Raw genomic sequence first — 110,919 nt, 5'->3', positions numbered from 1 at the left:
TTCTGTCTTCCATAATATGTTTAAAAGTTACACAAACATGCAATAGAGGCAGCACAATCTTGCAGTTGCTTGCGTTGTCATCTCACAATCAGGAAGTACTCGGTTCGATCAGGGGCTTGGAACTCTGTCTGTGGAGGATTGCATGTTCTTGCTCGGAGTGTGACTTTGTCACATTTACGACTACATGCATGACATTTGTTTTACATGCAAAAGTTAGTTGTCCATATGTTGGACAACATATTTCACTTTTAGGTTATTACTTACGCAGGAACGTGCAAATTCCACATAGAAAGTCCCAGGCAGGTATCAAACCCGGGACTTTCAGACTGCGAGACGACAACACTGACAACTGCACCATTGTGTTGCCTGACAACTTGAACGGAAGTCATACTTATAGCATGTCATCAGAAATAGCACAAAAAAGTCATAGTTCTTTAAGGTTGTCCAAAATGTGAAAAGAAAGTCATACTATAGCATGTTGTCCGAAAAGTGATAAAAAAAAAAAAAAACGTCATACTGTAGCACGTCGTCCGAAATGTGATAAAAAAGTCAGTTACGTTACAGCCTTATTCCAAAATTTATTAAATTCATTTTTTTCCTCAAAATTCTACACACAATACCCCATAATGATAACGTGAAAAAGTTTTTGGGGAAATTTTTGCAAAACTATTAAAAAAACGAAAAAAATCACATGTACATAAGTATTGACAGCCTTTGCCATTACACTCAAAATTGAGCTCGTGTGCATCCTGTTTCCACTGATCATCCTTCAGATGTTTCTACAAATTGATTGGAGTCCACCTGGTAAATTCAGTTGATTGGACATGATTTGGAAAGACACACACCTGTCAAGCCATGAAGTCCAAGGAATTGTCTGTAGACCTCCGAGACAGGATTGTATCGAGGCACAGATCTGGGGAAGGGTACAGAAAAATGTCTGCAGCATTGAAGGTCCCAATGAGCGCAGTGGCCTCCATCATCCGTAAATAGAAGAAGTTTGGAACCACCAGGACTCTTCCTAGAGTCGGCCGCCCGGCCATACTGAGCAATCAGGGGAGAAGGGCCTTAGTCAGGGAGGTGACCAAGAACCCGATGTTCACTCTGACAGAGCTCCAACGTTGCTCTGTGAAGAGAGGAGAACCTTCCAGAAGGACAACCATCTCTGCAGCACTCCACCAAGCAGGCCTGTATGGTAGTGACCAGACGGAAGCCACTCCTCAGTAAAAGGCTCATGACAGCCCACCTGGAGTTTACCAAAAGGCACCTGAAGGACTGTCAGACCATGAGAAACTAAATTCTCTGGTCTGATGAAACAAAGATTGAACTCTTTGGCCTGAATGCCAAGCGTCATGTTTGGAGGAAACCAGGCACCGCTCATCACCTGGCCAATACCATCTCTATGGTGAAGCATGGTGATGGCAGCATCATGCTGTGGGGATGTTTTTCAGCAACAGGAACTGGGAGACTAGTCAGGATGGAGGGAAAGATGAATGCAGCAATGTACAGAGACATCCTTGATGAAAACCTTCTCCAGAGCGCCCTGGACCTCAGACTGGGGCGAAGGTTCATCTTCCAACAGGACAACGGCCCTAAGGACACAGCCAAGATAACAAAGGAATGGCTTCGGGACAACTCTGTGAATGTCTTTGCGAGGCCCAGGCAGAGCCCAGACTTGAACCCGATTGAACATCTCTGGAGAGATCTGAAAATGGCTGTGCACCGACACTCCCCATCCAACCTGATGGAGCTCGAGAGGTCCTGCAAAGAAGAACGGGAGAAACTGCCCAAGAATAGGTGTGCCAAGCTTATAGCATCATACTCAAAAAGACTTGAGGCTGTACTTTCTGCCAAACGTGCTTCAACAAAGTATTGAGCAAAGGCTGTGAATACTTATATACGTGTTATATTTTTGTTCTTTATTTTTAATAGATTTGCAAACATTTTAAACAAACTTTTTTCACTTTGTCATGATGGGGTATTGTGTTTGGAATTTCAAGGAAAAAAAAATCTATTTAATCCATTTTGGAATAAGGTTGTAACGTAACAAAATGTGGAAAAAGTGAAGCGCTGTGAATACTTTCCAGATGTACCTTGCCTCTGGTTTAACTGGAAATAGATCAGAGGTAAAAAAAAACAAAAAAAAAAAACACAACAACATGAAATTGAAGCTATGTTGAAGAGACATCACATCCAGAGAATCCATCAAGCTGTGGTGCTGCAGCATCTGTGTGGTTGGATTCTCCCAGGTCGCCTCTTGATACTGCGTTCACACCTACGATCCAAGCATTGTTACAGGGAGAATTTCCACTCTCAGCTCATGCAAACACGATCAGCTTTAAGACAGTGTGGAGCAAGAAGAACTTTAAACAAAAAAAAAAAACAAACAAAAAAAAAGAAGAAGAAATGCCAACTCAATAACACAGCTGATTTACATTTCTGTTCTTTACTCCAACAGCTCAGGAATGAAATTCAAATTCAAGTTCACTACCCAAAGCTCTGGATTTCTCTCCCTGACCCCCCCCCCCCATCCCTCCCTCCAAAAAAAAAAAAAAAAAAAAAAAAAAAAAAAAGCTCCTGACAGACAAAACAGATGGAGCGGTATTAATTTAAAGCCTAAACAATGACCACATGACAGGAAGAACAGATTAAGTATTCTTCCTCACGCTGATTTGATCAGGAAAAAACAATGTTCTACTGTTATGCATCCAGAAAACGGACATTTTGATGCGGGGATATTAGCAGTGCGATTGATTGATAAAGGAGGATAAAGGCAAAGAAGAAAGATGAAAATACAAATGATGTGAGGTTTGGAACATTTTTAGGCAGAAGTTACATTACAGAGAAGATTCTTATGATCAATTAGAATAAAGCGAGAAGGTGAAAAAACAAAAACCATCATCATTAAATGAACAGTGTGTGAGCAGGCACTAGTTAAGTGTTAAATCTGTTGAAATCTAATGAATGGTGACACGGGGGAGTCCAGAGCATTGGAAAAGTCTGCAACAATCAATGTGGAGATCGTTAGGAGTTTTCACCTCTTTAATTCTTACCATATTAAATTATGCTCACAGGAGAACAAGACAAATATATTAAATAAGTCAATGTGACTTTAAGACAGACCAGCAATATAAAAGATGTTTGCAATTAATTTATAGACAAAGCAAAGATGCTGAAGAACTATGATGCCACGTCTTCATCCAGCATCTGTGTGTCCTCACTCTTGTAAAGTCTGTTTCCGTGGAGCCCCCCCCCCCCCCCAAAAAAAAAAAAAAAAAAAAAAAAAAACAGCTTTCAACTTTCAGAGTCCATGATGAAGGTCTCAAAGTTTGGGTTGAGCTCAGACACCAGCGCATCCACAAAGTCTTCGATGGTGGGCCGTCTCTGCAGCATGCCTGTCGCAGAAAAACAGAGCAGTCGGTATCAATGTGTTTGTCTTCTGCATGGAAAAAGCTCTGGCAAGGCGCTGGGATGAGCTGCTTTTCTATTTTCCATCACTCCATTCCACCTCATTCTAACAGGAAAGTACAGCTTCTCCGAACATTCAAATATTTTGAACATGAAATCACTGCAGTGGCTGTAAAAACATGGCAGAAAAAGTTGCTTTTTTTTCTTTCAAGAAATCCATTAAAGCAAGTGCAGTTCTTTTTCTTATTGCAGATCAAGTTAAAATAAGTTAATGGACACACGCTGGTGACTTACGATGTGACTTTTGATTTGTTCCACGCCAGCATGATGCATTTTCTGTTTGATTTTCAACATTTGTGAATTCATGGGTTTAGTCAGTGCATTATTACGCTCCAATTTGTATTTTAAAGTGAAAATATAAGAATATTGCCACGTCTTGGACCAAAAAAATGATTAATTTATTAATCCAATTATTCAAGATGGTGTTTGGCACTTTTTATTTTTCAAACTGCAACCTCGGCCGTCCTCCCTAGACTGAAAAGAAGTGACCGGAAAGGAAACGAGCACAGGAAAACAGCTTTTTTTTGTTGTTGTTGAACATCTTCAACAGGCCTCAGACGTGTGGTACCATCCACCGCAACATCTTCCGTTTCTGCTTTAAACCAAACTCCAAAAAAAAAATGTGCAGTGTGCCTTTTACAGGGGTGATACTGACCTCACATCTCGTTACACTAGAATGTGACTAGTGTCGTGGAGCAAATATGACTGTGCGGCCCTGGGAACGTCGGTGTGTTTGGAGAGCCTGTCTGCCAGATCAGGCGTAGAGGACTCCCTCTGCTCGCTCTACAATTCAGCTGCACGCCCGCTTTGAAGTCAGTTCATTTCCCCTTGTGTAGCTGCCAATGTAAATAGGCACTCTCCCTCTCCCCCTCCCCCTCCTTCCTGCATGGGTCACCTCCACTAGAGCGTGCGCGCAAACACACACACACACACACACACACACACACACACACACACACACACGCACACACACACACACCAGCATGTCTGCACAGGCACGCATGAACGGAGACGCAAAGAGTTTCACACAGCGATCCTGAACATACAGGACACACGTCAAGATATGGACGGACACGGACGGGACACACACATGCGCACGCACGCGCACACGCACACAGTCCTTGCTGCTGCTGCTGCCACCCTGAAACTGACTCAGCAGGCTGAAACTGAGCGCAGGTTTGGCCCGGCCTCGCATGAGAGCACCAGAGAAGGGATTATCATCTCCTCTTTCCCACCAGTCGCACCCTGCCCCTTGGCTACAAGATGATACCAACACACAGGGGTCCTTAAGACACCGCAACCGCGAGGCCCTTGGATCCCTGGGAACGAGGCAGCCACATGAAAGCGATGATTCCCAACCATAAATGATAGCCCTAATTACAGAGCTGAGGGATGTTTTTGCTGTGACCACTGCTATCTTAAATGCTGCGGACAGCTCAAGCTGCATTAATAGATGTTGATAGAGGGTATTGAGGCCAACTTATCAAGTTACATCTCAAATCAGATTAGTAATGGAGAAGGGCCGGAGTATTGTAATTTAAACCCTGAATTCCCTTCCATTCGACATCACAGTATCTCAAGTGAAAGGCGCTGCATTCAGTCCAATATTCCTGTACAGGATATCTCAGTCTACAGTATATTACAAGCATCCATTATGACAGGAGAAACACGACCAGGAACCCACAGCTGCTAGTGTTTGGGCAGAAATTCAACTTAAATACTTGGATTGAAAATTGGATGTGAATTGGTACAATTTAATCTTAATAATTGCTTTGAAAAAACACGGAATCGAAAGATCCCGAGTTGAATTTTTTTTTAGTTTGAAATCTAATTTGAAACTGTATATAATGTTATTAATTCGATCCTCGTGAAAAATCTCGGTCTACATTCAGTTCTCAACATTTAAATTCAGTTTAAGTTTATATTTCACACATCCTGGTCTTTGGGGAAGAGCAATCGAATGCAGAGTCACAGAACTCCTATTCAGAGAAAAACTGCACTGACAACATAAATTACTCTAGTGTAAATATGTTAGATGAAATCTGGACATTTTGTTACAGATGGTGCGAAATTGTTCAGAAAATACTATTTGGAAATGTGTAATGTATTGTTTAAACTGCAACTCAAATTCACATGAAAAGGATTCAATTTTAGTTTCTGTGCCCAAACTCGTGACTCTTTGAGGCTGGACTTGGGCACAGAGAGGCCTGGAGCGAAATGCTAACATGCTCATAGAGACAAAGCTATTTTTTTAGTTTTCTCTTTTAACAAGCAACTTAACCAGACAAAAAAAAAAAAAGCCAATAAATAAAATGTAATAACTAAAATGCAAATATATTATTTAGCCTCTACGACAGAAAGACTGTCATCTCATAACTCCAATATGCAGCACAAATGTAACAAAGAAACAGGCGCATGTTCTGACATGACGCTTGTTTACTTGGTTGATTTTTAGAGTGTGTGTGCAGACAGAGCTGTGGGCTACTGATCTGAACTCTCCGTACGCTGTCTGCAGCATCACTGCCACTTTCTCTAATAGATGTAATTTCCTGACTGTGTATTCACAGGGGGATCTGATGTCTGGAGCCTCGCCTGCCACAGGTTAGTGTGGTGTTAAACAAGCAAAGTTAACATGACCAGAGTGATGAGAGGCGAAGGGAGAGGAGGGGGAGGAGGAGGAGGGGGAGGAGGCAGGAAGGCAAGAAGAGAGGGAGAAACCGAGTTAAAGGTGAAAAAAAGGTACAACTGTGAAAGAGGTTTGTCAGGGAGCTCCCCATCTGGCTTCTCACCACAAACAACCTGCGGTGTCAGCACTTTGGTCTCGCACGCCGTTTACGGTAGACGACGAGTGGCAGAACAATAAGAAGCGAGGAGTGAGTCTTTTCTCAGCCCTGATCCCTGGGAGAGTTTGAGAGGAATGCACAGATAACCTCAGAGTCATAACAACACCGTGGAGGAGTATCTGATCGCAGAAGCTGCTTTTAGAGATACACACGAGGAGGAGGGGCTGAGTCAGCCAAAACCCAACGACAAAGTCAAATCAAGCTGACCGGCTTGAAGAGAAAATGGATGCGCTGCTTTAGAATTAACTGCAAAACACAAGTAAATTGTTCCCACAGAGTCAACGGAATCTTATCAGTTCATTTTTGAGCATTGTGAGCATTTGTGACCAAATTTGAAGAAATCCCCTCGAGACATTCCTGAAATATCGCATTCACGAGCGTCGGTTAATGTGAGGTGACGGTGACCTTGAGCTTGACCTTCAACCCCCGAAATCTTATTAGTTCATGGTTAGCACCATGTGAATCTTTTGCCAAGTTCGAAGAAATTCCCCAAAGGCAATTTTTGAGATACGGACAACCCGAAAACATACTTCCTCCGTCTACGGCTACCGCCGGCACGGGGGCACGGCCGTGGCCAGAGCGACGGTGTTTGGGTGGAGCCGAGGTGGATTGACTTGCTCTTGGAACCAGCCTCAAGTAGCCATTGGAGGAAGAGTCGGCGGTTGCCGCTTGAAAAAAAAAAAAAAAAAAATACAGTTCGCGGTTTCTAAAGAGGCCGTGGCGACGCCTTTACTTCGTTCCAAAGTCCAAAATTTAATTATATTCAATTTATTGTCACGTGGAAAAAAAAAAAGAAGAAAGTGTGAGAAACTGAAATCAGAGAATATTTGAGATTTTTGCTTGAACAATTACTGAAATTATTCACTGATTATCAAAATAGTTCCAGATTCTCTCAGCAATTAATCAACTAATCGTTGCCGTTGTAGTTGGTTAGAAGGTTCTGGGCGAACCCACTCAACAGGACGGCTGAAATGTACTCTGCAGATTCACACAGGCCAATCAGCTCTCGATACCGTACGAGTCGCTCTGCACGCCTGATAGCGTCACAGCAGGCAGAACTGTGCATTCACTCTTGGCTAAGCAGTGAGGAAAAAACAGAGCCAAACTAAACATAGGCTGTGCTTTGTGTCCATTGTTGGGAAAGCCTGAGGATGGAGACTTTGCCGTGTGAGTCATCTCGGATTTAAGAGTTTCCATTTCCATTCATAATAGCACTGACGCGACCATTGAGGAGCAGGGCTTCTACCCGTTACAGTCGTCTCTGGGCCTGCGCCGTTTGCCAACTTGGCCGACAGAGTTTGGGTAAAACAGCAGGTGTTAAAAGACACGTAACAAACTGGAGCCTCATTGGGGCAACTGGCGGTTGAGTATCTTGCTCAAGGGTACTTCAGAAGTGCTTGCTACCCAATTTGTTGAAGCTGGTGTGGGAACATTCAAATCACTGACCCACTTCTTTAGCTCAACTTCCACAGCCTCAGCTGCTCTGCAACACTAAACAAGCACGGAGGGGTTCCTACTGACACATAGATAAAGCTTTGTTAATTAACAGTGCAACGAAGCAATTGGCATTTCAGCTTATGTCACCAGATCAAGTCACAATATTACAAAAAATCCAAATCCAAGTGAACAGCAAAAATCATTACTGTTTACAGCCATCTGATCCACAAAGAAGCGGGAACTTTACATCCTGATGTTTTTCTCCTATTACACGTGTATCAACCTTGCGATAAAATAAACAGAGCTTTAACATTGACATGACTACATACACCGCATGCAATGAAACATTTTGTTTATTTACCTAGCGGGTGGTGGGAGATGATGACCTCTGTGGCTGGCTAGCAGCTCTGAGTCTTTAATGACAGCTCTGGGGACCAGAATTAAAGTCCATGATGCAGCTGCTGCTGTGAGTTACCGCCTAGAAAGAGATTTACTGTCACGGATAAAGAAATCGGGACTAAACTATCTGACGATCTACATTTCTCTGAACTGACAGCGCTACCATTCTTTTTTTGTAAAGTAACTCGTGAAACTATTTCTATTTTGAAAATGGGTACAAGTTAACGCTGATCGAAACTTAAATGCACAAGACAGAGAGGAACATCTTTAGTACAGCTTTTCCCACAACGCTGTACCGTCTGAAAAAAAAAGCCTGTAAATTTCTTAATTCCCTGCCTGAAAGTATGCGTAGCAGGCACTTCTATTTATACCTGCGTGCAAGCACTAATCACCATTGTTGAAAAGTGTCTTTACCAATCAGAAACTAGCTGTTTTATGAGAGCGATTGATCCCAGTCCTCTGGGCTTGGCTGTGTTCTGTTCTTTCATGATTTAATTGGTTGCTTTTATAGGCCACTTACACCCCCTTCTAACTTGGAGGGAGCAGCAGTCCGCCACATTTGTGCATTTGAAATGTGAACGAACTGCAGCACGCAGTAACGAGCCTCAGCCTCACCTCCTCTGTGGTGTCATATTTCCTGTATGCGGATGACACAATATTCATTTAATGCAAATTACTTAAATCAGAGGAGATTTTATGAGCCCGCATTTCAAAACAGATTTGTGGTTGCTTCAGTAGTGGTTCAGCTGCTGCTCGTGACTATTTGAAACATGTCAAGGTGTGAAAAGCAGTTCCCTCTGTCAGACCTGGAGGCTCACTGCCTCTGTAATTACACCTTTGAAGTTCAGGAAGCTTCTTCTACAAACCACACTTAAGGCAGGCCCAGAAAGCAAGCAAGACAAGGGTGATGACAAACATCGCGCTGGGAGACTCTTTGTTGAATAAGCGCCTTCACAAAAGAAAAAAAAAAAGAAAGAAAAGAACTTGCAACGTTATTGAGGAGAAACCCTTCAAAACTCAGTAAATCAACCTCCAAATGTAAGAAATGTCCCTTACAAATATGCACACGCAGTTAGTTAATATAAAATTGCATAAATCAGATAAATACAACATCTATTTACAGATTTTTGACTTTGAATTTAAACATAAATGTTTATGCAAAGAGATTATTTTTAGCCATGCAAGAGGTGCGACTGTAATGTTGGTTTGGTAGTTAATCGGCCACATTATTCCAGACTAAAATGTCTCAACAACTATTATATGACCGGCCATGAAATGTTGACCTTCACGGTTCCCAGAGGATGAATCCTACCGACTCTGGTGATCTCCCTCGCTGCTAGTTGCAGGCCAAAATTTGTATTCAAGCTGTGAAGTATCTCATCATCTGTTTGATGAATAATAAACACGCGAATGGTTCCCTGTACCTTTATGCAGCTATCTCTGCCCCCCACAGGGTGAACTGTAATAACTATGATCATCCTTTAACTTTTAGTGTATCACCATTATTTAGTCAAAACTTCAATTAGTCCAATATTAGGTTAGGTTAGGTTAGGTAGTTACTTTATTTAAATACATTTTTTTTTTAATTTTATTTGGTTATAACAGTGGTCCAGGACCCCCCGGGAGGGCCTTGAATGAGTCACAGTAGACCTATAGGCTGCTTGATAAAAAACACAGAGATAAACTAATGATTGCATAAACTACTTCACCTGTGTAACTGGATTATATTAACTGATTTCTAATTATTGGGATCAAAACATCCCAACATACCAGCAGAGAATGAATCAAAAAGAACAAAAGGCAAAATCAGGAAAATAGAGTAAGGTGAACTACCATAAGACAATTAAAAAAAAACAAAAAAAACTTGTATATCTGCCCTCTAGGGTGGACTAAAAGATCCTTTTTATCACAAGTTTTCTTTATTGTCCACCTTTGAAGCACAAAAGTGGACGTTTGTCTTTCATTACGAACGTGAGCTATCACATCATACATCATATATATGATCCTCCACATTAGATTTGCATCTTAAAGAAGAAAAGTGTATAAATAAATTCCTTGAGGCATGATGTAAAAATAGATCAAGACCAAGTTAGGAAGTCAAGTGCTCGATGAATGGGATTCAGAACAGTGTTGGCATGTCGTTGAGTTATAGATTTTACTGATCACAAATCATGTCTGCGTTCAAGTACTGGATGTAGATGAATTATTTCACAGCTTTACCTCTGAGCTGTGAAGTTTATCCACCCCCCTCCTCAAGTTCAGACAAAACTATCCATCATTGTCAGAGAAGTGCTGTGGGACTGTACGGCACCCTGTGCTCTGGTGGTTTATTAGTGACATACAAGCAGTCATAAGAACTGTTCGGTCACAAAGACCAAACAGGGTCCTGAGACTCGGCTACGGAGCCCAAGGAGGTCCATTTTCTGTGCTGGGCGGTCGAGGCTATGGGAACAGTCTGGGCCATGAAAGCCCTCTCTGTAGCAGGACCCCAAGTTCAGTTCAGCCAGTCGATCACCTTTCACTCTCTGCTTCCCTTTCTCTACTTTTTCTTCCCTCTCACACCCTTCTCTATGACTCACTCACTCTGTCGTGATGCTGCTGCGCTGGATTTAATACCTGGGTTTACATTTCAACACCAGCTTCCCTGGGAAACATCTAGTAGTGGGCAGGGAGGCATCTAGATAAAGGCTGGTCTCTGATTGGCCTCGCCAGGTCTGCTCCGGTTCCCCGTGTGCCCTCGTGCCCCCTCTACCACCTCAGCAAAGGGGATAACAGGGAAATGTTACACACCTCCATTTACAAGGGTCTTTGTTTGAAAGGATTGTGTGTAAAAGGTTTGATCTGGATTCTGTGTCCTTCCTCTAGTCTTTTGGTATCTGTTGGCCTAAATACTGCTTTAGACATAAAAGGGCCCTTATAATTCACTGCTGATCCTTTTCCATTCCCCAATAGGAATTTAGGATGGTTGCTATGAACTGCTCAACCTCTTAAAGCAGAGCGGTGAAAAGCTAAATGTTTCAGCACATGCACTGATGTCGGACTTCAGCTTTCATGATGTTAGGGGTAAATTATAACGCCATTAAAGCGCTGAAGTGGCTGAATGAGGCTTCTTTGCAAATGTGGAGAGCTTTTGCTTGAGTTTAAGCATTTCTCCAGACATGGAATACATTTTATTAGGATATAAAAAAATAAATGTTTTTTTAGATGAGTATCGTAAATGCAGGTGCAAAGACTGGAACTGGACTAAAACCTGAACGGTGGGACACTGCCAAGACTGTGAGACTGGATCTATTGTATAGCCAGTTCTCGTCTCTTTTAATCTGATCTGGAGTTTCTGTCAGAAAATTACATTATTTTGGCTGAGCATTATTCCCAGTGCACATATTTTGAGAGCCTTGCCTCTACAATGACTTATGGCCAGGAAATATAGCCAGAGGGATCACTAGACCGTGATAACTATTCTGCACACAGGGCTTCGGCCTATAATTAGAGTAGCATTCACTTCAAAGAGACCCATAAAGGCAAATACTGTCAGTTCAACAACAGTTAATTGGACAGTAGATCTTATAACAAGGATCTGATCTGTTGGTGGTTGTAATTTCAGAGGCTGGGTGCAGCCCTGGTTGGAGCTGTCAGAGGGACAATCCGACGGAGACGGGAGGGGGGCGACCCTGAGGGAGAGATTTACAGTACACTCACAAATGTCATCTGATATTACTACCCACTCTCTGTCTCTCTCTCTTCTCACCTCTTCTTCTGTTGTCCTGTCCAGACAGGCGGCAAGGAGGGGAGGAGAGGAGGAAGGAGGAGGAAGGGGAAAAAAGGCAACAGCCGGAAGTAGGCTAAAGACGAAAGATAAACTGGAGCTTCTGCTAAAATGATACAACCTGATTAAATGCAGTTTGATAGTCACAAAGTTAGAAAAAGGAAAACCCAAGCGACGTTATGCAGGTATGTTGTTGACCACGATCACCACGTTAGCTTAGGGCAGAGGTCTTCAACAGGGGGTCCGCGGAAGTACTGCAGGGGGTCCGTGAAATTTTTGGTTGATTAGACAATTTTTTTTTATTTTTCCCAATTTTTTCCCCACAAATGTAAATGTCTTTAAATACACATTAACATGAATCCAACATATTATAGCAAATGGATGAATGGAGGCAGAAGATGTTGTCTTTCAGTCAGAAATGCGCACATTCAGCGACACGCAGGAGCTCTCAAGCTGGGCACCGGTTCACTCACAGCGCGAGACTAGCCTGGACCTGTCCCTCCAAGCCTCCTGCACTCCTCCAGTTTAATATAAAACACAATTTTATACAATATATATATAGTAGGGGGTCCCTGCTCCATCTCTTATCAGTTTGGGGGTCCTTGGCCTGAAAAATGTTGAAGACCCCTGGTTTAGGGTGATAGCATGCTAACACTTGCCAATCAGCAGTATACACAAAGCACAGTGAGGTCTGAGGCACGTGGTTTGCTGTATGTCCTGCCAGGATCTCCAAGACAACAGAACATTTATGCTCACTGTGCTAACATAGGTTTAAAAATAATGTTTTGGCTCATTAATATGCATACTTATGCACAATGAATGTGCCTTGCACAGTTTAGTTTCCTCATATTTAAGCCAACAAGCAAAGATTTTCCTTACCAACATGCTAGTTTTTGTGTACATATCTGGTATCATTTTGAACTTGTCTGCTTAAAGTGTTAATAAGTTACATCAATTCCGTTATTAATATACAACTTAATGCATCAAGGCGCTCCATCTTTTGATCCATAAGTTCAGCCTCCCTTTTTTTTGATTGCGTTTGTGCACAAAAAGCAATACGATCCATACTGCCATCTAGGTGAGATTATCTTTTTTTTTAGTCAAGATTTTTCATATAAGAAAAGACGAGCATGAACGGCTGCAACAGAGTTGAGCTGACTTGACATTTTATGCTACAGCAGGACTCTTCTTTGTCTCTGGGCCGACAAAGCTCCTGTAAACACAGATCAGAAACCTTGGGAGGTGTGTGTGTGTGTGTGTGTGTGTGTGTGTGTGTGTGTGTGTGTGTGTGTGTGTGTGTGTGTGTGTGTGTGGAAGCTCACAGACAAGAGTGGCTCAAACTACAACAGTGGCAGCTGTGAACACCTGAAAAAACTGCTTCTGCTCCCAAGTCTTTTTAAAGATGTTTTTTTGCTTCATATAAGAGGAGACAAAACAACAAACCCAGGAGCCGTTGACCCTCCAGGCTGTCCAGCATGTCAAAACTAATTCAGTAGCACCATGTTGCAATAATAAGACACACCTTATGTTACTCATGCTACAGGACGTTAATGGACTGACACTTTAATTCCTAATCTGAAGGAAACCTGGAGATGAACTTGGGGAATCCTAAAACTAAACATTAAAATCTCCCCGGGGTGCGTCCTGTGCGAATGAGTCCCTGGAGGCTGGAGGGTAAAGTGATCAGAGAAATGAGGCCTGAAGGTGTAAGTCTGAAGTGTTTCACAGACTTTAGGGAGTAAACACGGAAAGATTCTTTCAGTCATTTATGACAAGAAGGTTGAACTTGCCTTCCACCATCAGCATGGGCTCCTTGGCTCCTCCGTGGGCCAACATCTCTCGACGGTAACGCTCACCCATGTCCCTAACAAAGAGATGAAGGGAAAGACAGAGGAGAGAGAGAGAGAGAGAGAGAGAGAGAGAGAGAGAGAGAGAGAGAGAGAGAGAGAGAGAGAGATAAGGTTACAGACACCTGTATTCTCCCCTGTCAGCTCCTCATACTCTGTCAGCTCCTCCACCACCGCCGCTGCCACTTGGAGCCCAGGGCCAAGTCTCCTAAGATGCCTGTTCACAGCAGACAGGTGACAGGAAACAGAGATCTGACGGCTGCAGGTGGAACTAAAACAATCTCAGAGCGAAAGGGAAGAAGGACCGACAGAAGAGGAAAAGAAAAGGACAGAAATGAGAGGCAGAGGGAGGACGCTGCAGGGCTCGGCTCAATGGAGATACGGTAGAGGGTCTGTTTTCCAAAACAAAGCCTTTGTGCTTTGTCCAGGGGCAAACACTTGCGATAAGGGAGGATCTTGTGATGTGGATGCCAGTGTGCCTGTGAATCACTGCAGACACCTGCCAAGAGGGTGTGAGTTTCATATTAATGTCACGTTCAATATCAGGCGGCAGAGACCTGAACAGTATCCAGAGAAGGCGACCTGTCGGGAGGCATTTGTCTCAGCGCTGCAAATGTGAAGCAGGTCTCACTCAGCACTAAACTGAAAACTATGAGTTCATCGAAACTTCTTCTTCTTCTTCTTCTTTTTTTTTTTTTAAATCTCTATGAAAACGACGTGCAGGAGCCAAATGAGTGATTTTCCAAACTGTAAAAAGATTTCAGTGAACAAAGACATCTCCAAGAACAGAGGCAGAAATCAGCCCTTCAACTCAACACCTAAATTACAGATTAGGTTCTTGGCTTGCATTGTAACAGCAACCTTAAATCAGCTGGAGGTTTTTGGAGGTCATTTTAGTCTCCACATTACAGAGAAGTGTATTTTAAAATAGGTAAACTATGGGACACTCTTGCAATTCTCTATCATAAACAGGAAAAGGCTTTGAAACCATTGCTCAGAGGTTGTTTTAGAGTTTTTAATAGTCCCAAAATGAAAATAGGTAATATGTAAGCCTTTCGCATTAGAAAACATTGTCTGTGCCAGTGTTGCAGTTAAAGGTATGTAAAATAGTCCTGCTTATAAGAAGGATCCATTTTAACTCATTGTGTCAAATTAAATTAAGCTGACTCAGCTAAAGTCTTAGATAATGAAGTTGAACAACAGTTCCCTCTGATATGAGGGCCTTCTGTAAGAATTTTTCTCTTCCATTTCTGCCCATGCTTTATGCGCTTCATACTACATTTAAGAGTTTATCATTACATGTTTAACCATGAGCTTCTGTCTCACCTGTTTAAAGGATCCTGAACGAAGCACTGTTTCCACACCATGGAGGCCACGGCCCGAGACATGAGGTAGGAGTAGTACTTGGCTCCATAACCGATCAGGTGGCTGAATCTCAGCTGCCACGCCTAAACAGGAAATAAAAAATAAAAAATCATCACAGTGAAAAGACAGGCCAGTTTCAAATAAGTATCAACATACTGGATATGATAGAATAAACTCACAGTGGAGAGAAGAGACAGCAGAACTCTGGTTACCAAATACAGAAACACACATTATAACTTGAAGCTTTGAAATAGTTTTGACAAAATGAAAAAGTAATGGATTTCTTAGACACGTTGTGTGAGAAGTGCTGCGGAGTGACATCACAGCCTTAAAAGTTTCTGCTTGTAAAACCTGTTGAGAGAAGCTGTTCCATGACGGCGGCTAACGACTCTTATAAAAGACACAAAGTGCGGCTGAAGCTGTTGACTACAGCTGAAACTAAAACTGTAGCTCAACATGACAACATCTCCATAAATTGAAAATACAAAACTAAACAAAAAGAGCGTCAATATTTTAAGTATCAACATTGTTCCAGTTTTATTTTTGATACTTCAATTAAACTGAAATGGAAAAACTATTAAAGGTCTGCTGACACACAAACCAAGCACTCTTACTCCTTTAAGCCGCCTCTGTCTTTTTTGATATCGTTATATTAGAGATAAATGCAGGTTTCCTCTGACAAATGTCTATAACAAAACATTAAATCACAACCTGCCAGGTCCCCTATAAAAGGACAAAACATGGAAATTCCTAAATGGTAGAAAGCCCCGCTCTCCTCTCTTCTCCTCTGTCGTCGCCTGCGGGGTCCCTTCAACGTATCTATAAAGACGAGCTCTTTTATGATCTCTGCGAACGGGGACTCTGGGGAATTCAGCTGGCAAACACTCAGACATCAGCCTGTTAGAAAAGATGGCAGCTGCCACAGTTAACAAAACCATAACAGACTGCAGATGCCGGACTACACCTCTGTATTAAAAACAAGTTCACTTTAAACATGGAAATGATTTACACTCCAACTGAAAGGGAAATAATCATCTGAATCAAAGGATGCAGACAACGAAAGGCTACGGTTGCTTGCAAATGACTTGTCGTGTGCCCAGAGGGAAGATTTTTCTGAACTACTTTTGTACCTCCTCACATTCAGGCTTTTGTAACATTCACACTGATCCACAAGATCAATTAGTTTAGTCCAGTTCAGTAAACTACCGCCTCTTGTTTCTTTCTAGCTCCAATGGTAGAGACTTGTAGCTGAGCAGCCACAGCTGAAATGATAAAGACTGCAAAAGGTAAAATGAGGGAATGTAGGAGTTCAGAAAAAAAAATTGCCACAATGACTTTGGCTGTGCTCCCTAAACGACAGAGAAAATGTTGGTAAATTATATTGTCCTTGGGGATTACAGGGACATTTGTTTTTGTGAATAATGATTAATCATGAAATGGAGAATACACTATGTGCTAGTAGTTCTTTGGAGTCATGACAGTAACGCAAGCTGTCACATTTTCTTTGGAGATGCCTGCACAGGTAAGATTTGCCAGTAAAAACGCATTTTTTTGTCGTGTAAAAAATCTCTGCTAGAACTAAAAGTAGTGGCACGACAAACCTGATGCAGCAAAACAGAAACAAAAGGCCACCGTTGAATGAGTGAAGTGAATCTCCTTCAGATTAAGCGGAACGCTCCCAATCCAATCCGAACAGCTAAAAAAAAAAGAGCCTCTCTCTCCAGTGTCACCAGTATGAACAGACACATCACTGGTGGCAGGAAACTACAGAAGCATTGGCATCTTATGTCAAGACAGACATTTACAAGGCCAAAAAGCCCAGGTTCATTAGGATGATAAAAACAATCAATTCCAAGTTTGGACCACTCAGCTGCAAAAAGTTAATTATTACAAACGAGCCTTTAACATTAAACACTCATATGATCTATTGTTAATCTAAAAACATCTACTATAAGAGCTTCAGTCATACAGGTCCCACAGAAAATGAGATTATCAATGAAGACCAGAGTACATAACTTTATAAGAAACTGTACAATCAACATAGTATTATACAAATCCTCAAAATCAGTCACAATGAATCCTTGTTATCATCATGATTTAATTTTAATAAAAACTGATTTGTGCTATCATCTTTAACGTACTGTTAAAAGTCCATTAAAAAAACAGAACAAAAAAAACCCTAATTTGTATGACGTAACTTTTCATGAAAAAAAAGAAATTATATAAAAATGAAGTAAGTGAATGACTCTAATATAGCTGTTTGACAGCTTAAAATGCTCATCTGCACTGTGGTGGAGGAGCTCTGCAGTCTCATCCAGTCTGGGTCATCCAACTGTATTAAAAATACTTCAGCTCCAAAGTGTCGACTTGATGAGACTCGTCTGGCCTGTAGCGACTTTAATAAGAGTAAAAAGCCCTCCTGAGAGGAGTCCTGGCTCACAGAGAAAGTTGGCTGAGCTCGATTTGTCAGCAGCACCACAGTAGTGACGGAGCAGCTTCGGTCATGTGGGCTAGAAGTCTGTTTTAGCTGTTTAGAGACTGATTTATATAAAATGGAAAATGGAAAAGAATAAATGTGAGATGTTGGAAAAAAAAAAAAAAAGTGACCAAAAAACACAAAGTTGTTTTGAACCATTGTGACCATCCTTCAATGTGAAGGTTCTTTGATTTAACCGTATTCCTAAAGTGGTTTATACATTTTGTCAGCAGCGACTGAGGAGCCGTTCGTTGTGATGTCTCCTTCTTTGAGGAGGTGCTTTAAGTACCCATCACAACGTGTCACGAAAATGATTTTCTGACTTCCAAGCCTCTCTTTGATTTCAATCCCTTTGCCTCACATCAAATGATTAATGTCGACTTTTCTAAGAGAGTGTAAGTGGGTCACATGTCAGCAAGATATCCTTTTGATCCTTACATACAAAGGACACAAAGTAAGCTCGGGCTTTTTACTCAGTTGCTCTTGCATGTGCGATAAAATACATTTTTTGTTCTTTCCAAACTAAACTCGGATTTTGTTCATGGTGCCAAGGTGAGACTTCACATTCTTACAGGAGAATGTGGAACAACATGGGCGGTCGTGTATTAAACTTTAAAGTTAGGATCCTCATTGAAAAGAGGAACAAACACTTGATCACTGAGCGTTAAAGCCAAGAACCGACGATTAGAGGAATGTCAACACGGCAAGCAGAACGACTCAATTTCTGCCATTTATTTCCAAATATTATCTTCGGCTCAAGGGTGAGCATGTGGTCTGTGTTACTCACAGCTGATCCTCTTGCTCTGTACACAGAGGGAACCGATAGCCCTGCTCTATAAACTATACACATGTCAGCATCACCCTAATGTTTATAATCTGTGTCTCTCCATAACATATTAGCATCTCAAATGTTCACTCTACTGTGGAAACTTTTCCTGAGCTGTGTTTCCATGAGGGCAGTCAGAGAGAGACAGAATCAGAGGGTGGATATAAAAAAGGGACAAGTTCAAGTCTGTCATTTAAAGACCTAAAGATGTCTGTTTTCACTCCGATCCAACGATGGTCCAACGTGCAGTGCGCTCAAGCACCACAATCACCCTCAGTTCCACTGAGAAAAGCGATCCTGCTGCGGTTGGCTGTGTGCACGCAGGCAAAGTGTCTGTTAGAGCTCTCAGTGTGTTTTGAAAAGCTGAAGAGAAATGACTGTGACAGTGGGAAACTATATAACATAAACCACCATCTCTGGAGAGGGAGCTACAAAGCGAGGCACAAGCAGAAGAGTGGGAGGAGAAGCGCTGGCGTGGGACACCGATGTTTGGGGAGAATATGCAGCAGTTCAGTAATCTCTATTCCTGACGGCACCCCACATAATTATAGCCCAGAGTAAATGCTGGCTAAATTATGACAGTGTTTGATTCCCTTCTGCCTCCTGGCCTCATCCCCTCGCCCACAGCTGCAAAAGTCAGGGAAATAGAGCACCTTTTTTCATTAAAGGGCTGCGAGGAAGAGTTCCAAATATTTCCTCCTGGGAGAGCTCATTTAAAGAGTACCTCTGCTTTGTTATTTTAGCAGGGCTTAAAAAAAGCTTTCATCCTTTAAAAGCTGCTGTGCCTGGCTGAAAGATATAACAACAGAGAGGAAGCAAAGAGAAAGGGAGTAGAAAGTTAAATCAAAGTTGTGTTGTTTTCTGTGCTGTGATCAACTGTGCAGTGAGACGAGAGTCTTCAGGGAACCCCAAACTATCATCAACCACCAAGACTGCAATTGATCTAAAGGGTTTCAAAGACCAGCTTCTGAAAAGAAAACAGACATTGTGTGAATGAGCACGAAGGCGGATGGGATGTACCGTGTTGGCCGTATAAGGCAAGCCGTAGAACTTCTGCTGCATGTCCTTCAGGATGTCTGTGGTGGAGCGGTTGTGAGGTTTGCTGTGGTAGATCTGGTCCAAGACTGCATAGAAAATCTGCACAAGAAGATCAAGAAAAACAGTCAGGCATACATGCTTAACAAAAGAGAGGAAGGAACAATTTAAACTGCAGTCGTGGAGTTGGGCAGAGCACAAAACTGCATTTTGTACTGATACATTGAAGACTAAATCTAAGACAGACAGCAGGTTACTGTTCAAGAAGTGGATTCATAAACATCAGGTCAAAAATAACAGAGACTTTCATATCCACTTTAAGTACCAGGGATAAGGCAACATTTCAACATCTCTCCTTCACTACATCTGTTCACTATCACATCAAATCTTCGTCTTTCTTCTGCTCCTTAGCTTTTAAGAGAGGGAGGCAACAGAACTCCTCGTGAACATCCGCTGGACTTCCAGAAAAACAGACATCACAAACTGTGTGGTCCTGCGTGCGTGTGTTCTTTAAAAAGTGACGGATGAATCTGAATGTATTTGTAGAGGTTGGTAACTTTACCTGCAGCTGGGTGTCTGCAGCTCCACAAACCTTTTTCGACTCACACAGACGAGCCACCATACTCTCAGGCAGAGGCTGAAGAGACAATGACGCAGACACAGTAAACCTGTCAGTAAATTATTGTTTTCATCGTGACGATGTACCAGAAAATATTCCTCTCCTGCCATCCAGCAATGCTTTGTTAGCACAAATCTGCCTTCATGTTTGGTTTTACCTGTCCAGTTTCATAATGGCGTGCAAACTGGCTGATGACTCGAAAGTCTGTGGCAAAGTACTCCATGAGGATGGAGGGAACTTCAGCAAAATCTGTCGCACATCTGGTTCCTAGAGGACAGACAGTAGACATTAAAACAAAGGTGGTTATTAATGACTTCATTCTTCCTTTGAGGGCCGATGCACAACAGCCACTTACTAGACTGACTAAAGTTAGTATTACTATATTCTATTTTGATCATGTGCTTATATTTACTAGAAAAACTGACTAGAATAACCTTTGATAGAAAAGAAATTGTGAAAAAAGGTGTTTATGAAGATAAAGACAGTGTTATGTTACTGATTATGCAACTGTCATACACATATCTGAGTAGCACATGTCCAAACAGGTATAAACATGGTGTCCACTCATAAAACAGCCTCTAGTGGAGTTTAATAGATTCTGTTATTAGGCTAAAATAAATACATTTAGGATCTTGAATTACTAGCTAAGGTATCCATCAACTTTCTCTGACAAGTCAAACGGTGTCAAATGACAGCGTTGGAAGCCAAGTATCCTCTAAATCTGTCATGAGGGCTTAATCGGATTTATGGTCCATTTTCAATGAAGCTCACTGTATTAAATAACCTATAGCTCTCTATGAAACAATGCAATTATAGCTTGTGACATTTGAACTGTGTAACAGTTAATTTTCAGATACAGAGCTCATTAAATGTCAAACATCGATCACCTCCCACATTGGTGGGTTGTTATTACTTCACTAAATCCTCTGTCAAGCAATCCTGGCTCCATTGCAACGTCTTACTTTCAAAGGTAGACCTATATTCAAGTTAAGCTTTTAAGCTGCACGTGGTAACAGTTTCCATTATGTTCAGTGGGTGTGTGTCCTCACACCTGTCACATGCTGGTAGCGAGTGCGTCCCAGCATGGAGTGCATGGCGTGTCCCATCTCGTGGAAGAGGTTCTCCATCATGCCAGGAGTGAGCAGGGTGGGGGCACTCTTGGTGGGGTGTGGCAGGCTCAGCATCAGCACCACAACCGGCAGCTGGTACTGGCCCGTCTCCTGGCACCAGCGGCCGCCACGGATAGTGAAGTGACAGTCCTGGGACGGGATAGGAGGAACAGGAAGCAGTGAGGCCAGGATGACAGTAGTGAGGGATGAAATAGATTTTTAAAAAATGGCTGATATATCTAGGAAAATAGCACAAGCACAAATATCACTGGCTTTTATTTTGCTTTTTCAAGAAAGAATATTGGACCTTTAATCTGAATGAAGAAAAACAGCAGATAAAACCAACAGCAAAATAAAGAAGGAAATAAACAGACATTGCAAAAAAAAAAAAAATGTAAAAAAATCAGTAGGTCCTGTGTGTGTGTATACATTTACGTACCTGATGAGGTTTATCTGGCCTGTGGAAAAAGTCACAGTAGATATGTCCCAGTAATCCCTCTGTCTCGTGCACCACAGCCTGGAGACACACAGATATCATCGTACGTTAAAAACACACTCTTTGGTCTAAAGGAGGACATAAACCAAAATTCAGTTACTCAAAAAAAGGCCCTGACTCTTCATGAGCACAAAGAACCAACACAGTCAAAGACGTTTTGCACTTTTAAAACGATGTACCAATTTGCGGACGTCCTCGCTCCACACCTCTCCAGCGCTGGGAGGTTCAGACATGAGGGTGACGCCGTACAGCTGAGAGAAGAGGTTGTTCAAACCCTCCATACAGGCACCCAGAGAAAAGTAGGGGCTGTACAGGCTGGGCTCGATGTTGAACCTGTAATGACCAAAAGACAAACCAGAATTCAAAGATGAAAGAAGCAGCCATTTTAAATCTTCAGCATCTTGATCCTCCAACAGACAACGAGGTCACTGATATTTATCTAGTATGAGAAAGTCATCAGCAGGTTCTGCTGAGGTTGTACTTTTCTACCAGGGCTTTCTATTTAAATCTTTTCCTTGAAACAAGCGGTTCAGCAAGTCGGTTCTGGGTTCAAACCTCAGCCGGGTTCTTACCCGTGTGGAGTTTTCATGTTCTCCCAGTGCCTGTGTGGGTTTTCTCGGGTACTCCAGCCTCCTCCCACCGTCCACAGACATGCATGTTAGATTAGTTTGCGATTCTAAATTGCCAGTAGGTGTAAATATGAGTGTGAATGGTAGTCTGTTGTCTGTCTGTCTTTCTGTGTTGACCCTGTGATGGACTGGCGATCCATTCAGGGTGTATCTAATAGTCAGCTGGGATCCCCACGTGACCCTGTTCAGAATAAAGCGGGTATTAGATAATGGATGAATGGCTGTATCGCATGTTTATTTTATATGTGTGTACAAACAAATACTGTTATTATATCTTTCTTTAGTATGTTGTGCTAATATGTTTCCCATCTACATAAACTCTAATGTTACAAAAGGCCCTTGTTGTTACAGAACTGCGGTACATTCAATCAATTGTAAAGGCCAGATAAAGAAAGAATGACAAAGCCCACCCTGTTTCAATCAGGCCATATGTCTGTCTTTGGTGGGCTGCAGGTTACTGAGCAGTCTGGATTAAACAACCCCCTGACCGTTATACGTAATCGCAACTGGTCAGCAGCAGAGCTCAGGGTTGGTGGGCTCCCCTGAGGCCACCCACACTGAACATAAATCCATTCATGCGGCCTTTAAGGCGTCTTAAATAAAGACCACCAAAACAAACCTGCTGTTCAGCTCGAACACTACGTCTTATCAGTGATGAATAACAGACTGCTGCTGAGCACGGCTCTGTTCACCATGCATGCACACACTTTATACCTCACTTCAGTATGGTTTGAACAATCTCCAATTCAAACGGTTACTGATGGAAGATAAAAAGAAAAGAAGTGTGATTGAGAGAAAAGGCACAGGATTGTGACTAAAGGGGAGTCTTTGTGGGTCTATGTGTGTGTTAGCGTATCTGTATGGCCAGGGAATGCATTATGTTAATGAATGTCCTCACGAAGACAGAATAATATGTGTGGCGTGTGTGCGTGCGTGCGTGTATATATATTGCGGGAACAGAAGCTGCTTTTTAATGCAATCAGACTGTATCTCAGTTTTTAGGGCTCTTCTGCCAACTAGCAGAACCAAAAACCACAAACAGAGGAAGACTAGGACCTTCCTTTGCTGACAGAGTGGCAGCACAGGTGAGAAGAGGAGAATCTAACAGACCCACTCCTCCTCAGAAGGCCTCACCAACACATGGTAACACACACACGCACGCACACGCACGCACACATTTTAGTTAGCACTTAAATCCAAAGGACACTTGAGGGATCTATAATGTCTGCAATGAACATTTACTTCAAATCAGAGCATTTGGCCCAGTGTCACTAGTCTCTGGTGAGAGTTGGAAAGGAACCGTGCAGTTCGTTAAAAACAGAAATCTGTAAAAAGTTGAAAACACAGAGTGGTCCTCATAACAATTAAACTTATTGCAGCTTGAATTTCTGAGACTGAGTTGCTGAGTGCCAAAGATGATCACTGTTTGAGCAAGAGGATAAATCACAGCGTCCCAACATGGCCTGGAAACCTCCATCACTCTCTACCCTTATTTTCACTGACAGCTTAACTTGATCTAATAAAGTCATACAATTAACAACAAAGCAGGTCTGAACTGTTACAACATGAAAAGCAGCTGTCAAGTTCAGCAACAATTTATTTTTATAGAATAACGTGTTGATTTATTGTCTCGTCTGACTGTCAGATTTCTCCTTTTTCCAGTTGTTATCAAACAGAAACGGCTCTCATTTTTGACCCAGCAAATGATTAACATTTCTGCAACGTAAGCTGACTTACAACTGATCAGCTAATGTATTAATTGACTATTTCTCCTGCACAAGTTAATGCGACTCAATATAACTGTTCTGCCAAAAACTCTACTTTCACAATGCCTAACATGTTCTGTTTGACACTGTCAAAATGCCATGTTAGCACTGGGGTTATGGTTAGTGGTGGTGGACTGCAATATAATATTCAGACAGGTATTTCTGACCTCCTTTTGCATTTAAACGGGGTAGACAAAACATTCCTTTAAAATTATAATCTTTGTAAAACTCAAATTTTATGCAGAGCTCTTGTTGGAAGATTGCCATAAATTGTGCTGGTCTAAAAGTAAAAATATTAGGGCTAAAAAACAGCATTATATTTTAAATGATTAAATACTTATCACTGTTATTGTTTTCATGACACTCAGCATTTTTTGTGATCTGAAGGTGAAACTAAAGCGAAATCTCACTCGCACCTTTTCCGCTGTCAGTACCGGCTCAGCCGGACTTGCTTTGTTTGATTTTCCATTGGGGTGAAGTTGTGGCTTGAGCCTCGTACCTGGCACTTTTATTTGCATCACCTCCGTTGAACTTCAATGTGAGCTGAGCTGATACTTAAAGCTGACGTGAAACTCTGCTGAAAGAATAGTCACAATCCCTGTGAGTGCAACAGGAAATCCTGCACAAAACGGCCATATTTATTTGGCCACGCTAAATTAACAGCAATTTTTTTTTTTTTTTTTATTCACAGACAACTCCTGTTTTTTTCAGCAGTCTTTTGTCTTGTTTTCTTTAGCCTGCTGTGACAAACAGCCACATATTGAGAATAAAGAGCAGCATCCCCTTCATATTCTCCTTTTTTCATGTGCGTGTGTTGAAGATGACATCATGACAGTTTCATGCAGCCTCGCTACATTCATTTTACTGCAATAAGGGTTCGATCTGCAGTGGAAAATGAAATCTAGAAAAGTGCCACCTATCAAAAATGACTGGAGTGGAGTAGAGTGGCGGCTGTACTGAGAGTAGAAAAGGGGTTAATGAGAAGAAGAGTCACATGAAGCACCGGCTGCCATCAGGTGGAATAAGAACAACATCACAACAACACGTCACATCACAGCCAGTGATAAAGATGAAAAATCAACATGTGTAGTCCTCCTGTTTAGGACTACACATGGAACATTTTCACCATAGCAACGTAGACACTTATCAAATTTCACCTGCAAAATGCTCTGGATCTCAGCTTCAAACACACAAGCATCACAAAAGTTGCCCTAAAGTACCACTGCCTCAAACAATAGAAGAACCACAAATTTAAGGAGAAAAGGTTGTTTAGACCAGATTATATTGTCCTGAATCAGAACCGCAGTCAGAGACAACATCCTGACAGCTCGCATGCTTTTGTGACAAGTGACACCCGAGGATGAGCTGGGACACGAGAACAACCAGAACCAAGCTGCAATATGGAATTACAAACAATCGAAAAACCATCACAAAGATACAGATCAAGATGACTTTATCAAATGACAGCAGGCTGAAAAATAAATAAGTTCCTTAAAAGCCAAATACTCACCTTTCAGCACGCAAGACACCGCTGAGGAACGGATGATCCCAGGGCATTAACTTCTGCAACAGTATACAGTATTTTATTTATATGTGATATCAAACAGTTCAAAATGAATCAATCTAAAACAGAATGAAGCTCTGTAATATTACATGATACATTAATACTGTGTGATATTTATATCAGGGTTCACTGAATTTAGTGTTGTGTAGTTGTAAAGAACACGTTTTCAAAAAAATTCCCTCACAGAGTTACGAGGGTTGAGCTTCTTCTTCATGTCTCTCATCATCTTAAAGTCTTTTGCCGTTCTGGAGATAAAAAGAAAAACACCAAACAAGTTGTGAGCTAATTGACTGGAGGCATTCATTCCTGGCTTCACCCGCCTATCTCTGCTCTCGGGGTCAACAGGGGGCAGAGCCTATCCCAGCATGCATTTGGCTGAAGGCAGGGAAACACCCTGGACAGGCTGCCAGGCTCACAGTCATACCTGTGGGAAATTTAGAGTCACCTGGTCCACCTGAGTTGCATATTTTTGGGACTGTTTGAGGAATCCCAGGCACACAGAAGACACTTGAACAAAAACAAGAACACTAAAAGCCAGAGGCCTCCTGAATGTAACTCACTTGTGGAAACATGACAAGAACTGATTAAATTAAAATCATACACAAGTGAAAATAAATCTGTGTCACTCTTTTTTTGTTTGTAATATAGGCCTTTGGGAATCATGCTGTGTTCAATGTCCCACCAACTTCAGTTTAACTATAAAGGGAACCATTGATTTAAAAGAGCCTTTAACGGTCCTGAAACACAAGATACAACAAAAATGATGTCATGATATAAAAACGGACTATTGGATCAGTGCCTTTTTTAGCCAAAAACATTTAAGAGAAGACCGTACCTGTCTGACAGCTTGTCTGTTAACAGCTGAAGAAAGCTCATCACTGTCTCTGCAAAGGGAAATAAGGATAAAGGTGCCGTATGTGAACTCTCAGACAAAAACTTTCACAAACGAAGCAGCTTTAAAAACTCATTTCTGCAGCTTGTATTGAACCTCTAAAGTTTATACTATTACCAACTGTTATTTTTCAAACAATGAAATATGAATCATCAAACGATGATATAATACTTGCACTGACTAATTATAACTATACTGACTGAGATGTTTACTAACCTGGTGTTTTGGCCATTGTTCCCTTCAGGGCTCGGTGTCCGTACGACTCGTAGCCCACCAGTTTAGCCAGTTTGTATCTGCATTTCAGCAGCTCTTCCAGACAGTCCATCAGATCTGCGTTGGGATAGAGGTAAATCCTGTAGGCAATCTCTCGCACCTACAGAGTGGAAGAGAGGACGGAGCAAAATTCATGATACAATATAGTATGTCATTGTACACAAAACATTTTAAACTCAGCAGATAAATAAATAAAAGGCTGTAAAGGTGTAGAGCAACAGCAACAACAAAAACTCAACAATATATTGATAAACCATTAGAGGGAAAAGATTGCGAGATCTTTGATTGATCAGATACAGATCATCAATTATTACTTTATTCTTGAGTGTATTTTCAAATATTATGCCTTATTTATTAAACTGTAGACCGCTTCGCTGAAATACACCGATTTCTAATTTTCACAATTTTTTCTTACATGTCTGTCGCTTGTAGTCGGTTTAAAATAAATAGGTTTACATGAATAAATCATATTCTTACAATGATACAACATCAGGATCAGAAAGTTCCATGAAAATGAATGAATTTGTGATTTTGAAAGAAAGTCCTGCTGAAATATTTTCAAAAAGATTATTAACGTCTTGACAGAGAATTTGATTTTCAATTAGCACATAGTAGGCTTCTAATAACTTAAACCTGCTCTTAAAGCCAGTCTAATGCTCTGTGAAATGGTAAAGGCGCCACCTGCTGGCCAAAGTGAGAAGGGTTCCGGTGATCCAGGATAAATACACACCAGGTCATCGGGGGAATCTGCATGTAATCCCCCAACTTGTATGAAGTTTCCTTCACTTGCAAAGTGCAGGTGGAGATGCTCAGGAATCGCCGACCTGGCGATCCTGTTCGGCATGTGAGAGCTGACCAAAAACTCGTTGTTCAGATCCAACAGCTTCACGTGAAGACCGACAGCCTCTTTTCTCTGTGGGGGGAAAAAGAGCAGAGACCTCGGTAAATATGTTACGCTGTACAGGAGGGCATTATTAAAATTGTCTTTATATATCAGTGAGAACTATTTTCACATCCGTGTGTTTAACATGACCTCACAAACTCACCAGTTTGTCATCCAGATGAATTCCACTGATTTCAAAGTCGAACATGAACAACTCGGCCACTCGCCTACAAAAGGCAAACGCGATCATCATTAGATATTGATATAATTGTTGAGAGAGATAAACAACACATCTTTAAACACAGTCGTCTCAACGACCTCCACAGCAGAGTTACCTTGTGTCTGGGTCCAGCTGAGACAAAATATTCTGGTTGTCCAGCAGATTTTTGAGGCTCTTGCATAACTCAACATTGGTGTTCAGTCTGAAACATAAACATCTGTGAAGGGCATCGAAGGAACCGAAACGTACAGGAAACTCCGTTTCATGACGTGCATTATGTTGTTGTTGTTGTCAGCAGCATATTAAAAGACTTTGTGGACATGGTTGGTGTTGTGCAGCGGTGAAAAACATTTGTAAAAGGTGAGATCAGAACACACTGAGTCTTACTTCTCCACAACTGTGCCGATCTCGATGCACGTCTTCTCCGCCGCCTCCCGGAACGCCGGATCTGGATGAGCAACTTTTACAAAGTCTGCCTGCGTATGAGGAGAATAATCAAACCTTAAATTAATAATGACAGAAGTAGCAAAATGATAAGCAGGACATTTCAGGAGGGAAGAAATACCAAAGATATTACGCGGGAATTATGTAGAATTTGAGTCACAAGGTCACTTTTGCTACAAATGAATCACCGCTAGAGCCGATGAGCTTCTCTGGTTGAAAATGTACGTGGATCATAATTAGTCCAGTCTGATGTTGGATTTTAGAGACTGATCGTTTTTTTTTTTCCTGAGCTGGACAGTTGAAACATCAACATGTGAGTGGCGCCTGCTGGACAAACTAAGAAGTGCTGTGACTATTTCTAAATTAACTCAAACAAATCTTTAGAATTTCTCTACTTCAGTTTCGAGCCGACGAACACGCATATCAAAATATCTCTTGATAATCGAGCACACACCGTCACAAGAGCCAGACCGACACTGGACTTTTGGGGGCCGATACCGATATCAGGAGGAAAAACAATTACGATATCGATACATCGGCTGATATTGTTTGCATATAATCTGTGTGCACAGTATAGATAACATCACATTTTTCGCAACGATCTCTCAAATGTAGTTACCGAACACTTTTTATAGTTGTGACAAAGAGGCAAGATATTTGACAGTTAATCATCCACACTGACATCAGAGCACTGAAACGGTGAACATTAACGAGTATTAAAAAAAAAAAAGAAGAGCCATGTTTAATTTATCTCAAGCATCCTATTCTGCGTTGTGTTCTGTAAAAGTTTTCATACCAGCTCATATCAGCCTGTGTGTCTTTTTGGCTGATCATTTGTGATTTATCACGATTCAGCCTCACAGACATGCTGTTTATTTTATTTAAGTGGATTGGAGTCTCCTTCAAACATCCGCAACACTGATACTCGGTTCGCTGCAAACCTCTTTCCTTTTCTTGAATGAAAACTCGCTAACTATCCCCCTACGACGCTTAAACTTGATAGAAAACTGAAAAACAGCAACAGCTCAAACTACACAGCTGCCCAATTATGCTGCAAAGCTTTCACACATTTTGGACATTGAACTCACCAGATCAGCCACTTTACACAAACCGTCTGACAGCTGGTCAAACGACTCCACTGTCTCAGATCCTGGACAACAGGAAAGAGCTTTGTGCACCAGGTGCTCTGTGTCCTTCAGAGCTGCCTTCGTGACCACCTGGAAACCTGCAGGACAGCTCAACTCTGTCACTCCAAACAAACCCTGCAACACACACAGAGAGAGAGAGAGAGAGGTAATGTCATGGCAAAGTATTTCACTGTAGAGAAATGTTGTAACTTCATACAAACATGAAAGACAAAACACCAACCACGTTTTTCTGGGACATGTCCAGTCTCCTGAGAGGTTTTGCATTGAAAGCAGCTCCAACAGCTGACCATGTTGTGACATTTCTCCGAGCATACGTCCACAGGTTCCTGTGCTTCGCGAGGTAAAGCAGCCTTTTACACGGAGACATTTTTTTTTTGGGGACCTCAAGCTGCTGCGTTTTGTTGTGAACTGAGTCTAACTGTGCTGACAGCGGCTGACAGAGGACATGCTAAACTTCAGCTTTAACGTCAGACTGTTTCTAAAAAAAACAAAAACAGAAAAGTACATCTATGATTTAAACGGTGTTAATATACTGTAAACCTTTCTCTTCGGTGAAATTAAAGGCTACCTGTCTTCTTCATCGTGCATGAAATGTGCCTGCACACCTGGTAAACATTACTGCTCACATGTTAGCTCGCCGGCCAGCCGGGTAAATCTAGTTCACGGTTGAAGCTGGTATTTTCGTCGATGGATATATAAATACGTATCAAAAGAAAGTGCCGTTTATAGCAAAGAAAAGTGGGTGACACTATGCACCTGTGCTATTAGGAATCCTAATACAGTTTGGAAATGTTGGAAACGTCACAATAATCAAGTTGTACTATTTAAAATCTGTCGAAAGTGCGGCGAGCTACAGAAAATCATTACGCGATGTCGACACACGGAAGTGACGAAAGGCTTTTAATAATAAAAGCCCTTTTTTATATTTATGTATAAATATAAATCATACATGTATAAAAGTGTATTTTATACATGTTTTTTTATATTTTATATATATACATATATATATAATATAAGAATATATATATATTTTTATATTTTATAAAATTTTATACATACATGTATAAAATCATACATTTATATTTTGTATGAAAATGGATTAATTACACAATTTGAGAGGGTAATATCAGATCAAACAACACCGCGAAATAATCTAGACAACAAAAACGCACAAAGTTTTTAGATTTGAACCATTTCATCTGGAAGCTGATGAATATATTGTAAATGTTTGATCAAGAAATCAATTATTTTGTTCTCTCTGTGCGCCTCCAAATATCTTTAGAGGGTATCGGTCCCTGATCTAATCAGAGGCAGAGTACACTTGCAGAACCGAGATTGTCTCTGTTATATTCAGTTTTCACGTCAATTTATTACAATTGTAATAAATTGTAATAAAACGAAGACTGATACCTCAAAACAAAGACGCAAAATGATTTAAATCTTGACATAAAGTCATTGAAAGCAGTCAGGAAACCTTTGCCTTCCTTTTACAAGCTGAATCCGACTATAAGCTAAAACTTAATTCCCTCTCCAACACACCATAAAGTCACAAATAGTGTTGATTTAGTTATTTTTGGTTTCAAATTTATACCTGACAATATTTAAGTTAAAAAAAAAAGTCCACAATGGACTAATTTGTCACTTAGGCAGGTCTCCGTAAGAGAAAAAAAGATTATGTGTCATGTTACAGAAGTATAAAAAGTTACGCTCATGCATAAGATTAAGTCCAACACAGAATACACCTAGAAATGATGTCTTTATTAATAGGAAGAATAACTCGTTCATTGCACTCCACGACCACATTGCATTAATAGTTTCCTGTGAAATCGGTTTATTAAAGGTGTAGTACGAAAAACATTAAGCAAAAAACGTCATAAAGCGACTGCATTTAGAAACCTCCCCCGAAACAAAACAGAACCATGTGACTGGCAAAATGTTTTAAGTCAACTCTGAAAAAGAATTTTAATACTGAAGGTCGGTAACACAGGACAACGATAAAAAGGTCTTCCCAATATGAGAAATCACAGTATTTTGCACGAAGTACTTTTGTTTACTTGTACTTGGCAAAAAGGTACCAATTTGTGACATATGGCAAGACAATGCAGTTAAATGTAAAAGAAAATAGAAAAGAAAAGTTCAAATTTAAATAAACGCTTTGCTACTGACTGAAGCCGTTCAGACAAATTTGTTCTCGATCACATATTTACACCTATTCACTGGAAAACAACACAAATCCGAAGGGGAAAAAAAAAGAAAAGAAACGCACGGGGAAAAGAATTATGTTTCGTTCATTTGGCTCATATCAACTCACAATACAGTCAAGCATTAAGTGTGTGGATTTACAAAGGAGTGCTGTAGTCCAAAGTCTGAACATGGATTTACTTTGTCCCAGTGAATGTGCTTGGACATCTGCCGACCTGGAATCGTTTCTTGTCCTTACCTTAGCTCAAAAAAACAACTGCATGTCTGAGACTACAGTAAACTTAGTTGACCCCTGAGTTTCTAATGCAAAACTAGTGTATGAAATACCTCATTACAGTGTATCTTAGTGCAAGCCAGCAAAATGCTTGATTAAACAGAGGTATATTAGATAGCACCCAAGCTGACAAGATTCCCCAGAATGGTTTACTCTGCTGGCCAAATAACAACAAGCAGGATGGGAGGATGTGTTTTGCTCTGTATCCTTGTGAAAACCAGCAGTTCAAATGCTTGAATTTGTATTACATCTACAAACGTGTTTTTCATAGAAAATATAAATATCCCTGAATGAAACAGATTCACAGCATTTTCTCTCGAGGACTCCAGTGCTACTACCATAACGTGGCCATCACGTGTCTTTTGAGGTCTCCAGTTACTGTCCCTCTTCGTCCTCCCTCTGAAGCCTTGTACTCGCAGCCGCTGCGTCCTTCATTCGCTGTCGTGATAATTTACCGTCCGCTTCCCTCGGTTGCGGGTGTTCACGCGCGTCTTTCGCTGCGGTTTGCTGTACGACTCGTCGCTGTCCTCGTCCTCTGAGGCGGCGCGGTGGCGGCGCTGCCTTAGCTGGCGGCCGGCGGTCTTTTCACCGACCCCGGACCGCGTGCGGCTTCTCCTCTTTGGACTGCTGTGGGACCCTGAGCTGGCAAGTGACTTTTCAGAGGCTGAAGATGACTTCTTGCTTTCCGAGTCCGAACTGTGTTTGCTGCTGCTGTAGCTCTCCTTTCGCTTGTGTTTTGGCTGCTTTCTGGTTTTCTTCGGCCTCCTCGAACGAGCGGCGTCGTCGTCCTCCTCTTCGCTGGAGTCAGAGTGGGAAGACGTGTCCTTCTCGTTGCTGTTGCCGCCCTCCTGTTTGGATTCCCTTTTGGAGCGCTTCGAGGAGCCCGACCTGCTGGTTTCCTTGTTCTCGGGCACCGGCTCTTTCTCTCCCTCCTCCTGCCCGTCGTCAGAGTCTGAGGTGTAAATGCGTTTTCTCTTGGAAGATGGCTGATTCCTGGTTTCATTGAGATAGCTTCTGTTAGACACTCTTGCATTGTTCCAGTCTTCCTTCGACTCTGCGGTGGTTTTGTTACCATTTCTCTGTCTGCCCTGGTTCACAGAAGCGGAGTCTTCCTCAGAGAGAGAGTTGTCGCTGATGTATTTCTTTTTTGGGAGGGCTCGGAGGCACGGCCGTCTGTTTGATGTGTTCTCTGAATTATCCGACTCCTCGTCTGATGAGCCGGTGGAGCGTTTCCTCCTCGACTTCCTCTTGGGTTTGTACTCTTGCTCTGAGCTCTCTGAAGCAGACGTGTCACCATGGGGCCATTTGCTTTTACTCTGGTTTCTTGTTGACCTCTTTGTCTTTATGTCGTCCTCAGAGTCCTCACTGGAGCGATTGCTCTCTACTTCCTGCTCTTCGTCTTTTCTCAGTCTTTTCTTGCGTGGGCTGGATCTCTTTGGAGAATCGCTGAGTTCATCTGATTCTGCACCATGTAGTTTATTAGTTGAGGCAGATTTTTGTTTGTCTTGGCTTTTTGACGGTGAACTTTTACTTTTTTTCTTGGAGTCACTGTGGATTGCTTCCTCCACATTTCTTCCATTTTGGTGTGGGTGTTTCTGGGAACTGTGGTCTTTGTCGTCTTCGTCTGAGCTTACGTGAGGTTTGTGTCGTGTGGTCCGGCGTTCAGTGTCCTTCGCATCCTCTTCCTCCTCACTTTTAATCCTGCTTTTCCTGGCTGGAGTGGTCGCTGTGCTTCGAGAGGATTTCCGAGACACGGGTTCCCGTTCCTCCTCCTCAGCTTCTCCAGAGCTCTCCTCTGCCGTTTCCTCTTGCTCAGAGTTGCTCTCAGACTTGTCATGTTTTGCACTGTGTCCGTTCACATGGGACAAAGTATCTGCACATGAAGAAGGAAAAAGTCCAACTGATTAGACCGACTGTCACGTCACCACAGTTAAAAAAAACCCACTGCAGACACTAAAATATGAGTGATGAGGACATTTCTCACCATTTCCCTTCGTCTTGGCAGCTTGTCTCGGTGTCCTCCGTTTGAAGGACTTTGAGTCTCCGTTCTGTTTGTTCTGGGAGGAGGATGAAGCATCGCTGTCATTGCCATCCTCCTCATCCTTTGATTCAACACCTGATTCCTTTGTATTCTCAGATGCTACAAAATAGAAAAAGGGCAGAAATTAGTAAAAAAAAAAAAAAAAAATTATGTAAGATGGCTTAAAAATCAAAGTGCAACAACAATGTATCCGTATTTCCATACTGTGACTTTGAAAAGCGTTAGCTTACCCCTTGCTGACAACTCTCCATCTGAATCTGAGCTGCTCTGGATCACCGCAGTGCGTTTGCCGCTCCTTGCTGTGTGATGCAGGCGGCTGCTGCTCCTTGTTGGCTTCTTCTCCTCTTCTTCTTCCTCCTCCTCCTCCTCGTACTCTTCGTCCAATGCTTCGAGGAGCTTGATCTTATTCACAGCTGCCCTTGCGGTCTTTCTCTTGAGTGACCTGCGGACTATGACTTCATCCTGGTCGGAGGCCTGAGACGTGGCTCGGTCAGAGTCCCGGTGGTGACGTCTCTCCCTGCGAGACGACCTGCTGCCGTGACCGTTCACTTCCGGTCGGCCCTCTGAAAAACAAACCATCCAGATGGTGGTCACACATATTGACTAGTGGGTTGTTTGGTCTGATGGGTTTGAGGCTGAAGACACTCAGTCCCGTTTACCTGTCCGTTTCCTGTCTCCAGCAGCACTGTTTCTGGTCAGCCGTGTACTCCTGCTGCTTTTAGTCCTGCTGGGGTAGCGACAATCTGAAGACTGAGAAGACACCTCTCCATCTTCACCTTCACTGTCAAATTCCTCTTCTTCCTCGTCTTCACTGTCGCTCTCAGCAACTAGCAACAACAATAGATTTCCAGGGACATTTCTTTTAACACACAACTTAAGAAGGTCGCAGTATCGTGTTTATGGGTTTTTCTCCTGACCTTTTCTCCTCTTCTTGGCACGGTTGCTTCTTGTAACTCTTGCTTTCTGTCTGTGTTGGTGGTGTCTTGATGAACCTGGACGTTTCTCCTCCTCAGACTCACTCAGTTCACTCTCACTGTCAGATTCTGAAATATATAAAGCTATTTACAGCTTACAATAAAAGCATTAGATGTCATCAAGAGTCAGTAGGGTATGAGATGGAGGCGAGCATGGGATGTTGAGGTCCAGTCAGAAAACACTTGTTTTCATTGTGCAGTGAAAGATGTACATTTAGTCGACTGTCTAGACTTTAGTGGGGAGTTCATTCCACCAGTGGGGTGCCGGGACCGAGAAGATCGGTTTACCGCAACACAATTCAATGAGTTTTAGAAGTGTTGACGCTTCACTTGTCTATAACTGAAGTACAGTAGCAGACATTACAAGTTATTGTGTCAGGAACAGTTAAAACTCGAGTTGTAACTGTACATCTTCATACATCAACTTTGAGTTTCAGACAATTCCAACAATTGTTCTGACATCTTCACCGTGAATGTGAAATGACACAGCTGTTTAAAAAAAAAAACCTGACCTAACTTCTATAAAAGAACCCGCTGAGAGTCACAGCATCTTCGTACCTGGTGTTGATGAAGCACCCTTGGAGCCGGATTCGTCCTCTGAGGAGCTGTGACCTGAGCTGCTGCTTCGACTCCTCCTGGCCCTCTCAGGAACGGACACTTTGGCTGAGGTAGATTTGGTCACCGACGCTGACTCCACTTTTTCCTGAGTTTTAACTGCAGCCCTCTTATGACTTGAGAACAGGGGACACAAACTTTTTATCAGATTGGTTAACATGTAAATGTGCCATCAAATGACCCAGAAACTGACACATTAACGCCTCAAAAGTTTCAAATAAAGTATTTTTGCCCTGTGTTAACTAGTTTGGCAGGGAGAAAGAAACAAGTCGCAACACAAAAGTACATAAACCAGATTGTAATGCACCGACTTTGAAGTACAATGGATGCTAAATGATAAATATTGAGCAGATAAGCTGAGGACGGGTGGAACTGAAACAGACCTTGATGTGGTGGTGGGCTGATCCGGCTGCTGCATTTTCTTGCGAAACCTCTGACTGCGGCGGAGCCTGTCACTGCTTTTGACAGCTGTTTTGTACTCAGATATGACTGTTCGGATGTGCTCCTCGAAGAAGGCAGAGAGCCGCAAGGTCATGCTGTAAATCTACAACAGAGCAACAAAAAAAGAACAGAAAATGTGGAGCAGATGAGCTAAAATATAAAGTATGAAGTAAAAACCATTAATAACTTAGCACTTTGATCTAAAATTTGAATCCAGATGTGGTTTCAATCGATTAACATTCCTCCGCAGACTTTAATTACCCCGTACCTTTGAGCGTTTGTTGGGTGTGTAGGCTTTAGCATTGGCAAATATCAGCCGGGTGTCTTTGCACAGCTCTACAGGGTTGTCATAGTGGTCTTCCTCCAGGGTCTTTTTCACTGTGCCAAAGTCCATTGGTGTATCAATGATGTTATGATAGTCCTGGAGACACACACACACACACACACACACACACACACACACACACACGATTTAGACCTCCAAAATGACTGAAGCACACATCTCGCAATGATGTTTGTTCCCTCACAACTTACTGGATAGTTCTGAGGATCCACTGGATGCTTGAACGGCTCTGAGTCCTCACACTCAAATATGTAGTTCAGCAGATTCTTGCACTGTTCCTTCCAGGCATCTCTATCTGGCACCACCTCTACAGAGCGCTGCAATGATCAAGGAGACAGAGAAAATCATGCAACATCAAAACAATCATATGCGTCAGAGTGACGGCACTGGTGAACTAATACAGTTAAAAAATATTGATGATGACACTTTATTTCTTCATGCGTATCCTTGGATGTCCCCTACTTTATATATCTATTTACCTGACGCAGTCTGTGTCCTGAAGACGTTCCAGGTGCTTCCGCGTCTTCTTCCTGGAGGCAGTAGTCAAATATGAATTACTTAAATGTGATCATTAACCAAACGACTATTACATCTTCACATGATGTGATCCCAGATAACTGCCAAAAAAAAATGGAAAACTACCTTCCCAATAATCAATTAAAACTGCTTACAGGCAATTTAGGTTTTCTTGATTTCTTCTGTCACTCATTATTTGCACATACACTACTGTGCAAAAGTTTTAGACACTTTAGATGTTCAGTTTCCTTTTCATAATACCATACAGTTTATTTCTTACATCCTCTTTTTACATGTATTGCCAACGTGTGCACAGTACTGTATTTTGTAGTCAAACGTATGTCGTATTTTAACAGCAGCACATGAGAAATCAACAAACATCATACTAAATAACAAAAGCTAGTTAATCTATCCAGACTGACCTCATCATCATCGTCCATGTCTTCCACAGCACTGTAAATCTCCATGATATCTGTGCAGCTTGGATTACTGGGAAAGTGAGACAATGTGAGACAATTGAAAGAGACTGCACTTGTCATCATGTTATCTTCATGAGAGTGTTTGTTAGAAAAACGACCAGTAACACGTACTTGACAAATTTCTGGAGGACATTTGTGATCATTTTTGCAGAGTGGGCAATCTTGCTTCTTGGCTCATTGAAAGTGCGGGCGTTATGTGCAATATACCTGGCATCCCAAATTAATGCTGAGAGGCGCCTGTGGACCACCAGAGGTGAGTAAATACACTGTCTTCAAAATCTGTACAAAACATCAGCTGAGGATATTTCATGGACGGATATCGGTCAACAGTGCGGATTCTCAGGGGGGTGAAGAAAGAAGGAAAGGCTGGAGGGACTGACCTGTAGAATCTGTTCACGAGTCGCAGCCTGATGGTGCCCAGATCTGTGGGATAGGCAATCACAGTGCAGTAGGTGGGATACTGGATCAAGTCCACGGGACCAGAGAACGGAGCTGCAATCTCTGTGGCACAAACATACAGGAAGGTCAGAACCCCTTCAGAGTAAAAGGAACCTACAGGTGCCCTGATTTGAGGAAAAGACAGAAAATCTGACTCGACACGTGAAGGAGGGAATATGCGAGTTAAGGTGAAAAAAAGGTGAGTTAAAGTGTCTTCATGCATACGCACCGACAGTGATGAGCTGGTCGATGCCAGTGATGATGCGTTCACACTCCTCATCCCTGCTCCTCTCCCCCCACTCCCCTGGCAGAGGCTTGTACATCAGCTCCCTCATCTCATCTGCTGTCACAGGGATACCTCCTCCTTCTGTCTCTGGCTGCTGGGCTGTGCAGCAGAAACAGACTTTCTCAATATGCCATGAAACCCATTCCCCATACTTGGTAAACAGACTGCAGTACAGTGCGTCATGTGACAGCAGCAGAAAGCTAGCAAGAAGTCTTTATTACCATCATCTTGAATAGGTTCCACATCCCAAGGACTCAGTTTCTCAGTTTCCCCATTGTCCCATCTGGTCAAAACAATAAAGAAAGAATGTTTTCACAGTCAACTATCATGCTTGCAGTACATGAAGTGCTAGCTTTTATTTTTTTTTAGTTAGTTAGTTACGCATTGTGAAACTACCGGTATAATTTTTAACGCGACGCACACAAATAAGGAAAAACTTGGCAAAAGAATGTCTACAATGTTAAGAATACCATTAATCTAGTAGTCTAGTTAGATTAAAAAAAAAAATGCAGCTAGTATAGTATATAGTACAGTAGCTTGACAATGTAACGATTCTCTGACCACTCTGCAGTCTGCACTGTTTTCACGTGACCTTTTAATATGGGCTGAACTCACTTGGAACCTCCACAAATGTGATACCAAACAAAGAACCAGATTTTATCCATAACTTTAAATAAAATAATTAAAAAAAACAGAAAAATGCAAAGTGGAGTTGAGCAGAGCAGGTACCCTGCAATTGAAAAGGGAAAATAGACATGACACTGTCATGTGACTATTAATAGCCACTAGGGGACAGCAAGACACGGACTGGCTGATAATTCTGCATGCTATAGAAATTAATCTCAATATACTCCACAATAAATTTGTTACATCGTTGAATCCCAAAATGTCAGCTAGAAGTTTCACTTCCCTCATTGCTGTATCAGAAGGTGCACAGTTTCCAAGCTTTACTTTATACAGTGAAGGGCAAAAAAAAAAAGGGCAAGAGCAGTTTGTGTTGAAAACCAGGTAATACTTGTATTGGTGGTACTGTCACCATCACAGTATCCCAGGAACTACTTTATCCTGACAATATGTGTTTTCTCACGTGACTTTGAAGCACTGGAAGAGGCTGTCTGGGTATTCCGGCTGGTAGGGCTCCTGACAGACGATGGTCCCAAACCACCAGGCGTCATCTATCACCGAGCGAAACCTGTCGTCTGCAACAAAGAAAACATTATCAAGTTCAGCCAATGGAGGAAAAATGCCTGGCACCTGTTTGTACGAGTGACTGCACTGCTGAATCTTTTGAAAGAATCTTTTCAAAACATCTAAAATGAGAAACGGCAATGAAGAAAAAAAAAAAAGGACCGTTCAAACTAGGATAATGCTTCACAAACAATACTTCTTGGTCTGTGTGAAATGTTATTAAAATCAGATTTATCCTTTTTTAACCGTTTGAACAGATATACAGAGGACCTTTTTTTTTAACAAGGACTATTGGGTTTTCTTACTTGGTTGCCAGTTTCTACGGAGCGCCTCGTCATAACTTTGCCTCAGCACCAGGAAATCAATCACATCTGGCATGTCATGATACCTGTAGGTAAAATCAGTTACTTTGATGGGAAACTACAACTTACATTCAAGACTTTGTCTTTGTCAATCTACTGCTGGATCATCGTAATAAATAAACAGTAAAGTAGGAGAAAACTAGTAAACAGGACAATCAAAATTATGAACACAGAACTTTGGATACAAATTTTAAGCAAATTTTTGAATCATATATGTGAAATACATTAAATTCAAACAAGACTCGGGGGAAAAGCCACCTTGATGTCAGGTTGTTGATGAGATAAGAAAAGCAGCAACATTTAATATGTTTCTCAGGAGAGGTATCTGGAGTGACTGAGCAGCTTACTTGACAGAAAACGACTTGTCTGTGATTTTGCCGGTGCCGTGGTCAATAAGAGTCAGCTTCAGACAGCAAAGTGTTGGAGGGCAGACTTCATATTTGATTCCAGTGATCTTTACAAACTCTTGGTCCTACAAAACACACAGCAGGATTTACATAAAATGTGTAGCTCCAGGATTTACAATAAAAAATATGACTCAGATTTTTAGTAAAGACTTTGTAGAAGAGGTACAACTTTTTAAACTTGAGAGTTATGTGTATTCTTTAAAACCCATCGAGTGGGAACATTTCTCTATCTTCTTATTTACCCGCAGCTCCATTTTCCTCCAGGGCTGTTTTTCTAAGTTGATGGGGTAGAGTTCACTCCGGTTCACAGCCTCAACGTAGGCCTCGTGTCCCTGCCGGAAGTATATCACCTGACAGACACAACGAATTCTAAGATTAGGAAAGTCAGCCAATCTGAAGAGAGTCATTGATATCGATGTGCCTTTAAGACACAGACAGTTCTTAGTGGAGCTCCAGAGAGAAGCTGAAGAGAGATGTAAAACTATATTGAGATTGTTTTTAGTACTTAAAACTAAAAAACATTTTTATGGATATCAAGACTTTGAATTAAACATGGAAAAAGCGTAAAATATGGGACCTTTAATATTTTTTTTTATAAATACTGTCATTTGTTGTACACCCCAGTGCTCTGTGGGGAAGACATGAAAACATATCCAAGCCAAGTTCATGATCCTGTAAAGAGCCTCTCTAACGTTACATACCTCGTCACCCATTTGTGGAACAAAAGGAGACTTCCTGGGAATGACATCAGTGATCCACAGTGACGGTCTGAACTCATTGGACACTTCCCTGTTAATGGATGGTCTGGCCTTTGGACGCTGTTTGAAGCACCAAGATGTAAAACGTTATACGAGTATGTATGAACAAGTTTTTAAATATCGGTCATTAGATTTCTTCAGTGACAGTATATAAAGTAGTGTGTCTGAGCAATAAACAACTCACCTTGGGCGCCTTGTTCTTTGCTTTCTTGGCTTTCTCTTTGCTTTTCTTCCCAGGTTTTTCCTCCTCGTCACTTTGCTGCTTTTCCTCCTCATCCTCATTCTCTTCCTCCTCCTCTTCGGAGCTGCTGAGTTTGCGCCTCACGCGTTTCCGTGAGGACAAGGGGGTGGAGGGCTGCAGGTTTATACCAGCGTCTGCCGTCCAGTCGGAGTACTCACTGGATGTATGGCTGTCCAATCAAAAGTAGTTATGATTTATATTTTGGGCTGCGACGAGCTAAAAAGCTAACTTGTTTTAACCTGATTGGAGAACCCGATGGATTACAACCTTAGTTTTTTAACATGAAAGTCATCACCTTTGTGATAACTTTGGCCTCTAAAGAAGTTCAATTATAGTCTAAGAATGACTCCGTGTGACCCTCGTCTACAGCTTCATACCTTGAGCTGTCACTGTTCCACTCTTCCTCATCATTGGAAGAATCCAGGTCACTGCCGTCCAATTCATTGTCCTGGAGAGATTTAAAAAAAACAAACAACAACAAAAACCAATCAAATTCCTTAAAATGAATTAGATGTCAGACTCTTATAAATGACTCTTTTACTGAGTCACGGGAGAGTGGAGACGGTGATACCTCCGAGTGTGCGTCTGAACTTGCTGTCTCCTCTCCCTCTTCACATGACAAGTCAATGAGGTCCAGCGTATCACTGCGGCCATGTGCTCGCTTTGTAGTAGAAGGCTCATCGTCTGAATCATCCTGTGAGGGGAAGATGGAACTGAGTCAACACCTGAGCAAAAAACTGCACTGAAATGGTTGTAAAGAGGAAAAAAAAAAAAAAAGATGAATCTCTGATAGTGAATAAATGAATAAATATACAATTTACCATATATATGTTTTGTATTTTGAGCCTGTGTGTTATTAAATCGCACAATTTGTTTTATGATGGTTCTGCAGCATTCACTTTGCAGAGTGCTTCAGGTTTAGTACATACTGTCAGATCAAAGCATTAAACCACATACACAAACCATTTTTCAAACTGACTTCCCCAGCTGAGGAAGAAGAAACCTACTCGACAGCTGCTATAGATAATGCGTCTCTTCTTCGCATTGTACAGAACAACCTCCTCGTCTCCTTTGGCTAGTCGAATGTCCTCCTGCTCCCTAAAAAAAGAATTTCCATAAGGTTTAAAAATGTATGAGGAACTGTATCGACACACACACACACACACACACACACAGAACACATCTTGAATATTCAGATTGTAAAGGTAATATTGTACCCGTAGCAGCTCGGTGCCAGTTCTGGTACCACCACCCTGCGCCTCCAGGCCTGCAGGTCTCTCTCGGTGGCCATCTGGCTGCGAGGAGCATTCTGGTGCATCTGCCGAACACCCTCCACTTGTCCGCTGCGGCGCAGACCAACATTCGGGGGTGACTGCACATCTGCTCGTTCATTCACAGACACTGCAGAGAAGGAAAAAAAAAAAAAAACACTAAAAACATTCACCCTAAATAAATACATGTTGAGGGGTATTTTTCGAAAATCACACAGATAGCTTCCAACAGCTCACCAGATCAATATGTCAACAAAAATAATCCAATGCAACACTGGTGGTGTATTGATACCTCTGCGAGGTGTGCTCGGTGCTGGTGCCGGCGCTGGGCCGTGCGCCTCAGCTGGCCCTTCTGGTCCTGCTCCAGAACCCGGCGCTGCTTCTGTGCCGGGCTGGTTCTGCTGGTCCTGTTGCTGCTGAAGCTGTCGGATGGCCTCGTCCAGAAGGTTGCTGCGTCTGACTGCGGCCTCCTCGTGTTCTGAAGTCTGCTGGCTGATCACCTGCTCCACCACCTCACCGTCACCTGAAGATGTGCCAGAGGGATGCAGGACGTGAGTGGGTTTGTCAAGGTTTCGAAAATGATCAAGTTTGGCATTTAAGCAGCAAACATATGGTTCAGGTAGTCTTGATGGCTGATGAAACAGTGAAAATGGATTTGTGATTTATATATCAAACAGCATATTTTCCTCAATTAATTTCACTAATTATGGTCAAATTACAGTCTTACTGGTGGCTACATATCCCAGCTGAGGAACCAGGTGTTCAGCAGCAATGTTCTCCCGCCCTGGTACAAGACGTTGGTACCTAAAAATCAAGTACAAATTAATTAAGATTTATTTTAAAGAAAACACACTGCTAAAATGGCTGTTACTAATATTAAGTAAAAGCAACACTGACATTGCTTTAAATTACAATTCATGAAAATTATGAATATGACTGCAAAGCAAAAGAAAACCAACCGAATGAAGATGAAAATCAATGAATTTGACAGTATTACTCAGCTTTGTTTTTCACACTGACTTTAGGCATCAACAAACTTGGACTTAATCTGAACCACAGGCAATGCCTCTAGACTGTACTGCTGCTGTAAAAGTATAAAAAGGTGAGTTCTACCTCGGTGGATGTGGGTTTCCATCCACGTCTACCAAGAACGGTGGGGGCATGAGATGGGGGGCCTGTTGTGTCTGTTCATCCAGCACAAAGCCATTGGAGTCTCGGATCAGAGGTCTGTAGTCTGTGTGGAAGAACACCTGGTCTGGAAGCTGTGAGGAGAAGCAGTGATTTAGGAAACAACTTCACTCCGCTGCCGTGTTATATTAATGTGATGTGACACAATCACTTATTCCATTTCCATACAATACAGTGAGCTTACAAAATGCTACATTTCAAGCGACAACATACTCTCAATCTGCAAAATGCTACTGTAATTCTTGCCTTGTCATAGGGCTTGGAGCTGCCGAAGCCAAAGATGAGCAGATGGCCATGGGAGTCTGTGCAGGCAAAACGCTGGCCATCAGGAGTGAATTTGCAGTCGAAAACAGCTCCGTGACCCTGGCCTTCAATCTGGATGAGAAACGCCAAATCACCGCAGGTAAAGAAACTCATTAACAAGAAAACAACTCAGCACAAATGCAGAATTTTAACAATAGCATAAATGTTTTAATACTTGTTTGCAATGTGTCTCTTGGCACGTTTTTTCCCCCTTTCAGACCCTGATAGCCCTCAAAGTAAATGTCTTAAAAATCACATTTTGTTTCTTTCTTTGATCCACTTTGTGCAGGGAGTACAAAAAAAAAGATGAAAGGTGAAAAGAAAACCCTAGAAACAGTAAAGCAGAAGACGCAGGAGATATGAGTGACAGTTATGCGATAAAAGATAACTGAAAGCATGATGTGTGACGCTACAAGTGAAATCCTTGAGCCACACAGACAAATAATGCAGTAAAATAAGTCTGTTTTAGTGTTATTTTCTGCACATTGCCGTTTATCATGTCTCTAAATTAGTGTACACCATTAAAGCCGTGCTGTGTGTCTGCGTACCATGTTGAAGTAGTGCTGTGTGTTTGTCCCTTGCAGAAGATCCCATATGAACACATTCCCATCGTGGCCGGCAGACAGGATGATCCTCGGGTCAAAAGGGTGCGGTTCAAGGACAAACACCTCAGCCTCATGGCCCTGCAAGTATTTTTTTTTTTTTAAATGGTTTAAAATGAGGTTTAAAAATCACAAAAAAATTGTTTTAATGAGGGTGAATTACATTCAGTGAGATCATCTATGCCAAATATTTTCAGAGAGAAACAGAACATTGTGCACAATTACTTTAAGGATATGCAGCAGCTGTCCTGTGTAGGAGTTCCACACTTTGAGGAGATGGTTGTTAACAGCCGTGATGACTGTATTGTCATGGCGATCCCACGCTACCATGGTGACTTTGGGTTTGAAGTAGCTTTCCTCCTGATTTATTGGTTCAGCACTGAGAAGAAAAGAAACGGTAAATTAGAAAATACACACAATAAATGTTGCACCTCTAAAAATATAAATCAATGTAATGAAGAATACATGAATTAGAGAAATCCCCTTTTAACTTCACGCAACATAAAATTTTATATGTAAATATGTACTGAAAATTTCCGTTTACAACTTCTGACAGATGAGCCAGTTTTAGAAACTACTCGTGATGTTCCTTTATAGTTTTTCCTTAATAAGGGCGGCTCAAACTCTGACATTAATACTTTAGTCATGTACATTATTGGCACCGTGAATTTTGTTCGTACAAATTTCATACGAACTAAACAGTGGAAAAAGATATGAATGTTTGGAAGCAGGACTAGTTTATCACTGAAAAAAAAACTTTCCACAGGAATGCTCAGCTGGAAAGCTATAATAACACCAAATCTGTTATTAATCAGTCTGTGCAAAGTTTGCTTAACGAGCAGATTAATACAGATCCATATGGAGATGTCTAACCTTTCCCTTTTGTTACTCCCCTGGAACAAATAGCTCCATGTAGCCAATTTCAAAGGTTGATGGACAACAGTGTAATTATTAGAAAAACACGGTATTTTCAATGATCATATATATGAAAACAAAGGTTGCATATATATATATATATATATATATATATATATATATATATATATATATATATATATATATATATATGTAATGATATCTTACTGAAGATTCTGTCAATCCTGAGCTGAAGGGATGCAACATTTTCACAAAACGTTACTGACTGTTTAACAAGCAGATGACGGAGCCAAGGCTTCTACAATCTGACAACTGAACAAACAATACATTTGGGCAAATGGATTCCTCAGCTGACATCAGCACCCGGTTTACTTGGACATGCTGCGACAGCTCTTCGAAGAGGCTCAGACAGCAAATGGGTGCTTTATATTCAGCAACTCAGATACTTTTTAGTGCATATTCTGCTGCTTATTCAGTGTATATCCCCATCACACTGTGCAATCACCGAGCACAAATCAAAAGGCATGTGCTCCAAGATAAGCCCATTTTAATCCACACAGCTTTACAACATCGGAGCTAGTCCTTACCCTTGAAGAGTGGCGGACATGTTGAGCAAGATGCACCTCCACTGCTGCCGCTGATGGAGCTTCCAGATCCGTGCGGTTCCATCTCGACTTCCACTCACAAACCTGAGACAGGACAGTGACAAGCACACGCCACCATCACTTTATACACCGTTACATTTATTTTAGTGTTAACACGTGATACACGCATGGTGCAATATTAAATAAATTTGTATGCATTTGTTGATCATACCTTTCACCTGAGTGGCAGAATTGGATGCTGTCAACTTTGTCCTGCAAGGAGAGTAGATAAATGGAGAATAATCATAAGCACAAACATTATATGTTAAAAACTAGATATGTAGCTCACAGGTTATGTCAGTATGGTCTTCGTATATGCAACACGGTATTCATAAAGTTCCCCTCTGGTAAGGGTTCTCACCGTGTGCTCGTGGAGCTCTGATATCTTTTCTGGACTTCCGCTTCCCAAGTAATATATTCTGATGACATCATCAGTACTTCCTGTTGCTAAGAACATCCCACCTGGGAAAAAAAAAAGATTTTAAAAGTTAGCTTCAAGTGTTAAAACCCAAACTTCACAGAGCCTTACATGTATGACTACTGTATGCTCATAAAACACTGAAAATGAGTGATTACCTGGACTGAAAGAGGAGCACACGGTCTGAACCCCTGGCCTGGGACGCTCTGTAAACTTGTGTGGCCGATCGCTTGAAGGAGAGCAGAGAAAATGTTCGGGATTTTATACAAAACAGGACAAGTGACTGAATTTCACTGACAGGAACCGGGTCAAATAAGAGCCGACTGTGTACCCATCATCACTGAGAAACATCTTGTGTTGGCAAGATTTACACACTCAACCTCGTTTACCTACATGTGCCAACTTGCAACGAGGGGTTTTATGCACTGTAATACCTGTTATAATCTTTATTTCTGGTATTTACTTAATAGCATCCTTCAACAGGACTCTCAATAATGTTTAATCGAATGTAACCAGCCTTTCAACTTAAACATGACAGATGTGATTACAGCTCGGTCACATGGCGGTTTAACCCTCTTTTGTCAGATAAAGTTTATCCATATTGGCATATCACATAACTCTCTTAATAACTATTCAGTTCAAGTCGCTTAATATTTCAATAATTTTATTGTTTTATACTTTTCCCTGTCAATTTATTATACAACTGCATTGCTTTCTAGTTCAGTTCACTGAAGCGAGCAATCTTCTATACAAGTAAAAGGTGCAATAACAGCAACACGGCAGCCGCTGTTGGGATAGAAAAACACTTTCAACCCTGTTTGGCTTGTTTTCCAGTTTGACCTCAGGCCTACTGCTGATACGTATTAGAAGAGACGTTTTCAACTCCATTTACACAGCAGCTTCAACTGAGCATATTTGTCAGTTTAACTGTGCAGATATTCATATTTTGAAACAAACCTTAATTGAGGCATTGTCAGGTTTTTGTTCATTTACGAGAGGTTTTAATAATTACATTGAAACAGACTGTATTCATAGCAAACCAAAATGTTCAATTGCATGTAATAGATTATTGGAATATTCCTGAATACCACAATTTCAAACACATACTGTTGTTAGACAAACAGCACTCACCTAAAGTTGATGTTGTTAACGTCCCACTGCCAGAAGCAGACAGTAGCATCAGTTCCAGTAGACAGCATGTAACGTTTGGAGCCCTTGGCAAATGGTGAAAACTGAAAACATAACACATTCACAGCTCAGACACCTGAAGCAAGTTTGTAGAGAGTTGACTATTAATATCCCCCCCTAAATGTCCCAGTCAGACCAAAATCCTGGTCCTGAGCCAACATTCAAAAGAACAGGGTTAAAATGTACTTTCTGGTGGACACTACAAAGCACAAAGTCATGAAAATAACAATGATTGAAAGACTGACTGGACGAGAAACACTTTTTACTTGCTTCAGGACAACGGTCCATCTTTAACATTTGGCCACAGTAAAATGGAAAACAAACGACAGATAAAAGACAACAACGGTAACAGTCAGCATGTCTTCATCCACTCAGCTTCATGTGTATTTTGCAACAGTGTTACTACACCTGGCTAAGGGGTGAGTGGTCGTTGTGATAAAGAGAGGATGCAGTGAAGGCTGAGGGGACACATTTTTAAAATACAACAACACCGAGAACTGCTGTTGTATTTCAGGCAGGCTATGCACAATAAAAAAAAAAAAAAATGGTTTGGTACCAATAGCAAAAGGGCCGTCATATATGGAGAGAAGAAAGGGATGCAAATGTATCAAACTTACGATGCTCTTAAGTATTTACCCTTTTCGGCCCATTTAAGAATATTTGCTTAGCACAAGTTGACAACTGATTTGTGTTAAGTCTCGCCATTTATTTTCTTTCTTTGACTTATACTTTACAGATATGAATAAAATACCCGAGTAATAGTTACATCCTAGGAAGTTAAGTGCAAGGAACACAATAAAAACATGCAGAGGATATAGACATGATCACAGACAGGAAGGGGTTTGGCCACAGACTGAACCTCAAAATGAAATCCGAGCCACATAGGCTGAAAATGAATCTTGCAGCAGTAATATATCTACAATTGCATAATTTTAGGGGGTGGAACATACACAATTCAGTTAAGGAGAGAAAACTAAAGAAATGCATGAAATAAGATTTATTCTGGAGAAAGTCAACATTCAGCAATAGATCTTTTTAAGGCACCCAAATTGTGGCATGTTATCAAATAGAAAATACTATAATCACATTAATGCTCATTTTAGGAGGCTGACTTGTATGTTCTTGAGCATTAAACAAATTTAAACAAATGCCCATTGACAAGTGCAACCAATTTACACTTAAACTACATGAACTACTGAAGCCAGTGGTGAAATTTCAGCTTTAGAAACACTCAAACTTTGACTCTGTCAACACTGAGGCCACAGCCAAGTATTTTTAATAAACATTATTGCAATAGTCACTGGACAGAACTGAAGTGGGCTTTGAGTTTATGTGAGGTTCTGGCTGTGCAGGAAGGCCGGTTAAAACGTGAAGGCTGGGGTAAGATATTATGCAACATAAAAAAAAAAAAAATGCAATTGACACCTGCCGACCTATCAAGGTTAACCCTGGTGGTATTCTGCAGCTGGTGGGCAACAACTGATGTACCACCAAACATTTCAGGTAAACCTCATGCTCTAAAGCAGGGGTGTCAAACATACGGCCGGATCCGGCCCGCCAGGGGGTCCAGCTCGGCCCGCCAGATGACTTTGCTAAGTGTGAAAATTACAGAAAGACATAAATTGCATTTCTATGAGAATATGGAGGTTTATGAGTACAAACGTTTTTTTTTTTGTTTTTTTTGTTTTTTTAATCGATCCAGTAATTGCTTCAAAAACAGCGTAAATGCGACGTCTGCTCCGGAGGAAGAAGCGCTCGGTGCCACAGGCGGCCGCGCTCGCTGCTCGCTTTGTGACGCGTTTGATGTCAAACGCGTCACAAAGCGAGGGAATCTGCAGAGGAGAGCCGGGGCAGATAAATAATGGGCTGATGTCTGAGTTTTTGGTCTTTATGTTTCTAGTTTATTGTAGAAAGACCTTAAAATAGGGTTTATCATCCAAAAACCTTCACCAATGATTTAAACAAAGAAAAATATTGTCGTTATGTATGCGTTATTATGCTATGATTTTACTGGTCTGGCCCACTTGAGATCAAAGTGGGCAGTATGTGGCCCCTTAACTAAAATGAGTTTGACACCCCTGCTCTAAAGTTTCTGTTCCAGGAGGCGAGTACACACACACAAATAGACAATGCGGACCGTAACTGTTTGGACCACAGGATGTACCGAATCAAAGAAATCTCTTCCTGAACTAAAAGGTACCGTTACACCCCCATGTTCAGAGTAAGAGGATGACACCGCTCTCATTCATAGGACGATGAGTACGTTTTGTATAGTATGGTATAGAAAACAGGAACTACTCTACACTGGAAATAATGGCAGAATATAATGACAGTGATTCTTTACCTGAAGGGAGGTAATGGATCCACTATGACCCTGCAGCACAGCCACGGGGGCACAGGTACGAAGGCACCACACACGGATGGTCTTGTCACAGCTTCCTGCAGCAATTAGTGAGTTCTCATAGTTGACCGCCAAGTCTGTGATCTCTGCGGAGTGTCCTCGCAATGTTGAATGAAGCCTTCCATCAAACGAAGACCAAATCTTCACCAAACAGTCATCTGAGCCCTGAAAAACAAACAATATTTTCTGCTTTACTATAAATGATTAAGAGGCCAAGTCTGGGGCACAAAGATGGGACCGTAGCCACGTACTTGGGTGACATGAACAACTGTGATTAAAACCTATCAAACATTAAGAATTAAGCTGAGGGTCCAATTAATGAAGAATCTGCGCAGTATTAGAATTTTGTGTTAATATTTAAAATGTAAACAACTGTGATTACAGCACATTAAATAGTGGTTTATTTTTTGAGTAGGGGGGCATGTTGACAAGTTCCATCTTACTGTGAAGATCCTGAGACCAGTGCGATCAAAAGCAATACAGTACACTGCAGACAGATGCCCGAGGATCCGCCTATGCAGACGCATGTGCTCATAGTTGCTGACAGGACTGATGGAGCTGAAGCGCTGCACTCCTGTCAGCTCTCTCCCTCGATGTACCTTCACTGTTGGTGAAATGATGCAAACCATCAGAAAACGGTGATAAAATTACAGAGCTGGAACAACACTTGGATCTACACAAGCACAGTGGGCGTAAGCTATTCCCTCCAATGTGGGCAGGAGTGGAGGGGCATTATCACCACAGGATGAAATGAAATCAAGGAAAATACAAGAGGCTATCATTCTTGGGCTTAACCAAGTATGTAAATATCTTGTCTTCCAATAAACCCTATGCCTTTAAATGCAACACCAAATTAAAGTTCAGTTTTCCTCTAACTAGCAATCTATTTTACTTTTTATACTAATCATGTCAGTGACACACATTTGATGTAAACAGCATGAAATTAAAAAGCCATCCCTCACTAAAATCTGATCTGTAAAAAATAACAGCTGCTTTTAAATCTGCTGCATCTGGTTTGTATCTGTTGCGATGGGAAACGACCAAATATCACAGAAACAAGAACACTGTCCATAACGGGTTTCATTACTATAAGTTCTCATGGCCTCCAGCTGAAGTCATTTTTAACCATTTAAATGAGGCTGATTTTTAGTTCATGCCTTATAAAAAGGTTGCTTACTAAATGGTTAAATAACTTCAAAAGCAATTTTTAAATGAACTAAATATCATAAAGACCTCTGTGTGTAACTTTCCCTGAGGAACGCCAAGGTTCAAATAGAAAACACTAACAAACAGGCGTAACAAGAATCTTAATAGCAGTGTGAAGGAGATGGATGATCAGAATAACAAACATATTAATAACAACTAAGATTGCATCGTAACTGGCTGCATTAAGGCAAACAAGTATAGCAGGGCACCAAAAAGATCTTTGTTGACCATCAGCCAATAACAGAAATAAACTGTGAATTACAGTCAAATGAACACACTACCCAGTTATTCAATGACTTGTCAGGACACACGGTAAATTAATTTTTAGTGAAGACAGACAAATAGCACAGCAAGTACATGCTACAATTCCCAGCACATCCTTTCGTCCATTACATTTTTTTAACCACACAAAATATAAGATGATTAAGTAAAGTCAGACCTACCAAGGTGGGGAGGTTTCTTGCAGTTCAAAGGCCTCTCCGGTGGTCTGCCCCGGTGAAGGGCTGCATATGATGAAGCTTTACACCGCACATTGTCGCAGTCTGAAAATCAAAACAAAAATTTCACAGAATGATTCAGCTGATTACCAGTTGGACAAGAGAAAGAGATAGTACGAGTTCTGACAGCTGCACAAACCAAAAAACAACCCAAACCTTTATATTATGTAAAGTTTATGTGAATCTATTTTAGAGGAATGCCTAATATGCACTGCATGATGCATTTATGCCAAAAGAAATAATTCAGGGCGCCTTGAAGGCTGTGTACCTTTTGCAGTCCTAAGCATTGACTGCTTTCCAGACCCCAGAAGAGAGTGGACACCTGGGACACATGATGGCAACTCTCTGTCAAGAAGTGGTCCAATCTGCTTACATATCTGTAGCAAATGGTCTGGTGCGATATGTCTGTTGGCTGCAACCTGGCAACAGAGTAGTGACATGACACTAAATACTGACCACTGGTCAATTAATGGACAGTCAATGAATTAACAACAGTTCTGATCATTATTTATTATCATTTTATCAATGTTAACGATAGATAGATAGATAGATAGATAGATAGATAGATAGATAGATAGATAGATAGATAGATAGATACTGCCGTTTGTTCACAATGTCTGAGTATTATTGTTTCATGTGCTTCTCAACTCGTATCGCAAGAGGCGTGGCTTCTTATGCAAAATGTTATTTTCTATGGACCAATCGCAGCGCAGGTCACATGCAAAATAACGCAGAGATAGCTCATCTCGGCCTCTGATTGGCCAGTTGAGCCGTCTCGACAAGTCGAGAAGCCGAACTCCCCACCCTATCTGCAGTACAACAGTCGTGGCTAAATAATATTAAAACTCCCCGAGCAAATATCGGGTTTTTTTCCCCCCAGCACCACACAACACTTCACTCTGAACATTTTAGCCAGTCGGAGCCCGTTGTGACCTTGTAAATCATCCCAACTCCAGGATTTCCAACAGTAGTTCAGACTGAAAGAGAACAAAGACCGTAAACAAGCACGGAGCGTGGACACACGGTCCCCCCCTGTCACAGGACAACAACAACAACGGCCGACAATGAACTTAACAGCAGATATTAAAGTTTAATCTCACCACATCTTCATATGTTCTCGGGTGCTCGTTTCCGAGCCAGTCCAACCTCCCGGGTAAGAGCTGCCGGGGGGGAAAAAAAAAAAAAAAAAAAAAAGAGTTTGGTAAAGCGGAGTAACCACAGAAATACCAGGCAGTAAAAAAAACAAACAAACAAACAACAACAACCGGGTGATGTCAAAAGAGTGAGCCGAGCGAGGGGCATCGAAAGTCGGCTGAGTGAAACAAGTTTGACGCCAAGACTCAAGTCAACACCGTCGGATAGCAGCTAGTTAGCAGTTAACAAGCCGAGACAGCGGGGACACACACCTGGTAGTCCTCTAGTTCACTCGCCAGAACCTGCGGAAGAATACACAACAAACAACAAACAAAAACAAAAAACAAAAAACAAAAAAGAAAGGCGTTTCAGATTAGCGTCTCTATTAACTCTTATTATCAGAACTAGCTAGTCAAACTGTGTTTTTTTGGGGGAAATACAACACAAGTGTGCCCCGGTCGGAAGCACCGCCAGCTCACCTCAGCCGCTCTCCGACACGGACCCGTCGTAAGGAAACGAGAAATCAAGTAATACAGCTCTGAAATTAAACAGTGAGTTCACGTTAGCGGTCAGAAAGCAAGCCGGGCGGAATCAATCAAGCGCGAGCGATATCCCCGTAAACGAAGCGATCAACCCGGGTTCACTTCTGCGGCTTACCCGTCTCAAGGAGCGAAATGTTCCGACTTTTGGCCATTGAGTCGGCCGTGATTTTTTTTGTTTTTTTGGAGAGGTGGAACAAATTTTTTTAGGCTAACTTTGTGGCTTACGGAGAACAGGATATATTTATTTAATTTTCAGTTGCACGGCTCTGACCCCCTCCACGGTTGCTCCCGCTTTCTATTCAGCCTGTTCGCAGTCGCCATTGGGAGGATGAGGCCTCAGCGATACGACTTACTTCCGCCACAGCGGAGCAACACAGGAACAAGGGGGTGGGGAGGAGCGCTCAACAAAAGGCTGAAGTCTGCCTTAGCTCGCTGGCTAGCACTATTTACCGTGCGTGAGCGTAACTTCGAGTAATAATTACGATTTCCAAACCCGCGAGGAAACGATCATTAATTATTTCATTTAAAAAAAAATATATATATATTACACACAAATGCAGTAATCACCCGTCCGCCACCCCCCTTTTTTTTTTTTTTTTTTTTTTTTTTTGCTTGACCAAGGTCGTGAGTTCTGTACATGACGTCATTGATAATAGATCCCAGTTTGCTTTATCAGTCTTCTCGATTGATCATTTTGCTCCCAGTATTGTAAAATTATCAAATCGGTATTCTTGGAAGGTAAGAAGCCCTGTTATATCGCCATATGGTCTGTTGCGTAAATGAAACTAAATATATAAATGATAAGTGTTGTTTGTAAACAGTACAGGGTTTTGTTTATTGTATTTACATTGTGTTGAAAATTATATTTACATTCATATTTACTGGAGACTTTTCATTTCTATTAAGTCTCCTTCTTATTGGTGCATGTTTGAAAATTTGGGAATTTTCACCAATAATATCAGCTGGTTATTACACAATCACTTTTAGCTGTTTTGTAGAAAAGCCCTGTGTCAAAATCTGGTTCAGTTAATCACTTTAGTTGATACTGTTCTTACATAGTATTTTTTTTTTCTCCTAAATTAAGTATGTCAAACAAACAAAGAGAAAACTTGTGACCATGTTGTATTCTAGCGGTTAGTTTTTGTGCAAAATAAAATGAAACTGTGATGTGGAGACTGTGTGTGTATTTGTGACAATGGGCAAAAATGGTCCCTTACAAACAGGTTCATATGACCATCAGGTCAGGATACCCTATGGGGTCCAAAGATATAGTTTGCAGGGCCAGAACATTAAACAAATAAAAAAGAAACAGTATTGAATAAATTATGTTTGAGCATCAAGGTTCATTCTTGACCTGAGGAACATATCTATGGCTTTAAACGCAAAGCTCACTTCAGGTGTTGAAAAACACCCTGAGATAGAGTCAAAGGCTCCAAGAAGTTTAAGAAATTATATTGTAAAATTAGGATTTATGTTCACTTTTTCTAATTTTGTTACTTGACCTAAATAGGTCTTCAATCCTACAAAAAAAAAAAAAAAAAAAAAATCAGTTTTTTGTTAAGCCCCTCACCACTCACCAAATGTTTGTGTCCGCCCTAAAGAGCCGTAACCTGTAATAAGTAGTCACAAGGTTGGAACCACTGGGTAAGGCTGTGGTTGACAGACAATAAAACCATTGTTAAATGTATTAGTAGATAGGGTTTCACAAAGAAGATCTGACTTTGTAGCTTCAGCATGTTACTATTTTGTTCTGGTTTCCATTTCACTTGCTTAATAATACAATGTAACTCATATTTTAGTATAAACAAAATACTCTGGCCCAAGTTCAGTATTTTAATGTAACTAAGTACATTCACTAATGTACTGTACCTAAGTACAATTTTGTGATACCTGTATTTTTCTTTGTATTTGACGCCTTGTACTTCAACTCCACTACATTTCAGAGGGAAATATTTCTTACTCCATAACATTTACTGTATTTTACAGATTTACTTTAAGACGAAGATTTGACACAATGGATAATATAGCAAACTTTTAAAATACAACACATTGTTACATATGAAACCCAATTTTTTTTTCTTCTTCTGACATCTGACAAACAACAGTGTAGACATGGTCAAATTTCAGATGTCTGAGTTGTTAACATCACCACCAAAGACAGATTTTTTTCCATCTTAATTTCTCACAATTTAATTTCAATAATATTCAAACGATTCAACATCAAACCCCAAAAATAAGAGATGCGAGAAAAAAAAATTAAATTCTGAAAACTGATGTTCGGATCAGAATTTTTTTTTCTTCTTTCATCTCCCAGTAATCATCTGACAATCCCTCAGATTTATTATCTGTCCCTGTATATAAAATAGTTCAAACTAGCTCTTACACCAACAGCTACTACAGTAACATGCTGCTGACACACTGATGCTTCAGGATTAAAATCCAATGTCTGTCAAAATAACATAAACCAGGATGTTAACTTTATTTTGCCATTAATAGTTATATTGATAATATTACTTTAGAATCTGCATACTTCTTTCACCACTGCCAAAATAGTGGAGGCAACAAGCCCGTTTCACTACATGGCAGGTGTTAGTGTTGAATTGTAATTTTTGTTATGAGGGGACTCTATTGCACAATTTAAATGTACCTAAATTTCCAGAGACCTGCTTTACCAAGTCTATTTCAAGATCTTCAGTTTCAGCTTACACACAATCCTAAATTAATTTTAATTTAATCAAATGATCACAGTAAATCTCAATGGGGTGGAAAGCAAGAGCCCAGAAGCTTATTTTTGTACAAGCTGCCCCTAATAATTTTTTTTTAATGCCCCATCTTCAACCATATTTAACCAACCTCATCTCTTGGGCATTTTTAGTCCAAGTATTTTCTGCCTGTTATCATCTAGTTCTCACTGAAATGGTTAAAACATAGCAGCATAATCCACTTCAGGTATTCAGTCCTTTTAAATCAATCACTGAATGCAGTATGGAATACAGCACACAACCCAATGAACAACAAACACATAAAAGAAATTCCCACTTTAATTGGCATTTTATACCATCCATAACAAAGAAAGCATTTTTTTTATAAAGGAAACTGTACATTGGCAGAGAAATCCCCAAACCATACAGATATCCTAAAAGGATAAAACATGACAAGTTTGACTAACTGTAATGTGTTTTTAACATAGCCGAGAACATGGATCAATTTAACTGTCCTCAAATGTACCATAACATCAAAATCAACCCAACCACTTCTACTGAGAATGATGACAGTAAACGTGAGCAAGAGCATAAAAAAAACAACTGTCAAAACTTTCAAATCATTCCATTATCTATCAAACACAGTATTACAATGCGTTTTCCAAAAACAGTACAGGTTATAAAATCCCTCAAGATGCCTCGGGAATGTCTCAGGTAAACTCCCTCCTCCTTCATTCCTGATAAAGGCATGGTTGCATGTCATGCAGAAAACTACAATCTAAAGACAAAAAAAAGACCACAAGAACACAACGACAGAAACTTTCCCTTCACAGAAGCCTTGAAACTCAATGGAAGTTGTAGTATTTTAAAAAAAATGCAATCACATCCCTAAAAACATTGCTGTCTTAAGAAAATAGTAGATAAAAATATTCTCTGCATTTTACAACAACGGAGGTACAGGGAGCATTGGCAAGTGAGTTCTGGGCTTTCACTACTACTCTGCCTCTTTATCGTCGTCAGCCTTGTCGTCGTCGTCGTCATCGTCGTCCTCCTTCTCCTCTGCCTCATCATCTGCTGCAGCGGCGGGCTGGAGGATGGCGAAAACACACTTTATCATTCTGGTCTCAGTGCAAAATTTCATGTGGCATTCACAAAGAGGCAAACTTGTAGTACCTCCTCAGCTTTGTCTTCCCCATTCTCTGCAGGAACCTCTTCCTTCTCTACCTCGGGTTCCTCCTTCTTCTTCTTCTCTTCAGCCTTGGCCTTTGCTGGTGCCTTTGCTGGCGCCTTTGCTGGCTCCTTTGCTGGCTCCTTCGCCTTCTTGTTCTTGGGAGGTGCCTGACAGGGCAACAACAAACCAAGCAGTGTGAAATGCAGTCAGATTTGTGCAAAGGAAAAATAAAACCGCGTATTTTAAATGGATACAGTGCTCAAGATCTTTTTTTTGTTGTTTTTACCTTTGTCTTTTCTGGCTGTGGTTTGGGCTGTGGATCCCTCTGTAATACACACACATGCCATACAATTATACCACATTTCACCAACACTAAAATGCATAGTAATTGTAGAATACACAGTCAGGGTATTTTCTGGACTTTGTAGAACTTACATCTGACAACCTTTGAGATTTTCTCCTTGGCTGAAGAAGAACAAAGAAATAAGATGTTAGTTCAGGGAATACAGGATTAAGTTCAAGAAGAGTCAACAAAACACTTCTAATAACATTTATGATGAAACAAATGTTACTCAATGTGGGGTGGTACTATGAGCACAAAAGGGAAGTAAGTGCTTCAACACCTCCATACATGCCTGATTGTTACATTAACAAGTACACAAGCTGCCATTAAGTGCTTTATTTGTGTGATGTCGTGTCTTGTCCTGAATGTGAATATTTATCATCAGAAATATCAAACTTTTTCTTCTTTTGAGAGCTAAAACTCAAATACCTGGTCAGTTTTGTGAAAAACAAACAAACAAACAAACAAAAAACCCATTATTGACAGAGGAAATAAACTAAATTATGTTATTTGGAAACTATCTTAATGAAACTAGGACTACATTTATATCACCTTTTCACACTCAGTCTGGAAAAGCTTATGCTACATAATTAAACTTTATTTATACATTATACTTGCCTTTTGGGGGCAAAGGTGCAGCATTGCATTGTGGGAATTTTTTTTTTGCAATGTTAATGCACTTAATTAAATTTCCCTACTGTGGGATTAATAAAGTCTAAATCTAACCAACATTTATTGTTGCTTGTTGAGAAATTGAAAAGGGCATCATATGTACTAGATTTTAAATGACGTATCAGGGCACTTGAATTAAAAGTGAAGCAGGTAAATATAGTTTAATGTATCAAACTGCGCCCCCTAGAGGTAGTGCAGCTCCTCAAACTCATCAGACTCGATGAAAACCTGGACATTAAAAAAAATCAACTCATTGACATAGTAGCATCCCAAGAACTTCCGTTTCTCACTTGTAGGATTAAAACTCTGGATGCACTAAACTATGGCAGAGCCATCTAGCTTGAATCAAGACCCTCTCTTTGTTATGACAGAAAGTAGAACAAAATGTCCATTTTGTTGTCAGTCAGGACATCAACACAAGTTTTGGTCAGTTTGGATTTCAAGACTTGAGATACAAACCTCTGCACTTGTATCTGCATCAGTGGTGGACTGTGAAGTAGAGAGAGAGAGAAAGAGAGAGCGAAAGAAATTAATAAACTGGAATCAACAACCATTCACGAGTGAGCTAAAGTGGGCGTGTAATGCAAAGAGGGGGATGGGCACCTCTCCTACCCCTTAAATCACAAAGCATTTATGCAATCTGTATGTGGGGAGGGGTCCCTCTATACATTGAACATACAAAAAGACCCGCCGCGTTTCGGAACCGACTGAAATCATTTCACAACGTTTCACTTTATTATTATTATTATTATTATTATTCCCACAAAGCACCGTGGTGCATCATTCATGAAACACACATATCTCCAGCAAGCGTGGCGCGACTTTAAGAAGAAGGAAGTGGGGTCGCGCCACCTCCAGCGTGCGCGCCCATACATCGTGACTAAACCCGAGGATTAGTCCACACAAACTTACGCAACCTAATCGCAGGAGCTTCGGCTGGCGTTAAAACGACCAGATGTGTCGCTGTCTTTTCGAGCAGCTGCCATTGGCGATCCCGAAGAAAAGACTTGTACACCTCAAGAGTGACGAGCAGCAGCTCTCCAGTGCGCACAGCCCACAGAGGTCAAAATCTCGACAGCGCGGGGCTGCAAATTCAATAAAACAAACCCACATTAACCCGAGCGGGACCAGTCACTTTGAATATTAAAAACGTACACAAACACCCCCCCCTCCCCCCCCAAGGTTGGGACCAAACATCCAGAGGCGGTTACGAAAGAAATCTTTCGCGAAATGGCAACCTGTACATCGCCTTGCGGTTACACCCCTTTGTTTGATCTCAAGCACACGGAGAAAACTAATTATTATTAAACGCGGTCAGATATAGATGTATATATTTTAGAGGCTGAACTACCGAGGCGGGCGGATCGGACGGGGGCCGTGCAAATCGCAAACTTGTTCGACGGAAAGGCACGCTGCCCCTGGACTAAGTAAAAAGGCGCCACTTCCCTGTATCAACAGAGCAGACACGACAGACCTGAGCAGCAGCGGCGGAGGTGGACTCCATATGCACATGGTCTCACTGAAGCAGTCAACTACGGCCCAAATCGTGAAAAACGGACGAATTGTAATAAAATAAAATAAAAAAAAATAATAAAAAAAAAACCCCAAGCCTGTGCGTTTAATCAATAGGTAAAATATATGGATCACATTCCTCGTAATGTGCAGATTTGGACTTACTTTTTTTCTTCCCATTGTTGCTGAGGTTTGCACGGCACGGATTGAGAGGAGAGGAAAAAAAAAAAAAAAAACACAAGCCTTTTCACAGTTTAGGAATGATATGTGGGTCAGCCCGCCCTCAACACCTCAGCCTACACCTCCGGAGCAGTCTGTTAACTTAAACATAAACGTCCGACCAGCACCAGAACTAGCTCAAACCGGATTGGATCCCCCTCTCGGTATATCCTATCCCTTATCCTACCAACCTACCGGAAAGAGTAAACCCCCGCCCCTTGCTTCCAGTGATTGGCTTTGAGGTGGAGGCAGCATATTTTTGAACCATAACATCTTACCTGTGTGGGCAGGACCGCGTGCCAATCAGACAACTCTCACTTTTTTTTTTTTTTTTTTTTTTTTAATCACGCGCTATATTCACAGCAGGGTGTGCGCGAGGCTCGGTGAACGCGTAATAAGCCATTGTTGTTAACCGAGGAGGTAAATGTAATAAACACGGTGCAACAAAACGACCTTTTAAAACGACGACACGTTGGGATGTTGCATTTCTCCATTCTTACAAAAAAAAAACAAAAGTGTGTTATCGTCATTAAAGCCGAAAACACCGTAAAATAAATTAAATTAAAAAAAAAAAAAAAAAAAGTGCATTGACAACATTTAACCGTCATCTACGGCGCTAAATTAGTTTATTAAGTGTTGCAAGCGAGGGTGTTGACAAACATGGCCTGACGTGTTCACAGTATAACCTGTTTTTGTGTAACTGCACACACGCGCACGCGCACACGCGCACACAGTTTTGCAGCGAGGAGGAGGGGAAACATGGCGGCCGGTTATGCCTGGTTCCTGGTGCTGGGCTCCGTCTTTCTCTGCAACCTCATTAAAACACTCCTGCCCAGCATATCCTCTTTTGTAAGTAAAAGCGGGGTGCTGCTTGCACGGATGAGGGGGCCTGGAAAAAAAAAAAAAAAAAAAAAAAGGGCTCGCAGAGCTGTATTGTTAAGTGTCAGACACTGGGGGGGGGGGGGGCCCGCTGTTTATTAGCTTAGCCTCCTTAAAGCTAACGCGGCCGTGCAGCCGGAGGGTGGGGCTTTTACCCCCACAGCCGGGCGTAGTTACCAAACACGCTTTGGAGGTGGGGAAACATTTTGTGCTCCACTTACTGCTCGACGTCAAGGAGCCCTCTGTAACGCTAAGGGATTATTTAACCAACTTTTCACAGCTTGGCTGCACTGCTAAAGATGGCTTACTGTTATGAGGACCTTTTATACTTTTGTGATATTCACAGGTGATGCCATCTCTTATTGTTCAGCAGAAACACTAAATTAACTCCGTGGCCCAGTTGTCTACGTTGCAGTTAAACCCAGCCCGCCTGTTCGCTCTGCAATAGTCTTTTTTTTTTTTTTCTTCCCTTTACAGCTCTCAAAGATGGTGCAGAAAGATGCTGAGCAGGAGAGCGAGATGAGGGCGGAAATCCACGAGATGAAGAAGGAGCAGTCCTCCATCAGCATGATGGATGAGTTTGCCAGATATGCCAGATTGGAGCGCAAAATCAACAAGACAACAGACAAGCTGAAAACACACGGTGAGATGCAAAAGTAAAATTATGGACATACAGAAGATAGTCAATGAAATACTAATACTTCTGCCTTTTGGCCCCGTTCACACCTGGTATTAAAATGCATCTGGGTGATCCAATCACAAGAGGACAGTCTGAGTACAGGTGTGAATGCAGTCAAGGTGCATTGAGGACACTGAGATTTGTCACATATGGCCACATGGTTTTAGCAGTGTCAGTGTCCTGGGCCACTTTAAAGGAGCACTTACTCTTGTGAACACCTTCTGAATGAGAAATATAAATAATATTCAGTTAAACTGAGCACAACTGATCTGTACAGAAAGTGGGAGATTGAATTGCAAATTGAACTGTTATATAGCAACGGTTCAGTGAATACAAACACTGACATTTTCCAAAGCCTCCTCTGGGTTTATTTTTTTTCTTCTTTTAGTTTACCTTGTCTGTAAGCCTGACAGGATTCAGATTGAAAGTTACACAGTAAAGAGTTTTATGTTTTGTGGTTTATGTTTAAAACTTTTGCTGTGTTTTTCAGCTAAAAATAAAAGACCATGCAAAGCCTGAAGCTCATAATTCACTCAAGTAATTTTGCTCGTCTGATTATTTGTCTCTATTAGGAACAACATACATTTTCTGCGACTGTGCCATTGTAATAATATTAAATTATTTACTCACAATAGACTATTTGTTAAATGCAATATATTCGGTTGGGTCCGGAAGGCTATCAGACAAGATCTACATCATTATCATCATCCATACTCATGTTGAATAAGGCATGTGAAGTTGGGATATGGGATTATTTATATCATGTTTGTTAATGCCAGACATGAACAGGGACTCTGAGAAGCTGCTTACAACGCAGTACAATTTTGATGTTTTACATATAGAAAAATGACCAACTATGACCTCTAAATATAAATCAGCGCCTCTTTAACAGTCCCTGTAGTTTCGCAGATTTCTTTTCTTTTTGAAACACCGGAGAAAATAAATGGCTGTACACCGTAACTTTGCCTGTTAAAGGTGTATATTTTGCCCTCCCACCTGTCCATGTCCACTACAGCAGATTCATATATTAAAACCACCAACCGCAGGAAGTGGCTGGAGGTTTTGGATGCTTACCGAGCGTTCGCCTGGGGCAGCTGCTGCCTGTCGCTGTCCTTCACCCACTGCCTCAGGATTATCTTGTGAACTAACAGGAAGTGTCTAAATAGATTTAGTCTGCTACAGTACACAGCAGAGCAAAGGCCGTTTCAGGCTGTTTCTGTGCGGATATTTTCTCAAACCTGCACACTGCCAGTTTTAAATCTCCTGTGACCAACCTACACAGCCCGTTTTGTTCTCTGTAGGACTTCAACCAATCATTATTTTCTTTTAGTTTTACTGATTTATGACTACAAAACTGCTGGCTCAATCATTGTACTCATCCATGAGAACTCTGATGTATTGAAGTATTATTATGCGCTGTCCCAAATGAACAAGTCCTATTTTGTTATGTATTTCTTGTATAATGTATTTTTAGATACTGTCTTTCAAAGAGCACACTGTTGTGATTCTCGGCCATGTCACCCTATAACTAGGTGGAACATAATAATTGGGGGAGTGCACAATAAAAGGCACTTCAGATGTTCCAATAAAGAAGTAAAGTAAATCTGATTAAAGGCTGAAAGGCACTGGATCAGTTTTAAAGTCGGCGGCATCACCAAGAAAATCAGTGTCGAGTCTAACAGTTCCATGTTTCCTCACTTTGTAGTAAAATCGAGAACCACTCAACAAGCCAAAATGAAGTGGGTTGTGAACATTGTCTTCTACATACTGCAGGTAGGTGGAGATTTTAAGTAGAAGCACAAATTTATTTGGCTGTAGACACCAATGTAAGACCACAGCTATACGAGCACCATTAAATGAAAGCCTGGGCCATACGTCTCATACAAAACCTCCAGTAAATGCTTTTTAAAGTGCTTTATTCTGATTATTTTAGACATCACAAACAAATTAAGTAGCAACTACTCGCTACCTATATATTTCTTTCTGTTGTTTTTCAGGCTGCTGTCATGGTCTCGTTGATATGGAAGTATTACTCTGATCCAGTGACCGTGGTCCCCAATAGATGGATCGCCCCCGTGGAGCGCCTTGTGGCTTTCCCAACAGGAGTGGCAGGTAATCTATCTCTTTCTCATATTTGGTTGAAAACAAGATAATTTATAAACGATACAGGCAGAACAACCCATTTGTAGTCATGGACTACATATAGTAGAAAGTGGGTATACACTGATAATAAAAACATCATTCACTTACGAGATTATTTAGTACTAATCCAAACACAATGCTGAAGCAGTATCAATGACAATATTTCTTAAAACTGTTCTAAAGTTTGCTGACAGAGCTGTTTCCTGTCCTTTCAGGTGGAGTGGGAATCACATGCTGGTTGGTGGTTTGCAACAAAGTTGTTACACTGGGTCTTAATGCCATCAGCTAGAAACTCCAGCTGGGATTTCAGAAACATGGGTTTTCTAATTTATTGCTGAAAATGTTTTTTGATGATGAAAGCTACAGTTGATGCAGTGCATTTTGGCGATCTTAAATTGCAGCAGTAATTTATTATGGTTATTTTTGTCAAGATGTTTTTGGTTTAAGATGATTGTGTCAATGTTTTGATTAAATATGATTTCAAAACAATGGTTTCAAAATGTTGAACATTATTTTTAACATGGAAAAAGCTTGTCTTCATTGTGACTTTGTTAATTGGGAATTATCAAACAAAAGCACACCAGGTAGTTTTGTTGAAGTTAAGCAGTGATGGCTTCAGAAAATACATTGTGAGTGGCTTTTAAGTTAAAAGGAGACATTTATCCTTGTCACTACAGTCAAACATCATCCACTGGTTCAGTCAAACACTTTCTGTCTGGCTGTTCAGCGGGGAGAAGGACTAATTCACCTGTTTCAACCATCTTCTTTTCCCTGCCTAGAAAAAAGAAAACCGTCTCAGAGAGACAATTAGAAATGGCCAAACTGTTCCAGTGGCTTTTTAACTCTGCATCTCGTCATCTCATCTGTTTTGGGAATCTGTGGGAGTAAATGTATTTTTCGAGTTGGATTAGGTAAAACAAGGTGCATACAGTGTCATTCACAAGGACCTGATATCCCTTAATACCTGACACTAACCTTGAGACTATAAAAACATTGAAACATAGTTGAATGCCTGCAAAATTAGTCCTCACTTACTGGTAATCACCAAACAGGAATTACAGTACACCATCAAAGATGCAGCACCCGAGTCTGATATTCTCACCTGAATTTCTTTGGTTAGCTGATATATATGCATATAGTTGTGCCCAGTGACCATTTTGCAGTTGAATGAGGCTCTGCACAACTCATGATTCTTCATGTCCTAGAAAAGAGAAGTGCCCAAAAAATGAACTAGTTTTATAATTTCTATGTTAAGGATGTCACCGCAAAGCTCTGAAGTATGTGACACTGACCAACAGTGTCATCCACCCCCCTGCTCCATCATACCAGTGTCTTCTTGTCCCTCTCCTGCTCGGCAGTGACCTCAGCCAGCCTCCGGGTGAGCTCATCCCCCTCCAGCAGGTTGTGCAGCAGTTGATGGAGAGTGTTGTGTGTGGTTAGCAACTTGTTTCCTGTGGCCTGCAGCTGTCCTGCAAGGTCACTGCAGATGCTGGTGAAACAGAACAACACCTGAAGGACTCTGGCCACTTAGTTGTGCTTTTTTTTTTTACAATCTTGAAACACGTGGGGCACCATGTTAATGCCGGGAATAATTGGTATTACTAGTGCCGGGAGAGGCATTATGAGAATTAGAGAAAGATGAAGAACATTTTCTGAATGTCCTGTGTACACAATGATTTGGTAATGATACAAATCTGACTGAGCTGAAGAGACACCACTGGGACAGCCAACCAACATGTGAAATACTGCCCTCTGAGTCTTGGAAGTGCTGCAGTGCCACCATGAGGTGATGTTGGAGCATCTTCAGCAGTCTGTTCTCAGTCCTGGCCTCATCCAGCTGCTGCTGCAGATCTCACAGCTGCCTCTTGAGCTCTCTGATGCAGTTCAAATTGGAAGACTGGATCCTTGGCTTTGAAACCTCCTGGAGCTTCAGGATCTGGTGGTTTGCGGTGTTGTTTATCTTCTGCTTGTGGTCCCATTGAGCTGTTGTACCCAAAGATAAGTCAATTCAGTCATGACAAATTGAATTGTGTCTACAATGTTTACATAACAGTTAATAGATCATTTTAAATAAAATACCCTTTTCTCCTCCAGGTTTCTTCGATCCTTGCCACTGATGATATGTAATCCAGAGTCCTGTTTATAAGCGAGTCAGCTCTGTCTTGTCAGTCACAGGAGGAGTAGACCACCTGGAGGTGTCAGTGCTGCAGCTCACAGTATCACTGTCACTCTTCTTTATGTGACCGAAGTGGCCTGCTGAATCAGGCTCCGCTACCTCACACGAATTATTTATCTGATTTAACAGTTTAGAGAGAGCTTAGGTATTAATGTGAACTTACCTAAGTACAAATAAAGCCAGAGATCCATTTCCTAATTCAAACAATGTTTGTAAAGGTAATCAGTTATCAAACCACCTAAAATGCTTTTCTGATGAGTTATGCTTTCAGTCTAGTTGCACACTGACATATCTTCAGGCTATAATGTAATTAGTAGCCGAAATAATGCCAACTTATTGAACCATCGGTTGCCAGGGAGCTTTTGTAAAGACTGGTTCTTGGTTTTAATGGCTCCTCCGTTTAAAAACCGTAACCTACAGCCCATAGTGCTGGTCAATGCTATTTCTGTCCATATATGCACTCAGCAGGGAGTTGGAGACCAACTTCACTGTCCCCTGCTCCGACAGACAGCTAAAGTGGCCAATCAGTGTTTGTGGTGCTGCACCCCTACGAGCCAACCCACCAATCCCCCACTAATGGAGCCAGGAGACCAAAATAACCAATGCAGTGTGTGTGTGTGTGTGTGTGTGTGTGTGTGTGTGTGTGATCTCACTGCTATGTCTCTGTCCCGGGTGAGCTCTAATAATAGAGGAGGCTGCCTGCTCCTTTAAGAGCCTACTTGTTGCACACTCCACAAAATATATCGCAACAAAATGGTTATCAAAGTCTTCCTCGCCTCTTCATCGGGATCCACAGCGGTAAGCTTTCAGCCCGAGGGCCGGCTTTCTCTTAAGAGTGAACTTTCCTGCTTTGAACTCCTTAAACCGATCGGCGCTGTGACTCACACTGACTCAAGAGCGACAAGCCTCGAAATTAATATCACTTGCCTTTGATTTCGCACAGTCGACCCTGAAGCCTGCTGGAAAGTGTGTGGCTTGATTGGTGCGTAGATTTATAGGCTACTTGAGCAGAGCCATTGGTCTTTGTTTAATTGTCTCGCAAAGTCGATGTGAGTCATATGCAGAGTTTTCTAGAACAGGGGCTCCCTGAGTTTCCCAAATCACGGACCCCAATATACACCTAGCCTCACTGCTGTCAGGACAGATTCTGGCCCTCCAAAAAGGGCCATTTCATGTATTATTTGTGATTAGATTCAACTTAAAGTGACTGCCTGCGTAATAGGCGGGGTGATAACTGGTGAGGGGAGGGTGAATTCATCCCGTAGGTCTACTTTTGGCAAAGCTACATAAGCAGTTTGAGTCTGGGCACTGGTGGCATATGGTGGCCCAGTTAGTCAGCAGTGTTGTCTCACTACAGAAAGACGTGGGCTTCATCTGAGTAGACTTGTTTGAATGTTTGTCCCCGTCCCAAGTTTGTCTTCTATGCACAAGTTAGCAGAGGACTGAGTGCAATAGTCAACCTTGAGTCTTAAAATACTGGTCCCACTAATAATTTTACTCTTCATCTCATTTATTAATTTTCCTGTGTATAATGGGCTTGATATATTGAATTATGGTTAAAACTAACAAATATCTTTATTATAACTTATATTAGATGATTATTCTTTTCAAATAATAGGTTAATTGTTATGATTTGACTATAATTTGTCAGAAAATAGCTGGAAAACAAACCATTAACATTTCCCAGATCTTAAAATCACATTTTCATGTTACATTTTCTGTCTAACTAAGAGTCCAAAACACAAAATAATTCCATCTTCAATCAGACAAGCTCACATTGTAGAAGCTGGAACAACCAAAATGTGGTATTTGTGCTGATGAATTTGAATTTGAATGAGTATTTGTCTGTTAGGACAGTTGCCAATTCATTTTTTTTGTTGATCAGCTAATTGTTTGAGCCCAAATTTCTCTGTCTGAAAGGAGAGGATAAAAATAAAGACAGCAAAGGAAGGGAGCATCATGGAGCTACCAGATGTGAAGCTATGTTGTCATTTAAATTGTGCACATTTACTATGTTGAACACCAGAGTGCTGCTTTTTTTTTTATCCTTAAAGTTAAATAGAACAGACCTCACTCCACATGCTGTCCAATCAGTGATGTTTTTTGTAAAGCTGCTATTCCTTTGTCTGCCTTCCAGATCAAGAAGAAGCAGCAAGATGTGGTCGGCTTCTTGGAGGCTCTTAAAGTGGACTACACTCAGTTGGACATCGCCTGCAATGAGGAGAACCGCATGTGGATGAGGCAGAATGTCCCCGAGGAGAAGAAGCCCGCCAACGGCATCCCCCTCCCTCCGCAGATTTTTAACGAAGAGGGCTACTGTGGGGTGAGTACAAAGTACATGCATTCGCAGGGAGGGCTCACTATGCTACACACCTGTGTTTATTTACCTGTGGATGGCTCCACATGTCGTTCTACATCTGCAGAAATGCACATGCAGACAAGTGTGGCTAAACTTTGCGCATGGGGTGATTTCCACCAAGAATATTTAGTAATCTTAAATTAAGATTTAACAACAAATATGAAATTTAACAGGAGGCTGTTAAAGACAGTTTTCTCTAATTTTCTTGCAGGACTATGAGACATTCTTTGATGCCAAGGAGGACAACATGGTGTATTCCTTCCTGGGGCTGCCCCCTCCTCCTGGGTCAAAGGTTGGCACTGTTTTCTCTTTTCTACTGTGGAAAACAAACCAGTCTAACTTCTACCCCAATCTCAGGCTGTAAATGTTGATAGTCTTGATTATTTAACTTAGCTAATATATTGTCTTATGGATAATTAAACTCACCTATTCCTGAGGATAGATTTTTGTAATGTAAATTATGTGACATAATGATACACTGTTAATTGAACATTTTGTCAGGTAAGATATTTGTGATGGACAAGTCATTGCAAAATACAACTAATACATACTTAGTTTGACAATAATAATGACATTTTTGTTGTTGTGTCATATTTATAGTCCACATGGCTAATTAGACAGCAAACACCTATTTCATATCTTATAACGACATGGTTTCAAACCTTAATTCCTACATCAAAATTCATAAATAACTGAAACAGCATATATACTGTATATACTGCTTGTACACTGTAGCCTACAAGAGAAACCAGGGTAAAAACTTTGTAAACCGCCACCTTTTCTTTCCATGCTTACGAAACAACATCAAATTACATGAAACATTTCAGGGTTCTTTTGAGCTACTTCACCAAAAAAATTCACTGTAATTGTTATATCACCTTGGTCGTGGTGGATGCTGAGTCAAATTCGATGTCTTTACCTTAGACTGAAATGTGATTCACAATTTTCTGGCAGGTGATCCAAACAGTAAATTTCAAGGCCGTGTTTCTGTACGATACGTTTGTGTTAAACCAGATCATTCCCTCAACACAGGAAGTAGAACAAGCGGACAAGGCGCACATTGTGGAGAACGGGAGCCATGCTGAGGGAAACCTCGAAGACTCGATAGTAATGCCGTCGTCACTTTTCCCATTTTCCCTTCATGCTTCGTTTCTCTTCACTTTGTCTCACATTATTGTTTCTTTCCTGTTTAACTTAAAAACTTCCCTTCTATCCATATCTGTCCTCATGGCCAGTCTGTCCCAGTCATCACATCCACTAATCTTTGTGTTGCATGAGTGAGAAATTTCAGTTCAAAATAACACAATGTTTTGAGCTCTTGTTATAACACTGCATCCAATTCTGCCCAAGAGTTGTGAAGCATCATTTACTTCCAATCCTTTCTGCAATGAGCACTTTACAACCAGGTTTGGTTTGAAACGTCAAACTTAATGTTCTTTGTTCATCATTCCAGTTTGGTTCGGTACAAACTTTATAAAAACATTTTGTGTATTGTATACTTCTTGATTTCGGCAACTTTTCCTCCCAGAAGAAAATAACCACTGCTTCTCCTTCCTTTTACCACAGTGCACTGAGCCCACTTTCCACATTCAACTTTAATCATCTTTGAAGTTAAATTATATTTTTCTAAATTGAGGATATGAGCAAATGTTCTTAAACAGGATTTTCTTCCATTAATGTAATCACACTTATTTATTTCATTTTTTTTTTTTTTTAATTATCTGTTTTCCTGCCTTGAGACTTTAAGTAGCTGAAGAAGATGTAATGGATTTCATTGTGTTTTACGAGAACAAAAGGCTGCTGAACCTTTTATCCTGTAGGGTGCAATACAGAAGTAAATGAAGAAAGTCCAAACGGAGCTGTTTCCAGGAGTATGGTTCCCCCTCTGCTTTTACTGCTTCCAGTGCTACTTGGATGTGTGAACCCTTCAGAATTTATTTTACATTTCTGCATAAATATGACCTTAAGCATCATCAGATTTTCACACGTCCTAAAAGTAGATCAAGAGAACCCAATTAAACACACGAGACAAAAATATTATGCTTAGTCATTTATCGATTGAGAAAAATGATCCAAAATTATATTGGTGCTTTTAGTATCTGATGTGCAGATGTCCCTTGTGCAGAAGGAACTGCAACTAAACGCTTCCAGTAACCATTGATCAGTCCTGCAAATCAGCTTGTAGGGAATTTAGTTTGTTCCTGCTACAGAGCAGCTTCAGCTCTGCAATGTTGGTTTGGTTTATTCTCATGAACTGCTCGCTTCTGGTCCTTCCACAACATTTCAGTTGGATTAGGGTCAGGACTTTGACGTGACCATTCCAAAACATTAACTTCATTCTTCTTTAACATTTTTTTAGTCGAACGACATCTGTGCTTCAGGTCGTTGTCTTGCTGCATGATCCAGGTTCTCTTGAGGTTCAGTTCACAAACAGATGTCCTGACATTTTCCTTTAGTATTCACAGGAATGATTGAGAATTCATTGCTCCACTAATGATGGCAAGCCGTCCTGGTCTAGATGCAGCAAAACAAACCCAAACTATGATATTACCACCACGTTTCACAGATGGGAGGAGTTTCTTTTGCTGAAAAGCAGTATTTTCCTTTCTCTGAAAATAACGCTTCTTATTTCAACCAAAAAGCTCTACTTTTGTCTCATCCGTCCTGAAATCATTCCTCCAACAGTCTTCTGGCTTGTCCTCTGGATATTTCCCAAACTGCAGACGGGCAGCAATGTTCTTTTTAGAGAGCAGTGCCTTCCTCCTTGTAACACTGCAGTGCACACCTTTGTTGTTCAGTGTTCTCCTCATTGGTGAATTAATGAACATTAGCTGACGTGAGAGAGGCCTTTAGTTGCTCAGAAGTTACTGTGCGCTCCTTTTAGATCTCAAAGACTTTTACACGCTTTGTTGGTCGACCTCTTCTTCTACTTTTTCTTTTCATTCGTACACAATCCGTCTGACGGCGGATTGGTGCAGTCCAAACTCTTTAGAGATCGTTTTTATACCTTTTCCAGCTGTGAGGAAATTGGACAATGTTTTAGTTCATATTTATGAAGAGATATAGGAAACTCTAAAGGGTTCACAAACTTTCAAGCGTCACTGTTTTTAGGCAATGTGGTTGACTGATTACAAGAATCGTTCAACTTTTGCAAGAATATACTTGTCTGCTATCTGACAAAAGAGTTTGAGAAGCTGTCTCTTTTATGTCTGAACCGTTCATTTGAAGGTACAGTCAGCAGTCTGAGCTTAGACTGGAAACGGGAAGCCTGGCTCTGTTCAAAGGTAGCAAACCTGCCAATCAGTACTTTTAAACTTCAAAATTAACATAGTTTAACCTGGCACAGAACACCAAAACATGATTTTAATGAATTATTTTTAGGCAAAGATTGTTACCTCTCGGCAGAGCTGGCCTCCAGTTTCAATGCTAAGCTAAGCTAGGTTAATTAGCTGCTACTATAACTTGATGTTTGTCGTGCAGATGAGTGAACAATATCAATCTTCTCATCTCAAAAAGGCTATCTTCACTTCATGGTGCATAATTCTTTTTTCTAGAGAACTGAAATCCCCCCCATCATTCACTGGATGCCTACCCTAGAAACTAACACCTACACTTTTCTAAACCTCTCCTGCTGATGAGCCGACCAGTGCTGTTTAAATGGTGCCTGAATTTGTTTTCCTTCATTAAGCGTTGTTGTTTTCACCTAACAATAAGGAGGTTCCAGTGGAGGAGCGTAATGGGGATGCACACGAAGAGGCTGCCGATGGGGAGCAGGAAGGTGTGGTGGAGGAGGAGGAGGGGGCAGTAGATGATGAAGCCACGGAAGGAGAAACGGCAGGAGACGAGGCCGCAGCAGAGGAGGAGGGGGAGGCCGTGGAAGAAACAGACGAGGACACAGAAGACACAGTAATTGCCACTTAACTACAATCCAACCTTCTGTCGTCTGGCCTCTTCCTCCATCCCTTGAATGTTTTTAATGTTTTCTTCTTTCCCATCATTCCTGGAATGCTATGTTGTTTCCCCCCCCCCCCCCCCCCCCCTCCACTCAGCATATTCACTTTCCATTAATGTTTCTTTCATGTTTAAGGTGTGCCTCCTTTTCAAGTTCCTGTCATCCTCGTAGTGCATCTCCTCCTCCAGTCTCTCCCTGGATTCAGTCACTTACTAACCACAACGTGCAACTTTCCCGTTCATCGTTCTTACAGAATATGTCTCCTCCGGATGTTTTATCTCTATAATTTTTCATTTCTGTTCCTTTTTCCGGGTTTCTTGTCTGTGTTTTCAGAGTGTTGACCCTTTTACCACTCGTCTTAATGATGCAACCCACATTGTACTGCATATTCCTTCACTATTAACTGTCATGGCCGAGGTGTGTCAGTGTTAGGATCCCACAAACGTCCCACTGCCTGATTCAATAAGCCTGATGTGTGGATGCTGTTGTGTCTCAGTTTGGATTTACAGTCTGTACAGTGATCGGGCGACGTCTCTAATGCCGTCTTATATCCTTTGTTAGCAGGCCCAAGCAGAAGAGGAGGAAGAACAGGTGAGTTTCTCAACACTTTTTATTGCTCACTGAACTAAAAGTTAACACTAAAAGGATCTGTGCTTCACTTTTTTTTATTTATTTATTTTTTTTTAAATCATTTTAAGCAAGCTGTAGTTTACTGCTAGAACTAGTAGTGAGGCATGCCTGCTGTTGTTACATTGTGTGTTTCATTTAACAAATCCCAGCTAATATAAAACACATTTATTACATATTATGGAAAGCATGGAAAATACATTGTCTGTTCATTAACTCTTCCTTTTCTTAGCAGTCATTTCTGGTTTAGAGTCACTGCACTGACCAATCCTCGTTGATGTCAATCCATGTCAGCTTTTCATTCATTCTGAATATTTTGTATAAATTATTGGTTACTAATGTGAATTCAGCTAAAAATTAAGATAATGTTTGATATTGCAATGGAAAAAATACTTTGTGTTTGTGGTGGATACCAGCTCTGGATCCACAAATGTCTGGAATAAAAAAAAGAAAAAGAAAGGAGGATTAACAAAAACATATTTTTCAAAGGAAAACTGTAGGAAAGGAAATTTTTGTATTTGACATGAAAAAATAGTTTAAATCAACGAAAACCTGTCAAACTATCTGCTGCTATAAAACACAAATATATCCTCTACCAGCCTCTGTCTGTGTGAAGGACGGTATTTTCTCCTCTCCTTTTGACTGTGAAAAAAATATAAATGCTTAAATCTTTTACTTTTTAATTGTGCATCCTCTGAAAACGGTTGTCTTCAGGTCAGCCCCCGTTTGCCAGACTCTTGTTTTATGATCATCAAATACATTTAACAATCTGACACAACTAATTATTTTCATTCCACCAGAGTTTGGCTCCCGTCTTTGACTGTTATACATTTACATTGTACGTCCTGGGAGTGTGGGTTGTCGTACATCAATTTTAATAGATATAGGTTGAACGCAGTAATTGACTGACAGTTACACACAGTAACTTATTTCATTTCATTGTGTGCTTAGGAACTGACATGTTTTCCTCCAATCATGCTCCAGTCCATCCGTCACCAGACTGATTTCACAAAATTTAGATGCATCAGTGTCAGAGGTCTATCTGCTTTTGTTTCTCATTCTCTCACGCACACACACACACACACACACACACACACACACACACACACACACACACACACACACACACACACACAGTATGGCATTTGACCCCTTCTTTGTCCTTTTGTCCATGTCCTCTTGGTTTGCTCCCTCCAGGAGGAAGAGGATTTGCAGTCGGAGGTAACTGTGCTTCGGTGATCGTCTCGTTCTGCGGTTCTTCCATATAGTCATCAGCAGTGTGGGTTTGATGGTGCAGAGATCAGGGAAGGCTGTTGTGGTTGGGTTCGGGTGGTAGGAGGTCTTGGTCTGCTGCTCGCACTCATCTGTATATACTCTTTTAATGTGCTCACTTCAAGACTTCCCCTTTCTCTTCATTACACTCCTCCGACCATTTTGTTTTCATCTCTGCTAACATACTATTCCTCATTTCTCCCCAGTTCTGTTGCTGCTTCCTGATAACCTCAACTATCCCCGTAGTTTCTATTTCAAATCAGAAGACTTTGCTCTAGCGCATGCCTGTGGTGCTCTTTTGCTCCCCACACAGCCAGCTGACACGCTATCTGTTATTTCTTTTAGGAGGAAGAAGAGCTACGACAGCTTGAGGTAGATTCATGTGATTGTTGAGCTCGTCTTGTCTTTTTTTCCAATCACCTATCCTTTATACTCACTTTATTGCTTCCTTTGCCATCCATCCCCCAGTATATCAACTACGCCTTCAGTTTTCTCTCCCAATAGTTGTTAGAACATCTTGTCTTACAGAGGATATTTCAGAAGGTTCTCGAGTATTTGCAGAGTTTGCTAAACTGTGAGCATAATAGGGACCAATCACATGAGAAGCATTATATCTTTGATAACAAAGTTTAAAGTCAGTGCCAAGTGCAAGATACAACAACAGCAACAACACTTTTGGCTTTACAAAAAGGGTTTGCCTGTTACCGCGTGTGCTCTGTCAATGAACTAACATATGGAGTCATGATTAAACTAGGACCTCCAGTGATTGTCATTAGGAAATTACCAAAATTACAATCATTATTATGAAGTAGTGACGGAGTTTAATTAGTAATCCATCACGTTTATATTTCTCCCTTTTGCTACTTAAGTTGTGGAACTAATTTACAGTATGTCTTTACACCCATCTACCACATCCCCATCGGGTATGATTTGGGTGTGATCTCTATGAGCAACACAGACTACTTTGTGGGCCCCTTTTACCCACGGTTTTGGCTGTCAGGGTACATACAGGGAGACTTGCTACTTCATCAGGCCTTACTCCTGTTTCCCTCTGTGCACATTGAGCCCTGAGGACAGGGTTGCAAGTTTCAGTCAGTCCATGATCACGTCAGCCACTTTTCACACAGCATTGCTTAACTTCTCCAGAGAGTTCAGACTTGACCCGATGCCAAAACAGAATCTGCCTCCTTTACAGTGCAGTACCCTGAAGCCTCAGTTTGTGCATGGTTAAAAAAGAAAAAAGAAAAGTAGAGGCCATAAAACTGTTCCTGTTCGAAGTGCTGTGTGAAAAGGGCCGTACTTCTCCGAGACATTCCAACCTCTGCCTGAGCTTCTGCCGCTTCTGCTTCACTGCTTTGCTTTGCCTTCTTGCCTCTCTTCCTTCCCATCTATTTTGTTGTTGTCCTACCTTTCTTCCAGGAGCAAGATGAACAAGACAGTGAGGTAGTTTTTTGTTGCTTGTAACGTCATGTTTTTTTTTAATAGGCTTTGTAGACTGCCACTGTTCTTCCTCTCTCTTTCTGTTTCTGTGTGCTGCATGAATTTTTACGTAGATTATTTTCGATGGAGATGCCTGATGGTGTGCCGCATGATAGACAATATAATATTTTACTTAAACCTTAAAGGTGGATTTATTGTAGTAACAGAAATACCACTCATAAGAACCAGTATATAGGTCCCCTTTCCTTCTTTTTAATCTTCACAAACTCAATACCACTGATTTCATCTTTCATAGGAAGAAGAGGCTGAAGAACAAGAGGTATAGTTGAATTTGTAGATTCTATGTCCATGTTTTGCATGGCGTGAATCATGCAGCGACTGCAATTTTTATGCATGATCTGATTGCAAAACAAAGATTATATGTTCAAGTTTATGCAAACTTTTCTCCTGCCTCTGCCCAAGGCAGCTCTATGTCATGCAGTCCAGTGCACAGTGTAGGAATGTGGCACAGCTTCAGAGATGACATGACAATATTTTTCCGGTGTTGCAGCGAACTTTAAAAAATATCTACAGAGGCACTTTGTCTGAGTCTGCCAATACTTTTTTTTTACTTTTTTGGTTTTGATGTCTAAAGAACAGGTGGAAATTTTGGTTGAGAGGGAGCGCACTGACCTGACAGGGTGACATGTCCTTTTCTTTTTGCAAGAAGTCATGGCTTTTGTTTCTTTTTGCCAAGAGCACTCTGAACAAAAGGGATGTGAAGTGGATGTGACAAGTTTTCAAGGTGGACGGATGAGACGGAGCACATCTTTTTATTGTGCAGTCCTCGGAAGAAAAACAAATCACAAAAAATATTCATTTTGCATTAAGTGACCCACCGAATTATAACCTGGGGTCTTATTTGTACAGGATTGTATAGGATTACAGTAATCACTGTCATAAATTGTGTGACTGGATGAAATCAAGTGATTGTGGCACCTAAGTATAGATAATGATGTCAACTCCGTTGTCCCTCGGTGAGAGTGTTGTCTTAAAACTTCTCCAACAGTTCTCAGCCAATGCAGCTTGAGCGATAAGACTTAAACCAGACACATGACGTGTAGTTTTAGATTTTCAAACATCATCTTACAGGGTGCACCGTCTTAAGCACCGCTGTTGTCTCACTTAGGTATAGTATATTCAGAAACCTGTTAGTCATTAGTGTTCTCAGTTTCTCTCGCCCCTGCTGTCACCGCCACCAACCGCACTTCTCTCGGATTACTTCTTCTCCATTTTTAACCCACCCTCACTGCAAACACTAACACGTGAAGTCCTCTCCCCTTCCTGCCATGTATAGCATGACTTCACACAACCCTGGTTCTTTCTTTGTCTTTTTTCTGCCTCTGTCTTCTTCGAAGGAAGAAGAAGACGTGGAAGAAACACAGGTAGTACTACAGCAGTTTGTCACGTCTGAAATTTTGCCTGTGCCTGACATGCCTGCCAGAAAGTCTTGCTCCAGTCTTGTTCGGAGGGAAGATCTTTGTGGGGCGCAAACACAGACGAGCGTTACATCCCGATAGTCCACTCCTATTAGTTAATGGCCGGTTCTATTGGAAAAGAACTGAGAGACAAGACAACTGTTTCTGAGAAGAGACGAAAGCTCTTGGCTTTTTAGATCAGCTTTATCAGAGGAATCATTGTTGCTTTTATTTTTGCAACAAACTATGCAGATCTAACTGTACTCTTTCCTCTTTAAATCCAATAATCCCTCTGCAGTCGATCTGACTCGGGTCACTCAGATTAAAGGTCTGAAAATGATACACAGAACAAATAAAAACTGGCACCATCAGAAACATCTGAAATGTGCTATAATAACTTATCAAAATCCACACAGTCACTTAAAACACCCAAGTTTTAATACACTGCTCCTGATCTACCTTCGCCATCTTTAACTGTTCTCTGTGTATTTACTGGCTACCAACACATGATTATTTGTTTTAACAGGAGGAAGAGGCTGACTAGTTAAAGCCAGGTGATGCTGATGACTCTCAACTATCCAGGTAAAACACTTTACTTCTCCACTGCTTGCTCTCAGTGCCTGTGCTTTACCACTGGAGGGCAGTACGACATTATGCTGACTGCTAGAGGAACGAATGGGACTTCTTGGTATTGCTTTTATATTTGGCATTTATGTAACCAGATTAATTAAAAAGATAAACCTTTATTCAGAATTGTGTTTTGCTTTTGTGTGCCTCTTCGACCCGGCTATCAAATCAAACGCGAATGCAAAATAAAACAATTACTCAGACCTGCCAGCTTTACTGTTGGAGCATTGGCATGTATTTACTGCAGTATAACGTCAAAGCCTTTTACATATAAAATGTGTAAATCTTGCATATTAACAATGAGATTCTCCTTGTTTAACCTTGGTGTTTGGATGTAGTTAACTTTTGTTCTCCGTTGACCTGAACTTTGAGCTGTTCATACAGCGGAAAAAATATAATGCAGCAGCCTGTTTACAAGGATCTGCCACTACTGGCTCCATCTGCAAACAGCCTCAGTGAACACAGCGCGCTGGGAGATCATCTGGAGCCACAGCAAAAACATCTCAAAATGTGCCTTTTTCTATGCTCTGAGGCTGTGGCAGTGATGATGATGATAATGATCGTGATAATAATCCTAATCTTCAAAGCCTGTCTTTTAGTTCTTCTCTGCATGTCAAGCATCTATGACCCACTAGAGGAAGCGCTAGGCTATGAAGGAATGGCGGTCCTGGTCTCCCTCCTCCCTCAGCTGTCTCCCAACCCCTGCGAGCCCCTGTCACGCCTTGTTAGAGGATGCTGCTAAGTGAGCTTCAGATGTGCCTCCGGAAGAGCGGGCACGCTGGGTGGCACAGGCGTAGTGGCGGTGGTGGCCGCCTCAGACACCACAGACAACTAGGAAATGTGTGACCTCTTTTTTTTTGTTTGTCTTGTGTCACAGCCTGGAGGAGCCCCCTGGTTCCGTCTCTCCCTGACCCTTGACCTGCTCCGTCCCGTCAGACAGCCCCTCTACCCTCCACCAAGCTGCACTGGATCCTATACTGGAAACTGTTGGTCATGTGCTTGAAAGCGCCATCCAAACTGAAAATCCACATTTGCCCCCCCCCCCCCCGCTTCCCTTTTGACTGCAATGTTGACTTAATTTTTATATTTTGCGTGTAGAGACATACTGTAGTGTAAGCGCGCGGAGTAGCGTAGTGGTGTTGGTTTGTTTGTAATGAGTAGCTTTTGTAAAATGCACAGTTGTTTTGTTAAGCATATTTCTCATGTTTTACTTTTAGAAATTGTAGTTTTCTAACACGAACAAAGAGGCAGTGACCTTTTCAAAACATGCCACCTTGGCATACGTTAACTTTGTGGTTCCTTTCGGATTCAAAGGATCACAGCCGACTCTCGGCTGCTCCGTGCTTTTATTCCAACGCCGTGCCTTACTGACTCCAATCAACTGAATGTTCAAATGCAAACTGAGACAGACTACATGAGAAAGAAATACGCACATACTGCAAGATTGCAAACTACTCCACCGCCACTACAACTATTTCTGCCAATACTGCTGTCTAATCAATGCACTTTGTTGAACGAAGAGTGAAACATGTGGCTAAGACTTGGATGCAATGGAAAATGAAATAAAGTAGACTGGTAAATGTTTTTGTTTTACTTTAAACTCTTTTGTTTGCATATTTATAGATCAATGGATCGTTGTGCACTTTGAGTGTTGTGGGGGCAAACAAGAAATAAAATACCATCCATGTCCCAAGAGGCTCTGGGCGTAGGTGGACAGGAACATACATTATTATTAGATAACATGGTAAATATGGCTATGTACAGCACAGTGCAGTTCTGGGTAAGCATTGTTAAAATGCTGACTATAAGTAGAATACTCTGTTCTCTATACAGGACCATCACTGAATATGTAACCAAGAGTAAGAGCTGAGGAATTGGCTCTTCGTTATAGAGTCGAGATGCAAACAGATGGAAAATTTTACATGAAGTTGAAAGATGATGTTGGGAAAAACATTTTCAGATTCTTAAGTAACATAAATGTTTGAGCTTTTTTTTTTTTTTAGGTTTACCTTATTACCTTATTTGTAAGGAATCGTAAGCCTCAAAGGTTGGGACCCACTGGTTTAATCAAGGGGAGTACATTATAATTTCTGACCTACTGATAAGTCTCAATGTAAAAATGTGATCTAAAGATCTAATAACAATAGCTGTCAAATAACTGTAGTTGGGTGAAAATAACTTTATTTGCCCGCGACTTGTAGTAGAAGTGTCAAGAGTCAAAGTATCAAGCAGCATAAAATGGAAACCACTCGAGGGAAGTACACGGACCTCAAAAGTGTTCTGAACCACAGAATTGGAGGAAATCTATGTCTTAGTGGAAAAGTGTGTCGACAAAACAATCAACACAAATCAGATGTGTTTCATCCAAACATGTCATTTTATCTGTCAAATATCAAACATCTTCCATGTTTAGCATGGAGATACATCATCTAGTGTGTCCAAACGTATTACTTTGAAGAGGGAGGGGGGCCCCTGGGAACTGGGGACTTACTGCATCAGGGACATTGTTTGCACACGTGTTTTTACATGTGTGTGTGGAACGGGGCAAAGTTCCTACTGAGTTTGGTAATGTTTAACGGGACAGATTTGGGGTGAGCAGCACCAGTAACGAGGAAGAAGCAGCATCGTTGACATGTGTCCACAGAGTGGGACACTCGCTGCTCATCCACAGAAACACATCGACAGACGGAGGTGAGTGAAATTAACACAACGGGATTTATAAACACATAAGAGCAATTTTATCCTGAAAATTCTGCTTTTGACCCTGTGAGAAATGAATGGTTGAGAGACAGGTGCAGTGAATCATGTTCCTTTGTATGAGATCTCAGTGGTTCCTTTGGGTAGTTTGGTGTGTTTCTAAGCATTTCATAATACTCTTACCTGAATTTTACTAAATTCAAATTGTTGTACTTTGACATCAATACAGAAATAGCCTGCTGCGTACATCTGCGGTAAAGAAAACTATTTTTCTGAATGGACTGACTGAAATACTGTACACACAAGCTTATGCTAACAAAGGCTCTTCAGGTTCCATTACATTTGCTATAATTTGCTTTGACACTTCTGGTTGGATAAACCGCATTTGCATTGATGCATTTACATTTAAGTAAATCCACCGTTGTTTGAAAGGCATGAATACAGAAGGATGAATCAAGCTCTGAAAGGATAAAATAAGAAATAATTTACATCAAACAAAACAGGATTTGTTCCCTGCTTTCGTATTTCTTTTGGGGAAAACTCAATTCTATTGTGATATGGACCTAAAAGATAGATTTTTATAGAGGACATATGACATGAACATGACTTTTTAAACAAGACTGCAACCATAGCAACCCTCTTAGGCTGCACTTAGGCACAGTACTAAACAAAATGTTAAAGTCCTGCATGTTAACATGCTCACACTGATAATGATAAAATGCTGATGGTACGCTGGTACAGTATGTTTACCTGGTTCACCACCTTAATCCAAAAGTTCTTACAGTTCATCTTGAGGGGGCACGAATGTGTACAAATTGGATCAAAATCAACCCAGTAGTTCTTGAGACATCAGTTCTTGAGGCTTCATCCTCTGGGAATCATAAATGCGTTGAAAAAATTCTGTGCAAATCTATCAAGCAAATGACATATTTTAGAATATAAATTAACATTTTGACCTGCTGCTGGCATGAGATAAAAAGTCACTGGATCACTAAAGTTAATAGGACTCATCCTCTGGGTACCATGAAGGGTCTGTGCACAATTAAATGACAATTCATATAATAGTGGTTGGGATACTTCAGTTTGGAACAAAGGGGCAGACCAAGAGACTGATATTACCATCCCCACAGCCAGCATGGCAAAAAATAACTTGAGATTTTGGTCCACCGTGCATCTTTGTAATGAATCATAGAAGGAGAATTACTTTTTTGTTTCAGGATCAATGGTTTGACTGGATCAACCTGATGGACATCTTCCCTCTGTTAGTGCTCCTACTGTCATGCAGGATTGAAGGTGAGAGTTCAGCTCTAAACAAACACACCAGCTCATTTGACTGGAGATGTGGCACAGAGGCCAGTAATGTGCTGGTATTAACGACAACATTCAGTGCTGTGGTGCGCTTAATAGCGGCACCCTTCCGATTAAACCCACAGACAATAATTAGAGGGCCTAATGAGCTATCTGCACCTTATAACTATTTTCATAAAAATGGCTGCCTATCTAGTTAACAGTGAGATGTATCTGTGGACAGGGGACTTCAGAGTCACTAGTTCAGGGTCCCAATAGGAGGAAGCACAAATTACGCTCATTAGTTTGCCATTCTCTGATAGCAATGAAAAGAAATTGCTGTATAGGCTGGCCTAGATATTTCTCAGACCTAATTTCCTACACGGATGCATAATTTACGACTGTTCACGCTGGCTTTAAACGGTAACGCAGTGGGCTCACCACAAACAACTTATACATCACCCCGAGTACTGTGCCTTAAACCCGTTATCTCGCATTTCAAGGTTTTCCATTAATATGAATTCCCTTTCCCCTTCATTTTTCAGCGATAGAAAGCCGCAAAGATATGCTGGAATTCAACTGTGCAATCTTGGGCCTCGCTGTGGAGCCTATATGTGTTTGTTTGATAGAGCGACTAAGGAGGACATTTAGTCAGCTTTGGATAATCAATGTTTCCTCACAGAATCTCTACATCTATTTCAGTCCTAATGATCTAATCCTTGTTGGTTTCTGCAGGGTGCTGTTACAATGTTTGCTCTCCAAAATATCCAAGACTAAAATTAAAACTTGCCCTTTTACTGTGATATTTGGACTTCCTAAAGACGGGACCCCTCTCTCTTCTAAACAGTAAGACATTATAGCCTTCACGTCCTCATTAACATGACACACAGTGGAAATCCACCAGAGCCCTAACTATTTCTCAGAGGCTAGAGCTCCACTTTTCAATAAAATCTGAAAAGATATGGTATGAGGGAATAGAGAAAATTGTTTTGTAACTTTAATGGTCCACCAGTCTAACCTTCCAGATCGCCCCATTTTTTAAACTTTCTAGTTTAAACTTCTTCTTCTCTTTCTGTCTCAGTTCATCTCCTGTTTGTCTCGTTTCATCACATCTTAATAGCAAGGAGAATTGTATGCTGTGTAAGATGTATGAGGTTGGGCAGAGGAGTGGTGGGGATAGTGAAAAATTAATAAAGGATTTTAACTTGTTACTTACAGTAGAATTCTTAACAAATATAATCATGTCTCCAAAACCTGTGCAACTCAATGGAGAAATTCGAACTAGCGACCTATAGCTGACGTCTACAGATAAATTGATACGATCCTTTATGTTATTTATTCTTTGCCTTCATTCATGCATCAGCCTACATCACAAATCTCCATCTGGACAGCAGTAAGACACAGATTTGGGAAGGTGTGTTTTCATTCTCTGTCTCCCTCTCTTACATTCCTCTTCATCTCTTGCTCACTCTGTTTGGTTTTAATGTGACACACACTGGGTCCTTTCTCATGGAAAATTTAGATTTGTACACCCACTCACAACAAAAAACAGCCACCCAAATTCCCTCTCTGTCCCTCTCCTGAACTCCTGAGTCACATTTGATCATTTGATTGTCTGTTCTTTGGTCAAACTGAATGAGCGTATCTTGTTTTATTATTCACGGTATCCTTCACCTCTCTTACACTTCAGTTCATCCCCTGAATGTGAATCACAAAGTCTCTTCTCAAATTTGTATTACACCCAAAAAAAGGCTCATTCTCTTGTTAAACTGTGCATTTGTATTATTTACTTCAGTGTTTTTCTTCACTCAGACAACTGAAATGATCAAATAAAAGTAAAATTGTGCTTCACTGCGTAGTTTGGGTTTATATATCGCACGGCCGACTTCTTAATTTGGTATTTTTAAAGGAATAATTCAACATTCTTAAAGATATAGAGCCTCTGCTGGTTGCTTAGCAACCCTTTGGATATGATAGCACAAAAGTCCAGCAAATAACCCCTTGTAGAACCACAGCGTGCTATTTTTACACTGGTTTTTGTGTGGATTGAACAAACAACATGGTATGTGATGTTTAGAGGTGTTGGCAGGCAAACTTTGCTTCCGCTGGTCAGAGACAAGCCAGCTGTTCCCCTCTGTGTTTGGTCTTGATGTTAAGCTGAGCTCGCCGGCTGCTGGCTGCATGAGAGATGGACTGATCCTTTAACTCAGTGAATAAGCACACTACACAAAATGTCAAAAGGTTTTTGTTAAAATAAATTCAACATCGTTGGTAAGTGGTGGTTGGGTGATTTGTTTCGTTTTCACTCATTACAAAAACATCTAATGCAGCTTGTGTTATACCGTTTTATGTCTTTAGCAGTCGAAGGTAAGATGACACTGTCACCTGCAGCCCTGACGGTCCTGCGAGGGGACGAGGCCCGTTTCACCTGCAGCACGTCCTACACCCACTGGACAATCATGGTGTGGCTGCTGGACGGCTCAGTAGTCCTCACCATCTCCAAGGAGGGTGGTGTCCTGCCCTCCCTCAACCCAAATGTGACGGCTGAAAAAAGCTTTGCGTCCAAGGAGGACGGGTGGGTGTTTGTCCTGAGGAGCACAGAGAGGCACAACCAGGGAGAAGTGACCTGTGACCTCCAGGGCATTGACAGGAAAACAGCAAGACTGCTTGTACAAGGTCTGTATATTCACAAGTGTTTCTCTGAGTGAGAGTCAGCATGGACATTTTGTTCATGAGTAAATGCATGTACTGTATATGTGTGCTACCTGGACTCATTGAAGGCAGCTAAGAAGTCTTTATTTCTGCTGCAGGGGATTTCAAAGGCTTTTTGTGCAGACAACTTCTCTCAAGGATACTCAATTTCTTGCGAACAAAAAGTCTGTGCACACACACATGCACACACAAACCAGCCAAAGAAGCCAAGCAGATGGCAAGTCTCTTAAAAACCATTGCCGTGTGAAAGAGTGCAGAAACACACTGAATTTAACCTTGACGAAGCAAAAAGCAGCATGTAAAAAAAAGAGATAAAAGAAGGGACTAAGCAAAAGTCGTGTAGTTTCTTTGATTCTGCCCACCCACACACCGCCGACTATGCTCAAAAAAAAAAAAAAAGACAAAAGAAGAAGTCTTTTGCCGCAGCGTTAAACATGCATATCGTAATTATGTTCCTTTGTTTTAATTTGAAGTGAGATTGAAGACTGAAAGTTTTCAGTTCTCTGTAAAAGCAGCTGAACTAGTGATCAATCACGGTATATACCAAGGGTAAGAAATCATTAGGGCCTGTGTGGTGGAGTGAAGTCGCCCAGGCATGTTTGATGGTCTCTGTGACACTGTTAATGACGCCGTGGGTGGTGCCAGGGATAGGAATTGATTGGCCCGCAGATATAAATACAAGTTGGAAACAGCTAGACTCCACGCCAGTCAGAACAGGCAGCAGAGCAAGATTTACAGGCTGCAGCTACAGCCACTCTCCTCTCCTCTCCTCTTTTAGTGTATATTATACAGATGCTGTGCCAAAGGGAGGTTTGCTGTGTGAGGACTGGGATGCACTTAAGATTCAGGACTTGATAAGGGTCAGTAGTTCTCCACAGCTCTGATGGAGTTGTTATCTCGAGCTGGAAAGCACTGCAGTTGGAACCAGAATTTTAACAGGAGGGAATTCCATTATAGTTTTTACTGAAGAAAAAAAAAAAAAAATCTAAAGAGGCGAGTTAATTCATAAAGCATTTTTTTTTACTTTTACACAAATTACAGACTGTGCAAAAATGATCAGGGTTGGAGGGGAGGACAGAAGATATTTGATGAAGGGAGCATAGCCTGAATTTTTGGGGAAGTGCAGAAAAGGTTATTTACAAAAAAGCTAATTTGCATTTCATCTTTCAATTACAGGATGAATTTACAAAAGTGTCAAACATCGATAAATGGGGGTAATAAACTGACAGGATCAAAATGTCAGTTTTGTAAAACACATATCACAGATATCAGTGATCATATGTTATCTCTGAATTTGTTATTGCATCCACTTTTATATTCATCAATGCAGAAAGTACAAAAAATGCAATGTGTTATTAAAAAGTTGACTCTTTATTCAAAATACAGTGTGGCTGAAACATTTATTACTTTATGGTGCAAAAAAATTGTAAATTGCTAGTTTCACTTCTTATCTCCATATTTGTGGCTAATTGTGAAAGTAATTATCAGTAGTTTGAGATGACAGAACTGCTGACAACACAGTTTTAGCTCATATGGAAGTAGCATGCATCAAACAAAATGACATCCCCATAAACTTCAGGATTTGCTTGGCTCTGTGCTTCTCTTAGCCTTATCATTCAGCTTATTTGCATTTACAGCATTTGCAATTGAACTGAGAGCTCAGCTAAAAAAAAAATAAAAAATAAATAAATAAATCGGCGGGGGAACCTCTCCTCTGCACAGATCGACAGGAAACAAAACCAATGACTCGTTGCCTCCAATATATTACGGAGAGAGCCCCCCGTTGCTGCCAGTGCCGCAAATCCCCACTGACATATGCAGTCATTAACAGTAGTGTATGGTGAATCAGGCCCTCCAGTCTGGATGCAGAGGATCACTATGGCCTGACATAGCCTCTGAATTAATTGTGCACCCTGGCATGCCAAGTTAACAGTCAGCAACTCTGCCTGTGATTTGTGTACTGCGGCCTCAAATATATTGTTGGAGTGGAGCCACAAATTCACAGCCAAGCTGGTTGACTGTGTGTGTGTGTGCTGTCATCCACGCTCCCTGCTTTAATTGCCCCGTATGAAGATGATGTAAACATGACAACACACTTGCGCTGCTCGCTCTCACTCGATCATAAATGAGCACTTGAGCAGGTCAGAATAGTTGCATGTTGTTGAATAAGAGCAGGATCTGGAGTGAAGGCGGGAGCTGCAGAAACTCTGAGATAAATCAGAGAAGATAGAACACGCCTGTGGTAATTGGCCTGTAGAGGCATAGAGGATGTACTCATTGGTGTAAGCTCATACAGTCTTATACACTTCATCTAATTTAAATTGCATGTGCATACACACCAATTCTACGTATGGACATATAAATATTTCTAAAAGCTGCCCTCGAAGCAACAATTTAATCTCTGAGAATCGCAGCTGTAAAATCACTTGAATTAGAGCTAGCTGAGGGCTCACTGCTTCACAAAGCCCACTAACATTTTCCCTACAGTGATTAACAAACCATATTAAACCTTATTTCAAGGATCACTTAAGGTTGGAGCTTTGTGAAGGACTGCTGATGTCATTCTTTTTTCTATTCATATGTATCAATCAGCCACAATCACCTAAAGCTCCTCATCAGTTAGTGCAAATGAGGCTGCTGGTTCCTCGCCAACCTTTACTCACTGGTGCTGAGATTCTGCAAGAGCAGCTGAAGTCCCCAATCAGAGTCGGTCGCTATGAGCACAGGATGGTACAGTGTGTTTATGACACCGAATCAGGCATCAAATGAAGGCGCTTGGAGAAAAGGGACGGCCAATAATGCGTACAAAACACATGAGGATTTAAAACTAAATCAACACAGACATGTCATTCGCTTAGACAAAGCACCGAAGCTTCTGCAATTATCATTCTGTCTATAGCAATTGTCTGTTGCATCCACCGCCTTTCATTCTGCCTCACAATAGACCTCACATATGAGATACTGTATCTCCCTGGGCCTTAAGTGGCTTATTTGGCTGGCAGGAAAGGAGATGAAGGGGAAAAGAGGAGAAGCATTCGTCAGGCAATAGAGACTCGGAGACATGTGATCAATCACCCGGGACGAATGAAATCTGTCTTTTGTAAGTGATCAGACCAGCTGAAGAGGTGATGCTCATTTTTGGGTGGAGACGCAGCCAAAAACAGGAATTTCAAAGGGAGACTGTTGATGAAATTCATAGATTCTTACCCAGTTTTGCCAACACTCATAAGCTCCCTCACACTCATACATATGGAGCATACAGGCGTACATATACTGCACGTGTATGCAGACACATAAACTAGGTAAAAGTACATTTATCAAGTTGGTGAGTATATTTCTTTTCTAATTGCAGAAAAGGGCAGCGTGAAAGTCTCTCAGGATCACAAAATCGCTTTTAAGGGCCAGTCCGTCCTGTTTGAATGTGAAGCAGCAGGATGGTACCCTCAACCACTTCTACAATGGCATGTGAATGACAGAGAGGTAAATATGTACCTGCAAACAGACATTTTCATTGAAAACATAAAACAGCTGTTTTTCTTATTGTCTGAACTGCTATCAGTTTATCTTGCTGTAATTTATGGTGTGTCACCATAAATTACCATCTTTTACTGATGTAAGAACCATCAAGCAATCACTATTAAGCCATTTTTACTGGGGTTACTAATGTTTCAAGTGTCAGCAAACAATGCCATGGAATTAGATAAACTAAAGATGCAACAGCACTAATCAACCACTGAATTTATTAGAAGCAGGGCTCTTGGTTTAAGTTGCTCTTTACGCGTTATAATGCAACGATACAAATGACAAAAAAACGGCCTCATTGATTCCTCGGGTCGACAAATCTGAGCCAGATCGCTCCCCTTCAAAAAGCTCCAGAATTTTATCAAACTGACACAAATCTGTGTATACAGTGAACACTTGTTGGTGAACTGTCCCTTTAATTGCAGTAGTGTTTGAGGTACTTACAGAATAACTCATTCGGATCCAGTTAATCAGCAGAATGAGCTGTAAATAATAATGACTCTCTCTCACTGGGGAACGGTGTGGAGGTGAGCCAGGGCGAGTACAACATCAGCAGTGAAGAGTCGGCGAAGAGCCTCTTCACCGTGACCAGCAACCTCAACATGACGGCAGCAAAGAGTTCTCAAGTGGATTGTCTGGCCTCTGTGTCTGCCCTCGCCACGCCACTGAAGAGCGGCATCCGTTTAACAGTGGGTGAGGAAACACACACACATCATGTTTTATGTTAAATAACATACATGTCTGCATGCACACAAGTGAGAGAGAGAAGCTCCTATTTGTTCTGTCCCAGTTTAGTTCTCTTTTTCTACATCTTTGTGTGTCTCTTTTTTTTTTTAATCTCTTTGTGTGTTTCGTTTTGTTCTATTTTTTCCGTCTCTTTCTCTTTTGGGAGGCATGTGAATCATCACTGAGGATTATTATAGAAGAGAAGAGAGGAGTATTGAAAAGGGCTGCCAAATCAACACTACATGCAGAGCTGAGGTGGCGAACCTCTCAGAGGCCCAAAGCTTCGTGATTTAAATATTACATTATTATCTTAGTAATGTTCAATTTCTTGTTTTGGTTGTAACATTTTCTTGACTCGGAGCAGCTTCCCTCAGCAAACACCCTCATGCCTACTACTTCAGATTAAAACAGGAAATTAAACACAGCTTTCTCCACAGCAAGTCTGCAAATCTATAATTGAATTGCAAAGCAACAAACACTACTTCAGCATTCTTTTACGAAAACAACGATGTGACCTTCTGTCCTCAGTTGCAGAGGTGGTGCAGGATGGAGATGACTGCACAGTCCCACTGGCGGTAACCGCCTGCCTCGCTGCTCTTCTGCTGCTCATCCTGCTCTGCGTCTGCACTGTCCTCTGTTACAGACAAAGGAGACAAGCAAGTAGGCACTTTTCTCCTCCTTAAATCGCTCTAGGTGAACAAACGTCAGCTCGCCCTACACTTCGCCGGTACAGAAACTGTGATTAAACTATAATGAAGAAGGTAGGTTGTTACACGCTGTGATTCGGCGCTGCCCCATGGTGGCCTTCAACAAGGGCACGCAGTATTTTTTCTGACAAAAGCGGAACATTAGTCGTCAGCAGAAAGCTTTGCTTCTCGGGAAACAGCAGTCGCAAAGGTTAGAGAGGTGCGTGTATGACTGCAGGGTTGGTAGTTTAAATCCCCAAATAACCAAGAAAGTCCGAAAAAAGAAGCAGTAATGACATTCAATTCTCACCCGAACGACTGCTGCAGAGGTGTCCTTGTGCAAGGCATAATTATCATTGTAGTGTTCGTAAACAGAGAGAAGACTGAATGTGATTTTAGTTCAGCGTCTGTAATAATTTGTTTTACAAACTTAAAGGAGCATATTATGCAAATGCCCTCTAAGTTTTTACTCTTGGTTATCAACAGATGGACAATTATGAAGCCATAAACAGTGAGGCTGAGATTAAAGGTGCACTATGACTTTGTTTATGCATTTAATTTTGTGATTTCCTTTTTACATAAAATAATTTACGTGATGGTACTTTCCAATAATGTCCTTTGAAATATCAGCCAAGTAACAGCGCTTCCACTTTAATGAGACTAATAGTGCAACTGCAGTATGCTGGTTTATGATTTAATAAAGGCCTTACAGGATGCTGCAATTTCAGTGAATGTTCCCTGAGGAAACAAAGAGGCCGTGTCCCGATCCTGATTTTATATCTACACCTTGTCAGTCAGAGGCAAAGTTTGATAACGAGCTGACAATAGTTTGGTGGGAATGTAGCGACCTTGGGCAGGCTATCAGCCTGCAGGTCAAAAGGATTACAGCTGTTGGTACATCAGCAGAAAGTGTACTTTGGGCACCATGAGGGTCCTGACTCACACCTGGTTCCTGCCAAATGAGTCAGTATGTTTGCCTGAACACAGCCCAGTCTAACACACAGCCACACAGAAGAAACACAACTTATCGAGCAAATATTGAGGAAACACTTAGATATTTTACTTGAGCTGGAACAAAAATGGTTATCAGCACCACTAAAACTCACTTAATAACCCTTTCTACCTCATTTCGCTTTTTTATTCTTGGGCTTTATACAAACTGGATGTAGCATGTTAATTAGGCAGATTTTATTATAATTTTATTAGCATCACAATTTCTTTGTTTCCGGTCTTTGAGCAAAGCTATGCTGACTGACGGCTGCCTGATTCTTTACATTTATCAAAGTGGTGTCAATCTAATCGGCCAACATCTCACAAAAAAAAGTCACTGAGCACAATTAAAGTCTACAGGTGACAAAGGCCATCTCCGAGGGGATTCTTGGGTTGGGAGGCAGAGGAGGCATGTTTGTGTGCGATAACAAAAAGTGGCCCAGAGTCACACATTTTAAATCAGTGTAATCCCTGTGACTGATTCTGGACTACTGCAAATCATGGCCATGGTTTGGAGCGGAGGGATTATCATAAAGCAGGTGTGACCTTTCTCCTCCGGCAGCCGCTTCTGTACCTGAAACCCCTGATACCTCCTTCACCATTGTCCTTGCTCCAGTCTGACAGCTCTAATGTAACATCCCTGAACAAGTTAAATTAACTTCATGAGGATGGTTCACATGTTTGAGGAGGTGGTGTGCTTCCAAGCCACTAAGCTCCTCTTTGAGTAATCCAGCTCAATGGGAAGTAATGTATGCTGTGTAATTATTGGGAAAATGGAAGGGATCTAACCCTCAAAGAGTTTGGCCAGCATGACAGCGGGGATTTGAAATATAATGACAAAGTCTATTTCTCTCCCTGTAAAGAGAACAGTTTATGTCTCTCCTAAGGCAAGCACCATCTGCACCACGGCTATAGTGTTGTGTTTTCGCTGCGGCCAGGAGGACCTTTGGCAAAGGCAACTACGAAGCTGTGTTACAAAACTCATTAACACTCAGCTCTGGCTTTCACTGTTGAATTGCAAACTGACTGGAGGCTATGATATTAGTGCAGAACCCCAAAACTAATAAACAGCAGGACATTTACAGCTTTCATATTGCTGGAGATGCAGCAAGCAGGCACAATGGTTCTGTGATCAATGCAGGGTGAACAATAAAGTTAGCAGCTGATAGTTCATAATACTAAACTTGATGCCTCATTTTTTTTTTTTTTTTACCTTTCAGAAGCAAGCCCACCGGCAACATGGTAAGGATTAAAAACTTGTTTTCTCTGCAACTTTTGCTTTATGCAGCTATTTTCATAAAATGAAAACCTTGGATTTTCTTCACTTTTTAAACTAACAAACAGATATATAAGATCTACTGTGCAGGCTTAAGAGAAAGTGAGTTCCCAGTAATCAGAGACATGCACACAGTTCTGGCTGTATGGAGCTCTTTTTATATGTTTCATAACCTGATATGAAGATTCAGCATTAATAATGCGTACAATTTATTTCTGAGAATGAATGAGTTTTCATTGATCCTCGTTATAAAAGAAAATTGAAGACATGAATTTGAAATTACATACATTAAATAGTCATTACATTTTGTAAAAACTTAATTAAGATTCAAATTGTCTTGAGCTCGTTTAAGAGGCAGATATATTAAACCTTATATTTGTCAGCATTTTCCATGCAGCTGAAATACAGAGTCAAAGTTGAGGACTTTTGGTTGGGTCTAATAAAATGCATCGAAAAAATGATGATGATGTTAATTTTTTATCTGTCAAAGGACTTTATGATGAAAACAATGCAGAGGCCTCCTGATATACTGCGGCTTTGTGGGAAAAGAAAATTGCCTGTTCACAACAGCACGGCCTCTGACAACGTGACTCTGTCATATCTCAGCTAAAGGTTATCTCCCCATTGGACCGTTCATTTGGGCATTTGCAGGTTCAACCAATCAGTGAGTGGGACAGGCTCGGTTGCTGAGGCGACAGGGGGGGAGGTCAACCTGGGATACTCCAATGAGGGCTGCACAGGTGAGAGCGTTCACTTTGACAACTGTAGCATTAATTTACAATATTGAGGTTCTGATGTATTTACAGTCTCTCAACACTGAATGACCCCAGTATTTATGTTGGGGATTAAATAAGGATGTTTTTATTCAATACCAGTGAATCAAAATGTATTTGATACCTTAAGAAATGATTCAATATGGCACGGCAGTGTAGTGGCGTTTTTTGACGTGTTTTTCCCTACAGTTTATGAAATTCATTGGTTTCTGTTCATTTCAATACAACAGAAAAGCTAGTTGTGTAAAATATTTACCAGCTCGTTGTTTAATTCACCAAATTTAACATAAAATCAACAATATTTTATAGCTTACCAAGTCTTTGGGTTAAAGTTTGATTATGATTGCTTAATAATGCAGTTTTATTGCAAAATGATTTGAGTGCTTTGCCGTTCTCCTCAACTACAAAGCAGTTTTACATGTTCACAGTACCACACAATTTTAGCAACATTAAAAGAGTCTGTGATATAGTCAAACTGTACAGAAATTAAAGGTGTAATGTACAGACAATGGACTCAAATGCACGACAGGCAGTTCAATGTCTTCATTGCATTACATTACATTTCATTTAGCTGACGCTTTTATCCAAAGTGACTTACAATAACATCTTCACTGACAAAAACTTCAGGATAGTCACAGGCAGAGGTATCATGAGGGAGTCTCAAGTCGTTTCAAAAGTCCAAAACCAGACATCAATCCACTAAGGTAGAGGTACAGACAAGGACAAAAACAGACCCAGAAACAAACAGGCAAAGGTCATACTTGGAGAAACTCACTGACAAAAGAACGTTCGGTCAAAGAGTAGAACTACGACGAATTGGCAAAGACAAGAGGGAAAGACACAGGTACATATACACATGATGGCGGGGAGACAATTGGACACAGATGGAGACAATTGGACAGGTGAAGACGATCAGGGCGGGGCAAACAATCACAAAGGTGGGAAACACTAGCTACCGGAAGCGAAGTGATGTGAAACGAGAAAAGAGTTGAGTATCAAAATAAAACAGGAAATGGAAACCAAGATATTACAAAATAAGAGAAGAGACACTTAACGGACAAGACGAGATGTAACAAAAGGAAGCGAATGGATGTCAGGAATTGTGGGAAAAGATGCACGCAAAATCCAAAAACACAGCAGCATCATTTGCAAAAAGGTTGCTTGCTTTGAAAATTACACAATATATGGTCAATGGGATAACAAATAAAAACTAATGAAACCACTGATGTGCCTGGTACTTTTTGCTTTGTTTCCCCCTTCTGCCAGTGGGAGTAATTACAAAAACCCTATTAACTTGTACTTATATTATAGGCTCGGCTGTAGCCTACTCTGTACTTGCAGCTGTAAAACGGGATACATTCAGGATAAATAAAAGGTGTCACAGTTACTGCAAAATGACTGATTTCATAGTCAGAATTGGATCCATTCAGTTCGATAACATTTGTCTTAACAAACGCTAGAAAAGTCGAATAATTAAACTATTTTATCCTCGTTCAAGCATTCATCCAGTCAGTGCAGGAATTTCTCATCACACAACAGATAAAATTGCCTCTGTATACTGTGAAATATTGAGAGATATTTCTGTGGCAGTACGAGGGTGGACCAATAAGTTCTGAGACTGCTTCTGTTGCGGTTGAACAATGTGCAGCACCGTGACGCACGCGGAGCAGGACGGAGGTATATCCCGAATGAGTAAGTGTTAAACATTTTGTTGCTGGATCAAAATCAGCACCCGAGTGGCACGTTTTTTTTTTTTCATTGATCCATCTGTGATGTTTTACATACCTGAAACTTGAGCAAAGAGCGCACAAAGTTTGTGATAAATTATTGTGGAACAGAAAGAAGCAGCAGGGAGCCAAATCCGGCCAGTAGGAGTGGTGGGGAGGAGAAACGTGTGCGTTTTCAATGCTCTATTATAATTATTATAATTTTGGAGAACCCAAGTACTATCGAGCCACAGTTCAGGTCGTTTGCATCGAATGTGTTCTCTCAGACGCCTCAGAACATCACAGTAGAGCTCGGTTTTGACAGTCTGACCCTGGGAGACAAAATCATGGTGCACTACCCCGAGAATGTCAAAGAAAACCCACCTGGTTGCACCTGCCAGACCAGCACTCACAAAAACATGCTTAACTCAGATGCTGATTTTGATGAAGTCTAAAAATGTATAACATCTACTCTTTAGGGTTATACCTCCCTGCTGCTACGTGCACGTCACGGTGCTGCGCATTGTTCGCGCACAACAGGAGCTGTCTCAGAACTTATTGATCCACCCTTGTAGAAGGTTGAATCAGCTTTGCTTAAACTTGTTTGGCTGGAGCCTGAATGTAGCAGACGTTTATTTTAGTGAAATTTAACTACTTTTTAATCAAACCTTTAATAAAGACTCAAGATCATTGCGAGAAGACCCCAATGTGTTTTTCATCTCGGCTCTCTGAGCCACTAAATCTCTAAAATATTTCAGTGAGGTCTACTTTAAGTCCAAAGTGGTTGCAGCCAGTCGGAGGAGCCGTTAGGTTAGACCAAGCTAAAACTCTGCTTTTTACCCTGCAGATGCAGTCGACGGTGAGGTGATCACGGGAACTCGTAGCCAGATGGACTTTGTTAGCTTTCTGAAGGTAAGAGAGAGAGAGAGAGAGAGAGAGAGAGAGAGACAGAGATCAACTGGAGCTGAATAATGCAGCCAGTCATTCTGCAGCTGGACTTCCTGCCACATCCTCCCATGTTGATGAGAGCGTGAGAAAACAGCACTGATATACTGTTGCACCTCTGCTGGCCTACCCGTCACACAGCTTAACGTCAGGGATCACAACACATTACAGAAGAAGTTGGAAATGTGGACTAACATGCTTTTTGGTCTTACTGAGTAAATCAACATTTTTAGAGCACTTCATGGCTCCATAAAAGGCCAACAGCACTATTTTTAGATCCCATGACACTTCCAAGAGGATCCTTCATCATTGTGGTGTATAATAAATGTTTTGATGATCTACAGGAGAGACTGAGACATCACTGTGACACTGTAACGATGAAAAAAAATACTGTTTCTATATGCCCTCTAAGTATTTTCATTGCCAGAACTGGATCCCGGCATGTCAATGTTGATGAGGCCTCAAAGTGTTTTCTGTGAACGACTTGGTATGAACTGATTGATTTTCACATTGATTCTGCAAAACATCCTACATTGGTATCTTGTGTGGTATCCTGGTGTCTGATAATGAACGGAGAACTGCTTTCTTCTGAGCTGGTATGTGCAGCTTCTTTTCCCAATTACCTCTGACGTGGAGCTGCTCTGACTCGAGGTCAGGAGTTCAGTTCTGAACACTGTCTTTGAAGTAATGAACCAGTGCTTTAAGTTTGGGAATTGGATTACACTATCTAGAGGTACTAAAGGTGGAAGACAGTCATTTCGAGGCTATTAGGGCAGTAGTTGTCGTCCCTAGTTTTCAGATGTGTCTGAGGGTGATTGTACAAGGGTCAATCAAAAAGTTCAGAGATGGCTCCTGTTAGGCAGGAATTGTTAGTAGCACTGAGAACCTTCATGAGTAAGTACTCCAAGTTTCTTCGTTTGATTATCATCAGCACCTGACTTATACGTGTTTGCTGGTCCAGCGCTTCTGCGATTTTGCTATCCACATGACCAGAGGGCACACATCAAATGTGTTTCAAGCTCAGGATATCGGCAAAGAAGACCCTTAAAATGCCTCAGAAAATGTTCAGCGATGAAGCAACGAGGGACAGAACTTTAGTGTCCAAAATGGTTTGACATTCACGAGGTTGTGCACCCTGAATTTGTTTGTCATGTTTTTGAGGCGTGTGAGGAAAAACATTCGTTGTAAACAGCCTGAACTGTGGCGCAATGGCCCTTTAGTTCTCCAAATGAGAACCAAAGTGAACACGCCCACTCTCAGTGCTTAGCCGAACCTGGGACTGTTGTTGATCTGCTCTGCAGAAGAAGTGTACTTGGTGTATTGTGACTAATAAGTTTGATGGTGTTTTCCAGGTCCCTGATGTTGTGTCCTCCAGCAGCTTGTCACTACACAGAGAGAGTCAGGGCCAGGTGCATCTAGAAGAGGAAAGCTCCAACAATATCCGGAGAATTACTACAGTGTGAATGTGTTCATTGCATATTGTTTGCCTGATTTTTATGTATAGTGTTTAATATTTTTGTAATGCTAGAAGCTAAGGTTATACGTCTTATATCTTGAGCTAAACATGTCTAACACCGTTGAGCAACAAACACTATGATATCATACCTTCACTTGGCAATTTCTTTTTAAGAATATATCACAGACAATGCATTTTTACTTTCAATAGATAGATATTTTTGTCCTCTTTAATATTCTTGTCTTATATTTAAACTGCCTGAACAGATCAACCAAAACAGCACATACCCTACTGCACATATTTTCATACCAAGATGTAAGCATTAAAATCTAAATTTTAACTTTAACTTGGGTCCTATTTTTGCAGCTTTGGCCATCAGTACTTTCAGTTATGATAAGATTGTACTCAATAAGTTGCGAATCAGCTCCATTGCTATCAAGATGTTAAATGGGGCAAGAAACTCAATCATTCAGATGTCCAGACAATTTCTAAGCAACTAAAACCTGATTCTCTAAACAGCATCACATGCTATCATCCTTGCAGTTATAGAATAAGCCAAAGTTTAACCATGAAGTCAGTCTGCAAAATGTGTGGATGATTAAATTGTATTATTTGCCTTTGTTTTCTCTTCCAAATACATTTGGCTCTCCTGGTAGTTTATTCAAAACTTGTATGACTGTGTGACTGCCAGTGTTTGCTTCCCAGTCTGATTTCTTTTTAGCGACATCACTGTGTTCACAGGTTTCAGAGTAATTAGTACTCATTGTAAGGTATGACTAAAACTACAAAAATAAAATTCAAGAATTATCCCTTTAACACATCATTTCGACAAGCTGTGTGCAAGCTGTTAGCTGTTTTAACCTTCTTTGTTGTCAACTAAACTCTCGGGACATCTTCCAGTAATTCTTTGGCGATAATATCAGCGAGCAATCTGCCAGAAAAAGAAGGAGGATCAGAAGAAATCTGATGGAGATGCCGCATGTTGAATGATATTCAGGTCATTACTTGGTACCACTGACATGTGAGTAACGTGGTCCAAAAAAAAGAGTTTGTCCACCAACAATACCTCGTCACAGTTATTACATCACAGTTTCATTGCCAACCAAGAGTAGCCTGTGCCATTATTTTGGTTTAATCCTGTTTTCAGGGACGCATTAATCCAGTTTCCCTCATGTTTCATATGTGGTAGCATCCTAATTAATTTCACAGTCATGGAAAGGAAATGGAAATAAAACAAAGTAGCAGAGGTAAAAACTGGAGAGTAAATTAACATTGTGACCGGTGCTGCAATGAGAACGATGCTCTGTGGTGAGGCTCTTGTACTAATGCACAGAATAACAGATTTATCTCTGTGTGGAGTGGGTGACATAACATTTGCATTTCATAATAGGGGAGTGGAGTGGTGGAGATGGAGGTATATGAATCTGCCAGACACTTTATAGTTTAACTACAGAGTGTTTGGCAGTTTAATCGTGCTATTGATACCCGAGCACTGTTTTTCACATTTCAGAAATCATTCTGACAGTGAATGAGATGGTCCAAAGTTAATTAATTAAATCACAATCATCATCATTTTTTACTAATATTATAAATATAAGACATTATCTGCACAAATGGAAAGAAAGGCTTTTACTGAATAATGCTGTGACTCTTTTAAAATATTTATGCATCATTTGTCACCTCCCACAACTGCAGAGGTCTTGAAAGAAACAGGGAAGTATGCAATCAGCAGCTTATGTTCTGGTGAATGGGAAATACTCTTTCATTTCACTGAAAGGCCAGTGCACGCTCTGACTGGGCCTGTAGGCTTTAGATTTGATTTAACTCCGCTGCCAACCTTGATTAGCTGTATGTGAGTGCGAGTACAGAAGAGAATGGGATGCTGGCTGAATCCCTGCAAATGCAAATGCCACTGAAAACAAATGCCGTCATTTGCAGTGAGCTTGAATAATTTCCTAGTGGTGTGATGGAGAAGTTGTTTTCGTGGTCAGGACCAAGCAGGGCCCAGGCTGCACAAGACACTGCGTGAAGAAAAATGTAAAGTGAAAAAGAAATTGATTTTGGAGGCAAATAAAAGATATATGCATACATACAAGTTGGCATTTTGTAGAAATCTCCCCCTAAATTGTCGATAATGTAGCAACAGCATGCACGCTTGCATTATTGAAAGTTGCATGCTGACATAGTTGCCTGCTATTACCAGATGGCTGACACAGATCTTCACTTTGCAAATCACATCTCGCCAGTGAATGTGAAGAAAGTGTTTGTCCTCTCTCGCTCTCTCCCCCGCTACGCTTTCATCGTCGCTGCCTTCTGTTTTCTCGCACCGAACGCCCGGCACTGCAGCGACAGGCTATTAAATAAATTAGGTTTCCTCCAGTGGGCCCGACAAAGACAGCCGCAAAATGAGAGGCCTATTACATGACCTGCTTTAGTGTTTTGTTTTCCAGCTTAACCTTACCCTTCCCTGGGGCTTACTTAGGGCACTCCATGGGTATCAGTTACGCTCCACAAAATGGTACGCCCGTATCATTTGGAGGCATCTAAAGCGCACAGAGCCAGCCGGGCCAGAGCCGGTGAGCGTCTGCCTTTCCAGCAGTGAGGCCATGACGAGGTCCCTCACTCTCACCTCTCATAATTGAAGCCATCTTCTGGAGTACCTGTCACTCACTGGACATCTGTCTTGCTCCCCCTGTCCGTCACAAGCTGGTCTCCTCACATCGTTGCGTGACACTGCAGTGATACCGCACATGCACAGTCCCTAGTGCCACTCATGGCAACCAGACTCTTACGTCAGTGTGCCAACTTTAGTCTGCAAGGGACGACCAGTCAATACGGCAGGTATCCCCTTCCTCCCTGCATGCATCACAGAAAATTACTAAGCGGAACAGAACCATCGGGGACGACGAGAGAGGAGTCTGCTGCTCAGTTGCAGCTCCCCAGCAACCTCAAACAGTTTTCTGTTGGCAATTAGCAAGAAGCCACTGCTCTCTTTATTTAGTGTGTGGATAAATAAATGGAAACTTTGGTTAATGGCTCTCTAGAGTACAGCATGATGTCTCCGGTGGCTTGTTATATTCTGCTTTTCACTTCCTGTTCGTCAGGGTCCATTAGCAGTCCAGTCACTGAACTGCTGTTGGAAGAGAAGGCACTGAACAGAACACATTAAAACCATACATTTACAATTACCTGAGACAATTGTAAAGGATAAGGCGCGCAAAAAGGCTACATGTTTGTTGTTGTCACAAACCCTATAAAAAGGACCAAACTGGGAATGCCTTTTTTCCTTTTTCCTGGTCTGAATCCTGTCTATGGCACAAAAAAAAAAAAATCTGTAATGTGTTTGCATTAAAGGCCAAGTAATTTCTAAAACAGTTGGGCTCTAAAGATTTTAGGAAATGTTACCAGGAACAGGAAATAATGCATTTGTTGGGGACTATTTTCAGCTGTGGATTAATGCACATTTTCCGTTGTAGTGAGTATTCCCACCGGCACAGCGGAATATTTGGGATTGGCACAAAATAAACTCCTGTGTCCATGCTCATCTCAAAGTAAGAACATGTCAGTGCAAAGATGTGACTCATTGATGTATTTTTAATAGCTGTGGCCGACGTGTTAAGTCTACTGCACGGACAGATATGCTATAACAGGCCTTACAACATCTGATAGTGGGATTATTTCATTGTATATTGTTTTTTAGGAGATATGTTGATGAGAAGAAAAGAAAAAAAAAAAGAGTCAACTATAAGATCAATTAAAACTACAAGCAGTGACATGTGTGCCCTCGCACACTGCACATCGGGGATCCAGCGGGTCGGGGCCGCCGGCTCCCCGACGTGCAGCACGTGAGTGTCCGCATATTCCCCCTTGCAGTTTAAATTTTTTTCTCGGCCTCATGCCTTATTATTCTTTAAAAACAATTGCCTTTTTTTGGTGGCTTTAACATATTCATAAACTCATGAAAGTTGGTACCTGACGCAAGTTTCGTGAGATTTGGAGTATCGTTTGACCTTACACATCAACTTCCTGTGTCACAGCGAAACATCAAACTTAGCCGCATCGCCCTGGCTACACTATATATATATAAAGGAATTTTGGGTCACTTTTTGGACAACATGCTATAGTATGACTTTTAAAAAAAATGTTTTTAATATATTTTGGACAACATACAGTATGACATTTTTATCACTTTTCGGAGTATGACCTTTTTCTGAACTGACATGCATACCTCAAGTGGGGATTGAACTCAGTTATATCTCACTGTGAGGCAACTGCTCTAACCACTGCACCGCTGTGATACTATAGCAGTTTGTCCGAAATATGAAAAAAAAGTCATACTATGTTGTCCAAATTATGGAAAAAAAAAAATTCTACTATAACTTTAAAATGTATTAATGGGATTTTGGTGGATAAAGTTTGCGGTAGTTCAGACAGAAATCCAAGAAGATTTAGACACCCTTCATTTTTGTTTGAGTTTTATATTGTTGTACACCTTTGGTTTGGTATAACTGCATTTACAACGCAAACCTGCAACCATGTGGCTTACACTTAGGGGGACTCTCCCTCCGTAAACCGTGTGGATTACCTTGAACGGGGCTCAAACCTCATGAGGTCGTTCCCAGCTCTGAAACGGCATCATAGACTGGACTATCTTCAGCGCTGAAGAATGAGTCGCAGTGGAGAAAGTGTTTCACGGAGTTCATTCAGTCCATTGACTCTTTTTGGTCACTTTTTGGCCGCCTTGCCACGGGTACACCGATCGACGAAAACAAATTCTCATGATAATTTTTTAATTCCAAACCTGTTAAGAGTGCACAGACAAAATTTCAAGTCGGTCTGACAAAATCTGTAGGAGGAGTTCGTTAAAGTACAATGTGTGAATCGCCAAAAATGGTGACTAAATTCAAAATGAGTTGACGTAATGGTGCAATGGAAAATTTTAGTGCATGTCAATGTGATACACATGTCCACCGAATTTTTGTGCATGTAAAGTAAATGTAACCACCGGGGCATCTGTTTAGGGGGCGCTAGTGAGCCATTAGGTCACGCCCACTTGCGACTCCGCTAAAATAAGAAATTTTTCGCCAGGAGAGGCGCGTGTACCAACTTTCATGAGTTTTTGAGTATGATAAAGCCTCCGAAAATGCAGTTGTTTACGGAGAATAATAATAATTGCTTGAATAACAATAGGGCTTTCGCACCATCGGTGCTCGGGCCTTAAATATGTGATAGGTGGACAGAATCAAGGCTGCAGATTAAGACTCCTCACTTCAAGTTGGACACACAGGGCCACAAGGACTTCCTCTTCCAACATGAATATGATAATGGGCCATAAACCCTGCCAGCACTTCATCATCAATTTTATAAATATTTATTCATGCACAACAGATCACAGTGACACGTAAGAGCACTGCCGCCTCAAAATGCCAACGTGTTGATTGACTTGAATTAAATGGATGATCTTGGCGCTGGTCAGGGCAAATTAAGCGGTTGATGCTTTGTTGGGGCTCTCGAGGTGCCAGCGCCAGCCGAGCACCAACGATGAATAACTTAACACGTCCACTCATTATTGAAAGCCAATGTTTTTAAAAGCATCATGGCATGGGGCTCCTACTGAATTAAAGGCCTTCAAAAGTAACTCAGTGCCACTGTATGATGTGTCCACAGCCATTAGCAGCAAAACTGAGGCTAAAATCCTTGACACAACCTTGTTGGCAAATGGCACTCTTTATGAGCTGTTTAATGCACGTCAGCAAGTGATTTTGCAGGCTAATCAGCACATGATCATGAAGAGTAGGTCAATGGCGAGTATTTAAAAAAAGGAATAAATAGATAATATTAGATTTACTTGTCTTTTGAATTGGGTCCCTGTGGCCTTGGCGGGCAGCGCAGCGTGATGGTTGGAGCCAGCAGTGTAGCTGAGGAGGGCAATCCTCCAACATAAGAGGATTTTTTTCTGACAGGCCAACAAAAACTACTTTTAAATATTCAAAAGATAACCACATCCCAGGAAGTATGGCTTTTTAAGATAACAAACTTCTACACTGGCTTACACAACATTGTCCAGTTATGTGTGTGTGTCTCAACAGTACAGGTAGCAGTCTATTGAGGTCTGTTCGGAAAAAAAACACAACCAAAAACAGTCAAGCCAAAATCTGTCAAAACTTGATAGCGTAGCAAATGGGCTGCCTAAATGTCCACTGAACAAACATAGAAATGATTGACCATGAAGTATTTCTCCTGGAGCGTTCCAAAGTGGTTTTGCATTTGAAAAGCATTGACTCCCTTTTCAAGAAGAGAAACAACTTCTTATCATTGGTTTTCAATAATTATTTGGTGAATACGAGGTATGAGTTTGTGGAGCTACAGCTTGCCTCCAGTTTCTGTGCTTGGGCTTTTACTCTTTACTCTTGAGACACTTTACTCTGATGCTGATTATCACGATATCACTACACCTCATGGAATTTGTGAGGCTGTTCTCCTACAAAAAACAACTCCATTCATGTTTTGTGCAAGCAGCTTGTTACGACTCACAATTATGTTTTAAAGTTAAATGACCTCAAGCGCTCATCTAAATAACGACAATCCAGTGTCTCGGTCAAGTGACACAGTTCAGATGATGCAGATATAATCTGAGTTTTTCCTTGCTGGGAGCCAGCGGTTGGATGGATGGTCTGATAAAACAGGGGATTTGGATTCAGAGGACCACTGTTTGCTTTGTGTTTCTAGTCACTGCAGTTTTTTTAAAACAACGTTTACTGTCGCCATGACGGCAAACGCTGCATAACTTTAACAAAAGTAGTTTAAATCATCATTTTAACTCAAACCATTATCGCCGATTTAGGAAACACTTCTGTGGGTCATCGCAAACAAACGACCTTTATGGACATATAGGTTGGAGGGCTTGTTGGAATCTGCAAATTGTAAATTGATCTTTTGCTGACTGTCTTAACTGGTTGACAAATCTCTTAATTTCTACATCTACTGTATATACAACTAATTTTAATGGAGCTTTGCAGTAGTTCAGGCATGCACAAAGTCAGTTATGGTCACCAGGCCTTTGGTTCAATCATTCAACATCAGCCTGTCCAACCCAATTCATTACAGCTTCATAACCGAGGCAGAGGTCATTCACTCTGCTTGCTCTGTGCTCCACACATCGCTCGGCCCTCTTCAGATCTCCAACTCATCTTCTCCACCTCCCATATTAGCAAAAATTGTTTGTGTTCATTTATTCAAATGTTGTAAAACTCAGGGCTGGGGGGTTTGTTGTGTCCGCTCAGATTGTTCCAGACTATCACTCGAGCAGAGTCACTGCCAAACACATCATTCAGAAATAATAATTAAATCTTACGTAGCGTCCTGCCTGAATTGTGTTTTATGGCTACCTAATATTGGTAAAAGGAAAAACAGTTTCAATTGTCCTTCACTGTAAGAATCATGGACAACAGCAACAGTTACGTAATCTCTTACAGGTGTTCTTGTTACAGTGATATGGAGTTTCAGGTCAACCAACAACCCACTCTGACTTCACCCATTGGTTTGTCAACTGCTCTTATGAGGTCTTGAGTTAGACTTTACATCTGGCGCCATCTTGCTAGTACGGAGCCAGAAATGAACATATTTGGACGAGCTGGGGAGGAGCGAGCGGATCTGACTCGGTCTGATTGGAAACCCGACGATGCAACGTCCCGCCCACCGATAGCAGAAACCTGACTGCACCACACGCCTGTCAATCAAACAGACACGCCCCCAAAAACACAGCTTTTTAAGGCCTAATATTTAATTAATGAGGGGACTATTTTCAGACGTAGCGCCAGAGACTTAATAAAAAGGGCGAACTTTAGCTGACAACACCATAAGAACTTGTACAGAAAATGTATTGACTTTGTATATCATCAGAGAAGTTGAATGGGAGTCTATGGAGGCTTTTTGTAGCCAACCTCTATCATCACTCAGTGGTGTTGCACTCAATGGCATTTTCAATTCGGCCACATTTTTGAGAACCAAAGGCTACATCCACTTTTATATACAGTCAATGGATTCTACTTGTTTTTGCCCAAACTCTAGTGGAGGTGAACTGAAACCAGCCCAGATAAAGACCGCACTCCTAATGGATGCAGAGCCCTTGCGTGTCTCCCCAAGGGATAGGGACTGATGAAACTCTGCAAACTCTCAAGCCATTTCTTTTAGTGTCCAGACCTGCCCATCTATCATGGCCAGGCTCGGATGGCAACAACGTTGGCAGTGAGACGGTAGCAGTTCAGCACATCAGCGCTTCTACAGACCACATCCCCTGATAGTGCTGTCCTCATGAATGATATTCAGCTGTCATTGAATGGGCACCCAAAAAGACTTACACACCAACTCTACCCTGGTAATGGAAAACACTTCTCGTAAAATCCAGTACTGTCTCGTTTCTCTACCTGACAATCTGTACAGTAGCCGGGTAAAGCAACTCCTGCAGACACATGGGCTTCTTCTCTGACATGTACCATCACTGGTACAATCAGCTGAAAGAGTGTAAAACTAAAGTAAAACAAGAAGCGCACAAACAAAAAGGTAAGCCTTATTTGCTTGACCGTGAGTGCAGATTAAGCAACAGGGATTATTGTAAATTTGAACTAGTTGCCTACGACTAGAGTCAGTCTGAATCTCTGTTTTTAAACACAAAGGTTTTATTCTAAAACCAGTGTAGAGAGGCTGGAAGGAAAGAGAGGTATGACATGAAACAACAAAGGTCGAACCGTGTCGAATTTATGGGGTGTTTTGCCTGAACCACCCGAGGAACCCCTGACTGGTTGTAGTTTGACGTTCAGTATGACAGTTTGACTACAACCAACAGCTTGTTAGTTGCTTGAATAGTTTGTAATTTTTCTGGCTTGTTAGAAAGTTTCATCAGCTGCCTTGTACTTAATGTACCCTCTGCTTCCACAGGTCCTGCTCTCATATGCATCATGTGGCAACATCTGTAGCTCCGGGTTTGATCTGATCTGACTAATGCAGAGATATCAGAGCAAAATGTCTCCATCAGATGAAAATATTGAACAGTAGTTACACCAAGTTTTGTGTGAAGGAATATAAGGGGCATATTAAGGGGAAAAAATAAATAAATATATTTTTAAAGGTTTTGCAAAAACAAAAGTCGAAATGTCAAGAGTAAAATCATAATGGCGAAAATAAAGTTTGATCTTGAGAGTCAAATCTAAATGTCGTGAATGAAGTTGAAATTTTATTTCCAGAATTAAAATAACATTTCGAGATAAAAGTTGAACTTTTGAGAATAAATCAAACTACTTTGTGATTGCACAAGGTGCCTTGTGTAGATGAACTCCTGCAGTTGTACTTCAGAATCGATTTTGTAACAAGGAAATTATGTCTCTTTCAGTGCATGAACACAGTTTGGTAATAAGCATTGGGATCTTGAAGAGGTTGTGTGAAAAATAGCGTCTGTTCAGAAAAAAAATCTTCCTTCTCCCATGTTTTTTCTCAATGTGGCCCTAAAACTCCATTGTAGTTTTGGCTATGACCATAAAAAAGGACAGTAGTTTAAGAAAGTCTGCATCTAAAAAAAGAAGATGAATAAAACCAATGCCCCATATTATCAGCATAACACATTTTATCTAGTATTTGGTTGAGTGCTAAAACTGAAAACCTCATTCATTGAAATGTATTATTAAAAATCCTTTAAAAGGGTGATTTGTACATGTTTGTCAAACAAGTGCAAGACGTGTGTCAAAAGCTGTTAGAGTTAAAAACAAATTAGCCGACTTTGAAAAATAAAGCTGCCACTGTAATATTCCAAACTGCCATTAATGCTGTCGATGCATTTGTCATGTTGCTGCCATTGATTGGTGAGTTTCAGTTAAATAGAGGTCTTTGCTCAATTGCCTTCCGAAAAGCCCAGTGGTCAATGCAGGTGCTTGTTTGAACATTTAAGAGACTTCCAGAAACAAAAACAGCATGTGAACAAAAAGAATAGGGAAACGTCTTCATCAGTACAAAGAAAAGAACAAAATAATCTATTCATGACTTGTGATACCATTGGTAAAAAAAATATATATTCTTGCAGATAGCTGCAAGCATTTACAAATCTAAAGGTGATTTGTCACATGACTTTTATATTAAAACGTAATTTGTCTCTAATAAGAAAATAAATCTGCCAGAGGTGGTAATATGATGGATGAAACTGTTAATACATGCAATGAAATTCGGAATAAATGTCTTTACAAATTACATCTAACATGATCTTGAATGTGAATGTGAATGGTTTCCTGTAGTTTGTAGTTCTTACACAGTAAGACAAGCACTATAAGTGTGTGGATGTTTTGAAATGGTTTTATGCCGGCTGTGGAAACACTGAATTTTTGGGATTCGGTGTCCAGGCAGAGGGCATGTAAGGGGATCATCCAAAAATGACAGCTGCGTCATTTGATAATATGCTGCAGTGGACTAAGCTGTACAGCATGTTGTGATGAAGTGAAAGCCTCTTACAGGACCAACTACATTCACCAACTGCACTTTTTCCACCTGACACAGCAGTTCAGGAGCCAAACATGCAACAGTTCTGCAAACTTCAACTCCATCCTCATACTATCAATGCGGGGATTTATCTGTGTCTCCTAAAAAATAGCAGCTAATTGCATAAAGTTACACATCAATGGATTGAAATTTTTTTTTTCATCAACTTGTTCATTTATTTAAAAAACGACAACCTACAAATAAAAAGTGAACCTCGCCTGCATACAAACAAATACAACCTTCAGTCCGTCATGTTCTTGTTGCATAATTATGCCACCAGTCCTTGGCCATTTTGCTCTTCACACCACTTTTGGAGGAAAACTATCTGCCTGTAATTCTTGAGTATGTAAAGCGACACAACAGATTTTTTTTCTACTCCTCTATTTTGAGGTGTAAGGCACATGGAGCGTGGGTGGCTTTACTCCCCGAGCCTGAACTCTCTCATACGGTGTAGTAAAATACCCTTCATCTTCTCCCACCTGAGATCCTGCCCAGTGATTGAAAAACCCACCCCTAAACTAAAGAGAACATGAAAGCTGAGCAGCCTGGGTGGGTGCTGAGCGAGAGAGATATGTTGGATGCTTTGATACAAGACAGAAGATTTATCCGATTGCTCTCTGGAAGAAGCCTGGTATATTTAAGAAGCTCTTCAAGCGAGTCTTAAAACAACTGACTCCATGGTGTGTTGCAGGCAAGGAGCAAAGATAAACTGTTTCCAAGAATTTTTTTTTTTCCTCGAAGGTTGTACTCTGAGTGAACACAAATATACAGTAAAAATCTGTATGATGCAGCAGAATGAAAAATACAGCCCTGCAATGAATACTACTAAAAAAAAAATGTTGTTGGGAAATATTACTATGATTATGATTATGTGATATTTTGAGGCCAAAGTCTGTGGTGTTGTATTGGACTGTGTAATACAGCATACATTACAGAGACTTCTCATTACAACCTCAAGCAACATCGTGATTATTTACAACCCTAAAAAAACTATCGCAGCTCAGCAAAAACCTGGAAGCCCAACACTCAGACTTAAAGCCAGTTTGATCTTTATCGAAGTTTTGGAAAAAGGCAAAGTGCAAATTAGGGAGGTAAAGAAAACCAGAGGGCAAGACAGAGATTGTGGTCCAAAAATTGGCAGCAATTTTTATTCCGGCAATTGAATGTGAGGAGCTGATGAAGTGAGTGGGAGCAGGTGAGTATTGAGAGGAGGACAACCAGGTGGTCTGAGTGATGGGAAAGTAGGGCAGGTGGCCGTTTCTTAAACCACAGGAACGTTAGAAACAAAGAGAAAAAAAAACACAGTTAGAGCAGAATTAATACAATAAACTGACCCGACTGCGGAGCTATAAAACATATGTACAGTGTGTGTATATAGGGATAGTTACACGACCTCTAACATTTTGCATTTCAAAAGAATGAGCAGTGGAACAGGTGAGTTTGGGTAAGTGAGATAATGGTATTCATGTTGAGCCTTGGTGATGACTCGATCAAGGTTGGGAGTGATGGTAAAAAGAAGACTTGCAGATGCTCTGATTTGACAAAAAGTTAGTTTGTAAAGAAAGGGAGAAGTAATGTTGGAGAAGTAACAGAAGTGAGTGACGGATACTAAAAGAAAGGTCTTAGCCTTCGACTGTAACTTAATAAAGAGAGAGTGACTGAGAGAAAACACAGACAGACTAAGGAATCTATACAGAAGTGGGAGGTACTGTGCAACCACAGTACAGTACCTCCAGACAAGTGCTTCTCACATGATCATAGACCTCCAGCCTGTTGTCATTCCCAGCGCGTCACATACAGACATTTTGTCGAAGCCATTGACGTCAAAGAGATATGCACATGTTGCCTTTTGGCATCCGCACCATGACCACCTAAATCAAAGATGGAGATCATGTGATGGAGTAGAAAGTGTGACCAAGTCTGTTGGAATGAGGCTGAGACAGAACAAGCACAGAAGACCGGTGTTCAAGCCCCGTCCAACCTAAACCTAACCAAACTGAGACCATGTTACATTCGACTCAAATCATGATCATTTCTAAACCTAAATGTAGTTTTTGGTGCCCAAACATAACCAAATTGCAACCTACCTTAAGCCTAACCCTAAGGTACCAGCAGTATTTGATGCCCAGGTTGCAACCTCAGTTATTAACACACGCAAGTTTGACCCTGTTAGTTCAGTGGAGAGTTCTATTTGAATCTCCATGAGGAAATGTCTGATCTTTGACATTTTTACTTAAGATAAAAACAATAAAAGTCCTTGTTGTTAATATTTGGTGTTTCTACCAGTTAATATCAACCCTCTGTCCCATGTACGCAGGTGTTTAAAATGTCTCCACAATTCTTGCATCCCAAATTAAAGTGTCTCCCTGCCTGGCTCAGTCATCTCCTCTCCTCCGGGATCATTGGGTGAACAAGAAATAATTAATAGCTTTCCAGGCTAATGGGTATTGATAGGCCATCAGTAATGTATCCACATGCTCTGCCAGGGCCTTTTGTGCTCCTGTTCTGGAGGTCGTTTGCTTCGTTCAGCAAATTCACGTCTCATAAAATACAGCTTGGAGTAATCTTCAGAATCAGTTTCCAATAATGTCATTGGGAAGTTGGAGGAAACCAAGGTCTTCTGGCTGTGTAATAATTAAGCACTGACTCATCATGGCTGCTCCCTCGTTTGCTGCTGAGTTGACTGGTTCTTTCTTTCAGGACCGCACTCGGCTCTTTGGCTCAAATACATTGTTATTTAGTTAATGGCAGAATCTACGGCTTCTCTCCTTCACAGCGGAGGCAAAGACAGCGTGAGACAGTATAATTGCACACCTCCTCCAGTGAGGATTTCTTTGTGCACGGTCTTGAGCATCTTGATTTTCCACTTTTTCTTTTCAGGAAATGAAAGTCAACAGAGAATCACCCTTTCTGAGACTCACTGAGCCAACACAAGTCCTCTGGTCTGTTTTTCTTTCTGTCCTCGAACGTCATAACAGCTGCAATAAAACAAACTGAATATGTGTTTACCTCCAAATAAAAGTCTCTGTTGTGTCACCGCTTTTCTTTGACATTTTCACACAAAACCTTTAGGTTTTGTTATGTAACTATTCTTGTATAAGGATCGTCTGCTATCTGTTATTTCTGTTTCTGCTGGTACTGTTCTGGTGTTCAGCATCATTAGGTAATAAAACACTTTCGCATAATGGAACAGCTGCTTTCAACAGCTCCATAAATGCAGTCCTGCTAACGTAAAAGCCGTTTAAACATTCCTGCCATGAAAGAAAGTAAATTTTAATTTTGTAGAAATTGACATTGCAGCTGCTCTTTATAGTGACACAAATCTCTCATTGATATTTTCGTGTAATTCTTGTACAAGATGATGGTATACGAATGGCAACAACCCATCTTCCCCGTCTCTGCTAAAAGCCACAAACAGCTCCTTCCATCTCACTTTGTGCCAACAGCTAAATTGCACTGATTTTATTTTTCCACGGAGTCAAACTTGAGAATTGCAAAATACATCAAATACTGAAAAGTTTATGTGGTTGTTTGAAGTAATTTAGGTAATTTTTCTTCCATATCTGTAGCACATTTACAGGCTGCAGATTCTGTAGTGGATTCTGGTCAAGAATAAGAGTCAACTCAGTGTATTTATTAAAGTGCATTTAACTAATAATTAAGAGAGATTTTTCAAATACTATATATGTGACAAAAAAGGGGGATAATTTTGGGCCTAACAGACAAATTTCAAGCATCAATGTGGTCATATTAAAAACTGAATAGACTCAAATTCAGGTGTAAATAAAAACAAAAAACAAATGAACTACTACTGATCCAAATAAAGACAAAAAAACAACTGAAATAATTACAACCGGCCATAAACAACGTTATAAAAATCTTCTTCAAGGTCACATTTTGAAAAATACAACTATTCACTTCCTTGCAGTTTAGTGAGAGGATCGATAGCAGACGCATAACTCTTTGTTATGAAGCTTTGGCCTAAGCTTCAAAGACTGGAAACAGGAGGAAACCGACATAGAAACAAAATCTGACCACCAGCACCTCTAAACTTCA

General features: G+C 41.0%; 6 protein-coding genes across 33 annotated transcripts; 3 read left to right on the top strand and 3 right to left on the bottom strand.

Moving 5' to 3' along the window:
• Positions 1–3,272: 3,272 nt before the first annotated feature.
• LOC138197111 (mitochondrial intermediate peptidase-like) lies at positions 3,273–30,135 on the bottom strand. 2 transcript variants are annotated; one of them, XM_069147647.1, is made up of 19 exons: positions 29,723–30,135; positions 29,443–29,616; positions 28,298–28,386; positions 28,026–28,112; positions 27,854–27,917; positions 27,538–27,720; positions 26,751–26,907; positions 26,478–26,526; positions 25,827–25,887; positions 25,589–25,641; positions 21,863–22,016; positions 21,627–21,704; positions 21,130–21,337; positions 20,236–20,345; positions 20,022–20,096; positions 19,445–19,561; positions 15,084–15,205; positions 13,701–13,774; positions 3,273–3,392 (listed from the first exon to the last, which is right to left on the bottom strand). In XM_069147647.1, the coding sequence occupies exons 1-19, from the start codon at positions 29,867–29,869 to the stop codon at positions 3,292–3,294; spliced, it is 2,103 nt and encodes a 700-aa protein (XP_069003748.1). In that variant the 5' UTR covers positions 29,870–30,135; the 3' UTR covers positions 3,273–3,291. The 2 variants fall into 2 exon arrangements, with proteins under 2 accessions (XP_069003748.1, XP_069003749.1); XM_069147648.1 differs by having other exon boundaries at positions 25,589–25,638.
• A 1,106-nt stretch (positions 30,136–31,241) lies between these two features.
• On the bottom strand, positions 31,242–53,828 carry brwd1 (bromodomain and WD repeat domain containing 1). Its single transcript, XM_069147646.1, has 44 exons — positions 53,453–53,828; positions 53,275–53,333; positions 53,068–53,097; positions 52,762–52,821; positions 51,930–52,080; positions 51,608–51,706; positions 50,402–50,562; positions 49,902–50,123; positions 47,501–47,601; positions 46,528–46,598; positions 46,313–46,413; positions 46,124–46,164; positions 45,895–45,996; positions 44,657–44,810; positions 44,378–44,512; positions 43,773–43,901; positions 43,452–43,600; positions 43,066–43,142; positions 42,631–42,861; positions 42,285–42,468; positions 42,075–42,165; positions 41,639–41,761; positions 41,445–41,515; positions 41,011–41,236; positions 40,770–40,886; positions 40,311–40,418; positions 40,009–40,133; positions 39,605–39,687; positions 39,199–39,310; positions 38,333–38,394; positions 38,055–38,210; positions 37,768–37,888; positions 37,499–37,624; positions 37,331–37,397; positions 36,872–36,922; positions 36,584–36,709; positions 36,318–36,470; positions 35,992–36,152; positions 35,552–35,724; positions 34,937–35,062; positions 34,679–34,846; positions 34,250–34,582; positions 33,963–34,118; positions 31,242–33,851 (listed from the first exon to the last, which is right to left on the bottom strand). The coding sequence occupies exons 1-44, from the start codon at positions 53,487–53,489 to the stop codon at positions 32,410–32,412; spliced, it is 6,771 nt and encodes a 2,256-aa protein (XP_069003747.1). The 5' UTR covers positions 53,490–53,828; the 3' UTR covers positions 31,242–32,409.
• Positions 53,829–56,360: 2,532 nt separating this feature from the next.
• Positions 56,361–60,113, bottom strand: hmgn1a (high mobility group nucleosome binding domain 1a). Its single transcript, XM_069147644.1, has 6 exons — positions 59,903–60,113; positions 58,685–58,714; positions 57,646–57,675; positions 57,497–57,535; positions 57,213–57,377; positions 56,361–57,126 (listed from the first exon to the last, which is right to left on the bottom strand). The coding sequence occupies exons 1-6, from the start codon at positions 59,915–59,917 to the stop codon at positions 57,034–57,036; spliced, it is 372 nt and encodes a 123-aa protein (XP_069003745.1). The 5' UTR covers positions 59,918–60,113; the 3' UTR covers positions 56,361–57,033.
• A 569-nt stretch (positions 60,114–60,682) lies between these two features.
• get1 (guided entry of tail-anchored proteins factor 1) lies at positions 60,683–64,145 on the top strand. 2 transcript variants are annotated; one of them, XM_069147642.1, is made up of 5 exons: positions 60,683–60,805; positions 61,313–61,478; positions 63,220–63,287; positions 63,512–63,626; positions 63,872–64,145. In XM_069147642.1, the coding sequence occupies exons 1-5, from the start codon at positions 60,716–60,718 to the stop codon at positions 63,943–63,945; spliced, it is 513 nt and encodes a 170-aa protein (XP_069003743.1). In that variant the 5' UTR covers positions 60,683–60,715; the 3' UTR covers positions 63,946–64,145. The 2 variants fall into 2 exon arrangements, with proteins under 2 accessions (XP_069003743.1, XP_069003744.1); XM_069147643.1 differs by lacking the exon at positions 60,683–60,805 and adding an exon at positions 61,024–61,181.
• Positions 64,146–66,466: 2,321 nt separating this feature from the next.
• sh3bgr (SH3 domain binding glutamate-rich protein) lies at positions 66,467–79,150 on the top strand. 25 transcript variants are annotated; one of them, XM_069147615.1, is made up of 12 exons: positions 66,469–66,630; positions 67,970–68,155; positions 68,403–68,483; positions 69,224–69,298; positions 71,906–72,097; positions 72,705–72,734; positions 73,968–73,991; positions 74,388–74,414; positions 75,778–75,801; positions 76,880–76,906; positions 77,466–77,521; positions 78,444–79,150. In XM_069147615.1, exons 1-11 carry the CDS (start codon positions 66,586–66,588, stop codon positions 77,481–77,483), a joined length of 729 nt encoding a protein of 242 aa, XP_069003716.1. In that variant the 5' UTR covers positions 66,469–66,585; the 3' UTR covers positions 77,484–77,521; positions 78,444–79,150. The 25 variants fall into 25 exon arrangements, with proteins under 25 accessions (XP_069003719.1, XP_069003716.1, XP_069003718.1 ...); XM_069147617.1 differs by lacking the exon at positions 73,968–73,991; XM_069147620.1 differs by lacking the exon at positions 74,388–74,414 and having other exon boundaries at positions 66,470–66,630.
• Positions 79,151–80,183: 1,033 nt separating this feature from the next.
• On the top strand, positions 80,184–96,682 carry igsf5b (immunoglobulin superfamily, member 5b). 2 transcript variants are annotated; one of them, XM_069147614.1, is made up of 10 exons: positions 80,184–80,257; positions 81,481–81,556; positions 83,909–84,226; positions 87,615–87,742; positions 88,312–88,477; positions 89,039–89,170; positions 91,410–91,428; positions 92,114–92,202; positions 94,789–94,853; positions 96,239–96,682. In XM_069147614.1, exons 2-10 carry the CDS (start codon positions 81,508–81,510, stop codon positions 96,347–96,349), a joined length of 1,077 nt encoding a protein of 358 aa, XP_069003715.1. In that variant the 5' UTR covers positions 80,184–80,257; positions 81,481–81,507; the 3' UTR covers positions 96,350–96,682. The 2 variants fall into 2 exon arrangements, with proteins under 2 accessions (XP_069003715.1, XP_069003714.1); XM_069147613.1 differs by having other exon boundaries at positions 91,407–91,428.
• The last annotated feature ends 14,237 nt before the right edge of the window (positions 96,683–110,919 follow it).

The sequence above is a fragment of the Embiotoca jacksoni genome, unplaced genomic scaffold (genome assembly GCF_022577435.1).
Source record: "Embiotoca jacksoni isolate LCO1_2020_lvr unplaced genomic scaffold, fEmbJac1.0.p SCAF_14, whole genome shotgun sequence".
NCBI lineage: Eukaryota > Metazoa > Chordata > Actinopteri > Embiotocidae > Embiotoca > Embiotoca jacksoni.
This window is presented reverse-complemented; position numbering and strand designations above follow the sequence as displayed.

Bases quoted from the DNA above. Each gene is read 5' to 3' on its own strand.
- sh3bgr (XM_069147615.1), top strand. From the start codon at position 66,586: ATGGTTATCAAAGTCTTCCTCGCCTCTTCATCGGGATCCACAGCG. The intron at 69,299-71,905 runs GTAATGCCGTCG...CCTAACAATAAG, and splicing joins GAAACCTCGAAGACTCGATA to GAGGTTCCAGTGGAGGAGCG. The intron at 72,735-73,967 runs GTGAGTTTCTCA...TGCTCCCTCCAG, and splicing joins CAGAAGAGGAGGAAGAACAG to GAGGAAGAGGATTTGCAGTC.
- hmgn1a (XM_069147644.1), bottom strand. The intron at 57,536-57,645 runs GTAAGTTCTACA...TGTGTATTACAG, and splicing joins AATCTCAAAGGTTGTCAGAT to AGGGATCCACAGCCCAAACC. The intron at 57,127-57,212 runs GTACTACAAGTT...GCCATCCTCCAG, and splicing joins GGGAAGACAAAGCTGAGGAG to CCCGCCGCTGCAGCAGATGA.
- brwd1 (XM_069147646.1), bottom strand. From the start codon at position 53,489: ATGGCCAAAAGTCGGAACATTTCGCTCCTTGAGACGG. The intron at 45,997-46,123 runs GTATGATCAACA...GTCCTGTCTCAG, and splicing joins TTCTGCCACTCAGGTGAAAG to GTTTGTGAGTGGAAGTCGAG. The intron at 42,469-42,630 runs GTATCAATACAC...CCTTCTCTGCAG, and splicing joins ACCGAGCACACCTCGCAGAG to TGTCTGTGAATGAACGAGCA.
- igsf5b (XM_069147613.1), top strand. From the start codon at position 81,508: ATGGACATCTTCCCTCTGTTAGTGCTCCTACTGTCATGCAGGATTGAA. The intron at 87,743-88,311 runs GTAAATATGTAC...AACGGTGTGGAG, and splicing joins GGCATGTGAATGACAGAGAG to GTGAGCCAGGGCGAGTACAA. The intron at 94,854-96,238 runs GTAAGAGAGAGA...GGTGTTTTCCAG, and splicing joins ACTTTGTTAGCTTTCTGAAG to GTCCCTGATGTTGTGTCCTC.
- LOC138197111 (XM_069147647.1), bottom strand. From the start codon at position 29,869: ATGTCTCCGTGTAAAAGGCTGCTTTACCTCGCGAAGCACAGGAACCTG. The intron at 25,888-26,477 runs GTACGGTCTTCT...TTTTATCTCCAG, and splicing joins ACAGACAAGCTGTCAGACAG to AACGGCAAAAGACTTTAAGA. The intron at 22,017-25,588 runs GTGAGTATTTGG...TGGTCATTACAG, and splicing joins GGTGTCTTGCGTGCTGAAAG to GTTCAACATCGAGCCCAGCC.
- get1 (XM_069147642.1), top strand. From the start codon at position 60,716: ATGGCGGCCGGTTATGCCTGGTTCCTGGTGCTGGGCTCCGTCTTTCTC. The intron at 61,479-63,219 runs GTGAGATGCAAA...CTCACTTTGTAG, and splicing joins AGACAAGCTGAAAACACACG to TAAAATCGAGAACCACTCAA. The intron at 63,288-63,511 runs GTAGGTGGAGAT...GTTGTTTTTCAG, and splicing joins TTGTCTTCTACATACTGCAG to GCTGCTGTCATGGTCTCGTT.